General features: G+C 44.0%; 1 protein-coding gene across 1 annotated transcript; it reads right to left on the bottom strand.

Moving 5' to 3' along the window:
* Positions 1-1,709: 1,709 nt before the first annotated feature.
* On the bottom strand, positions 1,710-78,662 carry CMTM8 (CKLF like MARVEL transmembrane domain containing 8). Its single transcript, XM_069211995.1, has 4 exons — positions 77,729-78,662; positions 13,835-14,008; positions 8,944-9,066; positions 1,710-5,610 (listed from the first exon to the last, which is right to left on the bottom strand). The coding sequence occupies exons 1-4, from the start codon at positions 77,870-77,872 to the stop codon at positions 5,533-5,535; spliced, it is 519 nt and encodes a 172-aa protein (XP_069068096.1). The 5' UTR covers positions 77,873-78,662; the 3' UTR covers positions 1,710-5,532.
* Between the last annotated feature and the right edge of the window lie 65,517 nt (positions 78,663-144,179).

Below are 144,179 nucleotides of genomic sequence, written 5' to 3' on the forward strand. Positions count from 1 at the left end.
TGGCCCACCAAGTCTATCCCGCGTGTTGTTTCAATGCAGAATTCTGAATGTGAAGGAAATGACATTTACTGATGTTTGTTTTGAAAGAAGCAGGGGATTTTTTAACGGTGATAAATTACAAATGTTGTTAGAAAGTGGTACACCGTGGAGTTTATACGAATGTAATTTTTTTTTAAAGATACCGGGATTTGTTTTACTACACCGTGTTATTCTCTGTAAGACACTGGAATGCAAACCAGTCCTAATGGTGGGAACGAAGGAGGGGGCATCTTGTAAGTGATTTAAGAACAATATACTCAAGTGTTTCAGTCAACCACAAGTTCCAATTGTTAAGGCCGAGACTGTTTGCAAGTTAATTTCCTGCTACTTCTATGCTTTTTGCAGCGAGGCTCACAACTGCTCAAGTGTGGAAATCCTCCAACCCTCCCAATTGTGGTGGATCAGGGTGTGGCCTTTGTGTGCGATTCAGTGGTTGGGAGCATTGGCTCACGAAATACGAATTAAGGCCCATATTTACACTTTTTTAGTGCTGCATTTGCGTCATTTTATGACACAAAAGCAGCACAAACGTACAAAATATGGCCCGTATTTTAACTTTTTTAGCGCCGCATTTGCGTCATTTTTGGACGTAACAGCGGCGCAAACTTACAAATTACAATTATATTTTGTAAGTTTGCACCGCTTTTGCATCCAAAAATTATGCAAATGAGGCACTAAAAAAAGTATAAATATGGGCCTGTAATTGTATTTTGTAAGTTTGTGCCACTTTTGCATCAAAAAATGATGCAAATGCGCTGCTAAAAGAGTATAACTATGGGCCATAATTGTATTTTGTAAGTTTGCACCGCTTTTGCGTCAAAAAATGACGCAAATGTGGTGCTAAAAAAGTATAAATATGGGCCTAAGTATGTATTGGCCAATTCTAAAGAGTTTAAGAGTATGGGCAGTAGTGATAGAGGATTGCCCTTTTACGCACTCTTACTTGACTTTGTCAATAAGCCCCGAAACATCCAACTCCCTATTTGTACCAATCGATTATGAATATTCCCATTTTAAAAGTTTTGGTGCCAATTTACAAAGGTCTGTAATGATACATACAAGAGTTCTACAAGGGTACTACTTTACATAACAGAAAATGCCTTCGTGAAAGGGCTCCTTAGTCGAGAACCACCTGATTGCAACCAATGGGCTGTGTGCAGAGATCTGGAGACCTGACCCTGGGTTTGGTTCTTAGATCTCTGAGTGCTGCCCAGTTCTGAAGACAATAACCGTGCAGGTGCCTACTAGGATGCATTTGGAATGCCTTTTTGTCGAAAGTTCATCTTTGTCACACTTCACCTGTGTGATTATCTTTTTAATGTGAGTTTGGAAATGCCTGTGCTTGGTCCCCTTTCACCCATCTTACCCCCTTAAAACCTGAAAACAAAGTGGTTAAATGTTTGAGACCATTGATTCAAATTGTAGGTAAATACTGGTTCCTAACTAAATTTTAATCCTGTGCTAATAGAAGAAAAAAACTGAAAATGTGAAGTGGGCCCAAAGAAAGTCAAGGAGTAGAATTCACATCTTCTATACCCAGTCCTGTGATATTTGTGGGCATAATGACGTCACCTCTTTGGAACTGCTGTGAGCAGAAAGATACCTGTATATGTAGCAGCTGGAACCCCAAAGGCCAAAGGACAGATGATTAGCAAACACAAAAGAAAATATTCACCTTGCATCAAAAACATTTTAATGAACAAAAGGGAACGCTGCTTTGGCGATGGTGGTGAGTTTATGAGAGCACTTGAAATGAGTCCTGCATTGCAGTTGTATATTTTTTGCTTGAAATGTTTTGCCTGCATTGCACAGTCTCCTTTTGACACAGGAATCACCCCATTTTTGCGAAATGGATTTCTTTTCTACAATAAAAATAACATTATTACAATCATAGCATTAAAAACAAGTAATACGATTTTCAAAAATGTGTACATTGTTTTCTTGTCTGAAATATTCTTCATATGTTAATAGAAACTTTACCTCCTGAGTCCATGTTACCACCAAGTTTAGCTCCACCCCCACCCCCACCCCCACCCACAACTACCTTTCTATATCTGGCCATTGTGGTTTTCTGTTGACGTAGGAGCTAGCTGCTGCTGTGTTAATTAACAACAGCATCTCCTTTCCCAGGTCCCAGGTGTGTCTCAACATCCGCAGGTGTCTGTTCCTCTTGTTCTATCACCAGGGTTAGGGCCAATTTCCAAGGCAAACTCCACCTGCCTGCACATATAAACTATCTGAGTTGCTCCTTCGGCTACACTTGATTCACTTCCATGGACAGTACTTGGCTGCATTTTAGTAGCTCTGATGTCTTGTTGCTGGCAGAGGAATCTATGTGCCCCGCGCATGATGTTTTCAGAGACTCTACTTGCTGCTCTAGCTGTCGTTTCTGTATGTGCCCAAACCACTGCAGAAACAGCACGGGAACCAAATCAACCTACTTACTGATCTATGTGTGCCCAACCCACCATAGAAACAGCAGAGGTAGCAAACCAACTCTACTTGCTGATCTGTATGTGCCCAAACCACCGAAGAACCAGCAGAGGTAGCAAACCAACCTACTTGCTGATCTGCATGTACCACACCACAGCGGAAACAGCACGGGCAGCAAACCAACCTACTTGCTAATCTGCATGTGCCCAAACCACCACAGAAACAGCACAGGTAGCAAACCAACCTACTTGCTGATCTGCATGTACCACACCACCGCGGAAACAGCACTGGTAGCAAACCAACTCTACTTGCTGATCTGTATGTGCCCAACCCACCACAGAAACAGCACTGGTAGCAAACCAACCTACTTGATGATTTGCATGTACCACACCACCGGAGAACCAGCAGAAGTAGCAAACCAACCTACTTGATGATTTGCATGTGCCCAAACCACCGGAGAACCAGCAGAGGTACCAAACCAACCAACTTGCTGATCTGTATGTGCCCAAACCACCGCAGAACTAGCAGAGGTAGCAAACCAACCTACTTGCTGATCTGCATGTGCCCAAACCACCTCAGAAAAAGCACAGGTAGCAAACCAACCTACTTGCTGATCTGCATGTGCCCAAACCACCGCAGAAACAGCACTGGTAGCAAACCAACCTACTTGCTGATCTGCATGTGCCCAAACCACCGCAGAAACAGCACTGGTAGCAAACCAACCTACTTGCTGATCTATATATGCCCAAACCACCGCATAAACAGAACTTGTAACAAACCAACCTACATGCTGGTAATTGCCCGTGATGCAGTACATGTATGCCCAGACTACTCCCGAGACAAAAGACCTTCCTTAGGGGAAGCCTTCTGTGAGTTTCGGGGTCATCGTACATGACAGGACTCTCAACTAGACTGCAGCCTTCCTGGAAAGTTAACCCATGCAAAAAGTGTTGCTTAAGACTAGACAACTGTTAATAAATGATTAGCGTATGGCAACAGGCAAGATAGGCCCTTATTTGGTCTCATGTAATGTTCACTGTGGAACACTTATTAGAGAATGTTCTAGATCCGAATGTTTTCTTTGAACTTGTGAACAGTTATCTCCTAGCATCTCTTGTTTTTCATACCTGTTGGACGTTTCATCTCAAACTACTGTTCACCTGAAAAAAACGTGAAGAACCTTCATGCCAATGTGGATGCATGAACATGAAAGAAAGACTGTTTTTGACGCCGTAAACAGTGAGGGAACTATACTGCAATTCCCATCTACCCATGGACATAAAAGGCAGACTCAGTGGCACCCGATGGCAATGCTCAGCATTCAACAGAGTCTTCTGTTTAACAGCAAAGGACGGACTGAGTTCTGAGGCTATTTGGCTCTTGCAAGAATGGGTGGCAGTGTTTAGGACTGAGTACACATGGCAAGGGTGCTCTAGAGTTACAGGACCAACTGTGCAACTGTGAGGACTCCCAATTGACCCAAACCACATTGGTGAGCAATTTCTAGCCTGGAGTGTGGGTCTCACTGCCAGCCGGGCAGGTGTGTTTTGCTTATACTGAAAATGTACAATGCGTGGTCCATGCTAAGACTGTGGGAGGGCCAGGCCTGGGAACCAACCATAAAACACCGATTTACTTTTCCCAGGAAACCCAGAAGATTAGCTGTTTCTCTGCTACTCATACGCTAGGGGTGTGCCGGACAGTAAACATTAGGTGAAGGTGCAGCCTCTTCGGGCTTGGAACTAGCAGGGCATCAAATAACTAAGACCAGGTTTGCTTCTAGTCCAAGCAGGTTTATCACACAGGTTTGGAGTAGTAATCTGGTCAGGGTGTTAGAAAGGTTCATCTTTGGTGTTGAGATTACCGCATTGACTGATGAATCCTGGTAGGATGAGCAGGAATATTTTAAGCTGTTCTTCATGTTTGTTGAAGAGGAGGTATAATCCTGATAGAAGAAGGTTAGGTGACCCTGCTTTGGACCTGCTGTAAATGTTTCCAGAGGTAGGTACTTAGAGGGGGCAGGAATTACTTGACAAATAGAAACTGTCTACTTGCCACAGTTTAACTTTACGTAGATGAACGTGCTACTGAGACAGCTTACCTAATTCTTAAATGTTGCATGTTACGCATTCTGGTTTTTGATGATGTCTTGGTCCATGTGTGTTGATATTTGTGCTACTACCCCGAGGACACATTGAAGAATCACACATGGTGTTCTGTTGAGATTGACAGACCTCATCCGGGGGTAGTGCTTAATCAGCCTCCCAATTGACGTGTTACTGTGCAGTAACCATAGTTCTCCAGAAAACATTACAGAAACAAAACATCTTACCAAAAACAATGATTCCCCCAACATGCATAAAGTCATAGGAAAATTGTGGGAGTAACCAGCCTAAGTCCCCAAACCTGTAACACAATGATCACTTGTGCAGCATCTGAATGGGATTTCTTCTTACAGGCCTTGTGGTGTTGCAAACGTGTGCATGTGTCCTCAAGGCAAAACCTCAGCAGCATCCCATCATTATCTCATTCTCATAACAGTAATTTATTCTTACAGTGGCACTCAGTTTCATCGAGAACACCATCAGAAAGTTTAAATAACTTGTGAGAGAGTGCGCTTATAACACCGGACCTAATCAGAAACAGTCAGTTCACCACAAGTTCCAGCAGAGAAAAGCTTGGGTCTTTGAAATGATCTTCCTTCCGATGCATCAAATTGTACCACATTCTGTCCAAAAAAGCCAGTTCTGGATGCTTCAAGCCGCATGCCTCTCTGACAAACTTCGTAGCACAGAGTGTGTTTGTATAACCACATCTTGCATCAGTGACATGACGCCGTCATTTTAAGTCCTGTACATGGTGGCAGTAACATGATCATTGGAAACTGCCAAAGTCACAGCAGGAGAAAGCAATTGTCCCTGAGCAGAAAAACACTAAAAAAATATAAGAAAACAAAAATGCAGCATAGAAGCATCCTATTTTTAAAACACATCTGCATCACTCTCTGATGTGGTCTCACTGGTGCACAGATTAGGGTCTGAAATAATTTTGCCTGGCTCTTCAAGTCCTTGATCTCCAAGCCATGAAACAAAAATATGTATGTCCAGCATAGCAGAGGCTGACCAAGAAGGCGAAGAACTGAAAAGAAAAGAGAAGAATGAGTGAAAGATCAGTCTGCCAGAGAGCACAACTTTCTGTAAGTTCTTCCTTGCAATGGTCCAAGGCACATCTCAACTGTGACAAGCACTCATCCCTAATAATAGTATAACTCTGAGCAGGGCAAAGGGTTTTCCTCTGCGGTACCAATTTAGCAGAGAATACAATATTCTACAGCAAAGGGTGTGCTCCCGGGCAGCACAATGTACAACACATTATTTTAGTAACTTTTGCTCTGTTTAAGCTAGAAACATTACTTTTGCTAAAATGTGCAAGCATGAGCTTGGTGGATTATGTGGCAAATCCATTAAATACATACTTATGCAGAAACTGTCATGGCTGCAGAATCGCATAATTACAATGGCCTTGAGTATAGCATTACATTACTCAGAGGAAGCAACCACCCCAGTACACTTTATAGTAAAACACTGCATACATCACCAGGCCGTTTTTATGCATAACCCTATATAACTCAAAGACGGCAACCATCCCAGCCCTGATTATAGAATAACCCTACACAGCTCAGAGGAAGCAAATACCCCAGCTCTTTTTATAATATAACTCTACACAACTCAGAGAAGGCAACCACCCCTGCCCTGTTTATTGTAATTGTATTTATATAGCACTTACTACCCCTGATGAGGCGTTGAAGCGCTTTTTGGCGAGTAGCACGCTACTCCGGAAACCAAAAGGATTCGTTGTGGATTAGTAAAGGGAAATAAGAGTGTAGTATCAGTATAGAGAAAGATGAGTTAATCTGAGTGGTGGACATGCAAGTCTGTTAGTTGGATTGAATGGAACAATGGAGGAATAGAAGAGGGAAGAATCCAGAGGTGGTAATTGGGATATCATAGTAGTCAGCTGATGTTTGGGTTGAGTAAAGGAGAGATGGAGGAGGGAAGAGTCTGTAGAAAAAGATTAAGGAGATCCTAGAACTAAAATGATGTTTGGGATGAGGCAAAGGGGAGATACATCAGGAGGAATTTGTTAGGGTTGTTTGGGAGATCAAAGTAGTAAACTGAGGTTTGGGGTGAGCCAGAAGGGGTAAGGGGAGGGTTATTTTGGAGTTCACAGTAGTAGAATGAGGTTTGGTATGAGATGAGTCAGAGAGGGGTATAGAGGATAGATTGACAGAAGTACAGGGTGAGACAGAGTAATGCATTGGAGAGAATGTTTTTTTTGTTTATAGTACAACATTATACAAATCAGAGAAGGCAACCATCCCAACCCTCTTTGTAGCATAACCCTGCGAAACTCAGAGAAGGCAACCACCTCAGCCCTGTTTGTAGCATAACCCTATGTAACACAGACAAGGCAACCACCCCAGCCCTGTTTGTAGCATAACCCTACGTAACACAGAGAAAGCCACCACCCCAGCCCTGTTTATAGTATAACCCTACGTAACTCAGAGAAGGCAACCACCCCAGCCCTGTTTATAGTATAACCCTTTACAATTCAGAGGCGGCAACCACCCATGCTCGGTTTAAAGTATAACCCTTTACAACTCAGAGAAGGAAACCACCAAAGCCTTGTTTTTAGCATAACCCTATGTAACTCAGAGAAGACAACCACCCCAGCCCTGTTTATAGTACAACCCCACAGAACACAGAAGAGGTAACTGCCACAGCTGGGTTTATGTTACAAGTCTGAATAACTCATGGGAAGCAACTACCCCAGCCCTGTATATTGTATAACATTACAAAACTCAGAGCAGGCAAGTACTCTAGCTTTTCCTTCCAGCAGGACACCATCTACAATGAAAGTAAAATCTTGTAATTTTATCGTACCGCTAAAGTGCCCTCAAAGACTATGGGTCTGATTACGACCTTGGTGGAGGGGATTACTCTGTCCGAAATGTGACAGATATCCCGCTCGCCGTATTACAAGTTCCATTATATCCTATGGAACTTGTAATACGGCCGATGTGATAGCTGCCAAGGTCGTAATGAGGCCCTATGACTTTTCAGCCAATAACCGGTGAGGTACTTAGAGTGGGCAGCACGGACAGCACTTGATTTTTAATCACTCTTTAGCTGTTTTAGAACTATGGCCACAATCAGAAACAGACTTCATTGGGGAGAAATGTACATGAAGATACTCCCTAATCATTTCAGTCCAAACTACCAGAAATGGCCCAGCTCCAGTCCTTGCAATGCAGGTACAAGCAGCAGGGTGGCCATCTCGCCTTTTTAAAATATATATGTATATGTGAAAAGACTTTTATACAATTGTTTTAAAGCCAATTCTTTTTTAACTATTCACGAAATCCTAACCTCATCCACAGGCAGCTTCACTTAGACGGAATAAGAAGATCAGATAGGCATAAGTTTCACTAGTGATATTAGAACCGGTAACAGGAGACTTGAGGTGCCTAGACACCCTAGCCAGGGCCACTGGAATTATGCGGCAGGAGGGGGCCAAAATATGCAGCAGGGTTGAGTAAATTATGCGTCAAGAAAAGGAAATTTAGGTAGCATAATGTGGCATGTTTTGTAGTAGTATTGCTTCATTATTTCATCTTTTTTAAACTAGGTAACCCTGTCTGGCCATTGGTTGAACCTTATTAGTACTAGGTTAATACCCAAATACGGCACCAAGAAATGAAACAGTGACAGGTCCAGGTTTGCAAAGGGCCTTTCACTGCTCTGCAACATGTGTCGCTGCATTTTGTTTTTTATTGTACTTTTTACAACTTGTACAAGCATCAACAACAACCAGCGTGGGGCGCATTGCATAGTATCAGACAATTATTGATCATTTATGCAAGTACCATTCACATGACATACAATGCTGATTCGACCATCTCAGGAGACCCACAAGTGGCAGCAACAGGAGTCAGCGTCACCCACAGAGGGTGTGAATAAGAGCCAGTCTTGTATCATAAAGTGAGTCCAGCTGGTGCAGGGAATAGCGTTCCCATTACAATTGTCACTGCATTTTTAGTAACTTTTGAACCATTTGAGCTAGAAACACATTTTTTGTTAAAATCTGTAGATTGTGTGCCAGATGATGAATTACGTGGCAAATGTGGCAAATCTGTAACTATGCAAAACTAGCCCTGGCTGCACAATCTCATAATTCCAGTGACTCTGCTTATAGCTATGTTTTCTTCTAGGCACTATATTTCTGATTATTAACTTATTAACACAGCCAGAAAATGATGGCTTGGTCTAATGTGCAGGGTGAGATCAGCACAACCTCAGCCTTATGTGCATAATGTAGTCACCTTAAAGTTGAACTGTCCTTTTAGGCCTTGTTTCCATGATAGAGCTTTGTAAAAACAGATGTAAATATACAACTATTGTAGCTACTCACCGTAGATGCCGCCCAGCTGTTGTAGTTGTGGTTCCAGTGCGACCTCTCCCTAGTGATGGAACACGCGTTCACTATGGCGGCGATGAGGTATAAAACGAAGGCGCTTCCATTGAAGCACAGATCCTGGGAGAAATGACAGGAGAGAGGATCAGAATGGATCATACCATGCACATAACACTGGAGACCATGCATCCCATTCAGTGTACCCTGCACCAGCCCTAAAGCTGTAGCACTTTGTGTAGAGTCATTGTGAAGTCTAAGAAATTGAAGTTTAAGTTTATGTCCATAGATCAGGGGTGTAACAAAACTTGAGGGGCTCCCCTGCAAAATAAATGGAGGTACCCCCTCCCATGCTCTAGACCCAGTCAGGAACTCTTAGGTGAGGGGCACACTCCTGCACAGAGCAGGAGGGGGCCCCATGGAGCTTGGGCTGCGGGGGCTATTATTACGCCACTGTCATAGATCTCAAGTTCTGTAACCACATGACACATTTCAGAGTGGTTTTTGGACTGCAGGGGCTGCGGGGCCTATTGTTATGCCACTGTCATAGATCTCAAGTTCTGTAAACCCATGACACATTTCAGAGTGGTGTGTGGACTGCAGGGGCTGCTGGGGCAATTGTTATACCACTGTTATAGATCTCAAGTTCTGTAAACCCACGATACATTTTAGAGTGGTGTGTGGACTGCAGGGGATGCGGGGCTCTTGTTACACCACTGTCATAGATCTCAAGTTCTGTAACCCCATGACACATTTCAGAGTGGGTTGTGGAAGAAGACAGTGAGGTGCCTTCAGAACTGTGTCAAGGCAGGGCGAGAAGTTAACACACATGGGCTCCATATGGGGTGTGGCTAAAAGGTGGCTGGCATGGAGTGGCTGATACTAAATGTTGGCTGCAGAGTGCCTGACTTAGAGGGGCTTGCAGACAGCCATATGCTAGAGTACCTAAAATCACACAGAGTGTCTGAAATAGAATGAAGTATTGACTGACCAAGAAAAGTGCCTGGTACAAGGTATTTATAAGCAGTAATATGGTGGAAAAATTACAAAGTGCCTGACAGTGTAGTTAACAGGCAGTAGCAGGCTAGAATAGTAATGTTCACGCAGCATAGCCAGCATTAAGTGGTGGACACAGAATGCCTGAGTCACAAAGTTAAACTTACACGTTTGTGTAAGTTTACTATTTGTGGGCATTCACAAACTACAAGTTTAATTTTACTAATAGTAACTTTAGGAGTGTGGAGACTACGCAGTCGGCCGGAGAACTCCACACAGGTTAGACCTATCTTTTTATGTGTGGAGTTTTCACCACAAGTTCGGGTACTAAGCAGTTGTAAAATTACTTTTAGGAAAATTAAACTTCTAGTATGTGAATACCGAATTCATGTGAAACCTACACAAAAGTGCAAGCTTACCTTTGTGAATCAGGCCCAGAGTGAATGAAAGAAATGGCTGACAGAGAGTAGCTAAAAGGGAGCATTAGGCAAGATTAGCAAGCTGCCACAGAGTGGCTGACACACCAATTTACAGGCAGTGATAGGCTGGAATGGCTAGATGATACGGTCTAGCTGACACTTAGTGAATGAATGGCTGACATACAGTGCCTGACACAAAGCAGCTGATGTAGAATAGAGGGCATAAGGTACCTGAAACCCTCACTCAGAGAATGTGGAAAGTGGAAAAAGAACGTGCTGAATGTGGAGTGGGTGGATTTTTGTGAATTTAGCATGCTATTTCAATTTTAAACTAAAGTACTATTTAATGCATCAAACAAGGTAGAAATACCACTTTGAAGCATAGAATATTTATGCCTATTAGCACCAGCAAAAGGTTTATGCTAAGTTTGCCCCTTTAAATGCAGGAAATGTGTATTTGCAAATGATTTCCAATTTAATGCAAACTATAAAGTAAAACAGTAATAGCAGGATTACTGGTTGTGCAAATCAATGATCGCATTGTGGTATTTCTGAAATGAACTTGACATTTTTTAAATGCAAAAGTATCTAATGGATCAGCAGAAACCAAGGCCCAGATTAACTAATTTTTTCAGGCAGAGAACAGCAAATGTGCTCAAACAAGGCTGTCTTTCAGGATGCCCAGCTTTGCCCTTTCTGCAGCGCTGAGTGTGCATTGGCTACCATAGTGTTTGCACAGGAGGCACACCTTTCCAGAACAAATCCCCATGCTTAAACAAACTCCGAAGGTTCCCACGCACTGTATGTGTGCAGTACACTGCAGCACACATGCAATGCATCGTTTTTTTAGAAATGAACACATTTACCCTTTTTTGCACCTGTCTCAGGTAGGCATTAGGGGACAGATTTTCAAGACCCCAGCTCCACCGGAGCGTCACTTTTGCAATGCTCCAGTGGCGCTAACCACTTCTCCATATTTACAAGGAGGTGTAACGCCACTTTTTGTGGCTTTACGCCTCCTGGTATATATGGGCCCCTCCGACTCACAGTTTTCTGCATCAGAGGGGCAGGCAATGGGTGTTGCAGTGGACGTTCCACCGCAACACCTATTCCTTTTGACGTTGCCACAGATTTACAAGAATTCCCAAGTCTGAGGCAGCGTCAAACTCTAACGCCACTTTCAGGGTGGCGTTAGCATGGTTTTTTGCTTTTTCTATGTGGGCTGCATTTTGCAGCACAGACTGTAGAAACAAAATGCCATAGATAATTGTTTATGTGCAGGAAAGTCAACCTTCCTGCACATAAACAATCACATCCTTCAACGCAGACACCCTTGCACTATGATGCAAGGATGCCTGCATTGGCGCAGGCTGCTTAATTTAACGGCGGCGCAGGTGGAAACGCAGGAGTGTGCCGTATTCTTGTAAATACAGCACATTCCTGTGTTTCCAAACTGGTGCATTGCAGCTCTGCTAATTTTGACGCAGCATGGCCCTGCCCCAGTTTAAATCTGTTGCAAATCTGGCCCTATGTTTTTGATGTAAAGCCAGGTCTGACTATTGTTGTAGATTGGACTTGCATCAAAACCTGTAGGTGTGTTTGTTGATTGTCCCCGGTAATGACTCCTTGACACGAGGTGACACAAAGGCCCATATTTATACTTTTTTAGTGCTGCACTTGCGTCGCTTTTTGACGCAAAAGCTGCGAAAACTTACAAAATACAATTGTATTTTGCAAGTTTGCACTGCTTTTGCGTCAAAAAATTACGCAAATGCAGTGCTAAAAAAGTATAAATATGGGCAAAAGTGTTTTTTCTGCTGTGAATAGTACACATTTCCAGCCCAAAACTCTTCTTGCACTGGATGTCAAATAGCATGTGTCGGTTTGTGTGACACCAGGGCCGGTGCAAAGCCTTAGTAAAGTTGGGCTCTAAGGCTCAGTCTGGATTGGGGTGTATTAGTTCAACTGTTGCGCATTTCAGACTGACACTACAACAAATCCATTTTTTTGTAATGGTTTGTTATACTATATCTACTTCCAGGTATGTACTACAGTTCTTAGAGTCCTTCTACAATGGAACTTTCCTAGGTTTTGGTTTACATATGCAATTGCTTACCAGTGGTAAAATTATGGCAATGCCATATTTTACAGTCTAACTGCACAGCAAATGCAGTGTAAGAGACATAGGGCCTGATTACAACTTTGGAGGAGGTGTTAATCCGTCCCAAATGTGACGGATATACCACCAGCCGTATTACGAGTTCCATAGGATATAATGGACTCGTAATACGGCTGGTGGTATATCCGTCACTTTACCGTCACTTTTGGGACGGATTAACACCTCCTCCAAAGTTGTAATCAGGCCCATTGACTTAAGGATGAGAATATCTATTCTCACTTAAAATAGAAATTATTAATTTAGTTTTTAAAGTCTGAAAAGAACCTTAGGCTCTGGGAACAATTTAATCTAGGTGTATTTCGGAAATATTGACTTCTAAGTATCACACACAATATTTTTATGGTTGCTCTTCTGACATGCAACTGTTACTCACAGAGGTGCCTGAAGTACTTAATCCTGAGCTGGTGGTTGTTTATTTTCTTTCTCAGTTCCTCAACTTTGGAAATCGCTACCTGATTTCATTTTAGTGCAGTTAGGAAATCTGGGGCCTCATTTGTGGAGGACATTTTAAATAATGGAGTTAAAACCACCCTATGGTGAAGGAAATTCAGCCAGTGGCTTCTAGTCCTAAAACTGAAGGAATTTAGTTTCCAGCCAGATTCTAAATAAGGATGAGAATGTGTTTCAGGACAGAACTCGAATCTGGTCTATTCTGCCTCTTAATCATCCCCTAGCCTCGCGGAGAGAGTGCCATCCATGTTGAGTTTATTATTGTGTCATATATGTTCATGCCATAGTTCTGGGCCTCTAGGTTGCATTATAGCACTTTGCAATGGAGCCTCTTTTCTTCCTTCTTCTTCTCACATACTCTTGCAGACTCAGTCCTCTGACAGCCAGTTCAGGGCAGTTCATTTATTATTGTATATATTTATTTAGGAGATTTATAGAGCGCTACAACAGCAAGATAGTCTCAGAGTGCTGAAACACTGCTAAGTAGTTGATAAAAGTATTAGAACTGATAGAACTCGGGTGAGCACTTAAAAAGATGTTTTTTTTCAGTCGACTAACCAGCCCTGACCTGGAGCAGTCCATGGCAGCAGAAAATGAGCCGAAACTGTTCAACTTTGGGACTCCATTCCTCTCAGCCTTCTCCTGACGTTGGGCCATCTAACTTTTCAGAAACAGCTAAAAATGTTGCAATTTTTAGCCTAGTTCCCTCTGACAGGTCTCTGTGCTTGTCTGTGTGGTTTTAGGTCTGTTCTGAGCCAAGAGGCCTTCATGTAAACGTGTGATATACAAATAAAATGAACAAATAAATAAATTATGATGAGAAGGGCTGTACTCATTCTGTACTCACCACCGTTGCCCACGGCACGTGTGAAATCCGGGTGTAAGCCATGGTGATGTAAATGATGAGGAAGAAGACGGTCAGGACCCAGTAACAGACGGCTATGAACATTACCCAGCCGAAACCAGGAAAGCGGAAATATTCCGTGCCAGCGATCAGCGCCCATACCAGCATGCCCAGCACCTAGAGGAGAGAAGAGGAAACGGTATTAACTACTACCTCCTTACTTTGTCCAGACATTGTTACCACATGTGTAAAAATGACAAAATAATGCAATAATGCTATCACAAAATGTGCCTTTTCAATAATTATGCAGAAAACTGAGCAACTGCAGCATTCCATATTTCCAGTGGCCCTGATTATAGTGAACCACATAATAATATAACATAAAAGTCTGACATGAGACACTGTGAAGGTCATAGTGTGATGCACTACAGGACATATGATAGTTTGACAAAAGAGCAGCGCATACAAGCGTCACACAACAGAGACAAGACAACAGGCCACAACAGCATGACATAAGACAACAACATATCTCATGAAATAATACAGAATGAGATAAGAAAACATGGTCTGGGCTAGGGCAACATGACATTAACGTGACACAACAAAAACATCGGCCCATATTTATACTTTTTTAGCGTCGCATTTGCGTCATTTTTTGATCCAAAAGCGGTACAAACTTACAAAATACAATTAAAAAGTATAAATATGGGCCATCATGTCATATGTTTTCCCCACTCTATTGTTTCTTTGTAAGGCAAAGAAACAAAAAAATATACAGAACCCATCATACACGGTGTGTGAGGACGTTATGGCTAGTATTTATACTTTTTTTGCACCACATTTGTGTCATTTTTTTTACGCAAACGCAGTGCAAACGTACCAAATATAATTGTTTTTTGTAAGCTTGCACCGTTTTTGCATCAAAAAATGACACAAATGCGGCGCAAAAAAAGTATTAATAGGGGCCTATGTCCTAAAGTCGTAAAACCGAGAAAGGATTCTCCCTTCACTCGCCGTTGCGGAGCCTGCAAGCACGGCTGCTATTCACAGTGCACTGCACATACAAGGGGACCGAATGTACCGGTGTGCCTATACTAACACAGGCACTCACACATAAGGTGATGAGCATTGCACCCACCACGGGCACTTGCTTCTGAAGTGCCAGTGTGTCTCGCTGCCACTTACAGTGCACCACACAATCACCCACGCGGTCACCACTCCACCTGACACTCAGTGGCACTGCACTCATCCAGGCAGTCGTCACACCACAGAGGGGCATATGCATCCTTCTGGTACTCAGCGACACTGCACTCACCCATGCAGTCACCACGCACCAGAGGTGTATATGCGTCAGTCTAACATTCACTGGCACTGCACTCACCCATGCAGTCACCACGCACCAGTGTATATGCGTCTGTTTAACACTCACTCGCACTGCACTCACCCACACAGTTGCCACGCCACAGAGGTGTATATGCATCTGCCTTACACTCTGTGGCACTGCACTCCCCATGCAGTTGCCACGCCACAGAGGTGTAGATGCATCTGTCTGATACTCAGTGGCACTGCTCTCACTCACGCAGTTGTCGTGCCACAGGTATGCATACATCTGTCTGACACTCAGTGGAACTGCACTCACCCATGCAGTTGCCACGCCACAGAGGTGTATATGCATCTGACACTCAGTGGCACTGCACTCACTCATGCAGTCATCATGCCACTGAGGTATATATGCGTCTGACACTCAGCGGCACTGCACTCACTCATGCAGTCACCACGCACCAGAGGTGCACCACACAATCACCCATGTGGTCACCACCCCACCAGACACTCAGTGGCACTGCACTCATCCAGGCAGTCGTCACACCACAAAGGGGCATATGTATCCTTCTGGTACTCAGTGACACTGCACTCACCCACGCAGTCACCACGCACCAGAGGTGTATATGCATCTGTCTGACACTCAGTGGCACTGCACTCACCCACACAGTCGCCACGCCACAGAGGTGTATATGCATCTGTCTAATACTCAGTGGCCCTGCACACACCCACGCAGTCACAATGCCACAGAGGTGTATATGCATCTGTTTAATACTCAGTGGCCCTGCACTCACCCACGCAGTCGCCACGCCACGGAGGTGTATATGTGTCTGCCTGAGACTCAGTGGAACTGCACTCACCCACGCAGTCACAACGCCACAGAGGTGATTATGCATCTGCCAGAAACTCAGTGGAACTGCACTCACCCATGCAGTCGCCAGGCCACGGAGGTCTATATGCATCTGACACTCAGTGGCACTGCACTCACCCATGCAGTCGCCAGGCCACGGAGGTCTATATGCATCTGACACTCAGTGGCACTGCACTCACCCATACAGTCGCATGCCACGGTGGTTATATGCATCTGACACTCAGTGGCACTGCACTCACCCATGCAGTCGCCACGCCACAAACGTGTATATGCGTCTGACACTCAGTGGCACTGCACTCATCCATGCAGTCGCCACGCCACAGAGGTGTATATGCGTCTGACACTCAGTGGCACTGCACTCACCCATGCAGTCGCCACGGAGGTGTATATGCGTCTGACACTCAGTGGCACTGCACTCACTCATGCAGTCGTCATGCCACTGAGGTGTATATGTGTCTGACTCTCAGTGGCACTGCACTCACCCACGCAGTCACCACACACTAGAGGTGTATATGCATCTGTCTGGCACTCAGTGGCACTGCACTCACCCACACAGTCGCCACACAACTGAGGTGTATATGCATCTGTCTAATACTCAGTGGCTCTGCACTCACCCACGCAGTCTCAATGCCACAGAGGTGTATATGCATCTGTCTAATACTCAGAGGCCATGCACTCACGCACACAGTCGCCACCCCACGGAGGTGTATATGCATCTGTTAGAAACTCAGTGGAACTGCACTCACCCATGCAGTTGCCACACCACGGAGGTGTATATGCGCCTGACACTCAGTGGTACTGCACTCACCCATGCAGTCCCCACGCCACGGAGGTGTATATTCATCTGACACTCAGTGGCACTGCACTCACCCATGTAGTCACCATGCCACGGAGGTGTATATGCGTCTGACACTCAGTCGCACTGCACTCACTCATGCTGTCATCATGCCACCGAGGTGTATATGCATCTGACACTCAGTGGCACTGCACTCACCCACGGAGTCACCACGCACCAGAGGTGTTTATGCATCTGTCTGACACTCATCATCATCAAAAATACTTTATTCGATTGAATAAAACAATCATAAAAGTAGATAATTCATATTAAAAACATCACTCAATATTTGAAATAGTATGAAAACACAAGTAAGTCAAACCGTCCCTAAAAGGACCGCATAGCGAGATACGTTACAAGGAGTTAAATAAATTCACATAAAAGCCACAGTTCAAAAACATGACAGAAAAAATCAGTATAAGAGTATGTTTTAAAACAAGTACTATTGTCATTAATAAAATACGTTTAAAATGTATACAAATAAGAAAACCCTATCTCAGTAATTTGATAATATAGTCTGGCCTTCATCACTGCACATAAAAATAAAGCTATTCCATTGCAAATCATAATTGATGGTAAGGACAGAAGGTAATTAAAAGCAGGACGACATTGTTTAAAATACATTGATTTTAAAAATGGAATCACAAACGCTTTCCTTAAGTCTGCATAGAATTTACAAAAAAAGAGGATGTGTATTGTACTTTGCTCAGACACTAAGGCCCTCATTCTGACCCTGGCGGTCAAAGACCGCCAGGGCGGAGGACCGCGGGAGCACCGCCGACAGGCCGGCGGTGCTCCAATGGGGATTCCGACCGCGGCGGTAAAGCCGCGGTCGGACCGGCACCACTGGCGGGCTCCCGCCAGTGTACCGCCGCCCCATTGAATCCTCCAAGGCAGCGCAGCTTGCTGCGCCGCCGAGGGGATTCCGACCCCCCCTACCGCCATCCAGATCCCGGCGGTCCGACCGCCGGGATCCGGATGGCGGTAGGGGGGGTCGCAGGGCCCCTGGGGGCCCCTGCAGTGCCCATGCCACTGGCATGGGCATTGCAGGGGCCCCCGTAAGAGGGCCCCTAAATGTATTTCACTGTCTGCTGCGCAGACAGTGAAATACGCGACGGGTGCAACTGCACCCGTCGCACAGCTTCCACTCCGTGGAAGCCTCTTTCCCGCTGGGCTGGCGGGCGGTCTGAAGGCGACCGCCCGCCAGCCCAGCGGGAAAGTCAGAATTACCGCCGCGGTCTTTCGACCGCGGAACGGTAACCTGACGGCGGGACTTTGGCGGGCGGCCTCCGCCGCCCGCCAAGGTCAGAATGAGGGCCTAAATCACAGGGACATTTTACCAAGACAGGGGTCCAATCATTAATACACAGGAAGCTAGTAAGACGATGGAAAATCTCTAATCTTAGGCGCGTAAGGACAAACCGATGCCTTGGGTTCAGTACATTACTCAAATATGGTTCCATGCCATCTGTTTGTTGCAACATGAAATTCCTCATTACGCTGGGTTTCTTTGCCTCAGTGGCCCATCTTAAATCGGCCAGGTGAGTAAGACAAATATTTTTCAGTTCTTTCCTGGAAATTGTTTCCAGTTTTACCGGAGTGGAATATAACTCAGGATAGCCCAGCTCTGTAAAAAAAATCTTTATATAATTTAGCCATGGAATTTTCAGCGGGTAAGATAATGCCAATGCATCTTCTATGGTGGCCCTATTCAGCCTAGCGGAATCAGAAGTCCATACTTTATGCCATAATAGGATTGGTTGGATACAAATTAAAAATCTGTCTGACACTCAGTGGAACTGCCCTCACCCATGCAGTTGCCACGCCACAGAGGTGTATATGTGTGGTCTGATACTCAGTGGAACTGCCCTCACCCATGCAGTTGCCACGCCACAGAGGTGTATATGTGTGGTCTGACACTCAGTGGAACTGCCCTCACCTATGCAGTTGCCACGCCACAGAGGTGTATATGTGTGGTCTGAGACTCAGTGGAACTGCCCTCACCTATGCAGTTGCCACGCCACAGAGGTGTATATGTGTGGTCTGATACTCAGTGGAACTGCCCACATCCACGCAGTTGCTGCCACAGAGGTGTATATGAGTCTGTCTGATACTCAGTGGCCCTGTACTTAAACAGGCACTTGCCACGAGGTGCCTGTGTATATGGCTGCTTCATACAGTCCACTGCACTCACACAGGCATCACCACAGACGTTCATATGTGTGCGTCTGGCTGATACTCGTAGTGCACTCTACTCACAGAGGACTTGTTGCTGACGTGCCTGTGTGCCTGGCCGGTGCTCACATGCACTGTATTCATAAAGACACTTGTTGCTGAAGTGTCAGTGTGCCTGGAGCTGCTCATTGGTGGAACTTATAAGCAAGCAAATCTCTGGTTCTTTTCCACCCCTATCCAAGATGTCCCCATCCTGTCCTGCCCCTCAGAAGCTCTCTCTGCAGCTACGTAAAGACTGCCGGGGCGAGAGTCAGCCTCGTCCACCGTGGGCCTCTTTGGAAATCCAGCCTTGCAAAGTAAACACAAGGTCATCCTTGCTGGTTTCCAAATAACGCCTGTTGGGAGGGGAGCGGAGCAAATATTTGCACCTATCGGTTCCCAGGTCAGAATCTGGGTTGGGGTGGACGAGTGTTTGCTTCCGGGGTGGTGGAATCAAGAGGATGACGTGCAGGGCCTGGTCCGCCCCCTTCATTCCACCCTGCTTTAGTTCTCATTAATGTGCACGAGCCCACTGAAGGGATCCCCTGTGGACGGTCACTTCTTTTCTCAGTTATTTGAAGTTTCCCAAACTGGCTTTCCATTTGCTCAAAGATCAGCTGCCAGGAGCTAACATTGCAATCGTTTTTTTAGGCCTAACCTAGAAACAACTTTAGCTATTTTGTCAGCCCTTGTAATAAAATTATACACAAATGCAGACAGAAAGGGAGGGCTTTGGGTCAGCCCTCTTTATTCATTGGTCAATTGAACTGTCATGTTTAGGCGGTAGCACTGGAAAGCCAATAGGGCTGTACGGCTGGCATTAGCAAGAAATGGCATTTTTTATTTTTTATTTTGTTGCTGGCATGTGCCACAAAAAGAAAAAGAAAAAAAAGCAAAACAAGATACCCGAACGCAGTGGATGAAAGGTTGCAATAAAATGTAACATTTTTTTTTTTTAAATAATAATAATAACATTTATCCTTATTAGAATACATCTAGCAGGCAGTATTTAGAAGAGGTGTAGACACTCGACCGTACACCCTATGCCTCTGGGGGTTACAGTATTAAATTCTGCCAGAGAGACGAACATCACAAGAAAATGATTCATGTGCCGCAAAGAAAAGGTAGCATTGTCTTTGAATAACTGTAAAACCCGAAGACGTAGTTTAAATATATAAAGATGACAAATAAGTAAATAAACCTGCATTGACAAAGGCAATATGCCAGGCACTTTTGGCTTTGCCAATGCTTGTTTTGTTTTATCACGCTGTTGTTGGAGTAGCTGATGGCTGCTCACCTGCATAAAAGAAAACACTGTCTAGAAACAAACATATTTTTGGGTCGTAAAAACACACACATTTCCAAGGTAGTCCTTTCCATTTAAGGGGACTGCTTTGTATTCCTTGTGAAAGAGCAGAATGCCATCACTAACAGAGAAATTAGCATCTATCTATCTATCTATCTATCTATCTATCTATCTATCTATCTATCTATCTATCTTATGTATCTATCCTAGTTTACTGATGCCAGACCTCAAAAAAGGGAAAATAATTATAGGACTAATTGTCAAAGTAAAGTCTGGACACACCAGGCCCACCAGCCCTAGCACTGGAGTGCACTTTTTAAAGTAGCTGTGCACAAAAAAATGCTGTCACTCGCAGTTGAAGAGTGTTGAAGTGGGTTGACCCATTTGAACATCACAAGAAAATGATTCAAGTGCTGCACAGAAAAGTTAGCATGGTCTTTGAATGACTGTAAAACCTGAAGACATAATTTAATTACATAAGGGTAACAAATATATATTGGGTGTGATAAGAACTGCACCCCAGTTAAAACTTTAGTAAATCAACCCTGCCACAACTTAATGAAAGAAAAAGACCTGGACAATACCAGGATGCACATTTTAATGTAGTAAGCATCAGAATCCTCACCTTATAGCTCTTTTTTGGGAGAAAAAAAAAAATCCTAATAGGGGTTGTTGATCCAACTTGATAAATAATCCACACTGCGGTATCTTTATCATTTGCGCTGAATTTCTTACCTTTCTTTGTTGCACTCATAGTGAGGGCCTTTGAAGCTGTTACCACTGCTGTGCCAACACACACAGGGTCAGACTGGCCTATTGGGCGAACAGGCGCTGCTTGATGGACTGGTGCTACAGATCAATGTGTGGCAGGTTTTTTTGTAGCTATTTGTGGGCTTGTTTATGGCCTGTTAGGTCAATTTTTACTGTCGATTTTCATGATATTACCACAAGCATTGTCTGCAACAAACGAATCCATGCTGTCTCCTATACCTTGCAAAATACTCATGCAAAGTGTCTTTACACATTCAAAACTGAGCTGATCTCCACATGTTGGCCCCTTTTTGGGGTCGAGCAGTCAAGCGCTCTATCCTGCTGTAATCTCTCTGTGGGCTTTGAACCATGCTCACCGCACGCCCATGAGTTTCGTTGGTTCATTGGCTTGCCTTTAAAAAAATTGATTGATTTTATTTGTGAAAAGCATGCATACGCCATGCCTTTTCCAGTGTTTAGCCCTCCTCGAGCGCACCGGCCAACTACTGAAAACATACGTGGCTCCATGTTTTCAGCATGGTTTCTGGACTACTATTTATGTCCTACGCAACACGATCTCGCTGCACATTTGCCGATACGTTTGACTACAAGCGAACTTCTGATTCATTTTGCGTGCTCCTTCACGCTCATGGCGTGGTGCTTTAAATTGGGTTGCTTATGTAAAACTGTATTACTTTTCATTTTTATTTTATGTGGCAATAAAAGTCCAGTTAGGGCTTTATAACAGTGATAGCTCTAATTCAAGCAAATGGGGGACACATTGTATTGCAAATGCTTGTTTTAATAGCTGGTTCAGTAATGGGGGCTGCTCTTACTTTGGTGCTCAGGCTTATTTTGTGTTCAAGTTCAACCGTGTCTACACTTTTGAGAGTCAGCAACATCATCAAAGGTAGTCGGCAGCCTCCAGAGAACTGACTGCCTCCCCGCTCTAGCAGCCTCAAAGTACACAAGTTAGCTAAAGTATTCTTGGTACATTGGTGCCCTCTAGTGGACCTATTGGTAATGGACCCTTTTTGATTTATGTATTTGAAATACAGCCAATTCCACCTGGAATTTCTATTTTACTTTGATAACCTGTTTCACCCCATATCAGATTTTCTGCATGGTAGCTGTATTTCTTTTTTTAAAGTTTTTACTTAATCTTGGTAAGCACCCACAAGTTATCTGATTTGTATTGCTTTTTTCATGTTCTTTGGCATATAAAACCTCACTTGCTATTCATGACAAGCTACCACCAAGGTGTCCTTCGGCATCAGTGCGTCTCTGGGGGTTTTATTGTTTGGGAATGTGGAACATCAGTCACCGCTGACATTACGATTGTGGGCCCTCCCCTTACAGCCAGGCATCAATTTTCCTACAGGCTTGCTTGAGTTAAAAGACACCTCAATGGCTGGTCTCTTGTTGGGCGTGCCTTCGTAACACTACACATAGTTTGGCAGGCCCATGCTTGGGTATGTTCAGAAAACAAACACCTGATTGCATAGCTTGATGCTGGGCTCACTTAGAGACATTTGAAAGGTTGGTCCATTACTCGTCACCTTAAAGACAAAGATACCTGATTGGCTGATATGACACAGTTGGGCAAATTTGAGAATCGAGGCAGCTGATTGGCTGACAAGATATTAGGTGCACTTGAGAAAAGAGCCACCTGCATTGTGGGACTATTCAGGCTTTTAGCTCTAATTGGTGAGGCTTGAGAGCAGTGTTTTCATAAAGCACCTCATTGACTAGGAATCGCAATAACCTTAAGTCCAGAGCAGAAGGACTCAATGAAATAGAACAGTCCGGCTTGTGGAGCCCATGTACCAGTTCAATGAACCGCCAGTGAGGGCGATGAATGCAGCTGCTTTCATACAGATTCCATCAGAAGTTAAACCCTTTGCCAGGCAAAACAGGTACACCAGGCAACCAGAGCTGCCACAAAATCAGAGCAGTGGAGTATGTAAACATTCACTGAACACTTCCTTCTCCCAGTGAGTACCGGTGCCAGGTTTGAACAAAAGAGTGTACACAGCAGGCAATCTAAAGGAGGAGGCAACTTCTGAAAGCCAGTCTGGCTGGATGAGTCTGAGTGCAGATTTACATTCGAAAAGCTTGTGGATTAATCGTGTTATTCAATATATATCCACAAGAAGCAACCCCGGACCTGGCACCTCACACGGTGCCACCGTGTGACACACAAAAATGGCTCCCATCACACGGTCACACAGTGAAGGGACAATATCACATGGTGGCAGAGAACACAAGCTGAAAACGACTGTAAACTGTGGTTTTCACTCTCTTTTGGAAGCTTTCAACTTATTTTTTTTATTTCTTTTTAGAGGTGGGGGTCTTAGGGCCGGGTTTGGGACAAAAGGTCCTCTTAGATTCTTCTCGACACAAGGCCCTGCCACCTCCAAGGCCACTCCCCCTCCTGACACTTGGCAGATCTGCAATCCAGTTCCACACGAATAGTTTAAAAACAAAAGAAACAGTGGTGGTAACACATAGTTTTAGTTACACCGTTATGCATTATAGAAGTAATATAATAAAATAATCAAAAATACATACATCTTGTGTCTTAACATTACTATTGTAAAGTGGAGCATTTATATCATATTATTGAAGTTGCATTCAGAGTAGAAGATTAGAATGTTCATCTCATGTGTGTTTTAATGTTAGAATTTAACATGCGGAACTGTAGTACTCATGCACATTTAAATCCATGTATCCTGAATATGGTACTATGATATAACCGCATATAATCTAATTTCATCTGTTATTCATGTACTCATTTAAAATTGCAAGATGCACTTATAATCGCGTATTTCGATTGTGCACTTAATATCATACTAAGTTAGCATAACCAAAGGCCTAAATTATTTGGTTTCCCCTACAAAGTGGAGTTTTGCTTGCATTGCAATGTTTTTCCTTTGCAAGTGCGTCTGTACGTGTCTACAGTTAATGAAAGGCATATTGTGTGTTGAAGATAGTAGGGTACGGGAGAATACTTTGGCAATGACAAGGAGCGCTAATGAGCTGAGAAGAAAAGACTCCTGTTTGTTTACCAGGCACCAAGAGATACTCAAGGTCATCCTGATGTTTGAATAGTGGGACGAAAGGCCACAGGGAATTGCCATTTTAATTGTGCCAAGGCAATGGAAAACTACTGGTTTTGATGATGTGGTCTTCTCGAAGGTTCTGTAGGTTTAATTGGTTTTCATCTAGTTAGACGAGAGCAGATTCAAGTGTTTTATTTGTAAGATAATAAGTGCTAGCGCCTAAAACACTGCTCAGACATCCACGGCTGGCACTATAAAATGTCCGAGCATGAATAGAAAGGGTGCACAGTCCTGAATCCACCTCAAGCCTCGTTAATCCACTGCCAGGCTCTCCCTGAGCCATTATGTAAATCTTAGGGTTTCTGCTTTCTCCCTTTGTGACAGATTTTCTGTGTTTCTCTTCGTCTGTCTTTTAGTTTTGTTTGTTTCTCTCTCTGTTGGTTTCAGGAAATGTCTGATGTGGAGAATTAAGTCACAGTCCTGAAAACCCCCACCGGCCACCACTGGCTCAAATTAAGTACTGGCAGATTTTCTTGAGACTTGAAGGGGTACAGACCTCTCTGCAATTATTCCTTTGTGGTTTATGCTATGCATCACCTCGCTATCAGAATTTCTACTGAGGTTTTTATTGTGATGACCCTTTCCTATACGCCCCAGGAATCAACTAGGATTTCTTTTAGTTCAGCTTAGGGTATTTAGATCAATTTAGGTTTTCCAATGATTAAGCAACAGGATCACAACTTGTATTCTGGTCATCATATCTTATTTCTTATTGTTTGTATTGACTCAACTGAAATTTTTGTAAGCCTTATATGATTCAACTTTATTTAACGCTTTACTTCACCTTTGGTGATTTTGTACTTGTACAGCATGTTTTTGAGATTCATTTACATCAGTTTGGCTCTTAATCTGTAATAAACTTTTAAACTTTATTCTCTATTTCCTGGACTTAATGTGTGACCAAATAGGTTACACTGTTAATTGAATCAAAAGGTTGATTTTAACTCTCCTTACCACTCTAGCATCCTAAAAAGGCTCCTCAGAAAAAGAACTATAACATGGGACCAGAGCAGCATCAGCGGGAAGAGAATATTGACAGAATTACCCCAGATAGCCCCCCATTCCTTGACGTTCTAACTCACTGTGCTGGGGATGGGCAGGTGAGTATGGAAAAGGCACAACCACCCACAGTGTCACGTTCAGGCACGCACATAAACACATGTGCGTACACACACACACACATACATAAACACACACATGAATGGTTTACCAATTAGCCAGGGGCAGCAAAAGTGACATTGGTTGAGTTCCACAATATCGAGGCACAAACCATTGACCTACAAAACTATTGACTTCACAATATCGATTATTTGTATCTTCTCAAGTTAAATATATGTAAGTGCAGATTTATTATTCTGACTCCACGTCTACGCTATGTACCTTGAAGGTATCTGTGTGTGTGTGTGTCCCTCCCCTCCTCTTTCCCCTTCCCCTCCCCCTCCTATCCCCTACTTCTTACCCCCACTTCCTCAAAAGCGCCTTGAGACCCTCACTGGTGAGTAGCGCGCTCTACAAATACACTGACTGATTGATTGATTGATTGATTGTGTGTGTGTGTAGATATGTATCTGAAAGATATATGAGATGCACAGATGTGGCGTTAAGGACGGTACATCTTACCTTAATGATACAGCTGTAGCTGATATTCTGGAGCCGATGTGTTTGCATGTCGATTAAACTCTTGATATTGTGGTAGAGCACGAAAATACGGACAATACACAAGTGTGTTGGCACTCTGCTTACCTTTCATTTCTTGGTTCTGCGTTCATGATCCCTGATGCCAGGGGCAGCAAGGGTAAGGCTAAGGGTACAAAGGGCAAACCCGGGTTAAAAACTGCTTTATAAGTCTAGCTCCAGTTTGTGCCAAGACACACACAGATGTGGTCTGTTTGTCTTTGTCGCCGTTGCTCATCTGCACTGACTACAAGCCGGACCGGACTGGCCGTAGCGGGCATCGGGCATTTTCCCAGGAGACTGGAAGGGTGGGGGCTGGTTATGCAGCAGTGGGGGCCACGTTTGTGACTGGGGGCTGGTTTTGCAGAGGTCCCCAGTAACAAAAACAGCAGCAAGCTCGCAGTTGCACACCACTAACCCCTTCCCCAACCTGGGGGCTGGTCCAACAAAATTGCCAGGGTTTCTTTGGGTTCCCAGTCTGGCCCTGACTACCAGCTGTGAGCAGAACTCATCCTTTCAGGGCGCACCGGAAGAGATCTGGGGTGGTGATGGAGAGGGGACAAAGCAAAGCACCCCAGGGATGACTCATTAGCAGCTCATTAACGTGATCCATTCTGGAGGCTGTCTCCACCCATAAACCCACCCCTGCGGAGCCAGGCTGTCCCGATTGGTTGCAGGCAGTCGAGGGAAGGGCTAGCGGTGGCGACAGCCCTCATCCGGCTCCGTTCTCTTGAACAACTCTCTTTTAAATTGAAGCAGCCAGCAGAGACACCCCATTGCATCAGAGGGTTGAGGCGAGTAAAGGGACTATCTGCATCCATCATGCATTTCCCACGCACTTGTCATTTTGTGCGCAATCTGTGGGAAATTATCTCACCTGTTATTAAGCATGGTACAGGTCTAAAGAAATCTGAATTATGAAATATTTCTGTATAGTATTTACCCCAGATGTGGTTATGGAAAGAAACCACACTCTGGAGGCCAATAAACTGCATAAAGGAAAGCTTATTGGAAACAAAATAATTGAGCGTTTACCACCCTAAATAGAGGTTAAAGACTGTAACAATATATGCTTTGATAAGATGATGCCTTACTATTGCATAGATGTAAATAAATATGGCAAAGAATGTGCTATGACTACATTGCAACAAAATAAATGGTCTACATGGGAACCTTGATAGTAACAGAAAATGGTAAACCTACTCCATGATCCTGCTCTGTGAAGAGCCATGAGATATAAGGTAATTGAACGCCACCCTATGGGTTTGGCTAAAATGTATTTCCACAAATGAATTTAAATAAAGATTATTTTTTTATAACAAAAAACTGGAATCTGTTGGGAGTCACCAGAGTCTTAAAACACAGACGAGGTCAATTAGAGCTTGTTTCCCTGTTCACAGTAATATCACAAAGCAGAGTCAATGCTCCCCCCCTCTCCCTCCTTGGATGGAAGGACCAAGAGCAGGCCCATGGGCCACAGAATGAGATATCAATAGTGCAGCAGTTGCAGTGGCACCAAGGCCCATTATATGCATAACTGACGGCTCTATTTTACAATCCAGCAAGTGGAAGGCGACCCATTTTCCATGGTTGCACCAGAGCCCATGGAGTCATTGCTACACCATTGCTGTTGTCATAGGTAGGGATTCTACACTGTGTGTATTCCATCCCACTGGAAGCCCAGCCAGGAGGGATGCAGAAGGGCCCCTTTTCTGCCATCAGGACAAGACCTGTTCCTCTGACCCTAATGACTGGTATGTTAGAGAAAGGGGTGTAGGTAATGTAGTTGAAGTTATCCACCTCTACTTTGCAAACATTTGATTCTGTGTCACGTGCTGAATTAATAATTTCCAACTTCTAATTGACGTGCATGGTCCCAGTGTGTTATGGATTATGAACTGGGAGGTGCCCACAGTCATAGGTGTGCCTAGGGTAAAACAGTGGTTGACCTAGGGTACGACAGTGGTTGGTCTAGGGTAGGACAATGGTGGCCTAGGGTATGACACGGATTGTCCTACGGTACAACAGTGGTTGGCCTAGGGGATGCCTGTGATTGGCCTAGGGTATGGCAGTGTTTGGCCTAGGGTATGACAGTGGTTGGCCTAGGGTACGACAGTGGCTGGCCTGGGGTACGACAGTGGTTGGCCAAGTGTACAACAGTGGTTGGCCTAGGGTCTGACAGTGGTTGGCCTAGGGTACGACAGTGGTTGGGCCAGTGTATAACAGTGATTGGCCTAGGATACGACAGTGGTTGGCCCAGTGTATAACAGTGGATGGCCTAGGGTACGACAGTGGTTGGCCCAGTGTATAACAGTGGTTGGCCTAGGGTACGACAGTGGTTGGCCCAGTGTATAACAGTGGCTGACACAGGGTATGACAGTTGTTGGCCCAGTGTATAACAGTGGTTGGTCTAGGGTATGACAGTAGTTGGCCAAGGATATGACAGTGGTTGGCCTAGGGTACGACAGTGGTTGGCCCGGTGTATAACAGTGGTTGGCCTAGGGTATGACAGTAGTTGGCCAAGGATACAACAGTGGCTGGCCTGGGGTATAACAGTGGCTGGCCTAGGGTACGACAGTAGTTGGCCAAGGGTAAGAGAGTGGTTGGCCTAGGGTACGACAGTAGATGGCCCAGTGTGTAACAGTGGCTGGCCTGGGGTATAACAGTGGCTGGCCTGGGGTACAACAGTGGTTGGCCAAGGAGACGACAGTGGTTGGCCTAGGGTATGACAGTGTCTGGCCTAGGGTAAGACAGTGGTTGGCCCAGTGTATAACAGTGGTTGGCCTAGGGTACGACAGTGGTTGGCCCAGTGTATAACAGTGGTTGGCCTAGGGTACGACAGTGGTTGGCCCACTGTATAACAGTGGTTGGCCTAGGGTACGACAGTAGTTGGCCCAGTGTATAACAGTGGTTGGCCTAGGGTACGACAGTGGTTGGCCCAGTGTATAACAGTGGTTGGCCTAGGGTCCGACAGTGGTTGGCCCAGTGTATAACAGTGGTTGAGAAGTTGACATAAGACCTCTCTACCCTTCCCACATTCGTGCAGCCTGTGACCTTCTGAGCTACAACAGGGAGACTCGCCCTGCTTCCAGAATGCGTGGACTGTGTTGTAAATTCCAGAAAAGAAACAATGCTTTATCCTTGTGAAAAAGAAAAGTGGACTGGAGCCTGCAGATTTCTGCCTCCCCACGAAATAAAACCATGGGAATCTGAGCGCCTCTGCTTGCGGTGGCTAAAGTGTTTACTGTTGTTCCACTGGTGAACTACCAAAACAAGCCAAGGCAGGAAGCCGGGGCCTCCAGGTTTCCTCACCTTGGGATTTTCAGTCAGGCGTGAGGTAAACCTCTCTCCGGGTGCACCACAGGTTAAGTGCTTCTCTGCATAGAGAAGCACTTTTAGCGCTTGGTCCAAGGTGTGCCAGCGAAGGAGGAAACCTACCCAGGCACTGCCTATCAAGTACCTAGAAAAATATATTGTGCCCCCAGTCCTCTCAGGACAAGATATCAGTAAAGTAGTGTGGTATTCTAGGTTAGAATGGGGTTTAGAATGTGAAGGTCTCCCAGGAGACAACGACAGTTGGAGGACTGGAGAAGGAGAAAGAGAACAGGGAGAGAAACTGTCAGTGGGCTGAGGTGTTTCTGTATTATAAATATCTTCTGAATAAACCCACTTTACCTTAAGAAGATCTGTGTACCGGCGAATCCTTTCACTGGCGACGACGTGGGATGAATTTGTGTTGAGACGTACTCGAAGAAACACGAAGAAACACCTCAACCGGGACTGCGTGATCGCTTGCGTCTTTGGCTGCCTTGTTTTTGGGCACTTGGAGCGGCTCAGCGCACCTCCGGAGCTGCTGCTTTTGAAGTCCCTGGGTGCCTTAGTTTTTTTTTTGTTTTGGTTGTGCCGCGTGCGTGTGGAGCAGACGAACAGACTCTCGTGCTTTGCTCAGGTAACGAGCGCACGCGCTGTTTTTTTTCTCTCCCTTCTACTTCCTGTTTTAACGCACACGTCTTACAAAGCGTGTCAAGCCTCGCTTTCACCCAGACATTGTGGACGCCATTTGTTTCGAGTCGTTTCCAAGCTTACAATTGCATTTGAGGAATCATCCTGGCAGACATATTAGAACGACATTTTTAGGATCAGTCTCACAATTACTGTGACTGTTTCTTCAATTCTATAGAGTTTTTATACATCTAACTCTGTAAAGATTTTACAAAATGCAGAATGTTACCTGCCCACCGTTTTTTTTATCTTCACCTGGTGAACCACTGATTCCATGGAGAAAATGGAAAAGTGTTTTTGCACACTATGCTCGGGTTTGTGGCACATCCTTAAGTGCAGAAAGGAAAATGTCTCTTCTGATGCATTGTTTAGGTCCTGAAGGACAGGAAGTTTTTGAAAATCTACCTGAACTTACAATTGACGATGCTGGTGACCTCAATGATTTCGAAATTTGTATAAAAAAGCTTGACTTACACTATCTACCCAAAATTTCAACAGTCTTAGAGAGATATCATTTTGGGAAAAGACTGCAAAGATCTGGAGAATCTGTTGAAGAGTACATTACAGTACTCAGAAAATTAGCTTCCACGTGTGGTTTTGGGAGTAGTAAGGATGAGCGTCTGAGAGATCAATTCATGTTGGGCTGCAACATCGACAAAGCAAAAGAATCCTTTTGGACTAAAGACAATCCGTCACTTCATGAAGTTGTATCTATTGCAAAAACACATGAACATAGTTTAGCTTGTCTTGATGAAATCAGGAAGACAAATTCTCAAACAAGGGATGATGAAGTTCATTATGTCAGTCAAGGATGTAGTCTACGAGATAAAATGGGCTCTCAAAAAGGGGTAAAAGATAATTTTAGTGACCCAAGAGTTAAAAAAAATGTACAGGGAAAATGTTATAGGTGTGGTGAGTTCGGTCATTATGCCAATTTCAAAGGGTGCTTAGGTTGGAAGGTTGTCTGTAAAAATTGTGGCAAAAAGGGTCATTTTGCTTCATGTTGTAAGAATATTAATTTAAAAAAGAAAAATGTTCAAGAAATAACGCTGGAAGATGAAGATTCTCCAAAAGAGTTTGTTTTACAAATAAAAAACGGAATTAGTGGGCCAGTAGAAGTTGTACATATTGAGGGAGTTTCTATACCTATGATGTTTGATTCTGGAGCTAAGATCACTCTAATTCCTTTGAGTATTTTTGAAAAACATTTGAGAACTGGTGTTAAGTTGTTCAGACCAGATATTTCTCCAAAAGGATATGGGGGTGAACCCATTAAGCTGTTGGGTTATTTCATAGGTTCCATTCAGTACATGGATAGATTCACAGCTGGTAAAATTTACATCTCAGTAAGAGGAGATTCTCTCATTAGTTGGTCTCATCAGAGAGATTTAAGGGTTTACCTTGATCCCAATGAGTCTCCTTCAGTTAGGTTGAAAGATTTAAATTGTATTAATACTGTGGATAATGGTAGACCGTCTTATGAACAAGAATTCTCTAGTCTTTTTCATCCTGAACTAGGTTGTTTGAAGGGGTATGTTCATGAGATCAAGTTGAGGAAGGGTGTGATTCCAGTAGTCAGCAAAGTGAGAGGTGTTCCCTTGATGGTGAGAGAGAAGATGAAAAAAGAATTAGAAAAACTAGAACAAGATGGAATAATTGAAAAAGTGGAAGCCACTGAGTGGTTGGCTCCAGTGGTGATGGCAGTAAAGGCTAATGGTGAGCCAAGACTATGTATTGACTTGAGAGAGCTGAATAAATGTGTGATAACAGATCACTATCCCTTACCTAATATTAACGAAATGTTAGCTCTTCTTAGTAGTGCTAAATGTTTTTCATCCATTGACTTGACCTCCGCGTACCATCAGATTAAACTTCATCAGGATTCTCAAGACTTGACTGCTTTCATAACGCCCTTTGGTACTTACAAGTTTCTTCGGATGCCTTTTGGTTTAGTTTCTGCGGCTGCAGTTTTTCAACGAGCTATGGAGAAAGTTCTTGAAGGAATCCAAGGGGTCAAAATATATCAAGATGACATATTAGTGTATGGTGAGAGCATTTCTGAACACAACATGCGGGTTCGCCAGGTTCTTCTGCGATTAAGGGAAAGTGGCCTAACGTTGAAAGCAGAGAAATGCAAGTTTAATCTGGAAGAAATTGATTATTTAGGTCACAAGATCTCTGCTCTTGGTATTGAACCAAGAAAGGGCTTAGTGGATACAATTGAAAATCTTGCGAGTCCTACGTCAAAAGAGGAAGTAATGAAGTTCTTAGGGATGGCTGAATTCTACAGTAAATTTGTAGACAACTTTGCGGAGAAGACCAAAACCATTAGGGAATTAGTAAGGAAGGGTGTTACGTTTCAATAGGATAAAACATGTGAAGATGAATTTAAGAATGTGAAACATCTCTTGAAGTGTGCTCCGTGCTTGCAAAGCTTTGATCCAAGTCATCAAACCATCATCATGGCTGATGCTAGTGCAAAAGGTCTTGGTGCTGTGTTACTTCAAACTCATAATGGTGTAGAGAAAACCATACTGTTCATCTCAAGGTGTTTAAAGGGAGCAGAATCAAATTATTCGGTAATTGAGAGGGAAGCACTGGCTGTATTTTGGGCTGTGAACAAACTAAGGAAGTTTGTTTGGGGTAACAAGTTTCTTGTGAAAACCGACCACAAACCACTGAAAGAAATTTTTTAGAAAAAAGGGCTGGATATCATTTCGGGTAGGATCAGGAAATGGGTAGTGGCTCTTCAGGAATTTTCTTTCGAGGTACAATATATACCAGGTGCGCAGAATCTTGTTGCTGATTGTTTTTCTAGACTTGTGAATGAAGTCTCAGAATCTGAGGATCAATTTGTTGAGTATCTTGATGAATTTGATGTTTGCCTGATTAGGGAAGGAATAATTAGGGAGAGTGAATGGAGGAGTAATTTATGTAATGATGCAGTGGTGCAAAAGGTTCTTAAAAAAATCAAATATGGTTGGGATGGCACTGAAAAACTAGATCAGCATTTATGTGGTTTTTGGAGGGTCAAAGACGAGTTGTCCTCTCAAGAAGGTCTATTATTGAGAGGTACTAAACTTATTCCTCCGGAGAAATTAAGGGATGAGCTGATATCCTTAGCACATGAGAGTCATCCAGGGATCTCGAAGACAAAAGAAAGATTGAGACTTGCATACTGGTGGCCGGGTATGGATGTTCAAATTGAGCGGTGTGTTAGGAAGTGTGTGGAATGTTCCAGGGCTGACAAAACTTGGATGTGTAGAGTTCAACCCATGGTGGTGAGGGAGTTACCTAGTAAACCGTGGCAGGAGGTTTCTTTAGACATCCTGGGACCTATTAGATATTCCAGCGTTGACAAGTATGTTTTGGTTTTGATAGACATGTATTCTAGATGGCCTGAGATTGGGATCACCTCTTCAGTAGAAACTCAGGTTGTCATAGACTTTCTTAATCAGATCTTTGATAGAGAGGGGATTCCTTCTTCCATTCTCACTGACAATGGTGTGCAACTTGTTTCTCAAAACATGGAGAGATTCCTTAGTAACAAGGGAATTATACATAAGAAGGCTTCTCTCTATCATCCTGAGACTAATGGCATGGTGGAGAGATTAAACAGGGTGTTAAAGGAAACAATTCAATTAGCTCTAGCTAATAACAAATGTTGGAGAGAGGAGATTGTGAACAAAATCAAGAATTACAGACTAACTCCACATACAAGTACAGGTCTTACACCTTTTGAATTGTTTAGGCACAGAAAACCTAATACGCAGATGTGTCCATCTTGGGTTAACGACAAGGTGGGGTTAGAGCATAACCTGGGGTGTAGTTTAGAACATAAAATAGACAGGGAAATTAGGAAAACTCTTGAAAGAAAGGCGAATTTTGACAGACGGAAGGCGGTAAAGAAAATTGTGATTTCAGTGGGTGATGTTGTCAAAGTGAGAAATCCGCGATTTGGTTTATCTAACACTTATTCTAAATTCTCTTCTCCTCTCAAAGTGATAAAAGTCATGAAGAATGCTGTAAAGACAGAGGATCATAGGATTTGGAACATTGGGAGAATTGTAAAAATCTCTGGGGATGGTGATGAAAAATCTGGGAAAGTGAATGAAGAGAAATGTGAGCAAGGGGATAGCCATACTGCACTAAGAAGAAGCTCAAGGGTCTCTAGACATCCTAAGTCTCTAGATGATTTTGTTATCTCAATGTAAGAATATGTGCAACAGAGTTATTTCATTACTCTAGGGAGAGTTGCACTTATTCTTTTCTTACTTTATATGTCTTTTAATGAATGCACTGTATTTCATATTATTTATTGTTTCAATTTTCAATTACAATTTCTATAATTGTACTGTATGTTGCGGGTTTGTTTGTTTTTTTCTTTTCCAATTTATAGCATTGTGTTAAGAATACATATTTGTTTTTTTAAGTTTTGTTAATGAGGGGAAGATGTGTGGTATTCTAGGTTAGAATGGGGTTTAGAATGTGAAGGTCTCCCAGGAGACAACGACAGTTGGAGGACTGGAGAAGGAGAAAGAGAACAGGGAGAGAAACTGTCAGTGGGCTGAGGTGTTTCTGTATTATAAATATCTTCTGAATAAACCCACTTTACCTTAAGAAGATCTGTGTACCGGCGAATCCTTTCAAGTAGCTAAGTGGGTTGAGCGCTTGTCGCAGAGGTATATTGGTAACCTGCATTCACATGTCTGAATGTCTTTCATCCTTCCATCGCTGATGCAATTAGTATCTGTGATCTCGGGGGCAATATCGACTGTTTTTAGGCACAAGGGACCGATGTAGTAGGTGGGTGGTCTATACTGCATTATGCGTCATATTAACCACATATCAACGCATTCACAACTCCAAAAAGTAGTCTTAAGAAATGTGCGGGTCAACTAAGAAATACTCTCTGGAATTTGGATCCCGGTCCAGTTCCGGGACCGAAACCCCGGGTCATCTGGCTGGACCGACCTATCAGGCGGTAAGATCAGCAGGGGGTGGGATTTGATGTGGGTGCGGCCATTTTATATTCCAACAGTGACACAAATACATAAAAGTTCTAATGATGGATTTCCCACTTTACCTCACCTTGTCTTCCTTTAAATTAGGATAGATGCATGACAGATTGACACATGCATAGGTTTGACATCAGCTTCAGCCCCATATGTCCGACTACTGTCGTCATGTGCCCAGCTACAGCCATCATATTTCAGGCGCAGCCTTTTTCTGTCCAGGCGCAGTCTCACGTGCTTAGGTAGAACTGATATACAAAGTCACTACAAGAAGATCTAAAGCCCTCCTAAGCCAGACATAAAATTAATTTAAAGGGATAGGCTCATTTCCTTGCCAAGACACAAGATGTACGTGGACAAAGGGGACAGGGGTATCTCCAGCCCACTCTGCACCTCCCGCTCCTGAGATGGGAGGGTGCAGATAACATCAGCTGTAATCAGTACAACAATGCAGCTCCTTTCTCCCGTCTTCGCGGAGCTAAATCTGGGAGCTGTTGGCCTGCCTGACCTTTGTGTGTATTGTCGGCTTTTAATAGCGATCTTGGTAAACAAGGCTGTGGCATTGTCTCCCAGCGGATGCTTTTAATCTTGGCACGGATGCCAGCCTGCTGAAGTTCTCAGACTGGCAGCGTGGGTCTGCAGGCTCCAGGGCAGGGGCAGCAGGGGGTCAAGATACAGACTGGTTTATGGGCAGAGCCACTGGGATTATGCAAGTGTGCGGCAGCGGCGATTTTTGCATAATTACAGATTTGCCGCATTTGCCACATAATCCATCATCTGCAACATAATCTGCAGATTTTAACAAAAAAGTGTTTGTTTCTAACTCCAACCATTACTAAAAATGCAGCAACACCTATTGCTGCGCAGTGGAAGGCCCTTTGCAAAGCTGGACTGGTCACCTTTCTGTTGCTCATTGCTATATTTGGGTGTTAAATGCAGTCGTGGCTCATGGGCGCAGAAGGGGCGGGGCGGCGCGCAGAGAGGAGGGAGAATAAACATTACATTAATAATAAAAAAAACCACTTAACTGCACGCCGCCGCCTTGCGCCCCCGCCCCTCCGTCTCCTCTGCTGCAGGCGGTAGGGACAGGCTGCCAGCCTGCCCTGCGGCCAATCCAACATTGCTCAAAGCAGCGTCAGGATTGGCTGCGAGCACCCAGCCAGGGCGCTCCCAGGCAAACTGGGAGCCTGTGCCTGCTCTCTCCAGCCCGGCAACACAGTGCCGGCTGGAGAGAGCCTACCGCGCATGTGTGTTTGGCTGACCCGAGACGGCTGGCCAAACACACAAGCACTCTGAGGGGGAGTGCTGTGCCCTCCCCCTCACTGCTTGTAAACCCTGTGGCCCCACCCCTTTCCAAGAAAATTATAATAAGCATAGTTTATTATTGTTTTCTTGTAAAGGTTTGCAGCTGCTGCTGTTGATGGGGGGGTTGACGTCCTTCCGCCATAACGGAGGAGCCGCCCCTGGTTAAATGAGTACTAACTACGTGTAACCAATACATAGTTAGTGTTGTGAAGTTTAAAAATGACGAAATAATGAAGTTATACTACTAAAAATGTGCTGCATTATGCTACATAATTTGGTTTTTCTTGACGTGTCATTTATTCAAAACTGCAGCATAATTAGGCCTTCTCCTGTGGCATTACTCCAGTGGCCCTGCCTATGGGGAAATCAGGAAAGTTGCTCTAAAAACGTTATTGAATGACTTTAGTTAAAGACGTCCCCTACCTAGAAGTCCTCAAGAGATAATCAGATTTCTCTGCCTTTGAATAAATAATTTCATAAAAAATGGTTGCAATTCCTCCCCCACAGTAGGTGGCATTCTTCATCTGGAGGGCACCCCTTCCCTAGAGTCTAATGCTTTTTCTTCTCAGTATTTATTGTTTTCTCGTGTTATCATCACAAATAAGAAAGCATACGCATTCAACATTTCCTATACATAAGCAGCATATCAAGCTGCACTTCTCTGTGCGCTGTAACTTATGCCCAGACAGTGTTTACAAGTGTGAACATGAAAAAATAGTGACAAATCTGGCACATTACGCCGCATAGCTTGGTGTTCCTTTCTGCATAATTTAGTCAACCCAGCCGCATAATTTGGCTCTCTCCTGCCGCATAATTCCAGTGGGCCCTGATTGTAAGGAGTGATAAATATCGTAAAGTCCTTAAACAGGAAAATGTGTTTGCATGAGCTCAGTGCAATTTTCACAATAACTGACCACAACAAGAACGCACAGTTCTTTGTGTGAAAAGTAAATGAATCAAATATGCAACAAAAAGGACAAAGATTCACAATAATGCAGGCAGTCAACAGAACTCCTGATGCAGTTACATAACAGACAGTGCAAGGACCAGAGGACAATCCACACCCATAGCCTAGCCCTGTGGTATATATATCTCGGCATCAGTTCACTCCAACAGGCCTTGGGGCACTAAATGGGCCTCCAGTGACTGTGTGAAGTGAACTTGTAAGCCATAGACATTACAGCAACGTGCACAGATAATACAGGATATTTAAGTGGCCTGTTTTCCGACTATGCCTCCAGTTTTTGCAGCTAAGCATCTCATTTCCTGTTCCTCTGGTCAACCCCTCCCACAAGCTGAGCCCCAGACAACAGATTGATTTATGTGAATACCCAGTTCTTAAAATCTGAGAACCACGTAAGCGACGGACATGGCAATGATGTGTTTTATTTGTTCGGATCATTAACCCAAAGATGGATTGTGAGTCCTGTTTTGGTATCAATCTACCAGTCAAACCAGACACACAATCCAGCAATCCTTCTCAGTATTTACCTATCTGTGGACATTACCATATCATGTGGTACACGCCAGCTTCTTCTGATGCACATCTAGGGCAAATATTTGTGGTCCTGGGATGCATCTGACACCCACGAGTAATGCTGCAAGGCAGGTTAGTCCCACAGCTCTGTTCTTGGAGCAGACATTTGTTAGTTTTGATAAGGGGTAGGCTGTATTAAGTAAAGGGGAAGAATTTGTCTATTTGATGGATCTCCTTACTTATACAAGACTAAAGACACTCAACACCTCATTTACACGCTCTTTGCATTAACACTGCATCGTTTTTTTTAATGCAGCGGTGGTGCTAGCAGTGCACTACACTGCTCCATATTTACAAACTGACGCATTGGGCCCAATGCACCAGTTTGCTAAGCCCTGTGTCACATTGTACCTGTGCCAGGTATTATGTATGAAGGGTAGGCATTTTCATGGAAAAAACACTTTTCACTGCATCTTTCTGCAAATTCACTGGGTCAAAATGTTACTGCCTGCTCAGAGCAGGTGTAAAATTGACACAGGACTTTTTCCTATTGGACTCTCCTTGTATTGCTGGAGTTTCATCAGTTTAATGATGAATATCCAGCAATGCGTCAGTTGAGTGCCAACAGATGCGTCAGGATTTCTGACGCATCTGTGAAAAGGTGAGCCATGGAGCTCTGTATTGAAAATACAGCGCATCCATGGCATCGTTGGGGGGTGTGTGGAGGGGCACCTTCCTGCACAAATGCAATCCTTAAAGGCACTTCCCTATTCTGTGCGTCGAAAGAGGAAGTAACAAAAAGAAATTAAGATATTTCTTCTTGTTTCCCCTGCTTCAGAGAGGTGTAGCTTTTTGATGCATTCCCAGGTTTACAAGTGTTTGTAAATCTCAGAATTCTCCAAAATCCATGGGTAGATACGTGAGAAAGCACATGCTTCACCCACAGAACACCTTCTCAAAGCAAGGTAATGCAAGCCTTGCATTACTTTGAATTTACTCAACCATGCAAAGAGGCTTTGCATGGCTTAGTAAGTGGCAAGAAAGATTTTGCATCGGGGCTGTGCCATAACCATAAAAGTATGAAACCATGATACGAAACCTTAGTAAATATGCACTTTAGGATGTAGCTGGTGGTGCATTTTGGAGCACACTCTTTCAAATATATTACTAAAGCATTGTGTGAAAGAGTACTGCCATTTACAGACAGCACATTTCACCTGAAATGGCCTCCAAATTTGCATTTAGTTTTACAGATAAAACTATATAACCCATAAGTGATAATTTGTGAAAATTAGGTACCAGCAAATATTTAACTGTTTCCACATTACCAAGATTAGTAAAGTGTCTTGATTAGTTTTGATCTTTTCAACCTTTTTGTTTCTATTACACCTCAGATATAAAAACAAGTGCTTCATGTGGACTTTCCTAACAGCCGATATATTCAGAAATATTTGTACAGCTCATTTACAGATATTTAAATTTTGTTGTGTGTTAGAAAAAATGGCATCTTACAGTCTTTTCTTTCACACTCCGTGTACCCCAGCAGGATTTTCACACATTTCAGTTTACAAAATCTTCTCATTTTGACTTTAAACAGTATATAAACTTTTGTGTTGTGAAAGTTGCCCTAAGTGGCCAGGGTATGCCCAGATGTGGGACCCTTGCTCACTGTGCTACTGGATTGAAGCTAGCCTGGCTGATGAGAGGTGACACCCCGAAACCGGTCCCAGGATGCTTGTTTCCGGGCCAGAGAGCACGTGGGCTGGCGGTTCCAGCTGCACAGCTCCCACAGGGAGCAGGGTCAAGACTGATTTGCATATGGCTGGGTCCAAAATGTTGTGGCATAGTGTACAAAAGAATAAAGGATTTAACCCAGATCTGTGACTGGGGGTGAGTGTTTGAAAGGTTTCAGCACTCCGTCCATCATCCTTCTGTGTTTAAACAGTATATGCCTAAAAGATCGCTGCGCTCAGTAACCAAGGCCAGACTGGTGATTCCTCGAAGTATGAGAGAAAGCTCAGGTAGACAGGCTTTCTTAATCCAGGCAGGTAAGAAGTGGAAACCTCTACCAGAATCTCTTAGAATGACATCAGATCAATTAACTTGCAGAACAGCCCTTAAGACATGACGTCAGAAAATGTGTTAACTTGTTTTTCCTGTGCCCACTTTATGTCTGCTAGTGATAATCAGTCTTAAGCGTTAAGACAACCATTGGGTATTAGGTTCGCCCTACAAATTATCAATCAGCCCTGGTTTCAGAGTGACCAACAAATATGCAAATAATCTCCACTAAGATTCATTACATGTAAATTCGCTCCATTCATATTCATTGTTGATATTCTGTAAACCTGATTGGATTTTACTGGTTGGTGCCTCAATGACCCGAGGACTATTTTTAACCGAGTGAGCATTCTTACTGCACTATATGTTTGTAAAAGACAAAAGGATGATGAATGCGGATCTGGAAAGGGCGACATCTCCTGGTCAGAAAAGAAAAGGGTGTTGCCTCCCTGACCTGCTACTAGCATTACTAATGGAAAATCTGCCTGTCACTATGAGACACAGCTACTGACACTGTCCTGCCCGCCTGTAGAATTACAATAAATATGGAACAAGCACAGTGTTACTAGGGACCAGAAAGAATTAGACAGGGCCCACTCACACCAGGACATGCACTCTAGAATGCCAGAACTTTAATTTTGGACAGACCAGATGGGCAGACTTCTTTTCAGAGTTGGACTGGTCGCATGAAACTCAGAAAATGCACTTGTTGGCTGTGGGCAGAGTGAGCTTGGGCGTGCTGTCTGTCCAGCCAGAAAAGCAGTCATGGGACAGCAGCCCACACTTCCTTTATGGGCACATACATGATTTGCTGCTGCAGAGAGCTAGGGTAACAGGCAGTGTGGCAGACACCAACGCACCTGAATGACTCATACATTTGTCTCAGAAATGCCTGCAAAATCTATAGTTTTGTCAAGAATATAGCTTGACAATTGTGCCATAAATTAAATTATTTGTCCTCATTTTAAAAATGTTTTATTGTGGGCAGAAACTCTCGGAAGGCCCTTCGGGGAGGCAGCTTGCCTACTGCATCCATTCAGAGAAATGATGCAGCTGAAACTGAAACATCAGCTGATTTTGCCCGCACCGCACCCAGGAGCTCTCCACAGCCCCACAGCCCACGGCAGCCATCTTGCATCTGGTTCTGAAATGCACCGGCAGCCAGTGCAGACCAAATGAGAATTGAGTTGTGGGGGTGATGCACTTGAATCAAGCCTCGGTTCAGCATTCTAGATGGTATGTTCCACCCTTGCTGCAGACTCCTCGCAAGACATAAGGGCACACATACACTTTTCACATGGATAGAAAGATTTGTGTTTGTACTTGCAAATTCCAGGTCGTGAGAACCGTCTTCAACCCCTGCAGCGCTGTAACGTGGTACAATCCCTTGTGGTGCACCTTTCTGAGCCCACGTGGTCAGCGTGGGCGAGGACTGCAGGGGATTACCTGCTGTGGGCGAGGAATATTACCTGCTTGCCCTTTGGGTGCCTTTGGCTGGCTTTCAAGCCTCTTTTTGTCTACGCATAAATCTAACCCCAAGCCAAAACATAATCAAAGCCAACAATAGCCCTGACACTGCTCTTATCGTGGGCAGCTTTGTGGGTTGGACACGAATACGTGTTCGTGTTTTATTTGAGCCAGATTACGGTTGTGCAACGTAATCATTTGCAGAAAGCAGTAGTGTCAAATATATTGTGTGTGTGTAACAAAGACGGGGCAGGAGCGATCGTCTTGCCATTGGTTGTGACAGGGGACACCTAATCACTCTGACAATGGTAGTCTCTTAATGTATTCATTTATTAAAACCCTTTACTCCCCAAACCACACTTCAGTTGGTTGAGCAAAACTGAGAAATACTCAAGTTGCCCAGTTCTTAATTTGTAAAAACATAAGCACCAGGGCCCATGGTATTCCCCCAGAGGCCACTACAGTTTACACAGCCCCCCAGGCACTGGATGAGCTAATTTTTTTATTTTAATGTCTATTGAATTTTTTACTCTGTTGAGTTGCTCCTCTTGAATCATCGTCTGTACGTTTTTTAATGAGTTGTGTAGCTTTTTTCGGGTCCCGGATGTAAGGCCGTGAGTCTGAAACAGAAGAAGTCGCTTCTTTGCTTCTTTTCCAAACCAGAAGGCTAGAGACTGTGCAACAAACAGTGACTTGGACTCAACTGTGGATAACCTCGTTTAGATGAAAGAGCTATGCTCGGGTGTTTGAAATCAGAAGATGTTAGCTAAAGGGAAAGCACTTAAAACAAAATCCAGTCCTGTGCTAAAAGCCTGCCAAAGAATTTTCAGCTTAATGTTGAACATTTTCTGGATTATTTCTATAGAGACCATCGAAAAGTCTTCAAGGAGGGTTAAGTATGTGACCAACACCTATTTTGGCAGGGTGCCTTATTATTGTCCCTTTTGGCATAAACTACCTAGCTTGACAATGCTTCACCTTGTAAACTGATACTTTCTAGGGCTGTGTTTGTAGCACAGTTTTCAAACGATCTATTGCTAATGATATTAGAACAGGCTTTGGGTCAGCCCTTTTTAACCATTGGCTTCCTTAGACCAGCCTCTTCCGCCATTGGCTTGAGTGTTTGTCAGTCACATCTTGACTTAAGCCAATGAAGTGTTCATCTCCCACCTAGTGCTATTGGCTGCTTGAGTGTATCCTTCTGCTTCCACTTGAAATCTTGCATTGAACTGCATTAGAAGCAATGGGGGGACCATCTTCGGTAATAAGAACATTCACAGATATATTTACTTCAAAGAATTAATGCTGAAATAGCTCAGTACAGAAGAAGTACATTTGATGGAGGGAATTTAAGAGAAAGGTTAGACATTGAAGTGCAGCTTAAGAAAATAAAGCTTTAAAGGGCAGCAATTGAGGGCTGAATTCGAAACAACACCCAGACTGTTCCAGACTGTGCATGGCAAGAGAAGGATTCATGCATTGCCTTGGATTTGTTTATTTTCAGAATTTCACGAAGATTAGATTTACGTCTACAGTATTGCACTTGACTGGCCCAGGGACACATGTGGATGTCCTGGCAAACTAGTTAAAGCTGATGGTATTTCTCATGGCATATGATTTATGGTGCACATTTGTCCCCCTTGGTCACAAAGTTTCAAATAGGCCCTGCCTTTCCTGTGGTGTACACATGTACCTGCTCTTCTTGTATTGTTTTGTTTTGCGCAGGCCCATGGTTTGCTGTTATGGAGAAATCTTGCTCATCTGTACAGTTGCAGACCCTCACATATGGATATTTCAATAAACAGCCCCCATCCCCTCAATCTTTCATGTCAAACCTATGGCTTTTAGCCAAAACATTTGGGCCTAGATGTTTTTTCCAAAAATGCATACGGGAGGAGTGCCCTACAACTTTCTCCAGTCCCTTGCTCAGTAGAATGTGGGGCTTGTGGTTCAATATTTCCCTCCTTTGTGGGTTATCAGTCCATTTCTCTTGGCAGCCTGTGCCCTGAATGCTTTATATGTAGTTTGTAATCTGCTCACCAATTGAGCATTTGCTGAAACAATGCACTTGTGTATATGGCAAAGCTGTTCAAATGATGGGAAGGCCCTAGGGGGGCCTCAAGTGCTCCGGGGGGGGGGGGGGGGGGGCAGGGGGCACCAGGCTCTAGCCAAAAGAAGCATTATGCTGGTAACAGGGTTTGTTTTAAGCTGAGAAAAAGCAGCAGTAATCCACTCTGTAATGGGCCGTTATGAACATGTTTTGCCATTTATATCCATGCTGGGAGTATGTGTCAAAAGGGAGGGGACTTCAAATACTCTTCAAAACCCCTACCCCCACTTTTAATAATCCCACAGTGAGTACTTTTACACCTTAGCAAGGCCTGCCTGACCAAAATAGTATGTTTGGCATCACGTATTTGATTGGATTTTTAAAACAGTAACAGAACCTAACTGCAATGTTTAAATAAGTCTACGCATATTTAAACATTGGCAATTTAATTGAATAATTGTGAAAAATTCGCAGGGGGGCCTGATAATTTTTTTTCACAGGTGGGGCGCGGCATTAAACAGTTTGAAGACCACTGGTATAGGGTGAAACAGAGCTAACAAGAAATGAATAGCAGGGAAGGGCCGCCAGGCTCACGCAGTCTGGCTATGCACTATATGGCACCCGGCTACAAACCATGCATCGTACGACTGTAAAAAGTATAGTGCCTCGCCCTGCCCTAAATACCCTTCCCCCACCCTTTTGCTGTGCTTATATTGGCAGGGTAAGAGCAAGTTGAGCACGACATGCAACAGCTCCATAAAGGTTAGTGTCCTTTATTAAAATAAAATAAAATAAAATAAACTACAGATGCAGGTGGACAAGTTACAAAATAAGAAGCAGTACTATTTCATGACCCCTCCTCTCTGCTTTGTTCCTTATTGTCTACTGAAATGAAGTTGTTGTTAGTGTAATTTCACTGGGCCACAGCGGCAGGCACCACAAATCTCAAGGGGGGGACGTGGGGAAATAAAATAATAATAATAAAAAAAGTACTTTTGCTGCTGCCGACTCTGCCGCCTCACTTCTCTTCCCTCAATGGAATTGGTGTCCCAGCAGTCCCTGCGACACATGCACAGGCTCCCCACGCAATCCTGGTGCTGCTCTCATGCTCAGCCTAGCATGAGAGCAGCGTCAGGATTGGTCTGAGTGGCTTGCTCTGCCGCTCAGACAGTGCACTGCTGTCTGTGCTGTTTCTTCAACCCAACTGAGCAACACAGGTGGGTTGGAGAAACCTAAGTGCACATGTCAGTTTGGCCGGCTTAAGACGGCCAACCAAACTGACATGCGCACTTAGTGCACTCACTCCACTCCTCCTCCTCCTCCCTCTACCCATGGCACAGCCCCGTCCCTCCCTGCACATGCTGGCTGAGGCAGCTGCGGAAAAATAAAACAATAGTAAAATATTGTTTTATTTTTCAGCTGGTGGCTCAGCCAGTGAGGAAACACTCCTTTGCCATTGCGAAAGAGCTGTCCCTCCTGGGCCAGATAACTTCTAGCGATAGTAAGGTCTGTCTGTCCATCACCTCAGTGTTGTTTTCTTCGAGGGTCCTGCCACAGGCCACCATCTTTTTTTCTTAGTGTGCTGACTGGCACCACCACTTCCAATCTTGCATTGGTAAATGGCTCCCATATGTGCAGGATATTCTGTGTTGATAGCCTACTCCTGTCAAATTAAGGGAATAATCATTTAACCTGGAATGTATTAGGTCAGTAACCATCTCTGTGAATTTAAATAGAAAAAAATCCTTACAGACCAATGGTGAATGATAAAGAACATAAGAGTTTAAAGAAATCCCCTAAATCACAAGATAATGTCTGAGTGACATGTTGTCACCGCCTTGGCCATAAACTCTTCTTGACCCAGCTTGTTTTTTTAATTTTTAAGTAGTTGTACAGAAGTTTTTTTTATCACCTCTTAGGACCAGATGTTTGAAGCCTGTTTCAATTTCTTGAACGATCTGAATCAGTATTTTGGGTCGTTAGGAAATGCAAACTGGGCTTTTCTAATGGACAAAGCCCTTTAAGGAATTGCAAATAGCGATTTCCTGTTTGCATTTCCTAGTCTGACCTACCATGCATTTCCAAAAAGCCATTTGAAGTCGGTGGTAACCAGGTGCAATTAAAAAAAAAAACACCCAAGGTGCTTTTTTAAATTGTAATAGAGCACACACATGCCCCTTAGGCATATGTGCACTCTACAGGTGCACCCCTATTTTTGGGGTGCACCAAGGGGGCCTTTTTCACATTGCCATCCCTGGTTTTGCATTCCCTAAATAGCGATTTCTTAGTACGAAATCGCTATTTAGGAACTGCAAAACCGGCCCATTGACTAAAATGCAATGGGATTTCTTAAAATAAATAGCATTTTGCATTTCTTAAATAGCGATTTCTATGAAGTCGCTATTTAAGAAATGCAAAGTTACATTTTTGTACATCTGGCCCTTAGTCACTTGAAAACACAGTATTTGCCTCATGAGAATAGGTCAGCTATCCAATCAGGGAAGGGTGGCCTGCTGTTTGACATTCTTCACTTGTGATTCTTGTGCGTGTGATTTAGTCTGAGACAACTTGGATCAATTTCAGTTGATAGTGTTGTGCAGTCAGCAGTTCGGGACTGCTAGAATTCTGTCCCTAGGTTTCTTCTGCTTGAATGATCCTCAGCAGATGTGCAGCAGTTGTCGTGATAGCAGGGCCACCGGAATTATGCGATTCAATGACTGCTGCTTTTTATACAAAATTATAGATTTGCCGCAATTACCACATAATCCATCACCTGCATAATATGCAGATTTTAACAAAACAAATTGGTTTCTAGATGTGTTTGTGCTCAGCGGAAGGCTCTTTGCAAAAGTTAACTGGTCATCTTTCAGTTGCTTATTTCTGTATTTGGTTGTTAAACTGGCACTAATAAGGTGAAATTTTTGCTCAGACGGAATTTCCATATGTAAAAAATGATGCTGCATAATTTAGTCAACCCTGCCGCATAATTTGCTGCCTGTGCCACATAATTTCAGTGGCTCTGGTCGCTAATTTCTGCTGGTATCAAAGTCCTTTACCTCCAGTATGTCTTGTGCCTGATATAAGGACTTTTAAACTTAATCCCAGGACCAACACTTTCATAAATCGACTTTAAGCAGCAGACCTAGGGCGCCACCCATTGATGGTGTGAAATTACTGAATAAAACTATTCACAGTGCTTGGGGAGTGTTTTATTTTGCCTGAAGCAGTAAAAAAACTGTCCCTGCTTGATCTGTGCAACATTCAGGGGCCGGTGGATCACTTCCAGGTTGGTTTTATGCTGTCTTCTTCCCAGAGCGTTATGTACATCATGCCCATATTAGTGACATCCTCTCAGATGTATATATCTGAGTCAATGAACACAAAGAACTTCACAGACATACCTACAAAGGCAGGATATTGGGACGTAAACTGACCCTGAACCCTTTGAGAGTTCACGTACAGGCCCTGGGTCCCGCCCCTACCCTGCCTACAACTGCACCAGCCTTGGGGTGGGGGCACTGGTGACGTGTGGGTCTGTGTAGGAAGCCAGCTTTGAGTGCGTTCTGTGGTCCTGCAACACAATCATGGGCGGTGACCCCGCCCCGGTGTTATTAAAACTCCATCCGCTGCTGGAAAGCGGAAAAAAGAGGCTAATTTTAACCACAGCCACCGGAAGTCGGTGCAGGATGTAAACAAAGGGAGGCAACACTATGTTTTTTTTTCTTTAAAACAGCACCAAAGCCTGACACTGCATCCTGCCACCACTGCATGGACCCCGGTGCAACCCATCTTTTGGCAGACATTTAAGTACCTACATATTTCTAGAATGGGCTTTATTAGGTGTCAGCCTCATACAGTAGCCAGTCATATATGCAGCAATAATCCTGGATCAGTGGGCCCCTCAGACCTCTCGGCCTCGGTGCACTGCACCTGCTGCACCTACGAAAGGTACGCCCCAGCCCTCGCTACACATCCCCTCTCTCTTTCTCTTGCCCTCCCTCCCTATCTCTCTCTGTCTGTCTCATTCTCTCTCCCTCTTCTGTCTCTCCCTCTCCCTCACCCCAACTTCTGTTTCTCTCCCTCCCTACCTCTCTCTGACTCTCTCTCTCCCTCCTTCTGTCTCTCGCTCCCTCTCTCTATCTCTCTTCCTTCTCTGCCTAGTCTCTTTCCGCCCACTGAGGCTGGAAAGGATTCTTTGACCGGCAGTCACACCCCACCGACCCTGGCCTCAACCTGAGCCTCAAAACACAAAAACATTCCATGTTCCTGATGCACCTGCTAAAATAAAAAGTTGTTAGGAAGGCACCCTCCTGCTGCTCGGAGCCAGGTCTTCACTACATCCATTACCTAAAAATAAATTACTAACAGTAAAAATGACAACAAAGGCCTGGGCAGCGGGCTGATCTGACCCTTTATGTTTCACACATCACACAAAGAAACCGTCTCCTGGCTGTTTTATCAACACGTGTCATTGTTACGTTAGATTTAGCAGAGGAAGGCTGCGCCTTCAGCAGAAGTTGCTGGTTGTCAGCTCACTCGTGCAATTATAGGCCAGGCCAGTGGTTCCCAACCTTTTGACTTCTGTGGACCCCACTTTATCATTACTGGAACCCAGGGACCCCCACTGAATCATTATTGGAGTCCGGGGACGCCTCACTGAGTCAGTACTGAAAACTGGGGACCTAATTTGTTAATATTATTTAATTTTCTAAGCAGTCACGGACCCCCTGAGGAGGCTTCGTGGACTCCCAGGTGTCCCCAGACCGCAGGTTGGGAACCACTGGGCTAAACTATTCTATCACAGGGCGAGCTTTAGTTGAAAGTGAGGCGGCGATGATGATGAACCATGAGCGGGTGGGGTACCAGAATATCGCTGTCAGAATATCATCTGTCATAAATATCAAATCCTACACAACAGTTATAAAAATATTGTCCCATTGGAGTAAACAATAGAAGATCTATATCCAATCGGAGAATATTTCTGCAAACAATATTTAGGACACAGTATATATGCTGGACAATCTTTCCGTGTACAATATACTGCAATACAACAACACTTCGTAATGATGTAAGATGATGGAGAAGGTAGGATCACAACAAGGATTGATCTACGCGAAAGCAGGTCTTAGATCCCGCTTGACCAAGCCTTCTGTAGCAAGGTAGCATGGTATACCATATATATACGTCTGCACTAAGGTCTGCACTTAAGTTGATGCACTGTAATAAGTGAAAGGAGACTAGGACAGTGTCATATCGACTAAGATACAGTGCTGTTACTCTCTCCCCCTGCGATGGCGCACTTTAGGCTGCCTTGTGCCACAGACATACTCTTGCACCATAGCGCGTAGGTATGTGTGTGATGTCTGGCGTAGGTTTTGTACAAAAAATGTGCTTAGACATAGTTTTAAAAAAAATCCAACTGCGCATGTATGCTATACAGTGCAGCACACATGCAAAGTTTAAAAAGTTTGGAGAAAAAAATAAAACTTTTCTGTGCTATGCCTTTCTCGAGGAGGTGTATTCTTTTGGTGCAAAGCCTTCACTACAAATGTTAATAGACAGGGCTTTGCATCAAAAACCATGCATAGTTGTATGGGAACACCAATATATCACCCATGGACGCCCTTGTGATGCAAATTAGTGCAAAGCAGCAAATAGCTCTAATTTGTTTTATTTTAGGGCAACTTTCCGGTGCTAAACAAGTTTTGCTCTGGAATGGAAATCCCAAATCAGCATCTTACACCGGTTTGCATCACATTTCGTGACACTGCACCACTTCACAATGTCGATAAGTTTGGCCGTAGATCAGTGCATAATTTGTGCCAGTGTTTGTCGGTGCTCGACACTGGCATTTAGATCCAAGCACTGACACATATGTATGAGGGCTGCTAAGGAGTTGCTCATGGCTAGCACTGTGAGATGGTGGGGCTCGGTTGGCTCCCCTTGGGTACCTCCTGTGGCATCTGTCTATGGTTGACTTTTATCAGCTCCTAGAAGGGCCACCGGTAGCCATAAGATATGAGGCATTTCCAAAGGGCACGGCTGTGGTTTGGTTGTAGCTGAGAGCAGTTCTGCGTCAAAGCTAGTCCGGCAACAGACAGGCACAAGTAGTCTTGCTGTGTGAGAGGCAAAGCCTACAAAATTACTAACAGACTTTAAAAATCAGTTCTCAAGAGGAAACATATAAAAACAAGCCTTTGCAATGCAACGTGTCTCACATTACGTCGCGTTAGAGCTATTAGCGTTGTAAACTCCTAACCAGACTTTTCTTGCCACATTAAAAGAGAAAAAAAAACGAGCGCTATCACTCTACAAAATAAAGAGAAAAAGTAGTCCAGAAACCATATGGAAAATATGAAGCCTCTTATGTTTCCAGTAGTTTACCGGTGCTCTCGCGGAGGGCTAAACACCGGAAAAGGCGTGACGTATGCATGCCTTTCACGGATGAAAACATGCAAATTTTTAAATGCAAGCCCACGAACCAATGAAAGTGACTGACGTAGCATGGGCGTGGTTAAATTCCCCCTAAAGAGAGATTAGAAGAGGGACGGAGCGCTTTGCGCTCGTCCCTAATAAACTAAAAGAAGCGTGGTGCATCACAGGTCAAAGTCCTGTTCAGAAATGTCCATGCGGATTCGCAGGCTAACAATTCGCTGTGAGTGTGTCTGTGTACATGTTTTGGAAGAACTGATGTTTTAATGCGAGATAGGTGTAGGAAAAATATTTGGTTGAATGGGTGGAAGTGCGATAGACGGATGTTGGATGAATGCATACATGAACAAGAAATATCAATGAATTGAGGGTGTTGCGTGGATACATGGATGAGAAACAGTGATGTGAGTCCCTCCCCATACTGCCAGCAAGTCACAATTAAACATGCCTGCTAGGACCCATTGACTAATGTCTGCAAAGAATGACAAATGATTTACAAAACTCATCTATGGTTAATGTGCCATATGTAAAAAGAAAGGCCCTAGACTGTAAAGCGTTTTTTCAAACTATAATGCCACAAATGTAGTCACTCATATATGCTTCATGCCTGATTTACAAAAGTGATACATTTAAAGCTTAAAGTGTGACCTGTAGGTCACGAGTCCCAAGCCAGCCTTTCATCCTTCTGAGGATGATACATTTTAGAACCATTAATTTGAGTAGCAGTAACACATGCTATTTACACTACTTAAAACGGCAAAACGTTGGTGATAGATGCTGTGTGCAGATATGTTATAATTATTATTAAGTTTAGAATTGAAATAATTCACTGTTTTATATGGTGGATTTCTAGGCTGTGGGTGTAGAACTGCTGATTTTAAAAATTGAAGCTAGCAATTAGTTTCCCTGCAGAAAAAAGGCGGTGCTGTAATAATTCTTTCAAGAGTAAAACATAGTCATACTCGGACAACCTGGCACTCACATCGACCTGGAGCCTGGTGTATGGAAGGTTTTACACATTGTTTGTCTATGGGGACTTGTGCTGATACATAAGGGCCCAGGCCCTGTGGTTTGCTATAACTCTCACCTGTACACAAGTCCTAGGCAGAGCAACCTTTGAACTTTGAACGATATTGACACTCCCAAGAGAGGTGACTTTAGAAATGACTTGCTTTGTATTTCCAAAACAAAACGTTTGCGCAATCAACTATTCTTTTGATTACTGTTAACTATTTTAGGCACTAACTCCAATTGTCAACTACTGGTACAAACTGTATATCATTCAGGTACAGACGTGACTGTGATATCTACACATTTAGTACATGCTTGTAAATATTGATAGTACGCTTCAGATCCTTAAAACAGATCGTACACATATTTAAATGCCCATAAATGAGTTTTGGGCAGTTTACAGTGCCAAGATTTGGTAGAATTATTTTTTTAGTCCTCTGCTTCCCTAGAGATAATTTTGTTTGTATCTGCAGTATTTTTTTTATTTGACGCCCCATTAAGCCCTAGTTTACGTCAGAAGTGATCAAATCTAGTGTAAATCTTTGATTTAAATCCCCTAGCTTTACATCATCAGTGCATGTGCATTCATAGTGCCTGGCTCTGGAAAGTAGCTGTCCCCAACTTTTATATGTCCTCCCCTTGTTCTTGACGGATGATGTTGCTATGCATATGTGAATCAAGCGCCTGGACTCATAAAAAACGCTGTGATTCTGTTATCAAACCAACCGAGCTGTGGTCAGAACACTTAAATTGCACCAGTGACGTGAAGTTCGAGGGCTCCCAGCGTGGTACTGTAAAATAAAACCAGGGCGACCGTAATTAAGTGGCAAGGAAGGACCAGTTATGCGGCAAGAACAGCCAAATTATACGGTGTAATCCAACACATTTTGTGATGGCATTGTATCATTACTTTTTCATTATTCCACATGTTAACATTACCTGCGCAAAGGTTTCACCACATTATCACCAGTCTGACACCCAAATACAGCAATATGCAACAGAAAGATGACCAGTCAACCTTTGCACAGAGCCTTCTACCGCACCCCAACATGTATTGCTACGTTTTAGACTAACTTTTGATCCGTTTGAGCTAAAAACATTTTTTTTTCAAATCTGCAGATAATCAGCATTTTGCGGCAAATGGAACAAACCCATAATTATGTGGGAAAACTCTGCGCTTCCAAAAATCACATAACCCCAGGTTCCCCGAAAATAAACGCTGATATGGACTGTCTGGTAGTTATCAAGATACATTTAGAGCACTTTCTGTTCTCTGAGCTGATGTTTTCTGAGGCTGGCAAAAATATCTGAGGCCAAGATTTATCAGGGCCGAAGTAGGTACAGTTAGCAGGGTTACTATTAATTGGGGAAATAATCACATTTATGAGTATTGTCCATTCACCTCTAAGAATGTAAAAGCCTATATTTTGCATGTTTTAATGGCTGTTTTATTCTATAACATCACTTATTAATTCAACTCATCTTGAATTACGATTAAAGGATATTTTACTTTGAGTATCAATGGGGCTGGTATGATTGACGATTCTTTAAGGCAATTGCCTAATTGTGTTCATCTTTCCAAACTTCAAACATATGTGTAATGTGTGATTCGTGTATTATTTAGAAGTTTAACAACCTTTGCAATTAACTCCTCGCCTGCTTTCTATTGGATGTGCAGATATCTTCATACATACCGAAGGGCTCTGCTCAGAAAGGCCTCTGTCCTGTGCTGGAGGTTAGAAGGGAGCCCTGAGCGCTTGAGTGACTAGAGCCATCCAGCCAGGATTACAATCTCGCTCTTGCTGTTGTTCCGTGCATTAGTTCCCAAAGTTCAAAGACTTTTTAATAAGATACTCAGTAACTCGTTCAAACAAAAGGTCTTTCATTCCCCACTTCCTTGAGACAGGAATCTTCCACTGACGTCACCAACGTTTAAGCCACATCAGTTGCAGAATTGTGTTTCTACTGCACATCGAAACCCGCCGTGCCTGGGGGACACGACAAAAAATCGGGAGGGGTAGCTGTCCCACGATACTGGCAAGAGTTTCAGTCTTCCTTGAAACAGCCCAAACCTCCCCAGATCCAAGGGGTTTTCCTAGAATGGTTAAGATTCTCTCAGGTTCTAATATCAGTTCATCATGACTATGGCCCTCATTACAACCATGGCGGTCAAAGACCGCCAGGGCTGTTTTGGAGTTTGTACCGCCAACAGGCTGGTGGTACAAACTCGGGCATTACGACCGCGGCGGCAGCGCCGCAGTCGCACCGCCGGGACCGGTGGTTTCCCGCCACTTTTGTCCCGGCGGTTGAAATCCCCCAGGGCAGCACTGCTTGCAGCGCTGCCCAGGGGATTACGAGTCCCCCTTCCGCTAGCCTTTTCATGGCGGTATAAACCGCCATGAAAAGGATGGCGGAAAGGGGAGTCGCGGGGCATGTGCCACGGCCCCATGGCACTTTTCACTGTCTGCATAGCAGACAGTGAAAAGCGCGACGGGTGCAACTGCACCCGTCGCACGGGCGCAACACCGCCGGCTCCATTTGGAGCCGGCTCCCGTGTTGCGGCCGAGATCCCCGCTGGGCTGGCGGGTGGAAACCAGGTTTCCGCCCGCCGGCCCAGCTGGGATCTCCAAATAGACCCCGCGGGAGTGCGGTCACATTGGCGGTCGCCCAGCGGTTTCAACTTGGCGGGCAGCGGTTGCCGCCCACCAATGTTGAAATGAGGGCCTATATCTGTCTGGTCCTAAAATAACTCCTTAAAATCATATACTCTCTTATTCCTAGTAGGGATTTCCATAAATCCCTAAAAACAAGCGTCTCCCTCCTCTTAGAAGAGAACAAGACAGTACAAATGTGGGACACAGGTCACTAATGTCATGTGGGGACCCACTCTTGTGCATGTCGAAAAGAAAAACAATGTCCTGGGACATTTCCTGCTCTAAAGGGGGATCAGGCACCAACCTATCATTTTATCTCTCTGTATCTGCCCACTCCACACCTCCAGCACTTACCCCCCCTTCTGCTTCCATGATCCTTTCATGTTGAAAGAGGTCCAGTTTGAGTACTTTTAGAAAGAGCATCAACCACTGATTAAACTCTCTGTGGTGCTTATTATGAGCTGGAGAGTGCTGGGACTCAACCCCCTCACACCCCTCTCCTCTTATGTACAACACTGGCATGTACTGGAGGTGACATCATTCTTTAAGTGCACTATCATGCATTTTACATTACAGAGGTGCTGCTATTGAACAACCCTATTAAAGGTGATGCATGCATACATTTCTGTTTCAAGAATGACAATGCTACCATGACAAAGAGGCAGGGACACCGGTGACACACAAGGCCTCTCCCAGGGCCGCCACATCCTCAAGCATGGAGTACCACTGGCTCGTCTGTCATTGGCTGATTCAAGCCCAAGTGGGCCGAACTAGCTCTCTATTTCAAGCGCACAGCCTGCAAAACCGATCCGCCAAATGGAGCACGTGGCAACCCTGGCATTGGGGTGGCCAGATTTTCATTTGGAACACCAACCACAACATAGAGGAGTCATCCAGTTCACCCCCAGCAGGCAGACAATGTCTCCAGTCACCTTTTTCACTAAATTCTGGAATGTTTTTCTGTTATAAAAGCTGGAGTAGAAATATGGAAAGCTGGAATATAAATATTGACAAGGTACTCACACCAGACCTTGCACAACTCAGGGTCAACTCATGTCTGCATAGTTGTGAATCATTTCTTTTTATACAAGTAGCAAAAGACAATACAAGTTTGGTATTTCTAGGATATGATATTCTGCAATTTTAGTTTGAATCAATGGAGTTTTCTACGCCTCATGTAGGCACTTTGTGGAAGAGAGGGGCACCATCACGAGGACTGTTGCTGTGGGCAGTGCTGATGGGAACCTTCTTAGAAATGTTTTGGGCCCTAGTACGTCACTTTTTACAGAATAACAAACTGAATCTCCACTATACGGATGGTACTGAATATTCAGGGCTGTAAGAGGGTGTGGTGCCTCCGGGACTCCCTATTGGGCCATATACTCATGTCCTTAACCTCACTGTTGAAAACACTGATCAATTTCAGAATAATTAATGCACCAAAATCCATGCCAGTGATTCAGTTCCTGTTTATGTTTTACATATTTAGGCTGCCCTGTTTTAGGTTTTATTTTTTTTGGGATTTCATTAGTGTTTTTGCAGTGTTTTCCAAACCTTTGAAATCATTGCTTATCAGTGTTTATTCCGCTGCTAACCCCCACAAATATACAAAAATATTTTTCCAGTGCTTGCAAAACATGTTTTTTGGAGTGCATTTTCTAAGGTGCATATTTAATTTAAAAGAGAAGTAATGCAGGGTATGTGGTGTCTTCCCATAGGCAGTGTGCCTAATGCACTTATGGTACACTGTTTTCAGCATAGGAAGTCTATGTATTGCACTCACATTTCATTATTGTCTCCCCCTTATCAATACTTCTCACACTCACTCTGTCAGGGCTCCTGTCTGGTTTACAGGACTATTAATTGATAGAAAAGTAAGAGTGCTATTTCCAAATGTTTTAATAAATTGATTCCTGAATACACTTGGGGGTCATTCACCTACTCCTTGCTGAATATGAAGACATTGTAGTGGTGATCAACCCTGCCAACAGCATAGTACCTTGTGAAACCCTTAAAAGCTTGAATTAAACTAGATTGATTTTTAGTCCTGAATTCTAAGGCTGCTGATAAGTGATGCTTTAAGTGTACTCACCATTGCGTTGTTATACTCTGTGCCTTGCTACATTATGGTGGTACTGGTGTGTGGACATTCATACCTGCTGCAAAATCTCTTCATGGCAAACTTTAAGTTGCCAGTCCTGACCTTTTAACAGACATCACATTGTATTATGGGTCTTGAAATGTTGCTGTTAACATTATAACTTTGGACTCAAACACCCCAGCACTGCAGTGAATTTGGGTAAAAAGCCAGGATTAGAAGGTATCATACATAAGGTATGGCCACCTTGCAGCTATACATTTTGTTGATATTTTGAAAGTCTTGCATCATGTTTTCAGCACTGTCCCATGTGCATGGCGACAGCACTCATTTCACAGGTATCTGACACTGCACCTTGCATTGACTGTTTTTAAAGCCTGTGGTGTTTGGCAGGTGACCTGCTATCAGTACAGACTTGTTAGAAAGGAGGGCTGATGTATCAAAAGGGGTTTACCCATTCAGCCATTTCACTAATCAGTGACTGAATGAGACATTACCAAAACACCAAATATGATTGTGATATTCCCAGATTCTCAATACTTTAAAAAATAATCAGACCTAACACATGCTTCTAAACCATGCACCTTTAATCCAAACACACAGAACTGAAAGGAACTAAGGGAAGAAACAGCATTTTATCGACATCCCTAAATAACAAAACCTAAACAGACTAATACTAGACCAGTCCACCAAGACCAGGTGTTTATCATTGTTTATATGTTTACTCTGACGAGGGCAGTTTCCCTTTCAGTGGAGTTTTATCAGTTTTTATATGTTTAAAGCTAAACCCTTATAGCCTAAACATATTTTACTTAATTGTGCATTTCCTAAGAGTTTTAGCTATTCCCAGGATGTTGTGTTTTTGCTTTTTTTTCCATTATACCATATTACTGTTCTATAGTCAGAGCCACCATAATCATGCAATTGTGCAGCAGCTGTGTTTTTTGCATAGTTATAGATTTGCAGCATTATTAAGGCGCAGTGGAAAGCCCTTTACAAAGGTGGACTTGTCACCTTTCTGTTATATTTCAGCGTTAAGCTGGTACTAATGAGGTGCCACGGACATCCAGTGTTAACGCGTGTAAAAATGATAAAATAATGAAGTATTGCTATCACAAAATGTGCTGAATTAGGCATATAATTTTCCTTATCAAATTGCATAATTTAATCAACCCTGTCACATAATTTGACCCTCTCTTGCCGCATAATTCCAGTGGCCCTGTCTATAGTACATACTTTGAACTGAGGCTTCTACAGGTGTTTATAAGGGAAAACAACTGAGAACTCTAGAGTCGAAGCGGAAGGCAATGCAAGTTTCTCACAGAGACTGTCAGTGGGTCAAAAAGGTTTTCAGAATACTTGGCTATCCAATCATCTAATTCTTGGCCTCTCTGTAGAGCACACAAAGCAATTGCAACATACTGCAGTTGCAATTGTGATTCTATGTGAATGTGTGTGTGCGAGGGAGGTATGAAGGACGCACACAGTTGCCACAACAGTGAAAAGCAGAAAGTGAATGAAAATGCAGTGCTTCCAGGTGACCAAGTGCACTGTATGCTTGGGGGCAGGGGTTGAAGTGATGAGGATGCAAGGAAGTCCATTCAGGAGAAATTGAAAAAGGGATAGTGAAGAGGAAAGAGATGATGTGTGAGATATGGAGATAGAGAACATGTGGAGAAAAGAAAAGGGGACATGTATAACACAGAGTGAACTAGTGTTGTTGCTCATTTATCTGAAAGAGCTAACAACCATCGACAAGGTCAATAGTCCTGGCTGGTTTAGGTCTATGTCAGTTGTTGTGTTAAATATCTGGATGCAATAACAGAAAGCTCAGTGAGGCACCACAATACCAGTCAGGTGGCACACTATGAAAATAAAAGAAATTTAATATACATGTTTAAGCCACACCGTTAACTCCATGGGCCATATCCCTTTTAGAGACCCTCCCAGACACACTTTTTTCATCCCACTTATAGCCCTGTGGAATGTTTAACCGTCCTGTTTCCAAATAAAAATACAGAGGGTTCCGTTGAGCCCAGTTAATGAGAACTCAGAGCCAATGAGCTCCTGTGACTGCACAGGGGAACGAGTAAACTGCCCCCACGTTACCTTTAAGAACATCTAGAGAAGACAGTGAGAAGGGTCAACCTCTTTCGAACTGTCCAATTGGGCGCTCAATGCGTGTATGCTATTCCCTTTTTGGTGTACCCCCAAACTACCTACAGGTGTGAGAGGATCATGGTTTATGTGTCTATGAGACGAGATGGACCCAACTAACCCCAACTCCCCCCAACCCACTGTCATTCTTTCAGTGCTTAGTTTGTTGAAGAATAAGTGCTGCTGCCCAAAGCTTTGCTCAGATGCCCACAGCTGGCACGGAATACAAGGGCTGCTTAGTCTGGAATCAACCTTATGCCTCTTTAACCAACTTCCAGGCACTCCCTGCCTGTTTAGCTCCATCTCTTGCAGGTTCCCGCCTTCAGTTTTTCTGTCTTTTCCTTTCCCATTCTTTTCAATTGTGAGTTTGCCCTCTCTTGCTAAGGGGGGGAATTGTTGGATAAGGAGAAATGAATGCCAATCCCAAATAATAAGTCACTGGAATTATGTGACTCTGCAGCACTTTCTGCATAACCAGGGATTTGCTTCACTTGTCACAAAATCTATCATCGGCTTCATAATTTGTAGATTTGAAAAACAAAATTCTGCCTCAGATGAATCAATAGTTATTAATATGTTGCCATGCATGTTGCTGCACAGTGGCAGACCCTTTGGAAAAGTTATCTGGTCACCTGTTAGTTGCTTATTGCTTAACTTAGATATAATACTGATATAAATAGGATGAATGCTTTGCCCAGGAGGTGCTAACATATGTACAAATGTCAAAACTGTGACATACTATTGCCAAATAATGTACCCCATTAAGTTGGATTATTTGCTTTATTTATGCTGAATAATTTAGTCAGCCCTGCTGCATAATGTGGTCCTTCCACACCACAAATTCAAGTGAGCCTGACTTGTTCACACCGGTCAGGAAACACGATGAGATTGCAAATGGCTGAGATCTGGATTCGAACCCTTGTTGCTAGTGCAGAATACTATTAACACAAAGCCAAATGCATGATGATCCACCATCATTGTCTGAGTGGCCAATTGGGCAATCAGGCAGTGCCCGATGAGCTGGTCTGACATGTCAGTCTGTGGGCCGCTGTTTTGCCAGTTTGGGGGCCTGTTTTAAGGTCTGGTGGGCCAAGTTTCATTACTAATTTCCCTGATATTGGAACAAACAGTGCCTGCAGCAAGCTGACATCCATGCAGTCTTCCATACCTTGCAAAATACTTATACCTTGTGTCTTTATAAGTTCAAAACAGCCACAGTTCGCAAACATAGACTAGTTTTTTAGCTTTCTAGTTCACTAAAGTGGTACTCTTTTATTTTGGTACCCGGGCCTACTTTCTGTCCCAGCCCAACGCTGACTACAATGGTCGCTAAGGATGATATTGTTCAATAAAGTGTTGATTAAGGGATTAACTTCATTTATTGCCGAGATCATGCCCATAGAAGCGATGGGGAGGATGTAGGTATTCCATCATTAAAGCCTTGTGTGTTCAGAAAAGGAGAATACTGTCAGTGCCCCGGAAGGGACATGAGGCCTTCCTGTGGAATCCATTAACCACAACATTCTTTCAAGCAAAGGCAGAGGAGGAATGGCATTTCCCACTCTGCCCCGGACAGAGAGATTTCCTTCTACACCCACCTTGTTGTGGATGTGGTCAAGAATATCCCAATGACAACTACAGACAAGTTGTCTGCTGAAGCATACTTGGGGAGGACTCAATTTACTAATCTTAACTCCACATCTGTGTACCCTGATGATATGTTCGATGTCCACATTGTAAGTCGGTAAGACTTGGGTGGTTTGTAGACACTGTTTTCTCTATTTCTTCTGTGCCAGGCCACCCCATGAGTGTTTGTGTGCTTGGTAGACAACACAACAATCTTAAAGCCCAACTTCATGCAGATTTCCTTAAAATTAAGTCCCTTAGCAATGTAGGAAATCTTTGACGCTGCTGTTGAGGTTGATTGGCTTTGTGGTGGGTATTGCATCCACTTTGACACTAAAGGGCAAATTGTGGCTGTTGTCTCTGGTAATTGCAGTGCCTCTCTTGCCAAATGTGGTGGGTTGATAACCGGATTGAGTGCCAGGGGTTGACCTTTCTTATCAGTGTCATGGTGGACACTGTGCTCCCAGAACAGCACTTGAAAATGCATTTCAATCCTCACCCAGACTGAGGAAAATAGAGCATGCTGTAAGGGAGTAGCCAGAAAATTTTAAATCCCCACACTTTGTATATTCTTATAAGACATATGGCGTGTGAAGAGAGTGTGCCCGACCACCCCAGAAGTGTTCAAGAGAAGGGTGTTGAAGCTGAAGGGGCTTTGCCCTCCTAAGAATTTTTTTTAATGCAACAGGGCAGAAATGAGACCTTTTGTGATGTCCTAACTAAAGTGCATGTCCTAATCTCTTCCACACTGGATGCAGCAGCCCCCACTACTGTTACTTTGTTGCTATCACTCGTTGACCTGAGTTAGACATTCCAGAACGCCACCCGCAAAGTCATCACTGTCGCGACAAACTCATAACATGTCACCAGACCTGGAGAGAATCCAATGGCCCGCAGTCATCTGGTTCAATGACTTGCTTTAAAAATTAAGGAATTTTCCAACTGGAGGCAGCCATTTTGAAAATATGAAGCAGATGTTAATACGCTTATCAAATGCACTACATATTCATCAGTGGCTGATACGATAAAAGTCTCACAATAAGGGAGTTGCCTGTACCTCTAAATGCACGTATGAACTTTAATGTAGCTGTGACAAGAGCTGTGTCAGTCAAGCAACATAACTATGTGGCCCTTTGAGGGGCAAACCTTGGTACACACTTTTTGAAGCGATCCATTGCTGCGAGCGGCGACTCAGCTTACTTTGGATGTACGTCAACCAAGAATTTCTCCTGGATGCACGTGGAAACAAATTTATCTTCTGCTCTAAAGCCTTTACAAATATTTGAGCCACATATCCCCTACCTGCAAATATTTACTCTAAGGCAGCAATGTACACAGTGCCTTGGTGAAACTTATACTACCTGGCCAGTTCAAACAACAAATTGAGTTCTTTCTTTTTTCTGCAGAAATAGAAAACATTCTCTATTTTTTGCTTTTGCTGACATGCACAATATAAATAGGATTCTAATATAACAAGCATTAGAAGGTCAATAGGTGTGGCTTTGATGTGGTAATGCATGCAGGAATGGCCGATTCACAAATGCTGTTTGCATGAATTACATTTCCAAAAACGCTGTTTAGCACATTAATGTCAGACCTACTGGTTTTGACAATACTGCGGAAAAAAGTAATAACAAGGCAGGAGCAGAGGAGCACCCAAACACTTAGGGGACACTCAACCCTCAGAGGGCCCCATCCAGCTCTAGGCCAATGATTATCTGTGATGTATGGGAGATTCAGGAGCCCTTCATTACATTCTGCAGGGGGGGGGGCATCATTTTGCATTCCGCCACTGTACCAAGCATTCCACTTGTATAGGTTTCCACTCTGTGCAGAATGCATATATGAGAAAAAAAATTAGATGTGCCCAAACGTGTGTGATGAATGTGTGTATTTTTCAGATGTAAAATAGTCCCTCGTGCATTCCAGCACAAGCACTTCAAAGAGGCGGAATGATACACCAAACAGTCAACAGCATAAGGTGAGAGAGGCACACTCCTCTTGGTGGAGTCAAAGCCCAGCCTGCATATTTTAAGGAATGGGAAACAATAGGTGGGCAGATAACTGTTTTGTCAAGTCAGACTTGTGGTATATTTGTCAGCAACAAAAGAATCAAGTTAACTAATAGATCATACAGTCTGAAGTATTTTAAAAATTAAAGTCCAGGGTACCAATGGAGTTCCTCGAGGGAGCTAATTCTTCATCAAGAGGCTACTGGGATTAGAGGTTTTAGCTAAGCTTTGAGATGTGGAGGAGCTGTGCTTCATTTTCAGCTTGACTTATTGTTGTAACATTAACCATGCCTTTGTTTGGTCTGGCTAAAGAGAGCTTTATTTTTTTTTTCATGGACTTCAGAAAAGATTAGCATGGTCAGGAATATGTTCACTAAGTGCTTCCACAATCAGTTTTATACAAGAATATGAAAATCAGGAGGTTGCCTATCATAATATTGCTAGCAAATATATATCCAACAGAGCTATTGCATCCCAAATATCATTAATAAAATAATGTCCCATTGGGTGTAGATTTTTTATTATTAACTTCAATAGGTCAATATTTTTGTAAACTATATTTATGTCTCCATATTTCTGTCAGGTGATATTACGGTTATTGGATTCTGGTATCATACAAATTGAGAAGTAATCAATATGTTAATAATGGCTACACTTCAGTCACAGATTCTCGACCGGCTGTCTGGTATAAATAGCGTTTACAATTACTGTTTTCTATGCACTCCAATATTTTTGCCTGTGGCATTATTTGCCTCTCTAGCACATTGGTGTTTTTCCTAGTTCATGGTGGGATTCCAGGGGGCTTATTTACTAGCTCCTTGTGACGCTGTATAGTCACTTTGTTTACTCTGCGGTGGCGCAAGCAGTGCCCTACACTGTGCCACATTTACTAACTGGCACAATCCGACCATTGCGCCCGTTTATAAAGCCCTGCACCACATTATACTTGTGCCAGGAGATATGGCATTTGTGTAAAGTTATGTTTCACAATAGGAAACACTGGGGCTGGCTTCAAGCAGCAGTACCCACAACATGGGCACATTGAAGTGTCAGAGCTCAGCACAAGGTTGTCTTCATCACGCCTGAAGGAGTAACCAGGGCAAATATCAGGGCAAGCCTTGCCAAGAACCTTCGTCTTGTTGAACACAAAATAATCTTTTGTCCTACTCTCATCCCCTACCATCCACCAAATAGCAGTGCTCAGGAAGGTTAACATGCATCTACTTCTTTTTTTAAATAATATTTTTACCAAGTTCCACAACAACAAACAAGTGGTACAACGTGCATTTATCTGGATACAGTGTAACTAGCATTCTGATTGGTAAGGATTAGCAGTAACAAGATAACGCTTGGCGGCATCCTCAATACTCAGATGTTTCATCGTGGGTGTCATCAGTATTATCCATTAAGTGACTTAGCTGAAGGGTAGCCAACATGGTACGTTTCAATACTCAGAATCCAACAGAAGAAGCATCAATCACTCGTACGTTGAAAAATTACCTAATATAGACAGAAGTGCAATATAATTGAAGACGTGCACGTCTAGATGCGGTATGGAGTCCATTTGGATTAAATAAGACCACTGATATAATTAATGTAATCTAGCAAGAACATTATAAGATAGATAGAAAAAAGGGGCAAAAAAGCAGAACCAGCAAACCAACAGAAAAGAAAACAAGCATTTGCAATGCAACGGGTCTTGCATTTCTCTGAGTTAGAGCTATTAGCAGTTGCAAACTCCCAACCGAACTTTTCTTGCCTCATTAAATGGAAAAAAAGAGCGCGATCGCGCTGCTACAGTTCACTCGTAATGAAACCTATCGGCAAAAGTGCACTTATCTACGTCGTGCGATTAACTATGTAAGACGGTCGATGTCATGCAAAGCGCTCGACTTCTGCCAAGCGAGATTGCGCTGCGAAAAAAGAGAAAGAGTAGTTCACAAACCGGATGGAAAACAGCGAGCCTTGTATGTTTTCAGTACTTGGTCGCTGCGCTCGAGGAGGGCTAATCACCGGAAAAGGCATGACGTATGCATGCCTTCAACTAATGAAAGCAAGCAGATTTTAAAAGGCAAGCCCTCGAACCAATGAAAGACACTGACGTGACATGGGAGGGGCTCTGAGCCCTTTTCTAACTACTACAGCATCTCGCAAGCGATATGAATGCGCAAGCGCATGCTAGCGCAGGCTTGACCCTAAAATCAGAAGAGGGAGGAAAAAAGAAAAAAAAAAGAGACAGCAAGTCAGCGCAATCTCACATTCATGTAGGTAGCTTAGGAGTATTGCTTTATGAGGGTGACACTAGCTTGCATGGCTGTTTCCCACAAAGGGGTGTTCGTGGCTAGCTACCCCCCCCAACCAACAGCATCCACATGGGGAATCTGGAAGGTGGAGGTACTTGAGGGTTTAGTCCCCTGATACATTATGAATGTCAGAGCTGTAATTATTCAGATGTGGGCTCTTTATCCTGGGCCAAAGTCTCCGAAGAGGATGGATCACTAAGGCCCGAAGTTTGTATAAGTTTCAAAAGGCTACCGGGACCCAGACCAATTGTGCCCAGGGTTTTCATAAATGTGCAAAATGGGGCCCAAGTTTTCTTAAATTTACGGAGCTTGTATCTTACCACAGCTGTCACTGTTTCCATCGAGGAAAGGGACCATACTGTGCACCACCACATTCCTGCATCTACTTTTTAAATATAAGATCTCATGGAATTTCTAAAGGTAACCCAACCTCGCCCACCTCACCTCAGTGTCTGGGTCTCCTCCCTCCAGCTACAGGAATGAGTGCAATACACTTCCACTGTCTGGGAAGCTATTCTTACTGCCATCCTGTGCCATGCTAAACCAAGGACATTCTAATGGAGCCCGCTTTGCCTGGGTACTTAATCCTATGAGGCCAACTTTAAGGGTACTCAGTAGAAGACATTCACCCCACCATAATACAATCTCCTTCTGGTGTTTGCATTAGATGTTTGCAATATTTATCAAGAAACCAAAACAAGAGGGCTATAGAATCTGGAGATTTGAGACAAAAAGGTTGGTCCTGTGTACGGTACTCCCATATAAATTACAACACAAAAAAAGTACACAGTTCCAAAAAGAGATACAGGAAAAAATTCCAATAAAACACAAAGAGGACGGTCCCTGTGGATCTGATCGAGCTGGAACAAGAGCCCTCACTCACCAGTTGGTGACATGCTTCATCATTGGGCTTTTGCTCCTCATCAGGCTGGCGCTGCAATGCAATATTTATCCTGTATATTCTCTCACACTTGCTTTGACCATATGGTTACTGCTTGATTCAAGCAAAGCCTAAAGCTCTTTGTAGTTCCCTATTTATGTGCCCTGCCATTACTTTATGCCTCAGCTCTACCCGGCTGGGGACAGGCTCTTCACCTGATTCTACGCCGATCAAAGCACCCAATATTGCACTATCTCAAATGCAAATAATGATGTTTCTTTCTCCAGTTTTGAATCATCAAAGTATATGCTATCTCAAAAGTCTGTTCTGTGTCCCTAAAGCCTGCATGAAAATGCTGACATGGACTTAAAACTTCAGATTGTCACCTTTTCTTTTTTTCTTTTGAATGACCCTCTCCTTACTTCCCATTATCTGTGTGCCTTCTCTCTCTCATTACAGCCTTTTCTGCAGAATGTGCATGTTTGACTTAATATCTGTCATTGTATTTCTGCACATTTTCCACACCTCATCTCAAAGATCACAACCTGTCTTTTTTTGAAAGCCCTATCCTGAAAACTTGCAATGCCTAATCCTATCTAGCCCATGTATCAATCCCACCAAACCATCTGCAGGAGCTCACACACCCACCCACTGATGATCACACCTGACTTGTACTAATTTAATCGACCTCAACTTCACTTCAGTAAACGACTGGAATGGTCTCCTTGACAGCACAAGACTAATCCCAGTAACCAAGCACAACCAATAAACACTAGATTAACCAACACCCTTGAGCTCCAAAGCAGCGTGCTGCCCAGCATAAAGCGCTTCAATGACTCGTCAGGGGAACGGAGCACTATATAAGTACAATGACAGTACAATACAGTACTTGATCTGAATAAAACTTCAATTATTTTCATTGTCCATGATAAACATTTCAAAGTTGCACCAAGTGATGGGTTTTTACTTATGGATGATTTTGCTTATCTGGTTCAGATAAACATAGGTGTTTTACATTTTTTTAGGGTTTCTGTACAGAAACAATTGTGTATATATTTACAGATAGCACAACAAGTTCATGCGAAACAAACCCATCACCACATGTACATAAATGTCACTACTGACTAAGGGTAACCATTAGATATAAACATTAACAAGCATTTATAATGAATGGGTCTTATGTTTGCTCATGTTAGAGCTATTAGCATTGTAAATTCCTAACTGGACTTTTCTTGACACATTAATTGAAAATGAAAAGTAAAACAGTTGATATAAGCGAGGCGATTCAAAGCGCCACGGCCGCCATGAGCGTGAAGGAGACACAAAATGAAAAAGAAGTTCGCTCGCAGTCAAACGTATTGGCAAAAGTGCAATCATCCATGTAACAGGGTCGATGGCCAAGGCGGTAACAAAACTGTCCTAAGGCGGGACAAACGTGAAGCTTTTACCAATGATAACAAAGGATTTTTGAAAGGCAAGCCCATGAACGAGTGATAGTGATGGATGTGCAGTGGGTGTGGCTAAAAGCCGACAGAGAGATTACAAGAAGACAGAGCGCTTGTGCGCTCGAGCTAAAAACCGAGTAACAAAATGAGCGGGCAGCATTCTTAGGGTATAGGTCCAAAATCAAGACTGACATGCAAATAAATATAACAGCTAGTGGCAGAATCCGTGGGTAAATGCTGATGACTGGGCTCTATGGTGACACACTTGGAGTGGGCCCTCATTAGGATGTATAATTGACACCTTCCTTACCACACAGCTTTCCACTTTGATCTCTTGCTACACTGCCCATCCTGACCTTGAAGTAGAAAGGGGCAATGGGGGCTGAGGCTGGGCCTATGAGGAAGGGAAGCTTGAGGGCGCAGATGGTGTTTGCGCCTGTGCTGAATGTAGTAGGGAACACTGAATGCCCAATATCCACGGGACAGAATATTGTTACCACAAGATTGAGGGACAAAATATTGGACGACACACACACATATATATATATATATATATATATATATATATATATATATATATATATATATATATATATATATATATCCATATATATATATATATATATACTCACACTCACATATATAAACACACATAGCACAAAGGTATGTATATATACAGTTAGGTGTATAGAATATATAGAAATATAGCTTTGGATACTTTCTCACTTGACATTGTGGGCGGCACTGATATTCTGCTGATATTCTGTCCCGTTGATATTTGGGGTTTAAAATTCCCAGCCTGATGAACGGCGGAGAGCAGACGGAGAGCGCAGAATCAATGGACGAGAGAATGAGAGGTTAGAGAGAGAACTTAGGGCAAAGGCAGAAAAGGGTGAGACAAAGGAGAGGAAAAAAGTCTTCTTACTCAAGGAAAAAGAGAGTTTCGCTGAGGTCACCGACGTGAGGATTCAATCGAAAGCTTTGCAACATTTACATTAGTGTGTGTAACTGGGACGAAGTTTTGTTAAACTTTTTTTTTTTTTTAAATGTTACTACAAAATATAACGAACACGGAAAAATCTCGGGTTAAACTGTGAGGTTCATAAAACGCCGACCTGCAGGTCTCATATATTTACACGATGCAATGGCATTTGTGCACTGACGTACAGGCGTAACATGTGCACACAGGCGCTAACGCAAAAACATATTTTTCCACTGGTCAGTTGGTGCAAATATAATGTTTACATTGTCCTTCACAGGTACAAATTTGTGTTATATGGCCCTGTGGTTTTGTAACCAGTAACGGGCTGCAAAGGCAGCCACATGGATTGCACGTGCCTGCAGACACGTGCCCCACCCTCTCACCTCTGCCATGTTTCAAATATTTACACACAGGCCCTCAAACTCCTGCGAGGCCTTCTGCTAAATTATACATGCACTGAGTGAAATCGGAGCACTTAGGATCACCTCTTGGAAATATAATTTTCGCCCCTGCAGCTGAAATACTATATTTAATCACGTTTGACCTCAGCACAGAGCAGTGTCTCTTCTAAACATGCATTTTATTTTGGTGTAAACAGGGCTGTTGTGCCTCCAAGTCATGAAGGTGAGGCCTAGGACACGGCCCCTCACTAAAACTATATACGTCTTAGCTGCGTACAGTAAATATCTTTAGAAATATGACTCCGCGACAGTAATCCCAGGAGGGAGGACCTGAGCGCTTCTCCTAAACAAAGAGAGCTGAGGAGCAGCACAGTGTCAGCCATTGTTACCCGAGGTGACGCAATGCTTGATCCTTGGCGATCCAGCGTACCTGGCGCGCGGCTACGTGCACGTGCAACTGACGCAGAGGCTGGCAGCAGCCGAGAGGGCTTCTCTATTCAATCTCTGCAGACCCCAGTGGAAGCTCCAGCTGACCAGTTACAAATGGTTTCTACTGTAATCAGTTAAGGCGCTAGTGTGATCCTACTGGTGTGAATCTCTATCACCAGCTACTTAGAGGCTATTGTTTACTGAGTGCCTTTTTTCTGGAACTTTTTAGCTCAAAATATATTTTTGGAGTCGGGAGAGAGCTCATATCTTCCTCTGAGGTACTGTTATCACTATCACTGAGTGAGTATAGCAAATATTCACCTCTAGCCCCCCTCCTTGGATGTGAAGGGTTCTCCAAAGACATTATTCCAGTGGATGAAATGGAATTTTAGATGTTTAGGTACTGATTGTCCCAGAGTATCTATGTGCTATTGAGAACTGTCAGTACTTTCCCATTAAGAGTATTGAACCCACGCTGAGGAGTACAGACTCTCCCTTGGAGATTAGACAAGTGCAGGTACTCAGTACCTGTGAATAACTGGCCATTTAAAGCACTGCATATATCTTGACATTGGTGGCGCATTTTGAATATTTTTTTCTTAAAGATAAAGGTAAAATGCACACTATTCTATGTACAGCATCTCATGGTTGAGACACTGCTGCTGCAATAAAAATGTTCACTACAAAGCGCTTTACTTCTCCTAGGAAGTTGGTGTATATAGTACTGAATGCCTAAAAATAATAAATCGAGCATAAAAGAATATGTACTGAAATAAGGTGGATGTTTCAGGATGAATTGCTGAAAAAAATGACATGTGCGTAAAGATAACATACAATGTAAGCTAGGTCATGCCCATGAAGATGCACAAAGTATTGCATTGCGGATCTGCAGTTGACTCAATTCTATCTCAAGCAGGAGAAATTTGTGAAAGAGGAATAATAGATTTGTTTATTCACTGTGTCTTGGGTTGTTGTTGACATTCCCCAGTATGTGAGTTCCTGCCTCACTGGAGCATTGAGTGGCGCTGTCTCACCTGACCTTCTGCTAGCAATAATATTTAAAATATTTCTAAACCATGAAAAGGAGGCTAGTAAAAGTTTTTCACCCAGACATCTTTGGATACGGCCTCCACATTTCACATTCTCCTTTACCCTAGGATACCTATCATTAAAGATCGAGATTTTAAATCATCACACAAAATATTACAAAAATTTCTTAGTTCTGATTTGATGTACGTTTTCTCATATCTAATATCTCAATGAACGTGCTTGAATTAAAACAAAATACACAAAGCTTGCAAGCAGCAAATTGTAAACATAAAACTGAATGGTGAAATAATTTAACAGTTTGTTGCGAACAGTTGCAGCCTGGCTCAAATAAATCAAACCTGTGATTGCTTTTAGAATATGCCCCTTGCTTACAGAAAAATATATAATAAACAGCTTTTTATTGGCCATGCTCCTACCAGACTGTCTGCAATGTAATTGACAGCTCTGCAGCACCCACCACACCCTAAACTCCAGCGCCACTGATTCAGGCAACATGTTGAGTAGATGAGTTTTTGTGCAAGGTCTTTCAAAAATAGGCAATCCAGCGAAAATTGATGGGACAATGATGTATCATTATACTCAATTGAGGTGGACAAGTATTTTAGAGAGCTTGGAGTCATAAATGTATTTTATTGTATAACCCGCAATGCAATGCATTACCCGAGCGAATTAACAGTCATCGAGGACTGCTTAGAATGACCTAATGCCACTCAGTTGCCATGAAGAGAGGTGTTGGAAGATATTTTGCTGACCTACTCAACAGTAGAGGGGTAAGTCATTTGTACTCAACAGGGACAAAAATGTCAGGTCCAAGGAAGAAGAAAGACAAGGGGAAGAACTGTTAGACATGAAGCAGTGAGAAAGTGGCTGAGGAAACAAAAACTACAAAGTGAATTATGATCAAGGAATGGATTTGGGAGACGTGTATTATGTGGGAGAAACAGAAAAGGTCCAAAGTGTATGTGCAATGGAACCTCCATATTCATGAAGTTCAGGGTAAAATGCAAGGTGGATAAGAACTATCACATTAAATGATGGATCACCATAGAGGTAGATTGCTAAAAGTGAGTATAAGCGTAGAAAGTAATGAAAAAGTGAAACGTGACAAGAGGTTGAAGAAATGGGTTGTTGATAGTAAATATGAGGCCTCAGTGTTGTAATATCAGGATTGTAGAGAGATATTAAAAAAAATACAGCTATTAGCTTTGCAGTATGTGACATGGTTTGAGCACAAAATTACAATTTTGCCAGCGAAAAGCTACAATATGTACTAACTGCATACTTCAGAAATACTGTGAACGTTTTTCAGCTTTGCAAACCTTTGCATTTTCGTCAAAATGTTTTGCAGTTTTTCTGAAAGCAGCCACAGAGAAGGAAATTGTACTCTTGTCTGATGAGTTAGTTTTAATCACATCACTTTTCTGTCTGTCCTCCTGCCTGTGTTTCCCCTTCTCTACCTACATCAGCTTTATTCTTGTTTAGCTATGGAATGTTCTAATAATAGGCAGTCTGTTGCCAAAGACCTTTTGTGAACAGCACCAGTATTTACAGTCGGCTTTAGACCAGCCAATGTATTACCATTCCCTACACACACCCTGCACTTCTGCATTACTCATCCTTCCGTTCTAGGTCATTTGTCGATTCCTCTGCCTTCCCCATGCCGCTAGGTTTAGTCTTTTTTCAAGATGTTTGCACTCCCACCTATCTCCTTCATTGCTTTTCCCCTGCCCTCCACATCACGCTCAGTTTTCATAGTCTGGCATAACAGCACAGCTGTCGCCAGACAATTATGTGAGCATCACTAGATAGGAGCTTTGGCTCTGCCGACATGTTGGGAGGATGTAGTACATGTTAATCGGACATAAGTTGTGTGCTTCAACACAAAATATTCCTGCCCTTCACACGGCTGCGATCAATTTATTTATCCATCTCCCTGAGCTTCAACTTTCAGGGGCACACACATGACATTGTAATGCCATTAAAATGTCTTAGATAACTAGATAGTGTATGATGTTTTAATCTGGCAGCAGCACAGATGGGGTGAGGGTAGTCATTAACCTAAATGGATGTTTATCTCTGGCTTGACATTGTACCTGTCACCTGACCTTTTAACCTGTACCAGTATTATTCTACAGTTCTTTGCCTGCATGCAAATGCATATTCATTCCCATGCTATTTACTTGCAATGTCTCACATTACCATGAGACATTCCTTTAAAGCCATTCCTATTGGCATTACCAATGCCTTTTCTCTTTTTTTTTTGCACTCGCTATCCTGCTTCTCTGTTGTTTCCGCTCCTGCTGCCCATATTACTTTCCAGCTCTCACTTCACTGAACCAACACCCCTCGCCCACTTCACCATTGCTCTCCTTCCCTGTCTTGTCCTGCTTCTGTTGTTGTTGTTGGGCAATTTCTTGCTAGGTTACCCCTTTCTAAACAAGCATTTGCAATGCGATGGGTGTTGCATTTGCTCGAGTTAGAGCTGTAGGTGTTGTAAATTCCTAACTGTACTTTTCTTGCCATAAAAATTAAAAATGAAGTGTAAAACATTAGTTGACATAAGTGAGCTGATTCAAAGCACCATGGCCACCATGAGCATGAGCATGAAGGAGACACATAAAAGGAGAAAGAAGTTCCCCACAGTCAAATGTATCGGCAATCGTGCATGTAACGGGGTCAGTCTGCAAGGCGGTAACAAAACCGCCCCAAGGCGGGACAAACGTAATGATAACAAGTCATTTTTGAAAGACAAGCCTACGAGCAAGTGAAAGTGCTGGGCGTTAGGTGGGGGTGGTTAAAAGCCCACAATTCTTACAACAGGTCAAAGCGCTTGCACACTCTACCTAAGAAAAAAAGTGTTGTGCCACACTTTTTAAAGCTTTTTTAAGTTTTATTAGTTTACCTTCCCAAGATGGATGTCTGCCATCTTGGACTTATAAATTAAAATAAAATGGCTGCAGCATCATATTGCATGATATGTGCATCCATGCATGCTGATGCCATAGTGTCATGCTGCGTATGTGTGCTGGAATATGCGTTTGCATGCATCATTCCGTATTTTTTGCTGCTAGTGAATAGCTTTGGCTGGAAAGCTTTTGTAAAGCTAATAGATCTGGATTGGAAAAGCCAAAAGACGAAATATTATTGACTTTTCCAGACTTGTTAAGAATTGTGATATATGTGATAAAATCCAATACACATATTAAAAGGGCAGTTTTTTGCTGCAATCTCTTCCACGAAGTCCACTTTTGCAGGTTTAGAGCAACGTTTAGAAAAGTTTGCAACAGGTGCGATGTTTGCAAAAAATAAGAAAAAAGTTCTCAGAGTCTGCAGAGATAAACATTTACAGCTTCAGACACCTCTGTTCATGTGGTGACCATGAAAATTCTTCATTCTAACCCAAAGAAGACAGCAAACGTGCACTGTTGCAGGCTGAGAAATGTCAACAGGGCAAACAGTGATTTCGCTATGGAAAACGTATTTTTGTAATTTTATTAATTGTGCAGCTCAGTGTCAGTGACCTTGGTGGATCCAGCCACTGTGGAGAGCTACGAACACTTTGTGTGGTAAATATTAGTACAAAAATAAATCTACCCAACAAAAATGTCCCAGGTGATTCTGTTCCAGCCTTGCTTGACCACTCAAGCACTCTGCTGTGTGCGCACAGATGAGAAGTGGTTGCCAAGCCGCGCCCTGCTCTGTAAGCTTCAGTGAGCTTTCAGTGTTCTCCAGGCTACAGGCGGTGGTAGCTTTGTGAGGAAAAACGATTACTCAGTGTAGTGCTTAATTTGTGCTTGTTGTTTCCGGTGACGAGCACCGGCACTTATTTTTGAGGGGCCGGGGCTTATTCTTCTGCCTCAAGCATTTGTTGTGAGCAAAAGACGCATTTGGGAAAGACGGAGGAAGAGAAAAAGGGAAAAACGTCACTATGGTAGAAAGCAGAAAGCTGCAAGAGTGAGCTGAAGGGGCAGGGAGTGGCTGTAAATGGATTGAAGAGGCCCGAGATGGCTTCAGGATTACGCCGCCTCAAGCCGCGTGTTCAAGATGAGGGCTTTGGGCACCGGCACGTTTTAATTTACAAATTAAGCACTGACTCAGTAATGTAGTGAACTCCCTCCTCAGGGGCTACACTGGGCACTAGTGTTATAGCACATATGTGTGCATGTATGATGGAACATGTTTCTATGCATCATTCCACTTTTTTGCTGATGGTGAACAGCTTTCGCAAAAAGCACTGGCAAATGTAATAGGTCTCCACTGGCAAAGTTGATGGGTTGCACACATAAGCCTAATTACTGCTGGGCGGGCACCCTTCTGTCTGCAGGTCATCAGACAGACGCTCACAAGTCTGGACAGAGTTAAGAGATGAGAGTGATGGCTGGAAAATGAGTCAAGTACAATAATGCAGACGGGAAGAGAAATGATAACTATTGGATTCAAGGGAATTTGACAATGTGCTAACTGAGCATAAGGAAACCTGCAATAATTTACTCACTGATTATATGGAGAGCAGGCAACTGCCAACTGGTCATATTAGACCAATGATATGCTTACTTTAAATGGTTGCTGTTTGCTACATAATGGTGTTTTAAGTTTCTTGGTAATTAGCTGGCGCCTTTCTACCTTTTGGTATCGTGGCACTCTGAGATTATGGGATTGCTATTATGGGTTGGTTCAAATGTGCGGCTATGGTTATCATGAGAATTATAGAGTTATTTCTCACTAAGGTTAAAGTTAGCCCTGGGTTTGTGCTCAGTGACATCCTTAAAGTTAGGATTAGGTTTTGGTTTGTGTTTATGGTTATGCGGAGGGTCAGAGTTGGTGTTAGGCTTTGGTTTATTACTACCAGTAAAAATAGGGTTCAAGTTAGAGTTAGGATTATTTTTAGCATTAGGTTCAAGGTTAGCTTTAGAGAAAAATGTGTTAGGCTGTGGTTATACTTAAATCAGAATTACCATTCTGCTTGCAGCCAGGGTATATTTACAATTAGTATTGGCGGTGTGCATGTGTTTCGGGTTACTTTTAAATTTAGCATTATGGTTTGGATTGAGTTTAGAGTTATGTTTAAACTCAGAGTTAGATTTTGTGTTATTTTGATGCTTAAGATTAGTGTTAGGCACATGTTTGGTGTTATATTTACATTTAGAGTTAAAGTTACACTTGTGCTTTGTGTTATGTTTAAAGTTGGATTTAGAATTAGGATTATATTTAGACATTTATTTTCACTATGGGATAGTATTTTGATGTGTTTTGGTTATGTTTAGTTTAGGATTAGGGCTAGATTTAGGTTTGTGTTTAGTGTTACCTTTAAAGTTGCGGTTCCATTGAGCCTTATAGGGTCATGATTTCTTTCAGAGTTAGAGTCAGTGTAGACTTTGTGCTTAGGTTATGATTAATGTTAAGGTTCCTGTTGGTCTGTTAGGGTTATGCTGGATGTTGGGATTTAGGGAGGGATAAGGTCATGATCAGAGTTAGGCATGTGCATAGCATCATGTTTAGGTTTCGGGTCAGCGTTAGCATTAAGTTTGTGTTACTTTGAGGTTAGGGTTCGGGTTGGATTGGATGAGAGTTAATGATAAACTTGCTCTGGTACAGGGCAGCAAGCGAACAATATACAAACTCCAGAGTTTGCAGGTCTGTACAAAACAAGGGTCTGCAACAATCAGACTCCAGTACAACCAATAGGTATTGTTCACATGTCTATTTCCTGCTCTTTCTTTTCATCCCTCACATGTCCTGATGATGACCCACAAGCTCGCTTGTGTCGAAACGTCATCAACACTTTCGGCCACGTGAACAATACCTATGAGTTGTACTGGAGTCTGATTGTTTTAGGCCTATGTTGTTCACAAACCCACACACTCTGGATTTTGTATATGGTACTATTGCCGCATTTTACCATACACACCAAACACAGGGGGGTGGCCTTTCGCTGTGTGATCACCTGAGCACAGAGCACTTCTTTTTGAAACTGTAATATTGTATGAGCTCAATACAAGTTCATTTCTGCAAATTGACCAGGTTTTGTTTAAATTGTTTTATTTGTGTCATCGATGTTTTGTTACTTTTGTAACCTTAGTGGTTTATTCCTAACTTCATGACCCACCTGGGATCATGCATATGCCCTTGGTTAGAGGTGCCCTTTAGCTGCACCTGGTTTTGTTAACTTGGGCATGACTGGGGCCATTATTATATTTAGGGTAGTGTTAAGCTCTGCTAGTCTGAATGCCAGGTTTATGCATAGGGTGGGGGAGCAGAGTTAGGTCATTCATATGTTTAGAGTTAGGGGTAGTGTTAGATTATTTGATGATTATCATTAAGATGAGGACTTGGGGAGGATAATAGTTTTAAGGTGATTTTCATAGATTTCTTTAATTCTTAGATTCTTCATAATGGTTTCTTCATAATCAGAATTCTTCACAAAAACATTTCTTCATGTGTGCATCCTTCGTTATCACAGAGTTCCCTTGTGGGTAATGTATACTTACTTGCTCACCTAACTATCTCACTCACTCACACAGACAACTGACTGCCTCAGCTTCCTCCAAGACCCCACTCACCCACATGTTCCACATACTTCTCACCCGCACTGTCTATGTACTCCCTTCACCCACACAGCCCATGTACCACCCACCCATATATCCCACTTAACCCCCACCCACCCAGGGCCCACACGCTCCACGTACCCAGGGCCCACACGCTCCACGTACCTGTGGCCCACACGCTCCACTTACCCATGGCCCACATGCTCCACGGACCCAGGGCCCACATGCTCCACGTACCCAGGGCCCACATGCTCCACGTTCCCAGGGCCCACACGCTCCACGGACCTGTGGCCCACATGCTCCACTTACCCAGGGCCCACACGCTCCACGTACCCAGAGCCCACATGCTCCACGTTCCCAGGGCTGACACGCTCCACTTACCCATTGCCCACACGCTCCACGTACCCAGGGCCCACACGCTCCACGTACCCATGGCTCACACGCTCCACGTACCCATGGCCCACACGCTCCACGCACCCGTCACCATCCACGCAGCCCCCTCACTAACGTACTCCACCAGCCCACTAACTCCCCATCTCACTTATTCACATTTATGACGTCATTGAGCTGAAGCAGAACATTTATAACACCTGTTGAAAAGCAGAGCCACAGACAATCCCCATTTTTAAGGTCTTGGTTACATGCAAACAATGCCCTGTTAACAGAACCAGTCTTCGCAAGAAGCTGGCGAAAAGTAAACACAGGAGTGTGTTCCACCTCTGCACAATGCAGTGTTTGCACACCAACCCCTACCCTGCCTTAGAACAGTGCAAGATCCACAGGCCTGCCCTGGCACACACCAGTGCCCCGTTAATGAGGTGGGCAGGCCTTGCACACTCACTGCTGACACGTTACCTCCACTTTTCGCAGGGCAAGAATTGGGCAAGGACAATTTTGCGCCAAACAACGTTTACACAACTGTTATTTGGCGCTCTCTAAACCTGTTGCTAACACATATTCCCAACATGTGGACTGTTATGTGTCTGTCTGTCTCTTGGCCTTTTTGTCTGTCTGGTCCTAGTCATCATTCTGTAGGACGATTGTGTTCGTAATTAAAGTGTTGCTAAACCTGCCTATCAGATACAGTGCTTTAAGTGTGCCGGGTCCTTCCGGATCTCGTACCTGGTAATAATTAATAACGGACATTGAAAAAGGTGCCTATCAGGCCATATATGCATGTCCTTAACATCCCTTGCAAGAACACTGATCGATTTCTGAGCAACGAAAGTTTAAAAAACGCTAAATTAAATTAATATGTTAGCAACAGCTAATGTTATATACCATAGCCATGTAAACGACGCATAAGCTACGCAAAAATGGGCACAGGCCAGACATAAAAGTACCACGAAAGGCTTTAGTCCTTCTTTTATGTCTGACCTGGCCCGGTTTTTGCTTCTCAAAATCTGGTCGCCCTACCAATACTCAAGTATTTCGGTTGCAATTGTGATTCTGTGCAAGTATGTGTGAAGGAGGTACACAGTTGTCAAAATAGTGACATGGTGAAAGGGAAAGAAAACGGGGGAGTGTCGGAGACACCCTGAAGATCCCCACCCTATCCACAGGCCTCTGTTTTTTAAATCACAGACCCAGTTTCACAATTTAAACATTTTCTATATTATTTACAGCAAAATCATCGTTGTTACACGTTTATCTTAACCAGCTAACAACCACTGACAAATGCAATAGTCCTGGCTGATTTTAGGTATATTTCAGTTGTTATGTTATATATCTTGAAGCGGTAATAGAAAGCTCAAAGAGGAACAAAATCCTGGTCGAGTGGCACCGTATGGCAAGCCCAGAAATGTAGTTTACATGTTTAAACCATGCCCTTAATCACGCCCCTTTTAGACAACTCCTCCCCCACATTTTTCATCCAAATTAAAGCCCTGTATATATATATATATATATATATATATATATATATATATATACACGTCTTACATATGCATATATATATAAGTATGTGTGTGTGTGGTGTATATATATATACTTATACAGACAGACAGACAGACAGATAGATAGATATGATGGATAGATAGATAGATAGATAGATAGATAGATAGATAGATAGATAGATAGATAGATAGATAGATAGATAGATAGATAGATAGATAGATAGATATGCGCGTCAGTGTGTTTTTACCTGTGAAGTAAGGTTTCAAAGCTCTATCACCTGGTGCAGCCGCTGTAAAGATGATCAGTGTGTCATCAACAGGTCACAAATTCAAATACTGGCCGGTTAACTCCTCCTCTCATCTTCCCACGAGAACTGGGAAAGATATACTTGCTATTTACAACGACACGAATGACAAGGTCGCATTGGCAAGCGCCCTAACAAAAGACGTTCCCCACGCGGCGCTATAAAGACAGGCGCGTGCAAGCGCAGTGGTTGTTGGTACTCACTATTTCGGCGACCAGAAGGATGCCCTGGGGGGTCTTCAAAAAACCCCGGTCGTAGGCGATGCTGGCGGTGGTGGAGAAATTCTCGCTCGGGGTGCTGGACGTTGTGCTCACGGTGTTAGGGCGCGGCTGTTCCGGGTCCCCCATTCTCTTCTTGGGGCAGGTAGGGGTGGGCGATGAAAACAGGGGCACTGCAGAGGGGCCACTGGCCTCCGGCACTGGAAAGAAGGTCACACTGCACTGTGTCACGAATACGCGCTGTATACAACAGTGCGCTGCGAGCGGCTGGGGGGCTTCACAGCGCCTCCTGCCCCGGAGTAGGCTCTGAGAAGCCCGGGGTCCTATCACTGCAACCCGGAGCTTGTGCTGAAATGCCCTCTGATGTTTAAGCTTCCAGCTCAAATCACAAATCACAATAGGTTCAAATCCTGGATTCTCCACTTGGCACCAATTGTGTGATCTTGGGCAAACCCCTTTAGCTCCCAGTGTAAAGATGCGGCTACCGTGGGAACGGTCTAAGCACCAGCCTTAAGCCTTCTTTCAGAAAAGTGCATGCCTGCACCCTCATGCAGTGGAGCCACACAGTGGGGTCCCCGTACCCCAAGTTGTCCTCGGTGCTGGCAGAAGTCGAGGTCCCAGGGTCGGTCCCCTCCCTGCGCGCACCTGCCCCCTCTGTGCACCTTCAGCGCCAGAGGGCCACGAAGGCTTCTCTGAAGAGTGGGCGCTGTGCTCGCACCCCAGGGTGCACTTCCACTACACACTGGTCCAGCTGGGAGGTGGGTGAGTGTGTGAGGTGCACAGGTGCCCCCTCGTCCCCTGCAGTCAGCCTCGAGGAGCTCCCAGCTATGGTACAGTCCCGGAGGTTGACACGGATCCTCCCACTACCTTTAAGTACAGTGCATCCGCCCTATCCAGTTACAGCGCCTTCTCCGCCCCTCCCGGCCTCTTGTGCGCTCTTTTGTTTGCTAACAAGCGTCTGATGCAATTTAAGAGCTGCCAGACTCTGCCAGCCTGGGAGGACATGCCTTATTCATGAGGCGCTGCGGTGGCGAACCTTCAAGTCTAGGCACCTCCCGCAGCGCCCTTGTGAGATGGGTGGGCGCTTTAGGCCACCCTGCTAAAGACAGCTCAGTGCGTCGGGGCTCTACTGCGGAGAGCTCTGTTAAACTCGGGATGTCTTTGGGGGGGTCCATGAAATGAGTACCACAGGGAAGAGTCAGGCCGCAATTCTTCCGAGGTCGATATATTTAGAGCTATATGCGAAACTCAACCTGTTGTCTTTCACACGTCGATATAATAAGGGTTACTTGAATTATGCGATTCTTCAAGCGCAGTTTTAGGCAGATAGGTTGGCCACTTAATCCAACATCTTCTTCATCTGAACATTTTAACCCAAAGAAATGTTTCTGGCTGAACCGGATCAAAAGTAACTAAATATGTGGGGGCTCTATTTCCACGCACTGGAAGGCCATTTGCAAAGGTTTTCTGGTCATCTCTTAGTTGTGTGTAACTGTATTTGGCGTTTAAACTGGTACTAAGGAGTTGAAACCCTTACTCAGAAAGCATTAGCATGTGTAAAAAATACAAAATAATGAACCAATACTATCAAAAATGCATTGCAGTATGATGCGAAATTTGCATTTTCTTGCCCCATAATTTAGTAACGCTGCGGCATAATTCGTCCCCCCTTGCTGCACCATTCCAGTGGCCATGGATACGATAAATATAATTCAAATGTGGGCCGTGTTCTTTCCAAGGTCGATAAATACAGGCCTATAGGTGACACTCAACCTGTAATCCTTCTAAGGCCGATAACATGAAAATCATTTTGCTGACTCACCCCACTGTTCACCAGCAGTCTAGATAATACACCGAAGGATGGGCTAATAAACGCTCTTTATTCGTATTATATAGTCAGTATAATGTCTCTCGGGGACTTGTACGCGTATCCAAGGTGGGACTAACCTATAGAGCAACCAGGCAGTCCTGGACGGGCGGTCTCACGTATCAATGTGTGTGGGTCGCTGACAGCACCATTCTTTTGCTATCAGTTTCGATAATGGGGGGTTACTTTTATTTCGGTGCCAGGGCCTGTTTGTTGCCCCAGCCCGTCCCTGAGCGTATACTCACGAGGTTAGATAGACGTTTCCTGATAGTCACCCCAAATCCCACCCCTACCTCTAAGTAAATACATCGCAGGCGTCAAATCTGTCAGAAATGAAAGGACTCCCATCTCACGATGAAAAGCTAATTTTTCGAGACAAGATTTTGGGCTGAAATGCTAGCGGAAAAGGCGGCAAAATGATGCATATTGTGGCAGGGAGTGGGCGGGTGGGCACGGAGAGAGGGGGCTGGGTGCAGGTGTGGATTGAAGTCAGACGACCCCCCCGCCCCCAAGCCCACCCCCCTCTTCCCTTCTGAATTCACAGGATGCAGAACACCGCCCGAGGGCCAGGCCTACCGGACGTCGCCCCCCCCTCACCCCCCCCCCCCCGCCACCCAAAAACACACATCTCAGGTGATTTTGTTATTCCAATGCCCCCTCCTCCAGATCCCACTGAGGAAGCACACCCGGCCCCCAGCCGCCCCCTCTGCTCCAATAGATTATTTATACACTCATGCACAATTAGGTCCGGCTTTAATTCAAATCTTTTTGGTGACTGTAGCGTCGGCCTATTCAAATGAAACACACTGAGTCGCGTGTGTTTTAACTTTGCTTTATTCTTCCTCATACTCCGTCACGTCACTGCCGTTCCCGCTCTTCCCATACCCCTTTTATGCTCTCCCCCTCCCGCCAATGGTGCAAACCACCTTGCACCTATTTCGGAGGGGTCGGGCTCTAAACCCCCCTCTCCTGCTTCCTCCTCCTGGTGTTGACCACTTCCGCTGTCAACACTACAGTGACTCCACCAATGACCTCCTCCTCCACAGATTCCCTCTCTACCCCCCTAACAGTGCCCCCGTCTCTCCAGGCCTTCTCTCACATGCATTTCATGTGTTTTATAGCGCTATTCCTACCAGCGCAGGGTGTCAGAGCACTTTACATTACACGTACATTTATACAGAGACAAGGTATCATACATGTGTGAATCAGTCTATATAGGAAATGTTACCTACGGTTACAAAGTGTAGGAATCACGTCACCCATCCTAGTAGGCAGTATGTTTTAAGTGTTTGTTCCAGAGAAGCACAAACTCAGGATTTTAAACCCCACCGTGGTTGGGAGTTGCTTTACGATTAAGAATGTATTTCTACCCAAACAAACCCTTTTCAGCAACATGTAGGTTAACCAAAGGCTGGGTTTGTTTGCTGCTGTCTGATGGCAGTTCATAGCTCACTGTGCCATACTAGGATTGTAACTTATGAACTGCAAGCAACAAAAGGATGTATGAGGCAAAAGCTGTAACCCACTGACCTACCTACATAAAATACAGTTCTGTGATCTGCTGGTACCCAATCTTTGCAGCAGGCACATTAACCCACTACACTACATTATGATGAACCCAATCTGCTACTAGACAAAACTCGTATCTCTCCACAGCAGGAACATTAATCACCAGAATTATTTTGAAATTCTTTTTATTGCCTGAAAACTGTTGACACACAAGGAACTCTGAGCAGGTCCTTTTAAACCCATGAATTATTTCTAAGCACAACGCCCTGCGCTAAGCTCTTGTTATAGCAGAGGTTAGATACCTCTGATCTAAAACCCATCAGTACTATTGGTTTTGTCAATGATCTTGTAAGTAATTAATATTGACATTTTTTAAATCAAGAGACTGTGAATTAAACATTATTGAGGCATGTGGAAGAGGTGGTGGTCTACAGCAGTGGTTCCCAACCTTTTGACTTCTGTGGACCCCCACTTTATCGTTACTGGAACCCGGGCACCCCCACTGAATCATTATTGGAATCCGGGGACCCCCCCACTTAGTCATTACTGAAATCTGGGGACCTAATCAGTTACTATTTTTTAATTTTCTAGGCAGTCGCGGACCCCCTAAGAAGGCTTTGCGGACCCCTAGGGTTCCCCGGACCACAGGTTGGGAACCACTGGTCTACAGAGTGCCTCGATCACGCCGATTATGTTCACTCTATGTCAGACATGCATGCCCTTTTACTCTCCACATCCCCTCCATGCATGTTACACTTCACATTTTTCCTCTTCCTCACCCTCTTTTCACTATCTCCCGAATGCACTTCCTCGCATCTCCTTCACTACACCACCCCAAAAAACACACAACACACCCACTCACCTGGAAGTACTGCACTTTCTTCTATTTTCGCTTTGTCAATAGTTTGATAACTCCTTCACACACTTTTGCACAGAATCAAAATTGCAGCTGAAATAAGTGAACATTGTGCTGTGTGCTCTGCAGAGAGTCCAAGGATTGGATGATCATCTACTAGAAATACCTTTCTGACCCACTGACAGGCACTGTGTGAAACCCGCACTGCCTTCACCCTCAGGTCCAGTGCGCTCAGTTGTGGCCCCATTGTTAGCACCTAAAGGCACTCATTCATAGAGTGCAATATACAAGAGTAGTAGCTAACAAGAAAAAAAATACAAAAACTCATCATTCTTGAAATAGCAAACACTATTATGAAGTGCAAGATTGAGGTTAAGATTAGGAAAACATGTGAAACATAAACCAGAATTAAATTGCTGATATGAATTACCTTAGCGTTTTCACATTCATTATTCAGAAGTCACTGTGTCTCTTTGCCTCTGAAGTTCAGGACATGAACATAGGGCCTGATATTGAATGTTTCAATATCCGTTTTTAATGAGTCTGAGACCCGGCCCATTTAAAGCCTTGTGGACACTGCAGGTTAATAGCAGGAATCATAAATCGATACAGAGGTGCTCATGTTTATGACGTAACACCAATCAACGGATGAATCAGTGCTTAATTTGTGCTTGTTGTTTCCGGTGCTGAGCATAGGCACTTATTTTTGAGGGCCGGGGCTTATTCTTCTGCCTCAAGCATTTGCTGCGAGCAAAAGACACATATGGGAAAGATGGAGAAAGAGAAAAACAAAAAAGCGTCACAATGGGAGAAAGCAGAAAGCTGCAAGAGTGAGCTAAATGGGCAAGGAGTGGCTTTACATGGATTGAAGAGGCCGAGATGGCTGCAGGATTACGCCGCCTCAATATTCCATGTTCACACATTTAATTGAAGCAGCCGTGTGTTTAAGAGGAAGGCTTTGGGCACTGGCACCTTTTTATTTACAAATTAAGCACTGGTATGAACACATGCATCTATGGGGGATAAGCAAGAACCTTTGAATGGCTTAAAAAATCTGGAGCAATGCAATGGGAAGCAAATCATTGTGGGCTTTAAATGGAAAATTGTGCTTCGAAATAAAGTAAGGTTGTATTAAATACCTCCTTCATGAACTCTATTAAGTGGTAGGCATTAGAGCTTGAAAGGGAATGGTATCCTGTAGTGTTCAAATGTCAAATATTTTGTGTGTGTAGAGCACACACTGGGTGCCATGTTGGATCTGGTTTGGATAATGAAGTAGACAACAGACTGTATATAACTAGCGAGGAAGTAAAATCTCAGATGCGGTCCCTGCTACCTTGCAAAGGAAATTGTTATGTTGCCAGTATCATTAATTACTAGTAATAAGAGGCAAAACCATTTACAGTAAGTTCAAGTGATAGAAGCGTTTACCAAATTAGGCAAAGTATAATGGAATGTTGTGTTCCGAATATCTAGTGCTCGTAGCATGTGCACTGGACACCATGTTAGAGTCCGGTAAGATTAAGGATAAAGGTGAGGGAAGTATGGAAAGGGATCAAATCTCAGAAATGGTAGCTGCCAACCTTTGAGGAGAGATTCTTTATTATAAAACAATAGCAGATAATACCAGTGATAGACAGGTTAAGCACCGAGCTGTGGCAGCATTTGAATGGTAAAATCTGTGTGGTAGTAGAGACGTAATATCAACTGCACTGCGGGATATCTGAGATTAGTGTAATAAATTGTAGTAGTGAAATAAAGGATAAGAGGAAATATGCTCAATAAAGTTATCAGAAATAGAGATTTATCAGAAATCAATAGTAACGGTACATGTAGAATGAAAATAATCAGACATCCATTGGAATGGTGCATGTTGATAAAGAATAATCAGGAATCAATACAAAGTGCTGCATATTGATGGATAACAACCAGGAATTGATGCAAAACATAGCATGTTAATACAAGAAAATTAAGAACTGATACAGTCTACCTCAAAGGCTGCACATCTAAATACAAAATTAGATGCTCTCTTGGGAAGGCAAGCTAAACCAGAATAAGGCAGGGGCCTGGTGTTCTAAGATTTTGCATCACGGTTGGATCACTTTTGTGGTGTGAGCGAGTCTGGCCTTGTTTGGTTTTTGGTAATTAATTTATAAGGAGACACGTTGCAGGTTTTATGGACCTTTTGACTATGATTAGAGTGATTCCACCATGGGCACAAACTTTACTCATAACCTAACTAACAACAATAAGACATGTTCAACAAATCAAACATCGGAGACTTTGAGTCAGTAATCTTCATGCAACATGACCCGTGTGGCCATGAATAACCACACCCTTTAGTAAAGTTAGAAAGTTTATTTCCCTAGATTAACGATGCTAAATTAATCTCAAAACCAAGTGATATGCAAATACAAACAACACAGGCTGACCAAAGCAGCGAAATAATCTAAATCTAACCAAAGCATTTATCATCAAACATTCAAGAGTTACATTGCAAATTAATAACATCAATATCTGAACAACAGAGATGGCATATATCTAGATTCGACAGATGAGTAAAATCAATTCTTTGTTAATAACATTTATAAGCATGTGACTCTTTAACTAACCCTCCAATTCCAATGGTATGTTTGGGCTTCATGCAAACGTAATTTAGTCAAAAGCAAATTTGGAAAACATCTAACTCGGGCTCTAACAAAATAGCGGTTGGTACCTAAAAGAAAGAACAAAAATCTGTAACAGAAACAATAGAATTTTGTTATACCTCTCCTGAATGGATCAGCGAGCTGTGATTTTTTCGTCAGTTGGACATCCCTCTGGTCAGCATTGGCCGGGGACAATGAAGGGGGTTGGCTCAGCCACGGTTGGGCTCTAAGTTAGCTGAACCAACTTAGAAAGGGCATCAAGCTAAGGAATCAGCATCAACAGCATTAAACACAATTACGCTATGAGGAAAGGGACCTCAGGAATTGCTTTGCTCCTTGAACGGGACCGTGGAACCAATAAACATTAATTCCCAAATCTATGATATAGTTAGACAGTCTTTCACACTTCAATGATTGGCTCCTCTTCTCCCGTTCCCATCACCAGTTTCGTCAGGTAACTTTTTAGTTGCAATCATAACTCCAGTCAGTGAAGCCATTTTTAAGGCCTGAGAACATTTGCTTCTCGCGCATCAGGGATACAAATGTATCGGTAAGTAGTACACTACATTTCAGCAGACAGTTCTCACAAGAAAGTTTAAAACATTTACAAATCGTTTGATCAGCGCAGTGTGATTAATGAATAAACAAATTCTCTGCTCATAAAAACATTTATTTATTTATGCCATGAAACTTAGCATAAGGCTTTGTTGACTAGGTCCACAATTTCACAATTATTCCATGCCTATTAAAATTAAGCAAACGCTCTTCATTAGTATATTAATATGATCCACTAATACATTTTATTCTACATGTGCACATTATTTGAACTACTAATGTAAATTCTTTATTAAGATCGTGCATGGTATGGTGGCCACTTAAGTAGGTACATTTTCTATTAAGCAATGCAAATTTATTGGAAATTAATTCAGCTTTCACAGTGGTACAGGCCTGTTGCAAAATCCATTGTTTCATCTCCTAAGCCATGGAAAGTTGACTTGTATGGTTTAGTAAACACAAAGTAACACAAGGCGGCATATAGAGGCATTCTGCAGCACACATATAAAGAGGAACATGCCTTCAAGGATTGTTTTTGTGCAGGGAGGTATCCCTTTCTGCAAAAACAACAATCCTGCCTGTAACACAGGCACGTTTGCACCACGGTGCAAGGGTGACTGCATTAGCGCTAAGCAGCCACAAGTGCACCAGCGCATGGAGGGAGCTGAACAGTGCCATATCTTTGTAAACATGGCGCTGTTCAGCTCTCTCTCGTCCATGCAATGCAGCACAACCTGTCTTGCTGTGTTCAGTAAATATGCCCCAGAGTTTTTAATTACCTGCAGTGAGACAAGCAGGAACATTGATAGAAACTGGCAAATTGAAGTACTTGAAGCTGACCTATGCTCCAGAACAAGTCACAATGCAAAATCACCTGGTGTCGCAACAAAAAAACTCAACGCAGATGCTCACATAACAAACTTGGCAAAGCTGTCCACCATCAACTACATTTCTGAATTCAATCAAGAGGTCCGTACCTGCTAAGAATCTAAAAGTGGTTGCACCCGCAGTAGCTATAGGGTGAAATGTGGCGCATCCATATGTAGAGGCCTCTCTGCAATTAGGACATTCCACCAAAAGCCATCTTCTATGCAACTGCTAAACTGATGCCCAAACATGTACATTTGAACAATTCAAACCAAAATTAAAGGTGAATGATCCCCTGTCAAAGCTCGCTGTGCACTTAGATCAGCCTACATGATTTTTTAAGTACTGAAACTTAAAGGAGCCATCTGGTGCAAAGAAAAACAGTGAGTTTTCTTAGGTCAGTATTGCATCCTTAAAAATCACCAATAATAGACATTCCAGAATGCTCCTTTGTTTGATGATATCTGCCTGGGCTTTAAGACCTATTGTGACATCATCACCTTTAATACATCCCGCTACATAGGGAAGGAACTCACAATGTCAGGAAAGTTCAGCCACTAGTTAGTAACTGATACCAAGAGATGCATCAAGACCTCTACACTAACCCCTGCTCAATCGGATTAATCATTACTCATCCTTCAAGGCCTTAAAAGGTCGACTGAAAAACACCTTTTCTGAGCCCTCTTGTAGCTTAGGTGGATCAAGGCCTTTACCTTGCTCTCCTCAGAATGAATGTGATTCCTTACACCTCACAAGTGAAGGTGCACCCAAGCAAAACTCTAACCAATGTCTACTTTATGTTGTGTAAGGTAATGCTTTATGTAATGTGTAAATCTTATAACACATTCTCTACATTTTGTAATGTATGACTGGAAAGCATCATCACTTTTCTGAAACACCCCTGGAATAATGTCCACCCTAAAGAAAAAGTAAGTACAAAAATATGTGGAGATTAATCAGGAATGGATAGAGAATTCTGAATGTTAGGACAAACAAATCAAGAACTGATACAGAGCTCTGGACATCATTAGAGGTCAATAAAAAATCGATAACAAATGGTTGACATTGATAGTGAAGTTAACTTTTTGTAGAAATGTCTTCTAGGTCTTGAAGAATGACTGGCTACAACATGGATTCCCATGCAGGTAAGATTGGAACACCAGCACGTTGGATGCAATATTAGTAACAAGTACATTAAAAAGTAATCACCTTCACACCAGTCATCAACCTCTGTGTTAAAAAAGTAACACAATGGACAGAATACACATCTGTACAAGGTTTAGGCACTCGCTCACATACACGCCTCAAAATATCCAATACGGGCGGCGCTCTGCTGCTCCGTATGGATCAAATACGCGCCCATGCACATCTATTCACTTACGATTGTGCACCCCTCCCCATAACTAACAGTTGTCCCACTGTTCGACACAGGCAGAATAAACATCTGCTCAACATCCAAACAATTGTACAATTCTCACTGAAACAAACACTTGCACTACTGTTCCGCCAGACCAAATACACATCTGTACAGCATTTCCACACACACACACACACACACACGCACGAGTACACACACACACACACACACACACACACGCGTACACCCCTCCCTAAAATTAATCCCAATGCATACTATCTTGGTTGCACACTCTGTGGACAAATCACAAAAGCATTTATGAGTAGAGAAACGAGTACTACAGGTATACACACTTAAGTACTTGCACATGCTGTTGTGACTCAGCCCTGAAAGGTCCAACTCCGAGTAAAAAGTGCAAAGAGGGCAGAGTCCTTTCTGTTTGTACTCAAAACGTTTGAAAACTGCCTGAATATTGTCATTCTATTCCCTAGTTTAGATGTTTTAGTGCCAATTTACGAAGGCTTGTACGAAGATATAATGGAGTATCACAGGAGTAGTACTTTTTGAACTCCAAAATGCCTTTTGTGAATAGGAAGTCCACATAGGAATGTGTTACACTTTTCCAGATTAAGGCCCAGATTGTGAGTCAGGAATGAGTGCATGGAGTGTTGGGCTGGGGGGCAAGGGCAAGGGTAGAGAGGAGGGCACAGGTTGGGGAGCATTCGGGGAAAAAATGGAACAAAAGCGTCTTCAGGGGCCTCAGCTTATGCCATGTTCCATAGGTGTTTGCAGCATCCCTTTTTACATGGGTGGGAAGGTAGTGTAAAATAGCTCCTATAAAAATACTAGTGTGGAACATAAATGGTTACGAGTGACCAACACTACTACAGTGCTTGAGGGACTCCCCAGCACGTCATTATTTTACAAGAAACTCGCTTGACCGAGGAAGAGTGTACGGACCTTTTTAAGACTAGAAAAAGGGTTCAACAGATGGTCTGCACTAATCAGAATGTCAGCACTAAGGGGGTGGCTATTTTAATAAAGAAACATCCAAATGTATTAATCAAAAATAGCATCAAAGATAAATCAGGAAGATGGATCTTCACCAAGTTGACAGTTTACGATCGTAACTATACTTTAGTGCAGTGGTTCCCAACCTGTGGTCCGGGGACCCCTGGGGTCCGCGGAGCCTCCTCAGGGCGCCCGCGACTGCTTAGAAAATTAAGTAATCTTAACAGATTGGGACCCCAGCTTTCAGTATTAAATCAGAGGGGGGTCCCTGGATTCCAATAATGATTGACTGGGGGTCCCCAGGTTCCAGTAATGATAAAGCGGGGCTCCTCAGAAGTCAAAAGGTCGGGAACCACTGCTTTAGTGGGTCACTACGGTCAGAATACAGATGATTTAAGCCCTTTAGGATGATGTTTTCGAATTTGCTGGATTTTACCTCCCCAGTTACAATGGCCAGAGACTTTAATAAAGTACTGGACGACACGTTAGATAGGCTCCTGAAAGTAGGCCGATTGTTTCCCCGAAAACGCAATCATTTATCAAAAATAGGATAAGAGAGATGGGGGTATGTGACGTATGGAGAAAGAAGGCTGGGTCAAGGCGAGGTTCTACTTTCCACAATAAGAAATATGGCCACCAGTCAAGGATTGATTATTTTTTAATAGATCAGATTATAAGGGGGACCTGCAAGAGGTTAAGCACTTGGGGGTACACATGTCGGATCACTCTGAAGTACTATAAGAGTATAAACAGTCTTGGGCCGGAATAGGACAATGGACAATGGCCCCTGTTATTGTTAGACCAAGAGATGGTTCATGTACTCCGCTCAGAGACAGAGCAGTTTTTTGAATTAATGAAGGCACGCCGCAACAAACACAGGGGCATATTTAAGAGCCTCTAGTGCCATTCCAATGCCATGTTAGTGTCATTTTTGTACGCTAATGTGGAGTTAGCAGGCCAAAAACCCAGCACCATATTTACAAAGTGGGGCAATGCATGCGTCGTGCCACTTTGTAACCCTTTGCGCTACATTATGCCTGCACCAGGCATAATGTATGCAAAGGGGGCCTTCCCCATTAGGAGGGGCCAAAAAAATGGCGCAGGGAAATCTAATAGATTTCCTTGCGCCATTTTTTTCGTCACTTTGAATGCCTGCTCAGAGCAATGGGCCTCTAGCTGCTTTGCAGGATTAGCATCAGAATTTTGGACGCTAATCCTGCAAAGTGCCACACTAGCATCAGAAAATTCAGACGCTAGTCCGCTAACTACCGCCATGGTGCACCGTATTTTAAATGCAGCACACACATGGTGGCATTAGGGGGCGTAAGGTGCAGGAAACATGGCGCTGCACTGTGTGCAGCGCCATTTTTCTTATATATATACACCCCACAGTGTGAGGCTCTTTCAAAGCTTTTCTGAGGGGAAAAATCACTTGCATATCATCCTAAAAGAGGAAGCATAAGGAGGTCAATATATTAGAGTCTGAATTAAGGAATGTGGAGGAAAAATTGGAACCACAAAAGTAAGCACCAAGTGAAGTAATAGTACTACAGGATAGCTTACAAAGTTCAGTAGATAAGCTGGATGACGTCCTGGAGGCCAGAATTAGGAAGCGGTGGGAAGTGAGTAAAATAGCCCATTTTGATTATGGGGAGACCTGTGGGAAGCCACTTGCCTGGAAAATTAAATCAGACCAAGTAAGAAAATCAATCAAGGAAATAAAGGGCAGTAGTTCCAGGGTGAGTTTAAGAAGCAGTGATGAGGTTGAAAATGCTTTCCGCTGCTTCTTTGAAGCCTGAGACACAGACACTTTAGAGACAACGGAGGAGCGGGTGAAGGAGTGGGTTGCTGGAGGGGATCTAGGTAAACTTACCAAGGATAATAAGACTCAATTTAATAGCAGTATTAACCTCAGCGAGGTAAACAGGCAATAAGGTCCATCAAACAGGAAAGGCAGCAGCTCCCAATGGTTTGCCAGTGGAACTCTACAGAGCCCTGGGAGATATAAGACTACCTGAAATGACACGTTTATTCAGGGAGATTTTTGGGAAAGGGTCGCCTTTGCCCTCCTCGTGGAATGAAGCCACTGTAACCCTAATCCTTAAACCCAGCAACAATCCCAACATTTGTAAGTCATGTAGACCTATATCACTTCTAAACTGTGATTATAAAATTTGCGCCAAAGTCTTGGCTGAGAGGTTTAATGGAGTGATAGAAGGCCTTCTACATGAGGATCAAAATATTTTTTTAAGGGGTGGAGAGCTACACGAGTTAATCTATGACCTCAATGGCTCTGTAGATCTGGCCATTTCCTGTTAGGTGCTATCATGACCTTAGATGCTACAAAAATATTTAATAAAGCTAGTTGGACATATCTGCAAACTGAGGTAAAGCATTATTATTTGGGAGACAATGCATTACAGGGAAAGGGAAAGCGCAGGAATGTACCGTATTTAAGGCATTTAGGGCCAGATGTAGCAAAGGTTTTGAATGTCGCAAACAGCGAATTTCGCTGTTTGCGACGTTGAAAACCCACATCGCGATGCCCAATTCCCGTTTTGCGAGTCGGTAACCTGGTTACCGACTCGCAAAACGGGACTGCGAGTCGCAAATAGGAAGGGGTGTTCCCCTTCCTAATTGCGAGTCGCAGCGCAATGCTGCCTTGCTTTGCGAATGCGGTCACAAAGCACTCGCAGTTACCACCAGTGTCACACTGGTGGTACCCCATTCGTAAAAAGGAAGGGGTCCCCATGGGACCCCTTCCCCTTTGTGAATGGCCTGAAAAACTTTTTTTCAGAGCAGGCAGTGGTCCTATGGACCACTGCCTGCTCTGAAAAAATGAAACTGACACGTTTCATTTTTTCATTTTGTAATGCATCTCGTTTTCCTTTAAGGAAAACAGGCTGCATTACAAAAAAAAACCACCTGCTTTATTTAAAAGCAGTCACAGACATGGTGGTCTGCTGTCTCCAGCAGGCCACCATCCCTGTGAGTGCTGCGACTCGCAAGGGGGTCGCAAATTGCGACCCACCTCATTAATATTAATGAGGTGGGCCTTTGCGACCCCCTTGCGAGTCGCAGATAGGGACACCATCCTGCATCCTGAATTGCGACTCGCAATTCAGGACATACCTACATCTGGCCCTTAGTGCTTTCCCCTGCACTTGCACACAATGGGCTGCCTAGCCCCAACGCAGGCACCCTTGCACCATGGTGCAACGGTGCCTAAGTTGCATGTTGAACTGTTTTTGTTCAGTAAGGGGCATCTTCCTGCACAAACACAATACTGGGGGGCAAATTACTCTTTCTATGTGTGCTGCACAATGCAGCACACATTAGAACGAGAAAGAAACAAGGAGAAATCGAGATATCTCTCCTCAATGCCTCCCCTTGGGAGGCGTAAGATTTTAGTGCATCCCCATGTTTACAAGTTCTTGCAAATCTGGGGATGCGTCTAAATCCACAGGACTTGCCTGGGAACACCCACGTAACTCCCATGGAACACCTCCCTAGCGCTGGGTAAGGCAAAACAGCGAGTTGCACTGCATTGCCTTACTCCAGATTTTTGAAGCCACTCGAAGCCATGTAAGGTGGCATTGCGTGGCTTCAAAAACCTGACTTAAGGCTTGCGTCACTCTTGCACCACATTGCGTGGTGCAGGAGCGATGCAAACCGGGTCATATATATGGCCCTGAGTGCCTTGAGGCAACTCAGTTCACAAAGATATCCTTTATGTCTTTCCATTTATTGATGCCTGTCCCTTCACTAACTCAAAAGCCTGGAATCACCACTGCACTTACTTTCCTAAGGAAAACCTGGCTTCTGTCATTCACCACGGCACCCTTTATTTAATGACCAAAAATGTATTCAGCAGCATAATGCTTGCACCATGCAATTTCATTGCTTAGTGTGGTCAGTGCCTGATAGAACTGTGAGATCACAGGTCCACATCTGGTGGGCCAAGTTCAGCCATTCATCTTTCTAAGATCAAAATGACACAATTAACTTTTTCATAACGAACATGGGCCCAAACTTAGGAAAAGTGCTGCTACATTATATGCAGCGCTACTTTTCTTGCACCCCATAGCATGTGTGCGCCATATTAAACATGCAGCACACCAGGGCGCAGGTTATGGACAATAGCGTCAACATTTTTTACACTAATGTGGTACATTGTAGGATTAGCGCCAACAATTTTGGTGCTAATCCTGCAAGGCACATAGGGGCCCATTAACACTAATGTTGAGCCCCCTTTTAAAGCCTGCTCTGAGCAGGCATTAAAAATATCTGCTAAAACTGTGGCAGTGGAATCGCATAGATTCCACTGCGCCATTTTTGCGGTTCCCCTAATGGGGGAATGCCTCCCTTGCATACGATATGCCTGGCGCAGGCATCATGTGGCGCAAAGGGTTACAAAGTGGCGCAATGCTTGCTTGCGTCACTTTGTAAATCTGGTGCAGCAAATTTGGCCTTGATGAGCCATATTAGCTTCATAAACAATGATGCTTATGTGGCACATGGAGGCACTAGACCTTCTTAAATCTGGGACATGGTTCTTTAAATGCTGGGGGCAGTTTGAGATCATGAAAATCAGTTTGGGCTAGCAAGGGACAGTAGGCTCTAGTTCGTGATTTGTCCTTGGATGCTGGGACTGGCACAGATCGTAAACAGCTCCAAGAAGACAAGTTATTTTCGGATAGTTGTGTTTCTCGAGTCTGTCAGAAGCAAATAGTAAAATGTTGCATTGCTAAGTGAAAGACCAGGAGTGAACCATATGATGTCATCAGAGATAAAAAAAAGGTGTGTGATGTCACTTCTTCTGCTCCTGACATTATGGCAAACGTTTTTTTTTATGCAGAGCCTCTTCAAGTTTAAAAAAAGTTTGTTTGGCTCCCCCTTAATGATCAAACCACTAATTATTTCATTGTTGTTCAATTACGTTATTTTGAATTATTTATTTTTTATTATTTTATTTTTGTTCTTACTTTTCTTGATTTATTGCCTTGGTCTTCTCTCATGTTATTTATTTAAAATACTATTTTTTAATCCAAAAGTAAATGTAAATATTGAATGATGTTTCTGGCAAATCCTGGTCCTCCCTGTGCAAGGTCTGCTCCATAGCTTGAAACAACTGTAGTCTCCACTACACATTCTGTCTCATTACACACTCAGTTTCTGAAGGTCTGTACTGCATCCAACTGGTACCACATGGTTTTGGGCATCCTCTGAGCTGCGCTGGAGACAAATCTAGTTGATTCCAGAGGCACCTTGGCACTGTTTATGGCTGCCTACCGCTGTACACAGATTCTAGTCGGTGATTTTAATTATGAGGGCATCAGAGCATCCCTTCATTTTTTTCTGGTGGTCCAATCAACGTCCAGTGGCCAATAATAAATATGCTACAAGTGGACCCAGTAGATGCCATTTGCAACTGGTGAAGTGAAATTTCCAGCAAAGGTTGGAAACACGACCTAAGTCAAAGACCGTTTTCCAGTCACAGCTCGCAGGAGGGATAAAGGGCGGCGTTGATGTGTTGGGGGGACCACGACCACAAAAATAAATAAACAAAAGAAACCTACCTGTTTCGCCGCACCACCTCCGAACTGCTCTTCATCTGCAGGGACAGACTCAGGCTCCCAGCTTGCCCTGCGTCCAATCCTACTGCTGCTTTCATGCCGCTGGCAGCATGAAAGCAGCAGTAAGATTGGACGGAGCGCCCTGGCTGTGTGCTCTGAGGCAGAGTGAGAGCCTCTGCCTGCTCTCTCCAATCACGGCACTGCGTTGCCAGGTTGGACAGAGCCTACTGCGCATGTATGTTTGGCCGGCCTGAGACGGCTGGCCAAACATACATGCGCACTGAGGGGGAGTGCTGTGCTCTCCCCCTCAGTCCCTGTCACGCCTGTGGCCCTGCCCCTTTTTCAGTAAAAACATAATAAACATAGTTTATTATGTTTTTATGTAAAAGTTTTACAGCTGCTGCCTAGGCGGGGGGCGACACTTATCCGCCATCGCGGAAGAGCCGCCCCTGCAGTTTTTGAGTCTCTAAACTTTTTATCTTTCTGTGAGTTGCCAAAAAGTTGCGTCCCTCCACCTATCGCGTTTCTCGGCTCGTTACCAGTGGTTTTGTACTCAACCACAAGAGACGCCTCCACGCATTGTGTAAACAGCCTTAGTTCTCACTGAAGCTCGTTTTCTTGGAAGTTATATTACTGTCATGTATTCCATGTGAAGAACTTCACAACACAGTAAGCATCAAACCACCATGAGTACATCTGCACAGTTTTGCTAGTCACTGCTTTAAAAAATAGATGGCTCTTCTGTGCCTTGCTCTATGTCCCAGGGGAAGTAATGGAATCCCCACCATTTCAGCAACAAATAATAAATGTAAAAGGAAATGCAAAAAGCAGGACTGGAACTTCAAGTGGTTCCCACGACAAGAGTGGCACCTTCAGATAACTTTCTACTTTTTAGCTAACATTTCATAACTTGCTGGGACTAGTAAAATTCAAACTACCTTTTCCGCAAAAAAGCTAGGACGGGGACATGGACTTCAATTTACCAAAATACCAGGGGTGGCGGAAGTGACATTGCATGCCCTTTGACCTCCACTTTCCCTTACACACACATTTTAGTGTAATACGTTTTTTTTGACAGAAAACGAAGACAGTGGGGCCTTAACTGACGTCCCTAAGGACAAGCTGTCACAGTAATCCTGGAACTGAATTTGACACCTCTGCCGCCAGGGGTCACATAGGGCAAGCCAGGGGTCACAGCTGCGACCCCTAAATAATGTCCATGGACTGGGATGAAATAGATACTCATCTCAGATACACATAGTTTAAGGGCCTTTTTGCAACTACAGTTAGTTGTAGCAAATTAATAACAAGCCAAATAGTTCATCCATGTGTCTTTATAAGCGTATTTATGTTCGCAGTTTTATATAGCGTTAATGTGGCCCCAGGATGTTACAGCGCTTTACGTGGGAAAGTAAGGCCTATATATTTTCAATTCTAGGTGGTCTTGCATGGTATTTTGCCATTTTAAAGCTGCAATACTGTGCCTATAATGGTAAAAGGATTTTGCTACTGTTCAGCTTGCCATGGATGGCACTAGCTAATCCTATGCTTAAAGGTTTGCTGTAATCTATGGGATTTAGAGTTCTGCGGACGGGATATCTGTGACTGTTGTGACAGAGTAACGCGTCCGCCAATATATAAATCAGGCGCTTTGTCGATTTCCAGCTCTGCATGGATGGCTCTGCGCTAATGTTATGCCTAATAAGTCTACTAGAAAAACAGGCATTTGAGGAGAGCAGATTCAAAGTGTCGCTGGTGTTGGAAGGTGCTCTATATAGGATCCACTCTCGACCTAAACTTGGAAACTTCCCAGAGTTCCTTGCTTCCTTTTATGCATAATTTATACAGCACTCTAAGCCTGAAAAGGTATGGTTTTGACTCATACTGGATGCTTCCTTGTGACTGGACAAAGCTAGATCTCTCTTAGGAGCTCATAAGAAGAGCCAAACATGTGCGAGGGGTTACTTTTATCTGTTCCAAGTTGGCTTGGATGGTATTTTACCAATCCAATACTGTAATAGTGTACTTGGATTGGTAAAAGGCGTTTGGCGTTTTTCAACTTGCCATGGATGGCATTAGCTAATTCTATGCTTAAATATTTTGCTAAAAAAATGGCAAAAGACTTTGGGGGTCATTACAACCTCGGCGGTCTGCATGGCAGACCGCCGAGGTAGCGGGAGCCAGAATACTGCCATTGCTGGCGGTATGGCTGGCTCCCTATTTTGACTTTTCCGCTGGGCCAGCGGAAAAGTCACATCAACATTGCCGCCGACTCGTAATTGAGCCGGCGGCAATGCTGATGTGCAGCGGGTGCAGTAGCACCCGTCGCGCATTTCACTGCCCGAAATAGGGCAGTGAAATGCGCGACAGGGCTCTGCCTGGGGGCCCCTGCACTGCCCATGCCAAGTGCATGGGCAGTGCAGGTGCCCCCAGGGGCCCCCTGAGTCCCCTTACCGCCAGCCTCTTCCTGGCGGTGCAAACCGCCAGAAACAGGCTGGCGGTAGGGGAGTCATAATCCCCAGGGCAGCGCTGCTTGCAGCGCTGCCCTGGCGGATTATCACCGCCGGGGCTGAAATGGCGGTATACCGCCGGCCCCGGCGGTGCGACCGCGGCGCTACCGCCGCTGTCCAAATACTCCGGGAGGCACCGCCAGCCTGTTGGCGGTGCTCCCGTCGTTTTGGCCCTGGCGGTCAAAGATCGCCAGGGTCATAATGGCCACCTTTGTCACTTTCTAGGTCAGTGTGGACGGCACTTTGCTGATCCTTTGCCTAAAAACATTGCTATAAAAACAGAAATTTGAGGTGAGCAGATTTAGAGTGCCAATGGTGTAGTAGGGAGCACCATATAAAGGAGCCGCTGTACACCTAAACTCGGAACTACCCAGAGATATTTTCTTTGTTGTTTTGCATATATATATATATATATATATATATATACCTAGTAGCTAGTGGCAGTCACCACTAGATAGGTATAGTTAGAAACTAGTTTCTATATAAAAAGTGTTTTTTGTTTTGCTAATAACTTTGGCACTCTTTGATGAATCTTCACGAAATTTTCCAAGAAAATACAACGCTCACTTCAGCGTCTGTCTGGAAAGATTTGGGGTGATCCATCAAGCAGGGGGCCAAGAAAAAGGGGGGGTCCCAAACGCTTTTTCCCCATTCATTTTACTATAGGGATTTTGAACAGCGATAGTTCAGAAACAACTGGACAGAATTACACCAACTTTGGCAGGAAGCTAGGGCCTGGTCCAGAAAGTGCCCTTCTTAAGATTCGGTGTAAATTCATTTAGTAGTTTTAGAGAAATTTGAGAAAATCCAAACTTGTATATATAGGGACGCGAAGGCTCAGTGAATCCTCCCAATCTCGTGCTGAGATTTGATTGGCTGCCAACAATTCAACCAGAAATGTTGACAGCCATGTTGGGACTTGGCTTCAGTGTGGCTATTGTCCACAATGGTTTAAAGAACTACTGCAGTGAAAATGTGCTCATGGATGTCGACATCGGGACAAGTTGAGAACTGTTCTGTATAATTACACATGGAGAGAGGAAGAGGGAGGAGGGGGGATAACTATGGAGGAACACTCCGTACTTAGCTCCCTATAATTCAAAGTACACACGAAAGTACGGGGTTCTCTAGAAGCGGACGTCGCGGATATTAGCGTAGTCCTAGGTTGTATGTATTCCTATTTGGAAGGGTAACGTCAGTGGAATGTCAGTTGGAAATTACCGAGTGGAACAGCGAGGGGTGGGAAGAAGGGAATTTCCTTTTACGGACTAGGTGGTCTCACACACTATATAGTGTCATGCTTCATCATTTGATCACCTAGACCCACCCAGGTAGGACATTGCCACCTGGGCGGACTCAACCTCACTGTTAAAGGAACAGGAGGGAGTGCGTAAATAAACAAAAAATGAAAAAAGAATGATCTACATTACCCAAGGAATTACCTTGAGGCGGCCCTTTTCTTAGAGGCAGCTAGCCTCTGGTATCCAGGAGGGGGAGTGTCCCCTTATAGTCACACATACATCAAAGGGGACGCTCGCCGTGCGCCTACTTCGTCCTCTCCTTGGACCGCTTGTGACACATTCTTTTTTCATTTTTTCACTCTTTGATTTCCCCATAGAGTATTTTCCTCCAACGTGAGACGTAGGGATCCTAGGCCCTGACGAATGCCCCGAGACCTTCATTGGCTCACTTTTGAGGGCAGAAACATGTTGGCTAGTAATTAGTTAGGTGACCCTGTGAGTCCTTGTCCTCACAGAGGTGTCCCAACCCCCCCTTTTTAACTACACCAGACAGACACCACCATTAAATTTGTTGCTCTTCACAGGTGTCTGCTTAGGTGTTTTTAGTTTTTCAGTAGATTAGCTGGATCCCGATCTTTCCAGAAACAAGTTTATTTACGCACTCCCTCCTGTTCCTTTAACAGTGAGGTTGAGTCCGCCCAGGTGGCAATGTCCTACCTGGGTGGGTCTAGGTGATCAAATGATGAAGCATGACACTATATAGTGTGTGAGACCACCTAGTCCGTAAAAGGAAATTCCCTTCTTCCCACCCCTCGCTGTTCCACTCGGTAATTTCCAACTGACATTCCACTGACGTTACCCTTCCAAATAGGAATACATACAACCTAGGACTACGCTAATATCCGCGACGTCCGCTTCTAGAGAACCCCGTACTTTCGTGTGTACTTTGAACTGTTCTGTATATACTTTGATAACGCTAGGCTGGCTATAAATTCCATGGAGGCGTAGTGCCTAGTGTTCGCCATCCATGGTTAAATATCAAATGGAAGTGTGTCAGTCCTCTTAAAAGTGCATGTCATGTGACTTCTGGTGCACATCAACGCCATTGAGAAAGGCAGTTTTTTGCCAAACCACGTCTGGCTATGTAATAAATCTTGAGTCTACTTACCCGTGACTGCTCCGTTATTGTTAGATTTGGTTGTGATTTAATACGCGCTTTGCCACTATCATGATGGAAGGGCCCGTTCAATAGGATTTAGCAGCTAAGTGACTTTTGTCTTTTTTATATATATAAATATATATACATATATATATATATATATATGTGTGTATATATATATATATATATATATATATATATATATATATATATATATATATATATATATATATATAAAAATCCAAACAAGAGGTCACAATTCTGACACGGTGCACTCAGACTGCCCGTGCCAGTGGTAGGAGGTAGACCATTCCTCCTCATTATGTAAATCCAAAAAAATCCAAAAGAAGGGAAACCACTGCGCTCCGTTTCACCGAATAGCCAATATTTTATTCCAAAAAAACAAAGGTTTCAGGGACGTTATAGCTAGGTTGATGTTTTACCCACACAAAACCATAGAAATTCAGCAGTTATAGTTATACTTATAGTTATACTTATCTGAAGAAACTATAACTTGTGCCGGAAAGTAACTTTGGGCAACGAGTTATAGATTCATAACATAAGTATATCTATAACTATAACTATAACTATAACTGCTGAATTACCATTGACCATGTAATAAGAGGTGGGTCATGTGGACCCCCCTCCAGAGTTACAAATTGCTCCGTGGACCACCACCTCCCTGGGACACAGTAAATGTGAAAGGGGCACGGCCCCCCTCCCGGGCCATATTCAGCCACCGGGACCACCACCTTTCCGGGGCAAGGCCAATTTGTATAAAAGGAGGTGGCCACACAGCCCCCCTTCTGGGTCATTTTCTGTGCGGGGGACCACCACCTCCCCAGGGCTGGCCCTAAAAAAGAAAGGAGCCCCCCCCCCTTCTAGAACCATTAATAGCCCTGGGGACCGCCAATCCTCGCCCCCCGGACCAGCTTCCTATGTCCCGAGGTGCCCACCCTTGGGACATAGTAGTTTGCTGTCAGTTGGCGGGAGCTATGTCAACTTCTGCCAACCAAGAGTAAACTGTACATTTGCTCCCAGCGGACGGGAGCAGGAAAACTGATCCCTCCTGCTGGGAGTGGACTTTTCATCTGTTTTCCTGCCTGTTGTCAAGCCAGCAGAAAAACAATATGAAAAAATTGCTTCCGCACGCAGGGAGCAACATTTCTTGCTGCTTTCTACGTGTGGGAGCAATAGGACCACAGGGGGGAATTGAGGCTCCCTCTGTGGTCTAGAAGAATCCACAGTTTAGTGCAAAACTGTGTACTCTTCTTGGATAAAGAAGCAAGTGAGGATCCATTCTGACACCGATGCTCTGTACACAGAATGGATCCTTGCTCTATCAGAGTGCAATATCTTCTGTAGTGACTGTGACGAGAGGGATCTTTCCTCCTGTCGTCTTCTGGTGAAAGCAGAGTCCATTGTTCATCCTTTTAATTACTACGAGTATGAAAATACCCTAACTGACCTCGAAGCTCCGTCCCTTTGGCCCTGCCATACACGTTAGTGGTATGCATAGCTCTTCCCGCCTTTTTCTAGCTTGATGGACAGCTTACCAAAAGGCCCCTGGGCGTTCGTGATGCAGATGAATATGAGCACATCTCCATCAAACAAAGAAGCACTTACTTCATATAATTAAGAGGAAGTACCCTTGTTTGGTGGAGATTCAACTCTTTGTAGTCTTGCTGTCTTCTTCTATACGAGGATTCATGTTGGCACAGATTTCAGTATGAAGATGCTTGAGGCACAATCAGATTACCAAAATTACACCACACATGGTCACTGGAGACATTACCTTGTGGTCCTTTACACAGCAGTAGTGTAGAATGTGCACTATACATATACCCAACAAGGTAACACTTACTAAATAGCCAGTAGAAAGCAGTCCAGTTGGGTAGACAATGTGTGCCAAACTAAGGTCTCTTTTTGGATAAGTAAGTAAGTGAAGATCTATTCTGGCATTGATGCTCATTTCACAGTAATTAAACCTCAACGGGAAGCACTTACAAATAAAAACATAGCAGGTGCCCTGCTGAAGCTCCGCTTCTGTAAAAGACAAATACTCCTAACTTCTTGAACTAATCCAAGGCAAAGCAAGGGTGTTTTCTCTGCAATTCCACCTTACAAAACGGTCAGAAATAAATGATGACGGTGAATTCATCCTTGCTCTGTAGGACCTCAATCTATTCTGTAGTGACTTTGAAGAGTGGGATGTTTCCTCCGGTCCTCTCCTGGTGAGAGTAGAGTCCATCATTCATCCTTTTAATAACTGTGAGTATGCAGATGCACAAAATGACCCCAAAGCTCCTTCCGTTTTGCCCCACCACCTATATGTTAGTGGTATGCATAGCTCTTCCTGCCTTTTTGCAGCTTGATGGACAGCTCACAAAAAGGCCACCATGCGTTTGTGACGCAGAGGAATTAAAAAGAGAAGCACTTACTTCATATAATTAAGAGGAAGTACCGTCTTATCTATATGAGGATTCAAGTTGGCGCAGATTTCAGAATGAAGATGCGCAAAGCACGATCATATTGCCAAAATTACACCACACATGGTCAATGGAGACATTACTGCATGGTCGTTTATGCAGGCTTATTGTAGAATGTGCACTATACAGTTACTAATTAGCCAGTAGAAAGTACTCCAGTTAGGTAGACATTTTGCACCAAACTTTTTGGATACATAAGCAGGTGAAGATCCATTCTGGCACTGATGCTTATTTCACAGAAATTAAACCTCAACGGGAAGAACTTACAAATATAGGCATAGAGGTGCCCCCTTTGAAGCTCCGCTTCTGTAAAGGACAAATCCTCACTAATTCTTGAACTCATTCAAGGCAAAGCAAGGGTGTTTTCTCTGCAATTTAACCCTGAAAAACGATCTGAAATACTTGATGGTGGTGAATGCATCCTTGCTCTGTTGGAGCGCACTTTCTTCTGTAATGACTGTAATGGGTGGGATCTTTCCTCTGGTACTCTCCTGATGAAAGTAGAGATCATAGTTTGTCCTTTTAATTACTACGAATATGCAAATGTGCAAAATGACCTAAAAACTCTGCTCATTTGGGCCCGCCCCATATACACTAGTGGCATGCAACAGTCTTCCCAATCTTTTCCAGCTTGATGGACAGCTTACCAAAAGGCCCCCAGAGCATTTTTGGTGCAGAGGATATGGAGCGGGGTTAGATGCCTACTAGGGGTTTGCTGCAGTGCTTGGCCACAGGCCAGGCCCTGACGCCAACCCCTGCCGCACATGGCTGATGGCCGTGTGTGGCATGGGGTTGGGTGCCTGGGGGGTTGGCGAGAGGGCCTAGCTGCAGATCAGGCCCTGCCACCAACGCCCACCGTGCAAGGCCAAAGGCCATTGCTTGACCCGGGATTGGATGCCTGGGGGTAGGGGGTGGTTGCCACCAGGCCCTGTGGCCAACCTCAGTGTGCACAGCCAAAATCTGTGCACGGCGAGGGTTGGATTAACGCAAGGTGAATAAATATTACTTAAGATTAAAAAAAAACTCAGAAATTATCTGAAAAAAACAAAGGTTACAGGGACATTATAGTTCGGAAATAGAATTTAAAAAACGTAGAAATTCACTGAAAAAACAAAGGTTACAAGAAAGTTATAGTTAGATTCAGATTTTACACTCACAAACCATATAAATTCACAAGTTATAGTTATACTTATCTCAAGAGACTATAACTCATGCCTTAAGGTAACTATAAGTAACCTATCAAGCGAATCTCAGTTCATCACACCCTCACTACCATTTAGAAGTCATTAGGTTTGAGTTCCTCCTCTTAGTTCTTTGCATCACTGTGCCTTGTGTAAACAGCCTGGGCACCAGGATGTTTGTATGGAATCTACTCATCGGTGGTTTGACACTAATTTCTAGCTAGGCTGCCCGGCCTTTGGGTCCCTAGCGATGATGTTTGTCCTCAGAGAAGTATACAAAAAGGAGATGGATGGAATACTTGAATTAATCTCAGCTACTGGTAATTAGTCAGGGCCGAATCCCAGTCCATTGTCTGTCCTCAGAAGGCACCAGCCACGATCCTCGAGACTAGATGGTCCTTTCCCTGCTCACCATGTGTAGGTCTCTGGGCCACCCTGCAAGCAGACCATGTGCAAGCTCTGCTTCCCCTTCAGATGTGAGCTGGATTCATTCAGATCTCACCTGATATGCATCAGCAGGCACTGCCACTCACTCAGCCCTGCATAACTGATGACCTCATCCATCCTACTTGACAAACAGGATGCAGTGTACTTCCGGGTTTCCTGGGCACTTTGCCTCTGGCATTCATAGAATGGCTGTTCAGGTGCCCAGCAATCCAATCCAGGGCTACCAAGCACGAGGCCTAGCCTCAGTGCACGCCATGCAAACTCTTTCATATTGTAGGGCAGATGTCACTGCATACATACTGTTTGAAGCACTCTGATTGTTCAATAAGATCTGTCATGATTCTATCTGAAACAAAACACATAAATACCTTTAAAGGATCTGTCCAAGCACCGCCCTCTGTCATGAATGTAACCTTCAACTAGTTTTGGTTTTAAGCAAACACCTTTCTGCATGAAGGTACTTAGGGCGGATTTCTATTTTGGCAGTGCTGTTTACACTTTGGTGCAGGGATCTGTCAACATGATGGAGCCCTGCACAACCTGTTTTTTTTATTTAAAAAAAGAAAATGCTGAAGCAGTATTTTCTTTTTGGAAATAAAAAAGAAAATGCTGCTCTCGCCATGGGAGTCTTCTCCCATGGTGAGGGGAGCATTTAGCAGTTTTCACTGCCCTTTACCACAAGGGTAATCCTGTCGGTGACAGGCAGCAAGAAATGACCTCTAATTCCATCCATCTAAATCAGATGTGCAGAATTAGAGGCCTGGCTCCGACAGTCCTTACTCGGCAGGGCCTTTGGAGTGGTTTAATCACAACAAAGACGGAGTAGTCTCCACCATGATTAAACCTATGATATGCCCACATCTAAATCAGGAGGGCAGACCTTTATCTTCCAAGTAGGTATAGTCCCATGGTGAGGGGAGCATTTTATTTTTTATTATCAAAAAGACAATCCTGCTTCACAATTTTCTTTTTGAAAATAAAAAATAAAATAGGTTGGTGCACGGCTCCATCATGTTGACAGAGCCCTGCACCAACTGTAAACAGAATTGACAGGAACCACTGTGACACTGGTTCCTGCCAATGCTTTAGAAATGACTACCAGCTTGCTGGTCATTTCTAAATAAGGCGGGCAGCATCTCCGTCAGGGCAATGGAGTAGTTTACTCTGTCTCCCTGATGGAGAAACTGTTCACCCTTCTAGTGAGCCATATTTAGAATGGAACAGGTGAAACTACAACTCCCAGAATTCAGAGGTTTCTGGCTGAAATGTAAAGCTAGGTGAAGGTGATTAGAAGCAGTTTAATCAGTGGCATAGACTTTTCTGCAAGAAACAAAATATTTCTTAATTTCCTGTAGATTTTGGAAATTCTGCCAATTTCCTGACATTGTTTCATCTTTGTCACAGTTTCTAGGAGGAGTGACAGTTTGCAAAAACCTCAAGAAGAATGAGGAAATGCATGCAGCAAGAAAGTGTGCAGGACAGGACTGGGAACTCAAAGCAGCGTGGGAAATTTTGTCAGATCAGCCACCGTAAGGTTCATATCGAGTGAGCATGACCACTACCATGAGGCTTGGGGGGTCTCCGCCCGAAGGAAATTTGAAGAATATGGCAACAAAGGTGCATTCTACAACACATTTTCATTATAAATTCAATTGTGTTAGTTTCTAAAGCATAGGAAATGATGACCTTACAGAGTACCAGTATAGAGCAATCTTTATTGAGGTTCTTCAATGATTCCCTCACCATCACCCTCTAACAGTTGGCTTCTTGCAGAAAAGTCTGTGCCACGGATCGAACTGCTTCTAGTCACTGGACGCACCTTCACCCAGCATTACATTTTAGCAGGAAACCTCTGAATTCCCTCATCCCCCCATAGCCCCTCTCTCACATGCATTACATTTGTTTTATAGCGCCTCTCTTACCAGCGTATGGTGTTGGAGCACTTTACAACACACACACACATACAGGAATAATGAACCATTCATGTGTAATTGGTGCATAGAAAATGTTGACAAAAATGTCCTCCATAGTGGTAGGAACTTCTTACGAGTACTTGGTCTGGGGAAGCATAAACTAAGGATTTAACACAGCGAGTAAGGTTGACTTTACTAATAACAGTTTATTTCTAGCCAAACAAACCCTTTTTTAGCAATATTAGGATAATCAAAGTGTGGGGAAAAAAACATAACTTTCTAACGTGGACCATGCAGTTTTCATGCAGCTCTTTGATGACAGTTCATAGCTCACTGTGCTAGATTATGATTGTAACTTATGAACTGCACAGCAACAAAAGGATCCCTAGGACAAAAGCTGTATCCTACTGAGCACTGCACATAAAACCCCGATCTCTGATCTGCATAGTACATGTTCTTTGCAGCAGGTATATTAACCCTCTGCGCTACCCCAGAGTAGTCAGAACTGCAACAACAGGAAACTTGAGCTCTCTCCAGCAGGTACATTAATCACCAGAGTTATCTTGGCACTTTTATTGTTGCCTGAACACTGTTGTATACACAAGGAATTCTGTATTACTTGTAAAACTGTGGCACTGCTACAAAACAGGCCAACCAGGAACAAAAGCAGCCCTCACCCTCCTCTGGGGAAAGGCCCCCTGTCCGGTACAGCCAGTCTGGCCCTGAAAGTGCGTCAGTAGAGGTGGCTATCACAGTAGGGTCCCAGGGAAGGTGACCACTGACCATAGGAGCTGGAAGTAGGGATGCGGGGCTGATGCAGCACCACCCCTGAAATAACCATGCTGGAGTTTAGAAGGTGAATGAGCAATAAAGATGTCTTTAAATTTCGGCTTCATCTTGTCACATTTGCTGTGCGCTCATTAATGGAGGTGAATGTCTTTTGATAAACTGATGTTTATTCTTTAACATGGAGGTTGGTGACAATCTTGCTGGGGTACAAGGAGTATAAAAGGAAATGCAGTAGCATATCTGTTTGTTTTCTAACACACAACAGCATTTAAATACCTGTAAATGAACTGCGCAAAATTTGTAAATAAAAACGTACTGGTGCCCAAAGCTCTCCTCTTAAACATGCGGCTGCTACAATTAAATGTGCGAACACATAATACTGAGGTGGCGTAATCCTGAAGCCATCTCGGGCCGCTTTAATCCATTTACAGCCACTCCCTGCCCCTTCAACTCACTCTTGCAGCTTCCTGCTTTCTCCCATTGTGGCGCTTTTTTGTTTTTTTCTTCCTCCTGCTTTCCCATATTTGTCTTTTGCTCACAGTAAATGCTTGAGGCAAAAAAATAAGTTCTGGCCCTCAAAAATAAGTGCCGTGCTCTGCACCGAAAAACAACAAGCACAAATCAAGCACTGGTGCAAATATTTAAAAACATCTCAGCAGTTAGGAAAGCACAAACAAAACAATTGTTTTTGTAATTCCAAAGTGTGATAGAAAGAAAGGTTTTTAGTAAGATCAAATAAACTCAAGACACTTTACTTGGTTTTGTGTAAATGATAAATATTTGCTGAAACCCGATTTCCACACATTATCATTTGAGCGTGATATAGTTTATCAGTAAAACCACGTCAGTGCGCATATTGTGGCCATTTCAACTGAAACTATTCTCTCTGTAAATGACAGCGTGCTACCACACCATGCTTTAGTGATGTATGTGTGACCGTGTGCTCCAGAGTGACCACCAGCTACATACCACACCCTTACCAGTCTGCAGCTGAAAGGGCGTGGCTCGTCTGCTATTTGTCTGATGCTTGGACTTTTCACACTCACTGAGATTTTAGTGTTGTAACATTAATGGCAACATCTGAGAATTGTTCCAGCACCACTGGTACTGGCTGATGTACTGACTTATTATAATGGCATCTACTGGCCGCCAGACTGGACAAACATTGGGCGCATTCATAGCAAACTTCTGAAAGGAATTCACCCAATAAATATTTCTTGGGGTTTTCTTGGCACAGGCGTGACCTTTACTTCCATACAAGTGTAATATCCTGTCTGCAGATCTTGAAATAATTGTCAATGGGCATGCTGGCACCTGGAGAAAGGCTGGCAATAACCGCACAGGGGGACAAGCAAACAGGAAGAACTTGAAAAAGCAACTGAGTTGGCAAAACAAAGAAGTGTTGGACAACTCCTGCTTCTGAACCTAGAAGGGTTTTGTTGACAGCAACGCTTGTTCTCTGCCCAAAAGAGCTCACACACCCTGAGTACACAGTTCCCTAAACTGGCCCCATGTCATGAGGGTGACTTTCAACCACTGCTCTTTAAAACTCTGCAGCATTAAACAGTTTGGCACATCTAGTTTCAACGTTTCCCTTATTAATATGAGCCCAGGAGTCTCAGTGTGCCCAGCGCTGCTGGATGCAAAACATGGACTGGACCAAAGACCCCTTGACATGGGGCTGGTTCACAATGAAGTGAGTTTACTAATGAACAAGGACCCACCAGATCTACTGTGTCACAGAATAATGCATATTTCTTACTTCCCTGCAGCTTTTTTAGTTTTCCTTCTCAGATTTAGGATATTTTGCAAATTTTCTATAGTTTTTTAATTTTTTTAATTTGGGAACTGCTTGCAGATTTCCGTCCTCTGCCTACATTGTTCGTACGCAATAAAGCATGTGTGTGCAAGGAAGTAATAAACATGGGCGTCAATTCCCCAAAATGCCAAGGGCAGCGGAAGTGACATCATATGCAATTTGACCTTTAGTGTGACTCACACACACATGCTTACACATACACACACATTCACACACTCTCTCACTTAACACCCACAAGCACGCATACCACATACATTTGAAAGCATTTTTTACTCACCTCAGCCGCCAGATAAATTCGTATTCTAGCGAATTATACTCCATTTTTTATTACACAAATGGTGAACGTTATTCACCATTTGTGTAAAATAAAAAGTTGTCAGAGAACCAGAAAAGTGGAGAGCCAACATTCGTCCATACGGATGAGCTGCCCCTGTGTTCCAGGCACTGATTGTGCCACCTCTGAGGCCAGGGGTTACAAAGGCAGTGCCAGGGGTCACAAGAGGCAAGCCAGGGGTCGCAGCTGCAAACCCTAAATGATGTCCATGGTAATAAATCGCATTCAGGTAACAAGATGCTCCTATCTCTTGTAACCAAAGGAAGGAGGCATGCGTACGGTGTTATGTGTACAAACACACAGACTTAGTGCCATGAGGACCAGAAAGGCTGGTGTGAGATGTGTGCAGGGGAGATGTGTGATGGAGTTTATGGTATCGGCACTTACAAAGTAGCCTGAAGTGAGATGTGCCGAGAGGGACAGGGGGCAGGGCCCTACATATTTCAATGAACTTGTTTCCTAAGCATTGTTTTCAGAAACATCAATATTTTTCAGCATAGTATCTGCAGATGTTCCCTCCCTTTCCTGAAAAACTTTGAATTTATGTCCATATATTTTATATATTTTCTGCAGCTTTAGACTTCCTCGACTCAAAGCAATGCAGAAGGCTATTTTTATGGCTCCCAAATGCTCAAAGTAATAGAACTTCTTTTTATTACTTTGTGCATATAGTCTTGTGACAGTGACCACCATCATCATGCAGAGTGAGACAAACAGGTCTACCAGTCTCTGGATCTGCTCTTGACATCAGCATTTTGTTCATACATAAAATAAGGAATTATTCAACATATCAACAACAAGCATTTGCAATGCAATGGGTCTCGCGTTTGCTCAAGTTAGAGCTATTAGCATTGTAAATTCCTAACTGGACTTTTCTTGTCACATAAATTGAAAATGTAAAGTAAAACAGATGACATAAGCAAGTCAATTCACTGCACCATGGTCAGCATGAGTGTGAAGGAGAGACACAAAAGGAAAAAGAAGGTCACTCTCAGTCAAACGTATCGGCAATCGTGCATTTATCCATGTAACAGGTTCGATGGCAAAGGCGGTAACGAAACTGCCCCAAGGAGGGACAAACGTAAAGTATCTACCATTGATAACAAAGCATTTTTGAAAGGCAAGCCCGTGAACGAGTGATAGTGAAGGGGCGTGGTTAAAAACCCACATAAACACCAACACGTCGGAAAACCAGCGCTTGCGCGCTGATATGCTCTACCTACCAAAAAGGAAGCTGGTGCAGTGCTGATGTAATTCCAGTGCTAAGCAGGTTGAGGAGTCTGGCTTGTGACTCTGTTGTAGAATGCAAGTTTTTGCCTTTTTTTTCAACATTGTTATGGGGGAGAACCCTACCAAGCCCCATTGTAGTGGTCAGGCTCGTTCGCTATGTACATTATGGGGGCTGGTCTGGCAAAATTTGCCAGGGCTGCTTTGGGTTCCCAGTCCGGCCCTGTTAGCAAATAGCTCAGACGCTTTTAATTGTGCCAGGCTGGCCAGCAGATCCAATACTAACAAGGCTCAGGCAGAGAAAGGGGAAGTGCCCCAAAACAGATATATGTGGTTTAAAGAAAAACAAGTTTAGCCCGTGGCACCCAGAAACCAAATGCGCTTGATTAAAATATTTAGAAGCATATGTGTGTATTATATGAGGAATGTGCACGTGACCGTATGGTGTGGGACTGCATGTATGTCAATGGTGGGAGGGACGGGGGGATGCTGCAAGCAAGAGACTGCAGACACATGCACTCTCAGTGCATGTTCAATAGTATAAAAAAAAGCGCCTGCTAGCCAGCGAAAAGGACACTGGCCAACAGAAGCAGTACTAGGTCCAATTGCCACCACATGGATAAAGAATCTGAAGACCTGGAGGAAGCCGGGGCCAGGAGGAGCTCCTGACCAATACCAAGCAAGGAAACAAGACCCACAGGGGAGCCAGCCAATGGAAAGTAAAGAGGTGCTGACCAATAGGAAGCAAGCAAACGAGGCCCATGTGTGAGCCAGCCAATGGTAAGTAGAGTGAAGTGGGATCAGTCAATGGTAAGTAGAGGTAAGTGATGGGCGGGGTTTAAGTCCCTTTTAAGATTAAAAAAAAAATACAATAGATTTCTCAAGCACAGTGCAAGTGCTGTCCAGGCGAAACTTAAAAAGGCAAAACTGAAAGTGCTTCAACGTGGTATTTACATTGGCACTGCTTTTACCAGATACATATTACTGATCACAAAGAAGAAAGTCAATAAAGTTTCCATGCTGACCAGTGCAAATTCTGAAAGAACAATTTAGTGCTTTGCAAAGTCTGCCTGAAAATAACTTGAATGTCAAAATATGATTACATAAACCAAAATAAATGTGAAGAAAAACACCAGTAAATGGAATCTACAATCAATGAGAGGTGTAGCTTGGAGGTAATAATAACTGCCCTGTAAATCGCCAAAGCCGAAAAAAAAAACAGTGGACCCTCTACTCACCTTCAGGTCATGTGCTCATGAGTGGTCAGAACCCTAAACTCACGTTCAGGCCATGCTGTGATACAGTGTCCTAGGAAACCATGCATTCACCTTCAGGTCATGTTGTGATCCTGAGTAGTCAGACCACTGTACTCACCTTGAGGTCGGACACCTTGGTGCATCAGAGCTTGTGTGGTCAGCAAATTTATGTCATCATATAGAGAGAAATCCAACCTGTAGTTGGTAAGGAAAATACTTGGATTTGCCCATGTGGCAAACCTGCATATCTGATTTAGAGATGCTCCTCCCATTGCTGCCCAGGCTCTAGCTGACCCAGCTAACACATTATCAGGCGCAGTCTCCCCATTGCCACGAAAGCCAAAGTGATTGCCTCTTTGACCCATCTGCTATTAGAAGCCTCAGCTGCTATCTTTCCTTTGTTCTGTGGCCCATAGGAGTTCAACAGAGCCTGAGATTTTCTAAAATCCTTCTACCACTCTCAATAGATCAGCAAAAACCTTCTGATATCTAGAGAAGATGGACATTGTCTGATCCTTGGAACACTAGAAGTATGATTTCTCAAGCTAAATGAAAACAAGATTCTAACTTGAGTTTAAACCTTGGGTCTGAGCAAAGAATCGCTCTATCGGGAAAAAATTTACATGTGGGTAAGAAATCAAAAGGGATGTTAACTCACCCAACCTTTTTGGCAAAGTTATTGGCCAAATAGCCTGAAATCCCTGACTCTCCCATGTTGCCCCCCTAACCCCACTGACTTGACTCTTTTGTTAGAATCTTGAGAAAGGATTCTAATTTTGGCACCCCCGCTTTTAATAGCCCCTTCCATGTTCTCGTCTCTAGAGTCTGAGAACGATGCTTCCTCTGAAATAAATGAAGACGAAAATGTCATACTCTCTACGCTAGTGGTTACTTCCCGGTTACTTCCCGGAGGTATCTTGGAAACCCAGATTTGTCAGTCTCCTTACACTTTTTATTTTTGACAACATATTGTCCATGACTTCATGCATTGATATTTTGATATTTATTGTGCTTGGAAAGCGCTCCGTTGGCCCAAGAGTCATCCTGGCACTGTGGAAATAGAGTGCCTCTGATATGCAGAGTAAGGTGCATGAAAAAGGGGTGTGAGTAATTATCTTGGTAGAAGACAAGAGGAGCCAGGTCTTCAGTTGCTTGCAGACAGTGCTTAATTTGTAAATTAAAACGTGCCGGTGCTCAAAGCCCTCCTCTTAAACATGCGGCTGCTGCAATTAAATGTGCGACCACAGAATACTAAGGCAGTGTAATCCTGAAGCCATCTCGGGCCTCTTCAATCCATTTAAAGCCACTCCCTGCCCCCTCAGCTCACTCTTGCAGCTTTCTGCATTCTCCCATTGTGAAGCTTTTCCGTGTTTTTCTTCCTCCAACTTTCCCAAATGTGTATTTTGCTCGCTGAAAATGCTTGAGGCAGAACAATAAGCGCCGGCCCTCTAAAATAAGTGCCGGTGCTCAGCACCGGTTTCAACAAGCACAAATTAAGCACTGCTTGCAGAATAAAAATTTGTTCCTTTCCATCCTCAAGGATGGGGGAGCTAGTGCCATTCCAAGGGGGTTAGAATGGACAATGTCCTGCTACCTTTGGTGTTCATTCTATAACTCAGGACCTCCAGGAAATAGGCCTTAGAGGGGCAGAGAAGTCTTTTAGGTGTGTGAGGAACAATCCTCTTTCTGAGGTGGAGCGGACCAGTGCCTCTGAAGGCTTTGTGAGCTAGTGTCCAAGCCTGAAATTGGATCCTGTTATGTACCGGGAGCCAATGCAAGGTCTGGAGAGCTTGTGACCTGAGCTCTTTCTGCTAAGCTTTAGCACTGTGCTTGCTGCTGTATTTTCTGTAACTTTGAGTGATCAGGGCGTGTATCACGGTCTCACGAGCAGTTAGAGGTAAAAAGGTAAGAAATGTTTTCATGGTTCCTAACAATGCAAAACAAGTTGCTGAGACATTAAGGCGCAGATTTATAAAAAAGTGGTGCATCAGCTCTGAAGCGTCACTTTTTCTGCGCCCCCTACAGGCGTACCGTGGCAGTAGTTAGAACAATAGTGTTGACATTTTTAACTCTACGGTGGCGCTTTGCTACACTAGCCTCAAAAATGTTGACGTTAGTGTAGCAAAGTGCAAGGAGCCCCATTGATTTAAATGGGTGCGTCATTTTTACGCCTGCTTTAAGCAGGCGTTAAAAATGACAGAAAAAATGGTGCACTGAAATCTGTTAAATTTCACTGCGCCATTTTTTCAGGCCTCCTAGCACCGGAATGCCCCCCTTGCATACATTATGCCTGGCGCAGGCATAATGTGACGCAAGGGGTTACAAAGTGACACAATGTATGCATTGGGCCACTTTGTAAATATGGCGTAGGGGAAATGCCGCCTTAACGCCACATTTGCGTAAAAATAATGATGTATATGTGCCGCAAGGTGGCGCTAGGGGCTTCTTATATCTGGCCCCAAGGATATGCAGCCTGAATGATAGGTCAGAGTCAAACCTTATCCACAGGTTTTCGCCATGGTGGTGGGTGAAAGAGCGCGGTGACGCCATCAAGCCACCCGTTTATTGGCGAGAACACGTTGGATGTACCATATAGGATAATCTCTCCGTGTTGCATTTTAGGTGGTTGTGGTTCATCCAGTTGAACACCTCTGAAGTTTGAGCTCTACTGAGAGAATTTACTGGGTATCATCGGCATACGATATAACCGTGGTCACAAAGGATTTGTTAAGGCGTGCCATGGGTGTGATAAAGATATTAGAGAGTCGGGCTGAGGAACGAGCCCGTAGTACCCCATATCTGAGGGGAGAGGCTCCAGATGTGAAAGGTCGACTCCAGATTTCAAAGTCATCTGCTGGAGCAGTGTTGCATTGAGCAAAGAACTCATCTGCAGGGGAATCTTTGTTCCTAATATGCTTTAGAAATTCCTGATACTGTGCCCCATGGACATGTTATCCCTTTGGGATGAACTCACTCTTGTCGTTATAATCCTGGACGGTTCTCTGTCTCTTTAAAGCAAGCTGTCATAAGGCAGAATTAACCGCTTCATTAATCATGGACTGAAGTTCAGAGCGTGACACTCAGAGGATTTCCTCATTCTGCTCTGCGGCTCTTGACGTGGTCGGTACCGGCTCCGTTGTAACATGATGCGCCACACTTTAAATGCAGTGACTTCCTGGTTTATGCGTTGCTTAGCAACCACAATCCCATTCAGACAGGATCAAGAATGCCTAAGAAACCTCCCACATGCACAGGTCAGGCGCTGCTATAACTCTTGCTGATATCACCCAACCCCAGCTACACCCCTTGGTGGTGGTGGTAGGGAATACTACTGAATTTGCATTGTGAGTGCATTATTAAATCAAGCATTGGTAAAGCCAATAGGTCTCACCTATAGAAAAGCCATTGGGTTTGGCAATGTGTTTTGCCATGTTGTACACCAGAGTGGCTGCTGTTCAGCATGGCTCAAAGTTAGTGTCCTGGAGTGTCAGAGTGGAGTGGGGAAGTAGAGTGTCCTACAGTGGATTTGTTGGAGTGTCATATAGTGGAGTAGGGGTAATAGAGTGTCGTAGAGTTGAGCAGCAGAGTTCAGTGACGGAGTGTTGTGAAGTGCAGTGGATTGGAATAGGGTGGGGTGGGTTGGAGTGGATTCAGGTAGTGGGATGGATTGGATTGAAGTACAGTGGGATGGATTGGACTGGGGTAGATTGGGGTGGATTCAGTGGAGTGGACTGGTGTGTGGTGGATTGGACTGGATTCAGGTGTCTTGAAATAGGATGAGGTGGCTTGGATTGAGGTGGATTCGAGTGGGGTGGATTGGATTGGATGGGTGGTATGGATTAGAGTGATAGTGGTAGGGTGGATTGGGTTGGGGTGGGGTGAATTGGATTGGATTAAAGTGTAATGGATTAGGTTAGATTGGAGTAGGTGGATTGGACTCACTGGATTAGAGGACTGGGGTGGATTGGACTGGAGAGGGATGGTTTAGAGACGGCAGGCTGGATGGATTGGATTGGAGGGAGTTGGACTGAACTGGGTTAGATTGGGATAGAGTGGGGTGGATTGGAATGAGTAGGTGGATTGGAGTGAGTGGAGTGGATTGGGGTGGGCTGGATAGGATTGAAGTTGTGTGGATTGAAACTGTGTGGGGTGGGCTGCAGTGGGATGGACTGGATTGGAGTGGGGGTGGGTGGATTGGATTGGAGTGGGGTGTGTTGTAATGGGGTGGATTGGAGTGGGGTGGATTACATTGAGATGGGGTAGATGGATTGGAGTGAGGTGGACTGAACTGGGATTGGGTGAAGTGGATTGGATTGCATTGATGTGGGGTGATTGGAGTGGAGTGGATTGGATTGGCATGGGGTGGATTGAATTGGGGTGTAATGGGTTGGTATATGCTGGGGTGGACGGAGCGGAGTAGGCTGGGTGGATTGAAGTCCTGTGGACTGGACTGGGATGGGATGGGGTTGGGTGGATTGGAGTTGAGTGGGGTGGATTGGAGTAGAGTGGAGTGGATTAGAGTGGACTGGAATGGAGTGGGGTTGATTGGGGTGAGGTGGGGTGGTTGGGCTGGATTAGAGTGGGTGGAATGCATTGAGGTGAGGAGGACTGGAATGGCGTGGGGTGAATTGGATTGGAGCAGGGTGGACTGAGGTAGGGCGGATCAGATTTGGGTGGATTGGAGTGGAGTGAATTTGAGTGAGGTGGATTGGATTGAGTGGTGCGGAATGGATTGAGTGGGGTGGATAGGGCTGAATAGAGTAGATTAGGGTAGGGTGGATTGGAGTGGGGAGGGGTGTACTGGAGTGGGATGAGGTGGATTGGAAAAGAGTGGATTGTGGTGGATTGGACTGGGGTGGGCTGGATTGGTGTGGGGTGGGTCGGATTGGAGTGGGGTGAATTGATTGGAGAGCGGTGGACTGGATTAGAATGGTTTAGCTTAGGGTGGTTTGGAGTGAGGTGGATTGGAATGGAGTAGAGTGGATTAAGGGTAGGGTGGATTAAAGTGGAATGGATTAAAGGGGATTTAATTGGAGTGGAAAGGATTGGGGTGGTGTTGGTAGATTGGATTTGAGTAAGGTGGATTGGGTAGCAGTGGATTTGATTGGAGTGTGGTGGGTGGAATGGGTTGGATTGGATTGGGGTTGAGTGGGGTGGATTGGTGTGTGGTGAATTGGATTGGAGCAGGGTGGACTGGAGTAAGGTGGATCAGATTTGGGTGGATTGGAGTAAAGTGAATTTGAGTGAGGTGGATTGGATTGAGTGGTGCGGAATGGATTGAGTGGGGTGGATTGGGCTGAGTATAGTAGATTAGGGTGGGGTGGATTGGAGTGGGGTGGGTGTATTGGAGAGGGATGTGGTGGATTGGAAAAGAGTGGGTTGTGGTGGATTGGACTGGAGTGGGTTGGATTGGTGTGGGGTGGGTTGGATTGGAGTGGGGTGGATTAATTGGAGAGCAGTGGATTGGATTGGAATGGTTTAGATTAGGGTGGTTTGGAGTGAGGTGGGTTGGAATGGAGTAGAGTGGATTAAGGATAGGGTGGATTGGAGTCAGATGGATTGAAGGGGATTTCATTGGAGTGGAATGGGTTGGGGTGGTGTTGGTAGATTGGATTGGAGTAAGGTGGATTGGGTAGCAGTGGATTTGATTGGAGTGGGGTGGACTGGAGTGTGTGGATTGGGTTGGGTTGGATTGGAATGGGGTGGGGTGGAATGGAGTGGGGTGGATTGGATTGGAGTGGAATGGATTGGACTGGAATGGGGTGGATTGGACTGGAGTGAATTGGGGTGGGTGGGGTGGATTGGATTGGGTTGGATTGGAATGGGGTGGGGTGGAATGGAGTGGGGTGGATTGGATTGGAGTGGAATGGATTGGACTGGAATGGGGTGGATTGGACTGGAGTGAATTGGGGTGGGTGGGGTGGATTGGATTGGGGTGGGGTGGGGTTTTACGATTTGAATGGAGTGGATAGTGGTGGATTGGACTGGAGTGGGCTGGATTGGATTAGAGTTGGTGGACTGGTCTGGTGTGGAGTGGATTGGATTGGAGGTGGGTGAACTGATTGCAGAGGGGTGGACTGGATTGGAGTGGGGTAGATTAACATGGTTTGGAGTGAGGTGGGTTGGAATAGAGCAGGGTCAATTACAGTGGACTGGATTGGACTAGAGTGGGATAGACTAAAGTGGATTTTATTGGAGTGGGATGGATTGGGGTATTGTTGGTGGACTGGATTTGAGTGATTTGGATTGGGTAGCAGTGGACATGACTGGAGTAAGGTGGATTGGATTGGGTGGATTGGGTTGGGTTGGAGTGGAGTGGTGTGGGTGGGTGGATTGGAGTGGGCTGGAATGGATTGGAGTGGGGCAGATTGGACTGGAGTGGGGTGTATTGGACTGGACTGGATTGGGGTGGATTGGACTGATGTGGGGTGGATTGGATTGTAGTGGGATGGGATGGGTTCGGGTGAATTGCAGTGGGGCAGATTATTTTGGATTGAAGTGGGGTGTTTGGGTTGGAATGGAGCAGGGTGGAATGGGGCAGGTGGGAGCGGGCAGATTGTTTTGGATTAAAGTGAGGCAGATGTGAAAGAAGTACATTGGAGTTGGGCAGACTGGATGGGGCAGATTTAAATGGATTGTAGTGGAGCAGGTTGTATTGAATTGAAGTGGGGCAGATTGGAGTGGTGATATTGTTTTGGATTAGAGTGGGGTAGATTGGAGTGCGCCGACTGGAGGGAGAAGATTGTTTTGGATTGGAGTGGGGCAGATTAGAGTGGGGCAGATTGTATTAGGGTGGATTGGATTGGGGTAGATTGGATCAGAGTGGGGTGGATTGGATTGGAGTGGGTGGATTGTTTTGGATTGGAGTGGGGCAGGTTAGGGTGGGACAGACTGTTTGGGATTGGAATGGGGCACCCTGGACAGGGGCGGCTTGTAGTAGGAAAGACTATTTTGGAGTGGTGCACATTGTTTTGGATTGGAGTGGGTGAATTGGTGTGGGGCAGATTAGATTTGGGCGGGTTGGGAGGATTGCAGTGGTGTTGGTTGGAGGGAATTTGATTGGGGTGAGCAGTTTGGATTGGAGTAGTGAGGACTGGGGTAGAGTGTAGTGGGGTGGATTGGAGTGGGCTGGATTGGGGTGTACTGCACAATTATGTGTTAAAGCATAATTTCAAAACTTACACAAGAAACAATATCGCTTTGCCATATTTAGAACAAAATAATCATCATCTTTTGAGAACAGCACCCACAAGCAAAAACAAAAGAAAACATGAGTGCAAAGTGGGAAAAGACAACTTGGCAAAATAAAAGGAAGTTAGCTCTAAAAAAGAAAACTTTGCAAGTTTGTTTGTCCTGCTCGGCACACTTTTGCCAGTCACAAGCCTTCTGTTTGCAGAGCAACGGAAGTTAAAAAGAAAAAAACAGTATGTCAATCATGTCGAGAGCAGCGGACGGACACGGATTAAGGTGAATCAATCAGTCCTTGGTCCCTGCTCCACATAGAGGAATGAAAATGATGCTTGGCCTGCAGTGACGAATTACGAGGTTGTAAAGAAGAGTGCCATACAAGCCAACAAAGGATAAGCTACAGGCGGGCTCCAAGCCCTTTACTGTACACAACAGAATCTCGCAAGCGAGATGCATGCACTAGCGCGTGCACTCGCAGGCTTAACCCTAAAAGAGCACCTTTCATTTTCAAAGAACTTACTTAAACTTTTCTGAAAAACGTGTAGCAAACTCAGGAAAAAGAAATGAAACACTAAGTGAGTTGGGTGGAGGTAATCTAATAAATTATTAATGGTGCAGAAAACAAGTCTGGTAGTGATCCTTGTCAGAGACAGGGTGGCATCATACGTAAGGGCTATGACGAGGACTAGACGTGGGGGTAATACTAGTATATTGATGGCATATTAAAATATGGTGTGTGTGCTACCCAATGTCAGCATGCCCTATTCACTCTCCTCCAATGCCTGCAAAAGGTTGTATTGTTAGTGCAAATAACAATGACGACAGTAGACACCAGTGTCTTGTTCCACATTCCACCTCAAATGCTACAGGTATCATCCTGCCCACCCTTATTCTGGAAGTAGGGATAGCGTACAAGAGCAAGGTCTATCGGATTATATCCTACCGAAAGCCCATGGACTGGAGCACTGCATATAGGTATCACCAGCTCAGCATGTCAAACATCTTTCCTATGTCAGGGGGATGACCATCATCTATGGGTTTTTATTGGGTGCTTCCTTCTGGAATACTCTATGACATGCAATAGGTACTTAAGATTCTGCGAAATGTTGCACTTGGGCATAAGCCCATTTTGGTCAGGGTGAACTACACAATAAATGGTACAGTCTCCTATTATTTTGCTCAATATTTTATAAACTGTATGGAGCATGGACAACGGCCTGTAAGAGGTCATGTCCATTTTGACTTAGTGGGGCTTCGGCACAAAGATGAGTGTTAGAGCTCTTTGCTCTGTGCAAATTCTGGTGAAACTTCTGGTTCAGAAAGCGCGCCCAGATGAATCTTCAGTTCTGATTGAGGCTAACATCAAAATTCACTGCATTTCAATAACGTGAAGCGCATTAGGGTCCATAACGGAGACAGAGAGTGGTTAACTTTCAAAACGATAAAGGTTTATTAAAGGAGTAAAGGATTAGAAAAGTTACAAACTCAAATCATCAACTTCATTGTAATCCATACTCAATGCATGAATGGGTTAGCTAATATTCAAAGCAATTAAAAGTCATCAAAGCAAAGATAAACTATTATAAAGATGTATCAAAGGAAAGTTAGGGAAAATTGGTTCTCCAATAAAGAGAGTACCCTACTATGGCGAGTCGGGGTAACACTTCAGGACAGAAGGGTTCTGCCATTAAGGCATCTGAAACGCATCTACCCTAAAGGCAAGTGAAAGGGGCCTGCGTAAGGGCCAAGCCAAGAAGCTCCTGGAGAATCTTCTACACTGCATTAGCTTAAATCGCACAATTTTAACATTCACAACACCTACACACCATTCCCCACACAAAAGACCAATCAGGTTAAGGAACATGAAGATAACATGAAGCCATTATTTTCACAAGATACTACACAATGAGCTTACTCTAGTGAACTTTCAGTTGTCTGCAGTGTAAATGGTCCAAAGTATATCCTGCAGGTGCTCCTTAGCGCGTTCTACAAGGACTACAAGAAAACATTGCAGATGGGAACAGAAAAAAAGGATATATCATTTGTGACTGCTGGTGCAATTCAATTCAATTCAATTCAATTCAATTCAATTCAATTCAGCTTTATTTCGGCAAAATAATGCCCTTAAAGAAATTTTATCACACGATCTTCGCTACAGACACAATATAAAAGAAAAAAACCATTAAATTCCTAAGACTAATTAAAAGAAATTCATCCAAAAGCTTATAAAAAACATTTCACAAAGTTTAAAATATAAATAGAATTGCCATTTATACACTCAATGCGCTGAAACAGGTTAAAGAATAATTACAAATGCAATTCTTCATAAAAAAGTAACTTGGGCTTTCTCCACCACGCTGTATCCCATATTACCAAAATCAATATATACAAGATTGTATTCATTTCCCATTACGGGAGATTCCCAACCTGTAATTTCATTTCTAATCACAAGATGTTATGCCTTAGCAATTAAAATCTCCTGTTCAATAAATATGTATATGTACATAAATTAAGAATGTGAGAAGGGCGGCATTATAAACTACTTATTAAGATTTATACATTGGTAGTCAAGGATTTAGTTCTAATATGCCATATTGCTTATGAGAATTTTGCCAATGCGCATGCCACGGTCCCGCGCGGGCTCATTCTGCAAACTATATCCTTCAGGTGCTCCTTAGCGTGTTCTACAAGGATTGCGCAAAGAAAACATTGCAGATGGGAACAGAAAACAAAAGATAAATCATTTGTGACTGCTCGTTCAGTTTCTCCTAAAACAAAAAAGACAAACAACATGGAACAAGATGGCACCCAGACGTCAAACATTTTAAAGTGTGGCCTACAATCGCTATGGTCCATCTAAACTTGAAAATTAAACACCCAATACTTTTGTGTGTTACATGTTAATGTTACTATTAATGCAAAACATTTAAAATCACTATCCCCAGGAATGCCTTCTTGGTTCTTGTTGGGAGGAATCCCATTTTATATGCAACAGCAGATATATCTGTCAGGTGGGGTGCCTGCAGGTGCACAAATACGGGGTGACGGACCATGCTATCCTGGCGTCTCTACGCCATAGTTTCACCTGGGTAGCAATTAGGACTCCAATCCAATCCAGCCCAATTAGGAATTCAGGGCCTAGCTATTATCAGCAGATAGCTGGGCGAGTGCCAATCCATCCAGCTATTCTTCCATGCCTGGTGCAGACACAATAATATAGCCCAGTGCCATATTCCAGGAAAGCAAAGTTAATGTCAGCTTGTATGTGTGCAGCAATCCCTGGTCCCTCCTTGACTTCAGTGACACGTGTGCCACTCCACTATGGCTTAGTTAGCCAGGCAAGTAGGTGACCAGCCATGTTGCCTTTCATGTGTGTCCTTTTCACTTATTTGGCATGACTGAGATATGTAAGTTTTTTGATCGTGGCAGCATACGTCTCCATCGCATCTCAGTTTATGCTGGTTGGCTCTGTTATGAATCTTCTCCCGTTCTAGGCTGGGTGGGGTGGTGTCTAGGGCCTTTAGTTGTCTTTCAAGTGAGTTGCTGGCTTGGGGTGGGTGTAAAATTCCACTGGCGGAGTTTTGCCCACACCGTGTTTCACTTGGAGCTCAGAGTTCTCGCAAAACTCCAAACATTGCGTGACAGAATTTTTTCTTACGCTGTAGAATTTGCATCCCCCTGCATGATTATAGGGATCTAGAATGCCTCTCTATGAGATTTCTCAATGCGGGCGGTCGCTGCAGCTCAAGTAGAAAATCTACTTGAGCGGAAGAAAGAAGCAGTGCACTATGGTGCACCACATGGTGCCGTTTGTGCTGATTTTACTGAGCACAACGTCTACTCGCAGAACTCCGTGGAATCTCGCAGAGTTTTAATGTAAGTACGTGGAATTATGCTGAGTGACAATCTGCGAGGTCTGTCACCCTTACTTCTGATCCCCACTATCATTTTGATACAATGCCCTCAAACCACCACCTTGAGTAGGTTAGAGGCACTGCTAGCATTGTTGAGAAAGTAGTGTCATATTTCATCACCCAGGGAGTCCCTAAATGCCAAAATATCCAGTGCAGTGGATACTCCACTTCGGATAGGGTGGTCTGCCTGCCCCATGTCAGTACTGTGAGTAATGAGTTATGTTCTGAATATAACCTGCCTGTGTACTAAGAGTGTGTTATGGCCGAGCATAAAATGCAGTCCAGCCTAACATGAAGATTGTGTACTGGAGAGTAGGGGTATTCGCATTTCTCTGTGTGTAATGGCCTCCAGGCATCCGTAATCCACCAGTTCCCCAACTAAGGCCCATATTTATACTTTTTTAGCGCCACGTGTGCGTCATTTTTTGAGGCAAAAGCAGCACAATCTTACAAAATACAATTGTATTTTGTAGGTTTGCTCCGATTTTGCGTCAAAAACGACGCAAATGCTGCGCTAAAAAATTATAAATATGGGCCTAAGTGGCCAACTCTCTGGTAGTCTTTGCCACTGATGTCCCCGATCAGTGGAGGGTGAGATCGGTCCCAGTCCATGTCCAGCACATTATTGTAATCTCCACCTAGTACTCGAGGGAGATGAGGCCATCAGGTCAGCCATCTTCATAGTGTTGCAAGGAAACCGATTGTTCCACATTAGAGGCATAAATGACACCCAGTACTACCTCTATCTCGTCTAATGGGCCTCTTGCCAAAACATACTGACCATTCCCATCTAGATGTCGCTCTGTGGCGGTAAAATGCACCCCAGGCCACATCCACACCAGGGCTCCCCTGGAATAAGCTGAATGTCCTGGACAAGCAGCTCACCCCTCCATCTACGCTGGAGTCTTCCGGCCTCCTGTTTAGTAAGGTGGGTTTCTTCCCTTATTCCCTGGTTAAAAATGCCATCGGCTGACAGTACGCACTTGACAGTTTCAGGCCTATTTTGTTACTGCCTTTCGTTACTAGGCTTACTTCATTAATTCTCTAGGATGCCTGGAAAGCTAATTAACACACAGCTCTTATTTAGAACAGCAGAAACTTCTTCCTCCTTTGCAATCTGGGTTTAGTCCACGACACAGCACGGAGCCTGCACTGGTCGAAGTTGCAGACTTTATTAACTGGCCCTGGATCAAGGCAAACAGATCGCCCTGGTCCTGTTGGAGTTATCAGCAGCATTCAACACCGTTTCGCACACCCTCCTGTTACAGTGTCTAGAGGACATTGCTGTAGTTGGCGCTGCTCTGGCTTGGGTCCGCTCATTTTTGGAGAAGTGCAGTCCATCAGTTTGTCTGGCACCGTATTCATGGGAGCCAGGAACGCTTGAATGCGGAGTGCCACGGGGCTCTGCCTTGAGCCCTACTGTTTCCAATATCTGTATAGCTCCCCCGGACTAATCAGTGGAATCCTTTGGGGTCCATGTTATATCTTACGCAGATGATACTCAGCCTCTTCTTTCAAAGAACAAGGACACACCAGAGTTCTGCAAAGCCTTAAGGAACTGTTTGGCAGCCATTTTTGAGCGGATGGGCCCAGCAATCTTCAGAATAAAACTGGAAAAACAGAAATCATGCTAGTTGGGTCTGTTGCGCATCAAGTTGGGGGGCGGGAATGCTGGCCAGAGTGGGCGCCCCCCCACCTCCAACCACCACTCTAGAATGGAAGCTAGGAGTTAAGGGCCTGATTCAGAGTTTGGCATATGGGTTACTTCGTCACATCAGTGACGGATATCCCCTCCGCCGAAATATAAATCACATTATGTCCTATGGGATTTATACTTCGGTGGACAGTATATCCGCCACTGTTGTGATGGAGTAATCCCTCCACCAGACTCTAAGTCAGGCTTTGATCCTAACCTCTTCAGGCCTTCGCAGATCTCTGCAGTCGGGTCATGTTTTATTAAGGCTCTTTAAAAGTTTTTGAGACTGTTTCCTTTTCAAGCACAGAATACAGTAATCCATGCTGTATTTACGTCACACATAGATTATGGTAATATCCTGTCCCTGGGTGTGCCTGATTATCTGCTCAAGAGACCGCAGATTTTTAAGAACGCAGCAGCAAGACTACTCTTAAAAGCGCCAAGGCGCTCCCCAACTGAAGGAGCTCCAATGGCTACCTGTTAAGGAGAGAATCCAATTCAAGGCACTAGTCTTGGCACACAGAGCTTTCTAGGTCACAGGCCCCCACTATCTTTTGATACCGCTACAGTATTATCATCCATCTAGAGCAGTCGTCCCCAACCTGTGGTCCTGGGCCCCTTGGCTGTCTGCAAAGCCTCCTCAGGGGGGCTATGACTGCTTAGAAAATTAAGTAATATTATCAGATTAGGTCCCCAGCTTTCAGTAATGACTTAGTCGGGGTCCCTGGATTCCACTAATAATTTACTGGGGGTCCCTGAGTTCCGGTAATGATAAAGTGGGGGCCCAAAGAAGTCAAAAGGTTGGGAACCACTGATCTAGAGCGCTCCATTTGTCTGACACCAACTTAGTATCAGTGCCAAGGATTAAAAAAACAAGCGGGGAGAGGCGTCATTCTCCTGTCTTGCAGCTCAAGCGTGGAACCAGCTCCATAGCCGCAAGACCAGGGGGAGATATCTTTTTAGGAAAGCTGTGAAAACTTGGCTATTTGATCAGGCCTTTTGAGGGTTTTACTCAGTCAATGAGGTGAACTGCTGCAGTTTATTTAGTGCTGGGACATGCTGATGAGTAGCTGTTGCGCTTTATAATTACTGATTGGTTGGCGGAGTGCTCTTGCAGCTCCCCTGCATTTGCGATAAATCATAGAACCCATTCCATGGACATTCCATGGAAATTCCATGTGATGAACATGTAATCACTAAAGGGGTGCATTAATGGGGAAAAAAAAAAAAGGGGGACGCTCAAGGACAAAAAGGCCACAATATAGCTATAAGGTGCCTTCACAAGGGACCACACCCATCCCTCAAGTTGTTTACCCAGTAAACCAGAAACAATAAATACCTGCGTGAGGCACTCAAATGATTTACAATGAAAAAATGTATATACATAATATTACAATTAAGTAATCCACAGTCACAATTGAGCATTCCAATCAGTCCATGGATATGTGGTCAAATTTTCATGATTTTTTTAAGGAAAATTCTCCCGAAGCTGGAATCCCACCACGTCCATTCATCGGAGATTCACAAAGTATTTTGAAACAAAACCAAGCCAACACGTGTTTGGTCACAGGATAATAATCCCAACGACTTCTTCAGGGCTCGAATATAAGACACTTGCGAAGCAAAAATCTTCCACAAATATCCGTAATCCACCACCGACAAATCCTGGGTCTAGCTTATTGAGACTCCTCGTAAGAAAATCCAAATATACGTACAAAAATCCCGACGTACTCGCGGTCGTGATGGCGTTTGGATCTGGGACGCCGGTTTAGGGGAATCATCGATAAGGTTAATCTAGATAACGATTTGTGGCACTTTCAAGTATGTCAGGATTTTTGTGTTTGGTGTTCTCCTAGTTTTCATTAGGCCCTTGTTGAGTGATTTTACATTTTACTCTATCTAGAGCAGTGTTTTAGTGTTGTGGGATTTTCCTTGTTTTATTTTATTTGGTTGGGGAGAAATGTAGTGTTGCTGCCCCCAGGCAACACCAAACATAGTTCTAGAGGAGGGGTCTCACTGCCTCACCCCTCTGGGAGGATGCCGGTTTGACAGTCAAAGAAGGATGTGACGTGAGGGGGGACGGAATATAGTTGTGAAGAGGATGGAAATAAAGCAAGTGACCATCACGAACAGCTTTGCGTAGATATTGGCGGCCGACTCTGCACACACCACAACAAAGGCTTTAGGAGATCAACATAGAATAGTCTGGAAAGAATATTTCTAGTTCTCTTCAGTGCTTCATTTGCGCTGGTGGTTTCCGGTGCGGGGCACCAACACTTATTTTTGGAGGTCGGCACTTATTTGTGAGGGCCGACACTTATTTTTCTGCTTCAAGCATTTACTGCGTGCAAAAGCCACATATGGGTAACATGGAGGAAGACAAAAACAAAAAAAGCGTCACAAAGGGAGAAAGCAGAAAGCTGCAAGAGTGAGCTCAAGGGGCTGGGAGCGGTTGTAAATGGATTAACGAGTCTTGAGGTGGCTTTAGGATAACTCTGCCTCACTATTCTGTGCTTGCATATTTAGTTCTAGCAGCCACGTGTTTAAGAGGAGGGCTTTGGGCACCGGCATGTTTTTATTTACAAATTATGCACTGGTTCTCTTTAACCCCTTGAGTGCCCGGGACTTAACTGTTACATCCCTGGCAGCACCGCTCAGGTGCCTAGGACGTAACCATTATGTCCTGCTATGGGCCCTCCAATGGCCAAGCACCCCCCTCCCCTGGGTAGGAATGGAAAGGGAATCGCTTCCCCTTCCCCTTCGACCCCCACCCCCAAGCCCTCCAGTGAAGTCTGATAACGTCAGCGCGCAATTGCGCACTCACCTCATCAGAGGTCACCCCCACTGTGCTGGAAGCTCAGCTTCCAGTGCGATCCGGAAGAGAAATGCAAAAGCATTTCTCTTCTGATCAGGTGGAGGGGGCGAGAGAGGAATCAAAGGAAAGGAAAGGAATTTCCTTTCCTTTGATGTCTCTCTCAGCATTTCTGCTGCCTGATCGTGAAGCGATCGGGTAGCAGAAATGCCCACTAGACACCAGGGAGTTTTTTTTAAATGTAATCAATAAAGTGGAGAGACCCCTTTGGCAAGGGTCACTCCCCTGGGGAGCATTTTTTCAAAGCCTTTTCTCCTCCCTGGGGGCAGATCGGCCTATTGTAATTAGGTCGATCTGCCCCCCGGGGGGCAGAAACCTCTAGGCACCAGGGATCATTTTTTTTTTTGTTTCATTTTTTTAGACATGGGGAGCGACCCCTTAGGCAAGGGTCGCTCCCCTGGGGTGGCAAAATTGTCTTTAGGCCATTTCTGACCCCCTTGGGGGCTGATCGCCCTATTTTTATTAGGCTGATCTGCCCCCAAGGGGGGTGGGGGGGCAGAAACCACTAGACACCAGGGATTTTTATTTTTTTGCATCAGTTTTACACAAGGGGAGCAACCCCTTAGGCAAGGGCCGTTCCCCTGGGGGGCAAATTTATTTTGGGCCATTTCTGCCCCGCTTAGGGGGGCAGATCGGCCTATGTTTATTAGGCCAATGGGGCAGAAACCACTAGGCACCAGGGATTTTTTTTGTTGCACCAATTTCACGCAAGGGGAGCGACCCCTTAAGCAAGGGTCAATCCCCTGGGGGGGCAAATTTATTTCAGACCATTTCTGCCCCCCTTGGGGGAAGATCACCCTATTTCTATTCGGGGGCCTAGAAACCACTTAGGCACCAGGGATTGGTGTGTGTGTATGTGTGTATTTTGTTTGGGGGGGCAGCCCCTTGGGTAGCAAGGGTCGCTCCTCATGGGGGCACATTACTGTTGGCCATATCTGCCCCCTCTTGGAGGCAGATCAGCCTATTTTTGGAAGGCCCATGTGCCCCCAAGGGGGGCATAAAGCCCACCAGAGACCAGGGAAGATTTGTTTTAAAAAAAAGAGGGTGCAGGTATGGCCATAGCCCCGCTCCAAATAAATAGGGCCAAAGTTGTTCTGCCCACCAGTGGGCAGATGAGGCAATTACCTCATAGTAGGGTGGTGGCTACCAACCAGTATGGGCACGGTTATGCCCCCAACCCAACTGGAGAGGGTAACAGTTTTTCAGCTCTCCCCCGCACACTAAACATCTTATCCCACGGCAAGCAAGAGGACATTTGATTATTTGGGGTTTTGGTTTTTCATTTGGACCATGAGAGCTTGTCTGACTCTCAAAATCGTCCCACTTGGAATGGTGAGGGCTGCACTTTTTGGACTTTGGGGTGCTGCCATCTGGAAAAATCTATAAGACGTAGACACATCTGAAAACTAAACATCTGGGTGAGCCCAGGGTGGTGTGCTTCACATGCACCCCTGCACCATTTTCTTACCCACAAGGCCGTGCAAACCTTAAAATTTGCTGGAAATCACACATTTTTCCCACATTTTTGTGATGGAACCTTCCGGAATCTGCAGGGATCCACAAAATTCCTACCACCCAGCATTGTCTCATCTAAACCGATAAAAATTCTGCTGCACTTGTCAGCCTAAAAAAGGTTTTTTTTCAAACTGCTCTTTGGGACCCGCTTTGGTTCACCTCAATTTTGACATGTTTTTGGCTCTTCCCTGTCACAGGCACTTGGCTCACCTACACAAGTGAGGTATCATTTTTACCAGGAGACTGAGGGGTGGGGTTGGGTGGTAGGAAATTTGTCCCGGTGCAGTGATCCCACACAGAAATGTGGGAAAAAAGTGATTTTTTAGCTAAATTTGAGGTTTGCTTATGGTTCTGGGTAAGAAAACACTGGGGTATCCACGCAAGCCACACCTCCCTGGACTCCCTCGGGTGTCAGGTTTTCAGAAATGTTTGGGTTTGGGAGGTTTTCCTATATAGCTGCCGAGCACAGGACCAAAAACGCAGGTGCCCACCCCCCCAGCAAAAAACAGGTAGTTTTGTATTTGATAATTTTGATGTGTCCACATAGTGTTTTGAGGCATTTCCTTTCTCGGGCACTAGGCCTACCTGTACCATTCTTATTGGGAGACTTGGGGGAATGCTGGGCGGAAGGAAATTTGTGGCTCCTCTCAGATTCCAGAACATTCTGACGCCGAAATGTGAGGAAAAAGGTTTTCTTTTGCTAAATTTTGAGGTTTGTAAAGGATTCTGGGCAACAGAACCTGATGAGAGCCCCACAAGTCACCCCATCTTGGATTCCCCTAGGTGTCTAGTTTTCAAACATGCACAGGTTTGTTAGGTTTCCCTAGGTATCAGCTGAGCTAGAGGCCAAAATCCACAGCTAGGCGCTTAGCAAAAAACAGGACTGTTTTCTTTGGGAAAATGTGATGTGTCAATGTTGTCTTTTGGGGCATTTCCTGTCGCGGGCACTAGGCCTACCCACACAAGTGAGGTACCATATGTATCGGCCTACCCACATAAGTGAGGTACCATTTTTATCGGCAGACTTGGGGGAACATAGAATAGAAGAACAAGTGTTATTACCCCTTGTCTTTCTCTACATTTTTTCCGTAAGACAGTGTGTAAAAAAGACGTCTATTTGAGAAATGCCCTGTAATTCACATGCTAATATGAAGACCCCGGATTTCAGAGATGTGCAAATAACCACTGCTTCTCAACACCTTATCTTGTGCCCATTTTCGAAATGCAAAGGTTTCCTTGATAACTAATTTTTAACTCTTTATATTTCAGCAAATGACTTGCTGTATACCCGGTATCCAATGAAAACCAATTGCAATGTGCAGTTCATTTATTGTCTCTCGGTACATAGGGTTCTTGATGAACCTACAGGCTCTATATATCCCTGCATCCATAAATGTCAAGCAGACTTAATGGTATATTGATTTTGAAAATCTGACATGGCAGGAAAAAGTTACAGAGTAAAACGTGGAGAAACATGGCTGGTTTTTTTCACCTCAATTTCAATATTTTTTTGTTTCTGCTGTTATTTTCTGTAGGAAAACCTTGTAGGATCTACACAAATGACCCCTTGCTGAATTCAGAATTGTGTCTACTTTTCAGAACTGTTTAGCGTTCCTGGATCCAGCATTGGTTTCACACCCATTTCTGTCACTAACTGGAAGGAGGCTAAAAGCACAAACAATAGTAAAAATGGGGTATGTCCCAGTAAAATGCCAAAATTGTGTTGAAAAATGTGGTTTTCTGATTCAAGTCTGCCTGTTCCTGAAAGCTGGGAAGACAGTGACTTTAGCACCACAAACCCTTTGTTGATGTCATTTTCAGGGAAAAAAACACAAGCCTTCTTCTGCAGCCCTTTTTCCCAATTTTTTCAAAAAGAAAACAAAACTTTTGCTGTATTTTGGCTAATTTCTTGGTCTCCTCCAGGGGAACCCACAATCTCTGGATACCTCTAGAATCCCTAGGATGTTGGAGAAAAAGGACGCAAATTTAGCATGGGTAGCTTATGTGGACAAAAAGTTATAACAGCCTAAGTGTGAACTGCCCCAAATAGCCAAACTGGCACCTGAGGGGGGAAAAGGCCTGGCAGCGATGGGGTTAAGGGACTGATCATACAAAATTCTTGGGGACGATACAGTTTACTCCAGTTTTAGCCTTTCCTGTGACACTATAAAGGGTTAATCTTTGAACGGAATGTTCACACATTAAATCTGCCGGACATGCCCACATGAAGCCTTTTTAGATTTCCTGTCATCACAGCTGTAAACAGGCTTTGAAACCCAAACTCCCATCAAGAGGAACGTTCTCACCAAAACCTGTTTCCTCCTCACCAAGCCAGAGTAAAAAGGGGAGCGTTGCGCTCTCTTATCCCTGAGGCCCAGCTGGCCTCGACCTTGAGCTCTATGGTCTGCTTTCCCTTGATGTCGCCTAGATGGAAGAAGGGCCACCCGGAAAGTTCTCCGTAAAATAACACGCACCATCAACAGGCAGTGTTGCCAGATTTTGAAAGCCTTCCAGAACCCGAAGCTGTAAACTACCAGCCCAAAGTAAGCCCAAAATGAACCGGTCCTAGCCCAACAACTAGCCCAAACCTGTCACACTCAAAAAATGCCAAAGCAAAAACAAACATTTTGAAGCATAAATCTATTTTCTAGTTTAAGCAAATATGTATAACTCGCAGTGCCTGAATTATTCATTGCACTACACACCAGTGGCATAATGAAGGCCCCCGCAATGCAGGGGGGCCTGAGCTCCAGCATAGCACCTGGTCTCAGTGAGTTTGGAGGTAGGGGTGGCCCCTCCATGTTTTTTGCAGGGGGGGCCTCCAGTTTAGTTACGCCACTACTACACACATTAAAATTGGAGCCAAAGCAGCCAAGATGGCAGGTGCAAACTAATTTTCGCCCGTAGCTTCCACAAATATCCTTGTCTATCCTGCACCCTGGGTCCACCATACAGACATCTTTGAGGATGCTGGCATGCCCCCCACACATGACTACCGACAGGGCATACATGCCTGCATAATTAACTCCTCTGCTGCGACGAGAATCTGGGGAATGCTACCTACACAGAGGCCTAAGATGGCGGATGGATGCGGCACTGACCGGGGAGAGAGAGCGTGAGTGGGGTGAATGATAGCCCAGAGGTTTTGAGGCAGGCACGCTTTTTCTCCACGTCTGGTGCTGGTGGGAGGGGATCTGGTGGCTGGACCAGGCGAGGGGCTGATCTACGTCAGACCGCTTTGGGTGCAGCCCCTCCCCCTTCTGGAGTCAGACCGTAGGTGCGAGGAAAGAGGCTGCCATGTGTGCCCTTGCCTGGCCTTGGCTGGCCTCAACAGATCAAACTTTTTCCCCAGGTTGCCTCTTTGAGCACAGTGCAGGCCACGTCACAGCTGACTTCCAAAAGGCCAGTAATAAGTGAACTTAGGAGCCCGCCCTACCTGGCACCTGGATCATTCTACCCGACTGCTTGTGTTGCCCAACTGGGGGCAAGTGTGCCGTGGTTGAGGGGCGGTGGGCTTCAAACCCACTGGTCCCTCACTGGGAGTACCCCAGATACCACCCTTACTCCCTCTAGTTTACTCATTTGCATCCTGAGGGGGGACTACATTCAGTGATACCAGCAGGGGCTGACTCCGGCCCCGGACTTTCCATCCTCTGGTCAACATGAGGTTTGATAAACCCTCAGGTAACTCCTCCTCGTCTAAGATGGACAGATTTACCATCAGTGCTCCAGAACTCACCAAGTAACTACAAGACAGAGACTCTAACTTGATGCTGCCTGCCTCCTCCAATTTACCGCATAATCTCCAGGCATCTACAGAGGCCCTTGAGATGAAGATAGGGGAGGTTGGGGTGGAAGTCAGCTTGTTACGCCAAGACCTTCGCTTTGTTACAGGTCAAGTACTGAGTTGAAAGAATGAGTCTCTACCTTGGAAGATGACTCTTAGACCTCAAATCTAAAGTGGCTGCCCTAACGGCAAAGCTCCATACAGTGAAGACCAGAGGGGAGGACTCAGAAAACATTTCCAAGCGAAATTATGTCTTTTTGGTGGGCTTCCCAGAGGGAGTCGAATCCCCAAGTCCAACAGATTTCAAAGAGACTTGGATTTGATCTTGAATGCCAGAAGCGTCAATATCTGTGTGTTTTGTGGTCAAATGGGCACATCGTGTATTAACACCATGTTCCTCACCCGCCGGTGCCCTGCCGCAGCCAATGATCATCAAGATCCTGAATTTCTGCAACAGGGACGTGGTGCTCAGAGAGGCCAGAAGCCAGAACCAACTTTTTTACCAATCCTCACAAATTATGATTTTCCCGGACTATACCAAAGCCACACAAGCCCAGAGGAAATCATATGATTCAGTCAAGAAGAATCTCAAGGTGATGTCGATCCTATATGTGCTGCTCTTCCCCGCCAGGCTTCGGGTTGTACACAACTCCAGATCTCAATTTTTTGACACCACTGAGGCCAGATAGGAATGGGCCACTGAACAGCATTCATTGAGAAGACACGCTTTACCGCAGGAGGACTCTCACACTGCCCCTGCGATCCTGAAACCGACTGGACACGTTCCCGATACCGTCCTGATACCGCCCCAAACGTAGGAATAAGAACAGAGAAGGGGGTCGGTCCCCAGCGACCCCGGTGCCGGATGACCCTATGGACAGCTGTACTCCTGCAGCTTCCCAAGCCTTGGCGGGGACGAGATAGAGGAGGCTGTGTCGGATGCAGACCTTGTATTAGGAACCTTGACGAATAACCTTATATGACCCACAAACTGTAGGAAATACCCATGACCCAGGGTGCCCTGTTAGTGATGTACCATATCAATTTTCTTACATCCTCAGATCCTGGAAAGGTGAACATTCGAATGCCTCAGTTTATGTGATGGTTTACTTTTTTTTTTTTGGGGGGGGTGACAGATGCTTCATTGGTGGAAGTGGTTTGCGGGGGCAGGAGGAGGTATTGTGGTTTTGGGATTTGAGTTTGGTGTATTTTTGTTGTTTTTGCTGTTCACTGATAGGCATGCTTTTCCAGTCACCATATATATTCAGAGACTCCACCGCCATTGCTCCCACTGAGTATTCCCATTTATCGCGCCTATGCGCTGCAGTTGCCATGCTACAGGAAACTCATCTCCTTGCACACAATGTTTCTTCATAGGTCGATATGGATAAAATTGAGTCTTTCGTTCAGGCTTCCCCAGAGGCTCCAGGAGTGTGGTGATTTTTCTCTATTGGTTTTTTACCCTAGCAAACATTCAAACATTACATGACCCTCTTGGTAGATATGTGGGGGTGACAGGCACATTAGAGAGAGCACCTTATGCCTTTTTCAGTATCTATGTTCCCCCTCCAGCTACAAAAACAAACCTTTCAGGACCTCGCCAATGTAATAGCAACGCTCCTACACAGCGTCCTCCTCCTAGGTGGAGACTTCAATGCAAGGGCGGTCCCAGAGCTGGATGTTTCTGGGCCGATTACCTGAGATCGTCGTACTCAATCTAAGTCACTCAAAAAGTGGTGGGATTCCATAGGGCTGAGCGACACGTAGAGAACCTGGAACCCGAGATGCACTGCATACTCACACACCTCTGCATCACACCATACCATGTCTTGTATAGATTACAACCTTCTCCCAGCCGCTGACCTCTTGGCTACAACGGGAACAATGGTGCTTTCTAAAGGCATCTCAGACCACTCCCTCCAACTCCGCCATCTGGGATCCCTTGCCCACTCTGGTCCCTACCAGACGGCCCATGTTCCTCACTGATGTACTGTTAACCACACATTTGGAGGGTGAACTTCAGTCCTACTTTGACATCAATGATTATACAGTTGAGAATGTGGGTACTCTATGGGCAGCAAGCAAGTTAACAATCCGAGGAGTGGTGAAAAGATATTTGTGACGAAAAGAGAGGGAGCATGAACGCGTCATGACTGACCTGGAGGCGCATATGATGCACACTGAGAGAGAGCTTACCTTTTCTCTGTCTAAAATGCTCACTCATCAACTAGACCTAGATAAAAGGCACTCCAACATCACCTCTTCCATTAAGCCGATCAATGCCGGCATGTGACTGTCCAGCAAGTGTACAAGCATGAGGATAAAAGTGGTGACCTGCTTTACTGATTGGCGACCAGACGCCTTGAATCACACTTTGTACTGGCTGTGATTACCAGGCCGGGTGAGCTGGTCACTACTGCACAGGACGTTGCAGCCACTTTCGTGGCTTACTACTGTGACCTTTATGCCCAACACTCCCGCCCCTCAGTGGAACACGCCCGTCCACTCGTGGCGGACATACCTCTTCAGGTCCGTTCTGGAATCTAATGTTCCTCCTTGGATGAACCTAATAGGGTTGAGGATATCTACAGGGCCATCTGTGATCTGAAACCTGGGAAGACTCCAGGCCCGGATGGGGTCCCCTCTGAGTATTTCTCATCTTTCTGTGATATACCATCCCATCATTTTCATCTCTATAACAAAGCATTACTGGGGGGGGGCTCACCCAGGACCTCGACACAGCAAACATTGTCATTCTACACAAAACTGACCAACCCTCTGTGGACTGTGGGGCATATCGTGCCATATCCCTTAATACAGATATTAACTTATTTGCTAAAATCCTAGCAAGCCGACTTCAAATGGTCATTACCTTCCTAATCCATCCAGTCCAATGGCAACATGAGACACTGTATATGATACCTACAGATCACTCTTGCCCACAGAGATAAACTATCTGCAGACCTTGCCCTACTACTCATCGACTTCGAAAAAGTCTTTGATACCGTTGACTGGGACTATTTGGGACAGGTACTTGAGTGTGTGTGATTCGGGTCCCGGGTTCCAGAGAATAGTTTTCCTCCTTTATTCCACCCTCCAGCCCATGTCATCATTAATCCTGTGCTGTCTGAGTCCTTCCCTATTGGGGAGGGGGGACCTTAAGGGTTGCCCCTCCCTCCCCTCCTTTTTGCTCTTGACATAGAGCCTTTGGTGAGGCTGATCAGGTGTGATGTGCAAATGCTGGGGTGGAGTTGAGGGATGTGCTCAGGAAGACAAGATTGCCTTTACGCTGATGGCGTTTTGCTTCACATGGCAGAGACAGCCATAACGGGCTCAAGAGCACTGGAGCTTCTTCAACTTTTTGAGGAGGCCTCTGGCTTACGTCTAAATGTGGAAAAATCCCCCTGGTCCCAATACGGGGTGACAGTACCTCTTGCGGATGGTGGTTGAATATCCCCATGCACTGCCTCAACTTCAAATATCTATGGGTCCACATCACCATGATGCCGGAACAGGCCTATGTCCTAAACTTAACACCCCTTATGCAGAAAACCAAACATAGTTTGGCAGCATGGCACAATGTCCTTCTTAATTTACAAGGTAGGGAGGCCATGATCAAGACGATGATGCTGCCTCAATTTCTATACACCCTCCAGAATTACCCATACTATATAACCGAGGCTTGGTTCCATGAAGTGACAGTGCTAATGCATTCTTTTCTTTGGAGAGGACGCCCCCCAGGACTGCCCATGCCAAATGTCAGAGATCGGTCTATGACGGAGCTGTTACTGCTGTAGACATTCAGCTATATTACTGGGCGTCTCATCCCCTAGTTTGGAACGACTGGCTGACAGGCGGTTGGAGTGACCCCACATACCAAATGGAACTTGACGGTTTCTGACTGACTATTGGGCTTGACCATCTATCTGGTCATCCAATACCTTAGGTGCTTTTTGAGATTACCAGGGTAATTTTTTTTAATATGGAGGAGGGCCCTCATTCTTGCCAGACGGGTCAGACTTCTCTCTGGCGTGGTCGTTGGCTCATGCAAGTATCAAGGTTGGAGGGCTTCCATAAGTAGGACCTATTGGGAATCACAACACTTGCTGACCTGTGGCGAGGTTCAACCATATACTCATTTGCAGACCTTCAGGCCCAATTCTCCCTCTCCCTTACACAATACCACAAATGTCTTCAGGTGTGACATGCCTTGGGTTGCTATGCGTCGCGACTCCAGGACGTATCGGTGTTTAATCCTCTAGAAGCAAGGCTGATGATGGGGGTGGATAGGGCAGGAATTCCCAGCTGTATCGTACTTTGATCAACAATGGTCCCGAAATGTTGGAGCGCTTCGTCAGACTTGGGAGGACTAGATTGGGGAGCTTGATAAGGTTGAATGGGGGGCGACCTGCATGGCCTCACAAGAGCTAGAAATATCCATGCACCTCCGCCTGGTGCAAATGCATTATCTTAATCACACGTACATGTCCCCCGAAGCCCATACACTGCTGTTCTTCTCCCCGATTCAAATTGGTATGGCAATGTCCCATTATAATTAGATACTGGTCTGCAAATGAGCAAACTATCAGCTGTTTTGGAAACTCCAGTGCTGCTGACTCCCAAACTGGTGCTGTTGGGTGTGGTGGGGACATGGGTGGTCTTTGGGGGGATAGTGGCTTGGTGGGCATCTCAACTTCAGTGGGCAAGAGAGACATTTTCCAGACATGGAAAACCCAAGATCCACCTCAAATGGCTCAATTGCATGCTGGGATGGATTTGTGCACTAAACAAGAAGAACCAATGTAAAAGCCCGTGGCTGTTCTAATGAATTCATGAAAATATGGAGCAAATGGTGGGATTACTATGATTTGGATGTCTAAATGTAGGATGCGCAATGTATGTTGTTTGAAAGACGGGAGATGAAATGTGGGAGGAGGGTCTTGACAAGAGATAGTGTGAGAAGTGCAGAAAAATAATTTCTTCTTTCCATATTTCAGTGCCTTCAATGTATAGTCTTATGATAAAATCAATAAAAGTTGTTTATAAAAAAATGGAAATAGACATGAAAAAATAGTCACTCACTTTTCATGATGAGTTGTCAATTGGACAAAGAAGTTACTCGCCTTTGATCACATGTCCTTTCACAGACCTCTTCACACTGGAGTCCTTTGTAGCAGCCAGTTTATTGGCTTTTGGGCAGAAAGCAAATCCAATATCCATGTCTAGATATACTTGTTTCGAAGATCAAGGCATGCACCTGTAAGTACACATGGCTGGTAAAGTAAAACTGCAAATAACTCACTGCATCAGTCAAAGGTTTGCCACTTGCAGGATGCAAGAAAGTTAAGAACTACATTTGCTCTATTTTCTGTATAGACCTGCATTCATTCGATCAAACTAAGGTAACTAGCAAATTTAGTAGGTATATAAATAAAAAGTTGGTATAATAAAAGAGGATTTCATCCTCTCCACCTTTTGAATAGATCATATTTTAGTATTTTTTAAAGGCACACAACAAAAGCGCCTCTTCAATCACATCAATACCATTCACCCATCACTGTAGCTGGAGTTAGATTCTTACCTCAACAAGGTTTGAGTACCACAGATCAAAACCTTCAGGGTGGACAGCTATGTAAAGCATGTTAGGGGGCACCCCAAGGAGTGACAACGTAATGTTGCAGCAGACAAATATTGCATTTAATTTATTGTACTATGATATGGAGCAAGGGTCAGGAGAGAATGCAGCTTTGGTACATTCTATAGGTGCTGCTCTTAAAAAAAGAGATTCTCTCTTCACAGAAACTGATTAAGGTTAGGCATTTTTGTTGTTATATGCTGTTTATACTTGACTGCTTTGTCTGACTCAAATAGGTCAGGAATTTCATAATGGTTCAGCGTGTCGTTTTCATATCCAAGTCATCCATGCTCCCCCTTCCTCATCCAAACCATACTTCACAATAGCAGGGATCCCTCAAGGCTCCATCATCTTTCCCATGCTTTTTAACTTCTACATGAAGTCATTAACGGCAATGATCAATGATTTTCAGCTCACATGCAAAAACTATGCAGATGACTCACAAATATTCTTTAAACTGGAAAGCTCCAAAGATATTGGAAACTCAAAAATCATCAGTTGCCTCAGAGCCATTGATCAGTGGATGACATGGAGCCATCTCAAACTGAATGCTTTCAAAACAGAAATACTCACGTCAGGTGACTGGAACAAATTATGACCCACTCTGCGCCTGACCTGACAATCAGGGACCACCTCCTAAAGTATTTAAGGAAGTAAGAAACATTGGAATTACAATGGACTCCAAGTTAACAATGAATGCCCAAGTGGGCAAGTTAAAATCATCAAACTTCATCACCCTGAAGACTTTGTAACACATCTTCCCCCACCTGGGATTTCCACACAAGGTCCAGGCTACTATCTCTCTTGTGCTGTCTAAATTGGATTACACCAATGGCCTCTATGACGGATCATCTCTGTCAACTATAAAAAGACTACAACAGAGTTAGAACCCTGTTGCCAGTCTACTCCTACATGTAAAGCCACAAGCCCACATCTCCCCTGCCTTGAAAGCACTACACTGGTTGCTGGAAGACCCACCTTCAAGCTGCTTTGTATCACCCACAAAGCAATACATAGAATAGGACCGCTTTTCATCAGGAATAAAATCACCAAATACATTCAACAAGAAACCTCTGCTCAATATTGGCACCTCTCCTAAAAAAAGACAATAGGTGGAACATCTTTTTCTGTTCATGCGGCCTAATTATGGAATTCATTACCCCCAGGTATAAGATCCACTAATAACTATCTTATCTTCAAAAGACTACTCAAGTGTTGGCTTTATCCTACATAACCACCACACTCAAAAAGTAATGTACAGCATATCCCTGTGTATGTAAACATTTATAATTTAATTGTATGTATATGTCTAGATTGCGTTTTTCTTTGTACAAAAATGTATAATAAGTATGGTTTTTAAAATAATTATATTGATTCTCTTTAGGCTTGCTTAGCAAATGTGTATATTACTTACGATTAAATATATATATTATTCCACGCTTAAGACGTTCATAGGTCATTGCATAGTTTTTTTAAATAAGTAAGTTTAGATTCTCATGGCTCTCTCTTTTATTTATCTATCACATTAGGTAATATTATCATTACTGTGACTATGCACTTCACTATTGAAATACTGTGGAAAAGATACAATTATTAAAAAAAAAAAAACAATGAGTTATAAAAATACACAAATAAATTAGTTTCAAACACTGCAACACTTGAAAGTCTGAATTTATACAATGCAACGTAAATCTCAATAGATTATCTTCATTACACATATATTCCCTTTCTATGTAACAATGTATGTATATGTTTATTACTTTACTACTACTGTAAAAGGGAAAAAAGAAAAAAAACACTCTCTCCAATGTACCTCTATGTCGCACCCTAGACCTCTCTCAAACCATCCCCTGCCTCCACCCTCTGACTCATCCAAAACCTCATTCTACTACTATGATCTCCAAAATAACCCTTTCTAGACCTTTCCCTCCTCTTTACCTCCTGGCTCACCCCAAACCTTAGTTTATTACTATGATCTCCTAAACACCCCTACTAAATGCTTCCTTCATGTATCCCTCCTTTGACTCATCCCAAACCTAATTTTACTACTATGATCTCCCTAATGTATTTCTACAGACTCTTCCCTCCTCCATCTCTCCTGTATTCATCCCAAACCTCATTTTGCTACTATGATCTATCAACTGACACTTACTTGATTCTTTTCTCCTCTATCTCTCCATTATTCTATTCAATCAAACTAACAGACACAGAAGTCCGCTGCTCAAATTAACTCCTATTTCCCTATACTAATCCTTTGGGTTCTGGAGTAGCATCCTACTCACCAAAAAGCACTTTGACGCCTCGTATGGGGTAGTAAGCGCTATATAAATACAATTACAAAAAAAGTAAAATTGAAGGAGAATGTAACCATTTTCAATGAATATTTTGAGAGGGTATAGTAACAAATTAGAAAACGTATATACAGGTAGAAGTTATTTTTATTGATAAACTGCAAACACCCTCTATAAGTAAAAGCCACAGCAAAAACATCCAGGGTTATGCATTGCTGACATATATGTGGCTGTACTAGTCTCACTACTGTGAACAGAAATGCAGCCATCCTAAGATAACATGGTAATGGAATATTTTACAGCCTCTTATCATGCAGTCAGTCTGTCACAAGTGCTAACTGTTCCATTATTTATTCTTCACAATAAAAATAAATTCAAAGTCTGGGCACTTTCTTGAATGGAAATTAGAAAGAAAGGAACAAAAAAATGAATATATAATGCAAAGAAAGAAATACAATGCCCTTTCTTCGACATCGCTTTTGGAAGGTCTTTGCATTCGTTTGGGAATAGCGCAAGTATTTTAAAATTGGTAACTATCCCCAAGTACATCAATATAATATTTTAAAAGAAAAGCTGAAAAAATTCTGTTTTTGACTTCCAAAGTGCTTTTGAGTTTTCCACTGTCAGACAAGAGCAGATTGTCTAGTTGTGTTCTTTCTTTGTATTGTGGTAACCATATCTGTATTTTAATAGAAAAGGATACATGAACTAAGATGCTAAGAAAGAAAGAGGAATGGATCAGACTTTCCTACCTGACATGAGACAACCTGTACTCCTGCGGATATCACCATGTACCCCCCTAGCACACAGCAACCTGTGGTCCCTATTCTACAGCAACCTGTGGTCTCAGCTCCACATCACCCTGCAGCCCCTGCTTGTTCTCACACAGTATTCCTCCGAGGCATCTCCCGGATGTGAGCGGAGTATGCCAACTTTGTCTCCGATACATATATCCGCCCGGCCCTGTCCTGTTCATTACCCACCATGACCTATCCTGAGCGGAGCCTTAATAGAATGTAACAATCGCTTCTCACTGATAGGTTTCCAAAGGCATCCTGATCCGGGTACCTTAGCGAATGATAAAGCGAGCTAAGTACTTCCTCCCTTGGGACCAGAGCTCCTGTAACAGGTCCAGTACCCCCTTTCATAGCTACAAACCCTTCACCACAGTCTTCCTTCCATGTACCCAGAGCTGAGTTGGTTCAGGGGCACCAAATAATCTAAACATTGAGATCAGTCTTTAGTACCTCTGACCTTATGGTTATTTATTTAATTTATTGACTTGGAGCCACTTTGTAGTGTCGGATCATTCAAATGTTAAGGTTTATCAATGTGCAAGACTTCTTCCATTCAGTTATCATTTGTCTATGAGGTTGGAGGTACTCTGTTATGTATACCGTGACCAGGCTTAGAGTTTGAGAGAAATGTTCTTAGCGGGCCTTGCCCTTTTTAGGATGGATGTGGTCTTCGTAGAACCATGAAGATTGTGAAAGCTTCTTTGAAGAGGCTCATTTTCAGCTCCATTTCAAATCATGAAAAATGTGGCTAATTTCTCAGCACAGAACTTCGCAAGTTGCGTAGTTAGGCGCCTAGGACTCTGTTTATTCGCTGTGTGTCTTTTGGAAAGATCTGGTTTGAGGTACAAGATTTGCTTTGCTTGTTAATCCTCCTAGTCAAGTTTTGTTCCCCAGACCATCAGCTATATTTCCTAAGTGCACTATTGTAGTGTTGTAATAGGGGGGCGTGGGCACCTAGCCTCACTGTGCTCACTTGCTAATACCTACACAATGGTCCTGAAGAAATTCATTTCTACAATGCCATCTCTCTGCCTCGGGAAGGCGCTTTGCATGAGTCAACAGCATCCTGGTAGTCACCTCCAGAACTCTCTCAAAATCCAAGTATGACTTCTGCCTATATGCCATTTGTATCTTGGGCACCTCACAAAATACCCACTTGTTTCCATGGATCCCATTTCACAGAATGCATTTCCAAGTGTTCACAAACGTGGCATCCATTATGCAATGCTTTCAAAATTACTAGTTTGCTGTTCCTCAACCTTGGATTCTCTTTTCTAGGACATGTGAGAGAATGGGATTACAGACACCTGTGGCTATGTTGTTTGTAGCCTGATCACGTGGCTCCACCCTGAGCTTGCTTCTTCCTGGAACTGGTTTTTTTTCATGCATTGTTTAATGAACCTCTTTGTCCCGGAACTCTCATGCTTGCTTGCTGAAAAATCTTGGCCCTGCTTCCTTCCAGAGGCTGTGTCCTGTTTCTGGGCGGGTTGTTGCGGATTCCTCTTGCTGTGCATTGCATTTTGGGCAGCTTCCTCCTTAATTTGCTTCCTAGTTTGTTCTTCCTGTCCCTGCTACTGTTCACCCTTTCCCCTTATTGTTTCCCTTTGTTTCTGATTCATTTGGCCCGTCTGCTTAGTCCTCGTGCTCTACTACCTGAACTGTGACTGTTTACTTAGAACAAATATTTCTCTGCTGCTCCCATTCTGCTCCTGAGCTCTTATGGTTTGGGTAAGTGCATTAGTTTGTCCTCACCAGTGTGTAATTGTATTCCTTTGTACTGGGATTGGCTCCTGAATGCCAGGAATCAGTCCTTCACCCATCCTTTATGTTCATGTAATGTAACTGTGACAGTTTGATATTGCTGTTCTCACTCTGTTTCAATCTGGACCCAAATGGCCCTGTCTCATGTATGTAACTGTGATTTTTGTTTGTGCTCTAAGGTTCAGATGTAGAAAAACCCCTGCTTCTCCTTTTCTATGGGGTTTGCAGAGTTACTACTTCTACAGAGTATCTGTATCTACAAGAAGACAGTCAATCACACCTATGTATAATCTGATGGTCACCTGGTGTGTTTGTTCAGTTATTCATTCATTCCTTGCTTATACAGATTAGTGTTGCCTTGTTCCCCAATCTTGGATGCATTTGTTCTTTCCTTGCGGGTGTGTGCACCTTCCCTCTGCACCTGTATGTAATTTCCAAGCTCTGCAGTCTGTTATTAATTGATTATATGGCATGGTCCCTGCTCAGCCATGCATCAGAATATAACTACAGTGCAGCACAGCATCATAACTAGGGGTGGGCGGAACTGGCGGAGTTACCTAAGAGCTCGGTGAGATTCCGTGGAGTTCTGCTAGCAGGCAGTATTCAGGCACGTTGGGCTGCTCGTGCTGATTTTAATCCCGGCAGCTTGTTCCGCTCTGTAAAATCAGTGTGAACAGCACCATATGGCATGCCTGAGGGCGCTGCTTTTTCTACTGCTCAAGCAGATTTCCTACTCAAGTGGCAGCTTTTTCAACATGAGCGGTTGCGGCCTGCTGTGATTGCCGGCGTTGAGAAATTCACCGGAAGGCATTATAGCACCCGAAAATCACACTAGGGGAGGCTAATTTTTGCTCGCACTCGCCAGCCACACAGTGCTTGGCTGAGTTTTGCCGGAACTGTCCAATACCACATCACATCGTTCAACCAAGCATTAGACCACACTATCGTACACCACACTATACCAACAACAAAACAACTCCTTAAATCATTCTGTCACACCACATCACTGCCAACACACTACATGCTGCACCAGACAATACACCACAACATACCTCACTACCACTCTACGCAGCACCATATAACATTATATCACACATCAATACGCTTCCAGACACCTCACTTAGACCTACTTAGGATGCTCCTATTAAGTGTCAAACTGGCATAACCTTCACAAACATAACTGATGGCTACTGATTGCCTTTACGACTGTGGCGCTGCTTTGAGTTAGCATGCCAAAATGGCAAATCTCCAATAATCCTGGTTCTCTCCTCAACTGAGATTTAGGAATCACTGGTCAAGAGATCTGGGTATTCATGACTGTTAAGAATGAATACAAGACTGTGTGCAACTATTTATTTGCATTAAAATAAACAAATCTTTTGTATTTTCTTACTTCACGTTTTGGATACTTGATGTACGTACTAAACCATTCACAACATTTGGCGTGCTTCCAACTTTGTTTTCATGAGGTGGAGTGCGCAGGCCACTGACCACTCAATGTGCTCTCCGGGGTAGCAGGGTGCAAGTATCATACAGCATGCAGAATATACAGTAATAGTGTCCATACCAACTTGTTAAAATACTGGGTGTAAATATATCATATTGGATGCAAAACAGCTTTCCACGGCTACCTTTGTAATAGTTGCCACAATTGTTATACCTTTTCATTCATTCATTCATCTGATGATCCTAAAATCACTCAGCTACTGAATATCTTAGAGATATTGACAAATGAAGGAGTGATAACAGATCAGTGCTGGAGCTCTTGCTGCTGAACCTTTTACGTGGACACTTGGGGCCTGATTCACAAAGGTAAACTGACACTTTTGTGTAAGTTCGCTATGTTTTGGGTATTCACAAACGATACCATTGTAATTAGCCGCACTTTATAAATCCTGATTGACTGAATAGTAATTTTCTCTGCACATAAAAAGATAGGACAGGCCTATCCCACGGTCTGCATCTGCTTTAGACGCTCAGACTTCTGAAAGCCTTTCAGTTAATCAGAGCAGCCAAGGTACATGGTGCCAGCAGCCCCGTCCATATGGGCTGATGGGCCGCGCCCCCCCCTGCCGTTTTCCTGACGTGAACAGTATCTGTCAGGCTGAACAAAAGTCAGCCTAACAGATCCTCTTCTGGTTCAGGTCAGGCAGCCATGAGCTAGACATGCGCTAAATACGCAGACTCCTGGCTGCCTGAGCAGAACTTTGCTGGGCTGAAGAAATCACAGCCCTGTAGGCGTGACCTCTCCAGCCTAGCAAAGGTGCCTCGAGGCCCTTCACCTCATGATGAGGGGGGAACGTTACAGATTGCTTTGGACCTGGGTGCTTCAGTTTTAAGTTCTGAAGCGCCCAGGGCCAGTGTCAATC

Source organism: Pleurodeles waltl, chromosome 10 (genome assembly GCF_031143425.1).
Source record: "Pleurodeles waltl isolate 20211129_DDA chromosome 10, aPleWal1.hap1.20221129, whole genome shotgun sequence".
NCBI lineage: Eukaryota > Metazoa > Chordata > Amphibia > Caudata > Salamandridae > Pleurodeles > Pleurodeles waltl.

Coding starts and splice junctions, on each gene's coding strand:
- CMTM8 (XM_069211995.1), bottom strand. CDS start 77,872: ATGGGGGACCCGGAACAGCCGCGCCCTAACACCGTGAGCACAACGTCC. Junction 9,067..13,834: donor ACGTGCCGTGGGCAACGGTG/GTGAGTACAGAA, acceptor CATTTCTCCCAG/GATCTGTGCTTCAATGGAAG. Junction 5,611..8,943: donor ACAGCTGGGCGGCATCTACG/GTGAGTAGCTAC, acceptor TTTTCTTTTCAG/TTCTTCGCCTTCTTGGTCAG.